Raw genomic sequence first — 139300 nt, forward strand, 5'->3', positions numbered from 1 at the left:
TTTACAGTTCAGATTTAGCAATCATATTGACAATTGCGTTCCCCTCACATTCATTCATCCCTTTATTAATCCGGGGTCGCCACAGCGGAATGAACCGCCAACTTATCCAGCAAGTTTTTACGCAGCGGATGCCCTTCCAGCCGCAACCCATCTCTGGGAAACATCCACACACACACATTCACACACACACTCATACACTACAGACAATTTAGCCGACCAAATTCACCTGTACCGCATGTCTTTGGACTGTGAGGGAAAACGGAGCACCCGGAGGAAACCCACGCGAAGGCAAGGAGAACATGCAAACTCCACACAGAAACGCCAACTGAGCCGAGGTTCGAACCAGCGACCTTCTTGCTGTGAAGCGACAGCACTACCTACTGCACCACTACCTCGCCGTTCCCTTCACAGTGCTCTTTAAAAACATTTTTGCCATTTTGAAGGCAGCCGTGGCTTATGACGAAAGCTATAGGTGACCTATTATTTAAAAGCCGAATTTACGTTACGTGTCCAAAGCTTTTGAAAACAAAAACATATATCATACATTAATGGTTTTCAATTTATAGTTGGGTTTTTTTTAAAGAAATGTATCTGTACTGTACATGGGCCTGTTGGTTAGAACATTTCTGCAGTGGTTTGAATGTCAAATTGTAAAAGTAGACTTTTCAAAAAATAAATAAATGAATAAATAAACAAAATCCTCCTTAAATAATAATAATAAAGATTTTAAGTAGATTTTTTTTCATTTCTTAATAAAAAAGCCTACACTGTAAATTCGGCCTACAACCATTAATGATTTATATGATTTATGAATGATAGCTGAGTGATTTTATATGTAGTATTCTCAATTATATTTGTAAAGCAAACATAAATCAGTCCTATATGCGTCGTTTACATATATTTCAATTAATATGGAAAACGAGTGCATGTTTTTACCAAAACTAATATTAGACTTTTTTAAAATGTGTGATCCTGTAAAACAATGTCATTTGGACAAAAATTATGGGGTTTTTTTTCCTAAAGGAGTTGTTACTTCACCCTGTTTAGAGCATAATTATGGGCGTTTAACGTTATAACTAATGTGGTTCAAACGATGGATCTGCGACAGAGAATCAACAAGTTTTGGCAAACACTCATCACTACATCGTTCTTTTCCCAAATGATGCATCGTACTATGATAGTTCAGCCGCGAATAATGTCATTGTTTGGGAAACGCGCCCCTGAGTAGATGCTTGCAACACACCTTTCAAAGCAACACTCCTCTTTTCTTGGAGAATAGGCTCATTTTACAACTCCACTAGAATTAAACAGTTGTGTTTTACCCTTTGTTAATCAATTCAGCTGATATCCAGGAGCACTTTTAGTTTAGCTTACCATAAATCATTGGATCACAGTGATAAATTAGCATCTCACTCAAAAAGAGTTTGAATACATTTAAGGTTGAACTGACAGAAAATTAAAGGTTGCTGTTTTTAGTTGAATGTAGCTTGGAAGTAAACACTTGAGTTTTTTGAGAGAGCTGCTAAAAACTGATTCAATGATCTATACCACAGGTGTCAAACTCAGTTCCTGGAGGGCCGCAATTCTGAACAGTTCAGTTACAACCCTAATTAAACCAACCTGATCAAACTAATTGAGATCTTCAGGCTTGTTTGAAACCTGCAGGTAATGCCGCAGTCACGCTAGAGTTGGTGTGTGTGAAATTCTGTCGTACAGTGCTGTTAAAAGGGATGGTAATAAACAAGATGATTAGACATTAAAAAAAGCGAGCGATTGGTCCATGTTTTAAATTCCTCATCAGATCATGTTTTGATCTTGGATTGGTCTCACGCAATCATGTGATGCGAATTCACAGGTCAGACTTCACCAAACTTCGAACACAGCGAACTACAAAACTTGTCGCATGAGCTTACGTTTCCAGTTGGACGCACTCGAGCGTGTATGAATGGAAGTCTACGGGAAATAAAGTGCAGTGTGACCGCAGCTTTAGTTTCAACCCTAATTAAACACACCTGATCAAACTAATTGAGTCCTTCAAGTTTGTTTGAATCCTTCAGGTAAGTGTGTTGGAGAAAGATGGAACTAAACTGTGCAGGGCTGCGGCCCTCCAGGATTTGTTTTTGATACCCCTGCTCTAAGCTAAGCTATGCTAAGCTAAGTGAAAAGTGCTCATACCAAACCTGGAGATCGACTAAATGGATTAAAAAATTGTAAAACTCAACTGTATAACTTTTCTATTTCCAAAAAAAGTGCTGTTCTTTTAAGACAGTGGTCACCAAACTTGTACCTGGAGGGCCGGTGTCCTGGAGCTCCAACCCTAATCAAACACACCCGAACAAGCTAATCAAGGTCTTACTAGGTATAGTTGAAACACCCAGGCAGGTGTGTTGAGGCAAGTTGGAGTTAAATCCTGCAGGGACACCGGCCCTCCAGGACCGAGATTGGTGAACCCTGCTTTAAGATAAAATTTTATGTATTTATTGTCCTTTACGTATTATTGTCAACATTGCTAAATAACATTTTTTGGAGTATGTTGTCTAAATGTTTGCACTGTCTGGAGCCAGCACCTAAGCTTTTCACTCATACATGTGCTGCTGATGACGTAACAATAAAAGTGATTTGATTTGATTTGATCTGATTTGAGGGCTATGGATTCTGAATAACAGCCAGTCAGAGCAGTGGATGTTTTTGTTGTTTCTGTAAAAGGTAATGACAATGTACAGATAGTGATATGCAAAACACTTAGAACGCAAACAATTATTTTTAGCAAAATGATACATTTTTTGTGACAAGAATCTATGCAAGCTTTAAAGCAACATTGAGGAACTTAATATAAAAGACTGAAACAGCATTTCATGACCCCCTTTAAAACTGAAATGATCTGCCAGTGATTTTTTCCATCAGTCTCCCCTTCACATATGGAATATCGATGTTATACACGTTTTCTGTCAGCACGTCTCTTCCTCTTTGGTTTCCACATGCACTTCTTTTTCCTCCTCATTTGTGACGCCGTCCTCCTCACTTCCTGTACTGTGAAAAAAAGATAGCAGTACAACTTGACCAGTAGATCATAATATTTGTCTGGTTACTTTACTATGCCAATGACAATAAAGCTTATTCACGGACGACATAAAATCATAAAAAAGAAGATCTATAATCTTTTTAACCGCATGCACTGTATTTCCAATCAGTAAGAGTTTATTTTGAATGGTACAGGCCACAAGAGAGGAAGCAATGGCAGTTTTTTTTATCAAAACTACGATAAATTCTTTACCACACTGTAAAACTTTTGATTTTAACATATTTGTTCTGCTCTTTGATAATCATAACACATATTCAGTGTAAAAAGTAAAAAGATGAACCAACCCTCCCCATCATTTATGAGTCTGCAAACCTCTTTTGAGTTTCGCTTTCAGTGCTGTGATGATCCTCATCCGCAGAGTCATTGTCCACATCACTGCCCTTTTTCCTTTCTCCTTTTGATCTCACAAAGTTTTCGTCCAAGCCTGCTTGTTCTAAAGTGTTCCTATACCTGCGTTCAGCATTATTTTTGGCATTTTTCTGAAAGCATAAGACATGAGTTGCATCCAAATTAATTTACAAAAATATTGTATATATTGTACTGTGTATACTGCATGAACATTTGAACATTTCCTCACCATTTCCTCACACACAAGTGGTTCAAAGGAAGATATTCTGAAGAATGTTAGGGGAAAAGCGACTATAATTGGGACAAAAATTACAATGGAAATCAATAAGTGATTTTTCAACATTCTTCAGTTTATCTTCCTTTGCGTACACCAAAAAGAAGAAACTCAAACAGGTTTGAAACAAGTGGAGGGTGAGTAAATCATGGCAGAAATTTCATTTTTGGGTGAACTGTGCCTTTAATGTTAGACAAAAGTGTTTACTTTAATGTTTTAGTAATTTCAAGTATATAAATACAAGTATAAATAACAAAATCAATAACAAACATGGGTCATTCAGCAAGACAAATGTAACTACATAAACTTAATCTCACCTGTAGTTATATACTGCACTTTATATGTTAAAATATTTATTCGTTCATTCCTTTTCTATTTGGCTTATCCCTTTATTAATCAGGGATCACCACAGCGGAATGTACTGCCAACTTGTTCAGCAGCGGATGCCCTTCCAGCTGCAACCCAATACTGGGCAAAAGTTAAAATAGATAAAAAAATATGTGATCATACTGAATTTGATCTAATATTGGATGATTCAAATCTTCTGGCTATGAAATGGTAAAATCTATTGGTTTTAAGAATAATGCCAAAGTATAAAGATTTAAAATAATAACTCAAAAGGTATTGAAAATAACATATAGTATTGGTATATAATCATGGCTGTACTGTGATACTTTTTCAAAAATGTCATCAATCCAATTCTCTAAAATTGACTGACAAGATTTTTGTGTGTGTCTGTGAGTTTTTAGTGCATGTTGCCTGTAAACATAGTAAAGTAGTCATTATATTTTCCTCAGAAATAACTAATAAAATAAACAGGACACATTTTAATGTATGAACAAGCTGTGATTTAAGCTGTGATATTTTTTTTTTTTTTGTACTGATGCTTAAAAACCCCTTTTTTAATGTTGACTCAGAAATGCACTACCTGACAAAAGTCTTGTCGCCTATTTAAGTTTTAGGAACAACAAAAAATAACTTGACTTCTAGTTGATCATTTGGTATCAGAAGTGGCTTATATGAAAGGCAAAGGCCTCTAGATTACGTTTATTTTACTGTAAGAATTGAAATATTGCAAATATTCTGATGTCTTTGACAATTCAAAACATGAGCTGAAAACAGAGACTGGTAACTTCACAACTAAGCAAGGGGAATGCGGGAAAAACCAGTTCCTGCTGCATTTGCATCTGAGTCTGCTTCATCCCCCCAACTCACACATATGGTCATTTGAATGTTTGAATGTTCTAGAATTAACCAAACTGACTTTAACTATCATGTTTGATATCATTTGAAATGTCTCAGTGTGATTGGTACAATGGTCTCATTCTCTCAGAAATAGACATAATCAGAACAATAAATATATAACTTCAGGCATCTTTTGAACCACTGAGAGGGGTGTGCCACTAAGTGTGAATGCCTTTTGTTCACACCCCCTTCCTTGAGGGAATTCTTGGATTACTTAAGGCAAGGTTTGAGAAAAACTCAGGGCGATTCTGCCTACCCAGATCAGCCCATAACATGGGGTCTGCCCCATGTTATGTATATTTCAAAGTCAGGAATGCATCTTTTTCATCTTGGATTTATCTTTGATAATTTGATGTTTTGTATTGATCATTTATGAATTGACTGATTGAATTGGCATAATACATTTACCTGACTAATAAATTGTTATGTTTTGAATGATTCAAACAGAGTTCGTGTTATTATCTTTAGTAGATTGTGGTAATTTCATAGCACCACAAGCCCCTGTTCAGGTTAGTAGCGGACTAGAACACGGTAGACGGAGCATTGCGGCACGTTACACGATGTCTCTAGAGCTCCGACTAACAAATTGGCATTTATTCATGTATACTTAGGCTGTAAAAGGATATCTAAGGGGATAGTCCTTCACCCGATAAACTTTTAATACTATTTAGATAGTATAGTGATTATTCAAAGTTACTACTAGTTTAAGTACGACTGGTCTGCTTAATTCTATAGTAATGATCGTTATATGACTAAATAGCTCTGTCTGATTTAGGAGGTAGCAGACCTATGGGGACCGCATAAAAAATATCCTAATCTGAGTAAGTAGGGTTCTGCCTTTTTAGGATAGCGGTCAATCGCCCCTGTTTAGTGACCAAGACTGACATGCTTGTGCTTAAGAAATTGTATACTCGGCCGGTACAAGATTCAGGATGTTATAGAGATCCCAATGAACGAGAATAACATAAAATGATGAACCGAAGAGAATATTCAATCATAATCTAAAATAATGTGAAAGGAAACAAAATAACCTTCTCAATGTTTTATAATTGGAGTCAGATAAAACGAGGATAAACATATTAATATTCTAAACCATCTCATACTAAAATTGGAGTCAGATATGAGTTAAGTTTAATATAAATCAACATTGTGCACTGGAAAGACCGAACATGCAGTGAACCTTCATCCACCATTGGATACCGTCATTGGACCAACTGGCTGGACCCTACAAAATGGTGACCCATCTCCGTGATCTCCCAACTCAGGCAAGTTACGTCTTTCCAGCACAAAATGGATTTATATCAACCAAGAGGTTTGGATCTTCTATTCTATCTTCAGCTGCTGTGGTAAGTCAATTCTTCTTTGCCTATTAGAAATGTTGAGGGAAAGCTGGACGCACCCTATATAAACACATTGATAGAATGAGTCGGAAATGCTCAAAAATGTTAGACCGGAATGCGTTATCCGGTGGGGTTGAGAATTAGACAAAACCACTTTGATTATCAGGGACATGATAGCAGCAGTATAGATAAATGCCATCCCTTGCTCTGAAATCTCTTTGTCTGCTAGGCAGCAAGAGTTGAAGCTTAAAATTGGAATAACATCATCCAAATTATATTCTGGGACTCAGTGGAGAGTCATAAATTAGATCCTAAAAGTTTAAATTAAAAACTATCCATTGTTTTAAATCTACTGTTTTATAAAAAAGAGAAAAATGGAAAAAAGGAAAACAGGAAAAAAATGGTTTAAGATTTAAAAACAATTGTAAACTTTTAAATTGGATTAATAACAACAGTCTGTTTAAGGCATTTGCATGTGAAAAATAAAGGTGAGCAGAACAGAATGATTTGATTGCAAAAAAGACAAATAAGCTCTAATGAAAACTCTGCCTTTACAAATCAGAAATTTGCCATTTAAATTTAATGGTGATAAATTCAAATATGGTGCTGATCAACTACACTGTAATCCCGAATAAGTTGACAAAACTTAAAAAAAATTTGAGGCAATCAGTTATGTCAAATTTTTTAAGTTATGAAATTATCTATTTTAAGTGAACAGAAACATTAAGTTTTGAGTTTGTTATACTCATGCAAGACACTTCAACTAACTTAAAATACCCAAGTTACTCAACTTATACATTTTAATTGCAATTAACTTAATTATTTTAATTTTTCCAAACTTTAAATACTTAGTCACCCAGCTCATACATTTTAATACCAATTAACTTAATTGCTTTAATTTCTTTCAACTTTAAATACTTAAATCACCCAGCTGATAGCATTTTTTAAAGATTACATTTTTTCAAACTCAAAAATAAGAAAAAGTTCTGAATACTCATTAAGGTTAATTAAGATAAACGAATTTTAAGGATTTAAGTTAATAGAGCTCAATTCAATTAATTAGTTACAGCATTAGGGTTTACAGTGTAAAATATCCACTATACTTTAATTTAATCTCAAAACAGACTAAATATAAAAGAAATTCTAAGATTTTAACTTTAAATCAGCCCTTAGACCTTCTGATGGCTCAAACCTTTTCATATTCAAATGTCCTGACAGAGAGCAGAGAAATCTCACCTCAGTGATAATAAGATGCTCAGAATGTGTTTGCTGTATTTGCATAAAACAATAACATTCTTCCATTTGGCTACAAGCCTTTGCTGACCCTTTTGTTCTCCATGCAACCTAAAAGCAAACACAGCCCTGATCACAAGATAAAAGCATTAAGCTAAAATGCACTGCCATTCTAAAAACACTCTCCAGAGACCAGATATAATTATATTTAATACATACTATTTTTAATATAATATAATTACATTAGGAATAAACAATAATGTACATTATATTATAATCGCCAATCATGGCACTAAAGACCAAGGGTGAAACATTCACCTTGAGGAGGTTTGCTTTCTTTATGCTTAATGAAAACACTGACAGAACTACTATAGCATAACTGATTGTAAACCAATATAATCCTCGCTGAAAAACACCACCTACAATTAAAATTTGATCAGAGAATTAAACTCACCAGAAAAATAATGAAAGGGGGATGGATATGATAACATTCAGAGTTAACAAAGTTTTTATGGGTCAAAAGATCTAACCTGTGAGTCACACCATAAAATGACAACCGTTAAGCAGAGAACACTGTAAGAATTGAAATATTGCAAATATTCTGATGTCTTTGACAATTCAAAACATGAGCTGAAAACAGAGACTGGTAACTTCACAACTCAGCAAGGGGAATGCGGGAAAAACCAGTTCCTGCTGCATTTGCATCTGAGTCTGCTTCATCCCCCTAACTCACACATATGGTCATTTCAATGTTTGAATGTTCTAGAATTAACCAAACTGACTTTAACTATCATGTTTGATATCATTTGAAATGTCTCAGTGCGATTGGTACAATGGTCTCATTCTCTCAGAAATAGACATAATCAGAACAATAAATATATAACTTCAGGCATCTTTTGATCCACTGTGAGGGGTGTGACACTAAGTGTGAATGCCTTTTGTTATACATTCACACCCCCTTCCTTGAGGGAATTCTTGGATTATTTAAGGTAAGGCCTAAGAAGGACTCAGGGCGATTCTGCCTACCCAGATCAGCCCATAACGTGGAGCTTAGGCTCCACGTTATGTAAAATTTACACGTTATGTAAAAAGTCAGGAATGCATCTTTTAATCTTGGATTTATCTTTGATAATTTGATGTTTTGTATTGATCGTTTATTAATTGACTGATTGAATTGGCATAATACATTTACCTGACTAATAAATTGTTATGTTTTGAACTATTCAAACCTCGTGTTATTATCACTGATAAATGTTGTTGTCCATAGCACTACAAGCCACTGTACAGGTTAGTAACGGACTAAAACATGTTAGACGGAGCAGCGTGGCACGCTAGACAATGTTGTTAGAGATCCGACTAGCAAATTGGCATTATTTCATGTATACTTGGACTGTAAAAGGCCAACTATTTAGAACAACAAAATATTGTTGAAACTACTTTAAATGTGGATATTTAGGTCTTCATCTACAATAGTATAATCCTGCGCGATTATTATTAAAATACTCTGTCTTGAATTAGTAGATAACAGATCCATGGGGACCACATAAAAATCTCCTAAATTGAGTAAGTAGTGTTCTGCCTTCTTAGGAGAGTGGTTAATCGCCTCTGTTTAATGACCAAGACTGACAAGCTTGTATTAAGAGATTGTATACCCGGCCGGTGCAAGACTCGAGATGCTATCGGAATCTGAGTAAATGAAAATAAGGTATAATAACAAATCAAAAGAATATTCAATCATAATCTAAAATAATGTGAAAGGAAACAAAATAATCTTATCAATGTTTTATAATTGGAGTCAGATAAAACGAGGATAAACATATTAATATTCTAAACCACCTCATACTAAAATTGGAGTCAGATATGAGTTAAGTTTAATATAGATCAACATTGTGCACTGGAAAGACCGAACATGCAGTGAACCTTCATCCACCATTGGATACCGTCATTGGACCAACTGGCTGCACCCTACAAAATGGTGACCCATCTCCGTGATCTCCCAACTCAGGCGAGTTACGTCTTTCCAGCACAAAATGGATTTATATCAAGCAAGAGGTTTGGATCTTCTATTCTATCTTCAGCTGCTGTGGTAAGTCAATTCTTCTTTGCCTATTAGAAATGTTGAGGGAAAGCTGGACGCACCCTATATAAACACATTGATAGAATGAGTCGGAAATGCTCAAAAATGTTAGACCGGAATGCGTTATCCGGTGGGGTTGAGAATTAGACAAAACCACTTTGATTATCAGGGACATGATAGCAGCATTATAGATAAATGCCATCCCTTGCTCTGAAATCTCTTTGTCTGCTAGGCAGCAAGAGTTGAAGCTTAAAATTGGAATAACATCATCCGAATTATATTCTGGGACTCAGTGGAGAGTTATAAATTAGATCCTAAAAGTTTAAATCAAAAACTATCATTGTTTTAAATCTACTGTTTTATAAAAAAGAGAAAAATGGAAAAAAGGAAAACAGGAAAAAATGGTTTAAGATTTAAAAACAATTGTAAACTTTTAAATTGGATTAATAACAACAGTCTGTTTAAAGGCATTTGCATGTGAAAAATAAAGGTGAGCAGAACAGAATGATTTGATTGCAAAAAAGACAAATAGGCTCTAATGAAAAATCTGCTTTTACAAATCAGAAATTTGTCATTTAAATATAATGGTGATAAATTCAAATATGATGCTGATCAACTACACTGTAATCCCGAATAAGTTGACAAAACAAAAAAAATTTGAGGCAATCAGTTATGTCAAATTTTTTAAGTTATGAAATTATCTATTTTAAGTGAACAGAAACATTAAGTTTTGAGTTTGTTATACTCATGCAAGACACTTCAACTAACTTAAAATACCCAAGTTACTCAACTTATACATTTTAATTGCAATTAACTTAATTATTTTAATTTTTCCAAACTTTAAATACTTAGTCACCCAGCTCATACATTTTGATAGCATTTTTTAAAGATTACATTTTTTCAAACTCAAAAATAAGAAAAAGTTCTGAATACTCATTAAGGTTAATTAAGATAAACGAATTTTAAGGATTTAAGTTAATAGAGCTCAATTCAATTATTTAGTTACAGCATTAGGGTTTACAGTGTAAAATATCCACTATACTTTAATTTAATCTCAAAACAGACTAAATATAAAAGAAATTCTAAGATTTTAACTTTAAATCAGCCCTTAGACCTCCTAATTGCTCAAACCTTTTCATATTCAAATGTCCTGACAGAGAGCAGAGAAATCTCACCTCAGTGATAATAAGATGCTCAGAATGTGTTTGCTGTATTTGCATAAAACAATTACATTCTTCCATTTGGCCATAAGCCTTTGCTGACCCTTTTGTTCTCCATGCAACTTACAAGCAAACACAGCCCTGATCACAAGATAAAAGCATTAAGCTAAAATGCACTGTTGTTCTAAAAACACTCTCCAGAGACCAGATATAATTAAATTTTAATATTTACTATTTTAATATAATATAATTACATTAGGAATAAACAATAATGAACATTATATTATGATCGCTAATCATGGCACTAAAGACTAAAGATGAAACATCTTTCATCTTGAGGAGGTTTGCTTTCTTTATGCTTAATGAAAACACTGACAGAACTACTATAGCATAACTGATTGTAAACCAATAAAATCCTCGCTGAAAAACACCACCTACAATTAAAATTTGATCAGAGAGTTAAACTCACCAGAAAAATAATGAAAGGGGGATGGATATGATAACATTCAGAGTTACCAAAGTTTTTATGGGTCAAAAGATCTAAGAATCTGTGAGTCACACCATAAAATGACAACCGTTAAGCAGAGAACACCAAAAGGGTGAAATGATTTCTGCCAACAAATCTGACTGTTAATGAGAGCAAAAAATGAACTATGGGTATCGGCCCATTAGATTGTGAACTGAAATTAATGAAAAATCATTGATTGATTCAGAAAAATGTCCCCAGCGGAACTGGGAGATAATGCTCAGAATACAGCAGACTGTATAAACAGATGTACACACTCACAATATGCTGAAATCAACAACAGCAATTCACATCTGACCAGCAACATCATGTGGCTTCCAGAATTAATATTGCAAGATGATGCATTAACATTAATTCCACATGATTGAATTTGAAACTGATGAAAATTCTAAAAATGGTTCTCTCTGCTTTTGTTCTCATCTTAGGCGGACCAATAACAAAGAACACTCCAGATCCGGTCCACATCAAACAAATACAAATGAGGGCAACAAAAGGTTAAGCCATAACCTGAGAGGCCAAAAGTCTTCCATCTTGCATCTCAAAGCAAGAACCCCTGTGGTGCTAACACCTCACCTGCAGTGAGTCCTCTGAAAAAAGTCTTTGATCAGTCATCAGAATAACAATTATCCACAGCTGATCTTATCAATGGATTCAGCATTGTAGGAGGCTTTGTGATTTCACAAAACAGAGACATGAAAGATCTCATAGTTAAAATCTTCCCAAATTGCTTAATAGCAATGGGACTAAAACCCTGGTTACCTAGAGGCGATAAAGAACTTTACTGCATTGTTCCTGCAAAGACCAATAGCAACAGACTCTATTGTCACGAATCCTGGTGGCATTTTTAAATTTGTTTTTATACTATACACATGTTAAACCACATGTCCTGTATGAAAATGGAATTAACTATGTTGAAATTCATGATATTTGTTTCTTTGATCTCCAAAAGTAGAAAACTCTGCTATCCCCTGTATAGCTGCAGTTTAAACTACAAACAGGAGTATAGAGTGTGATAATTAAATTAACCATGAAAATGCATTTTTTACAGGATCCAGCTTTGAACATTGCACCTTAACATGCTCCGTAAAAGATATTATATGGAATCAATTTGAGCCGGAACACACCTCATGTTCACATTCTTATGCTGGCTCCCTGCTAAGACAGGACTAAAATTTTGCAACACAATTATAAAAGTTGATTACCATTGTTCGGAGCATTACACTGACACATAGCCACAGGTAAACCCAGGCACATAGATAACACCTTAGTCTTCAAAGACCCAGGAGTCAAATCTCCTTAATTGAGATCGTTTGTCCATGTTTATACAAACAAAACACATTAGCCTCACACACATAGAACAGAATAATTAATCTGATGACAGACGAGACAACAAACACCCTCTGACACCCTCTGTCAGCTGAAAAGAAATTACACATTTGCATGGCTTTGACAACAAATTGATGGTATAAAACTTCAATAAAGGCGAATTTGCCGATAAATTTAAGGATAGATACACTGACTGTTATGAGGATGGTTGACAAACCAGAGGGCCCCTGGTTTTCCAATCTATCACCAATAACAGGTATAAGTGCTAAAGTGATTAAAATTAAACCGAAGTGAGGACACTTCTAATAATCACTAGGACATTTAAATTTGACAAATACCATCAATTGTGTTCAAGCCCCCCCACACGCACATAAACACACACACACACACACACACACACACACACACACACACACACACACACCACACAACATACACACACAAACACACACATTATTATAGATATACCTTCATAATTATGGTTAAATAATGTGATTACTATCATGTATGACAAATATCTTCACGTTTTTTTTTCATTTTGAAAATGAATGTCATTTATTTGAATGTATTGTCATGATGATATGTTTTATGATGCATACTGCCTGTTATACTGTTTTAATAAGTTGCACTGACCTTTTGATAGCTTTACCTTGAGTAATTCAAACCAAGAATATTTAATATTCTCCCTATCATTATACCCTATCTCAGTGGTGACAAAGACTTATCTGTTTTTGATTGGACCATTTAAACAGATTGAAAGAGACCTGAGACCAGTTGTACGACTCGCACTTGCTGACTTTTATGTTTTGATCATATATTTTATGCTTAACCTCATGACTTTCTCCAATGCAGAATGACACAAGTTCATAACTGTTCAATCGCTGAGCCATCAAGTTGCTGTTTAGGTGTCCGAGAGAAGGCAGTGTATACACACTGTAGACCCCCACATGCCGATGTCTGCATATCTGGAGATAACCAGATTCATCAGAAGAAGCAGACTATGAGAAGCCCACACGACGTGGACACTTTTGTCAGGGGAAGGACACAGTGGAAGCTATGAAGGCCTGTATGGACTGAATGAGCAGTGCATTCGGGTCAGGCTCATCAAAAGAGGTGAAAACGAGCCTGGACCTGTTTAGCTACCTGCTGAACACGACTTACAACTGATAATGCTGCAGAGACTGTCTTGAATTGCCCCTGAACGACCTCAACAAGGATACATAGTGACCCCATGGACACATTTATATCTGACCCACGGGATCAAATGGGGGTTATCTGTAAGAATTGAAATATTGCAAATATTCTGATGTCTTTGACAATTCAAAACATGAGCTGAAAACAGAGACTGGTAACTTCACAACTCAGCAAGGGGAATGCGGGAAAAACCAGTTCCTGCTGCATTTGCATCTGAGTCTGCTTCATCCCCCTAACTCACACATATGGTCATTTCAATGTTTGAATGTTCTAGAATTAACCAAACTGACTTTAACTATCATGTTTGATATCATTTGAAATGTCTCAGTGCGATTGGTACAATGGTCTCATTCTCTCAGAAATAGACATAATCAGAACAATAAATATATAACTTCAGGCATCTTTTGATCCACTGTGAGGGGTGTGACACTAAGTGTGAATGCCTTTTGTTATACATTCACACCCCCTTCCTTGAGGGAATTCTTGGATTATTTAAGGTAAGGCCTAAGAAGGACTCAGGGCGATTCTGCCTACCCAGATCAGCCCATAACGTGGAGCTTAGGCTCCACGTTATGTAAAATTTACACGTTATGTAAAAAGTCAGGAATGCATCTTTTAATCTTGGATTTATCTTTGATAATTTGATGTTTTGTATTGATCGTTTATTAATTGACTGATTGAATTGGCATAATACATTTACCTGACTAATAAATTGTTATGTTTTGAACTATTCAAACCTCGTGTTATTATCACTGATAAATGTTGTTGTCCATAGCACTACAAGCCACTGTACAGGTTAGTAACGGACTAAAACATGTTAGACGGAGCAGCGTGGCACGCTAGACAATGTTGTTAGAGATCCGACTAGCAAATTGGCATTATTTCATGTATACTTGGACTGTAAAAGGCCAACTATTTAGAACAACAAAATATTGTTGAAACTACTTTAAATGTGGATATTTAGGTCTTCATCTACAATAGTATAATCCTGCGCGATTATTATTAAAATACTCTGTCTTGAATTAGTAGATAACAGATCCATGGGGACCACATAAAAATCTCCTAAATTGAGTAAGTAGTGTTCTGCCTTCTTAGGAGAGTGGTTAATCGCCTCTGTTTAATGACCAAGACTGACAAGCTTGTATTAAGAGATTGTATACCCGGCCGGTGCAAGACTCGAGATGCTATCGGAATCTGAGTAAATGAAAATAAGGTATAATAACAAATCAAAAGAATATTCAATCATAATCTAAAATAATGTGAAAGGAAACAAAATAATCTTATCAATGTTTTATAATTGGAGTCAGATAAAACGAGGATAAACATATTAATATTCTAAACCACCTCATACTAAAATTGGAGTCAGATATGAGTTAAGTTTAATATAGATCAACATTGTGCACTGGAAAGACCGAACATGCAGTGAACCTTCATCCACCATTGGATACCGTCATTGGACCAACTGGCTGCACCCTACAACACCAAAAGGGTGAAATGATTTCTGCCAACAGATCTGACTGTTAATGAGAGCAAAAAAATGAACTATGGGTATCGGCCCATTAGATTGTGAACTGAAATTAATGAAAAATCATTGATTGATTCAGAAAAATGTCCTCAGCGGAACTGGGAGATAATGCTCAGAATACAGCAGACTGTGTAAACAGGTGTTACACACTCACAGATCTGACCAGCAACATCATGTGGCTTCCAGAATTAATATTGCAAAATGATGCATTAACATTAATTCCACATGATTGAATTTGAAACTGATGAAAATTCTAAAAATGGTTCTCTCTGCTTTTGTTCTCATCTTAGGCGGACCAATAACAAAGAACACTCCAGATCCGGTCCACATCAAACAAATACAAATGAGGGCAACAAAAGGTTAGGCCATAACCTGAGGCCAAAAGTCTTCCATCTTGCATCTCAAAGCAAGAACCCCTGTGGTGCTAACACCTCACCTGCAGTGAGTCCTCTGAAAAAAGTCTTTGATCAGTCATCAGAATAACAATTATCCACAGCTGATCTTATCAATGGATTCAGCACTGTAGGAGGCTTTGTGATTTCACAAAACATCTTACTTCAACTAAGATGTAAATTATTATATGTTAAATTAAACAGAGACATGAAAGATCTCATGGTTAAAATCTTCCCAAATTGCTTAATAGCAATGGGACTAAAACCCTGGTTACCTAGAGGCGATAAAGAACTTTACTGCATTGTTCCTGCAAAGACCAATAGCAACAGACTCTATTGTCACGAATCCTGGTGGCATTTTTAAATTTGTTTTTATACTATACACATGTTAAACCACATGTCCTGTATGAAAATGGAATTAACTATGTTGAAATTCATGATATTTGTTTCTTTGATCTCCAAAAGTAGAAAACTCTGCTATCCCCTGTATAGCTGCAGTTTGAACTACAAACAGGAGTATAGAGTGTGATAATTAAATTAACCATGAAAATGCATTTTTTACAGGATCCAGCTTTGAACATTGCACCTTAACATGCTCCGTAAAAGATATTATATGGAATCAATTTGAGCCGGAACACACCTCATGTTCACATTCTTATGCTGGCTCCCTGCTAAGACAGGACTAAAATTTTGCAACACAATTATAAAAGTTGATTACCATTGTTCGGAGCATTACACTGACACATAGCCACAGGTAAACCCAGGCACATAGATAACACCTTAGTCTTCAAAGACCCAGGAGTCAAATCTCTTTAGTTAAGATCTTTTGTCCATGTTTATACAAACAAAACACATTAGCCTCACACACATAGAACAGAATAATTAATCTGATGACAGACGAGACAACAAACACCCTCTGACACCCTCTGTCAGCTGAAAAGAAATTACACATTTGCATGGCTTTGACAACAAATTGATGGTATAAACTTCAATAGAGGCGAACTTGCCATAGATACACTGACTGTTGTGGGGATGGTTGACAAATCAGAGGGCCCCTGGTTTTCCAATCTATCACCAATAACAGGTATAAGTGCTAAAGTGATTAAAATTAAACCGAAGTGAGGACACTTCTAATAATCACTAGGACATTTAAATTTGACAAATACCATCAATTGTGTTCAAGCCCCCCCACACACACATAAACACACACACACACACACAAACACACACAAACACACACACACACACATAAACACACACACACACACACACACACACACACACACCACACAACATACACACACAAACACACACATTATTATAGATATACCTTCATAATTATGGTTAAATAATGTGATTACTATCATGTATGACAAATATCTTCACGTTTTTTCATTTTGAAAATGAATGTCATTTATTTGAATGTATTGTCATGATGATATGTTTTATGATGCATACTGCCTGTTATACTGTTTTAATAAGTTGCACTGACCTTTTGATAGCTTTACCTTGAGTAATTCAAACCAAGAATATTTAATATTCTCCCTATCATTATACCCTATCTCAGTGGTGACAAAGACTTATCTGTTTTTGATTGGACCATTTAAACAGATTGAAAGAGACCTGAGACCAGTTGTACGACTCGCACTTGCTGACTTTTATGTTTTGATCATATATTTTATGCTTAACCTCATGACTTTCTCCAATGCAGAATGACACAAGTTCATAACTGTTCAATCGCTGAGCCATCAAGTTGCTGTTTAGGTGTCCGAGAGAAGGCAGTGTATACACACTGTAGACCCCCACATGCCGATGTCTGCATATCTGGAGATGACCAGATTCATCAGAAGAAGCAGACTATGAGAAGCCCACACGACGTGGACACTTTTGTCAGGGGAAGGACACAGTGGAAGCTATGAAGGCCTGTATGGACTGAATGAGCAGTGCATTCGGGTCAGGCTCATCAAAAGAGGTGAAAACGAGCCTGGACCTGTTTAGCTACCTGCTGAACACGACTTACAACTGATAATGCTGCAGAGACTGTCTTGAATTGCCCCTGAACGACCTCAACAAGGATACATAGTGACCCCATGGACACATTTATATCTGACCCACGGGATCAAATGGGGGTTATCTGTAAGAATTGAAATATTGCAAATATTCTGATGTCTTTGACAATTCAAAACATGAGCTGAAAACAGAGACTGGTAACTTCACAACTAAGCAAGGGGAATGCGGGAAAAACCAGTTCCTGCTGCATTTGCATCTGAGTCTGCTTCATCCCCCCAACTCACACATATGGTCATTTGAATGTTTGAATGTTCTAGAATTAACCAAACTGACTTTAACTATCATGTTTGATATCATTTGAAATGTCTCAGTGTGATTGGTACAATGGTCTCATTCTCTCAGAAATAGACATAATCAGAACAATAAATATATAACTTCAGGCATCTTTTGAACCACTGAGAGGGGTGTGCCACTAAGTGTGAATGCCTTTTGTTCACACCCCCTTCCTTGAGGGAATTCTTGGATTACTTAAGGCAAGGTTTGAGAAAAACTCAGGGCGATTCTGCCTACCCAGATCAGCCCATAACATGGGGTCTGCCCCATGTTATGTATATTTCAAAGTCAGGAATGCATCTTTTTCATCTTGGATTTATCTTTGATAATTTGATGTTTTGTATTGATCATTTATGAATTGACTGATTGAATTGGCATAATACATTTACCTGACTAATAAATTGTTATGTTTTGAATGATTCAAACAGAGTTCGTGTTATTATCTTTAGTAGATTGTGGTAATTTCATAGCACCACAAGCCCCTGTTCAGGTTAGTAGCGGACTAGAACACGGTAGACGGAGCATTGCGGCACGTTACACGATGTCTCTAGAGCTCCGACTAACAAATTGGCATTTATTCATGTATACTTAGGCTGTAAAAGGATATCTAAGGGGATAGTCCTTCACCCGATAAACTTTTAATACTATTTAGATAGTATAGTGATTATTCAAAGTTACTACTAGTTTAAGTACGACTGGTCTGCTTAATTCTATAGTAATGATCGTTATATGACTAAATAGCTCTGTCTGATTTAGGAGGTAGCAGACCTATGGGGACCACATAAAAAATATCCTAATCTGAGTAAGTAGGGTTCTGCCTTTTTAGGATAGCGGTCAATCGCCCCTGTTTAGTGACCAAGACTGACATGCTTGTGCTTAAGAAATTGTATACTCGGCCGGTACAAGATTCAGGATGTTATAGAGATCCCAATGAACGAGAATAACATAAAATGATGAACCGAAGAGAATATTCAATCATAATCTAAAATAATGTGAAAGGAAACAAAATAACCTTCTCAATGTTTTATAATTGGAGTCAGATAAAACGAGGATAAACATATTAATATTCTAAACCATCTCATACTAAAATTGGAGTCAGATATGAGTTAAGTTTAATATAAATCAACATTGTGCACTGGAAAGACCGAACATGCAGTGAACCTTCATCCACCATTGGATACCGTCATTGGACCAACTGGCTGGACCCTACATTACCAAAATAAAATATGATCATGTCTTGATTTTTAATGATTTAATTAGGACAGTAAGGCCTGATTTTGCTTAGACAAAAGTCTTGTCACTAAACAGAAATAATTTACAGTATAGAATATAAAGTCATGCTGTAGTGGGAAAAGAGTTAATATTGTGTACGACTCCCATAAGCTTGGAGGACTGCAACCATTCATCTCTGCAATGACTCAAATCACTTATTAATAAAGTCATCTGGAATGGCAAAGAAAGCGTTCTCCCAGAGTTCATCAAGATTCTTTAGATTCATCTTCAATGCCTCCTTCTTCATCTTACCCCAGACATGCTCAATAAAGTTCATAACTGGTGACTGGGCTGGCCAATCTTAGGGCACCTTGACCTTCTTTGCTTTCAGCAACTTTGATGTAGAGGCTGAAGAGCCCTATCCTGCTAAAAAATTTGCTCTCTCCTGTGGTTTGTGATGTAATGGGCAGCATGATGTGTTGATACCTCAGGCTGTTGATGTTGCCATCCACTCTGCAGATCTCTCACACGCCCCCATACTGAATGAAACCCCAAACCATGGTTTTTCCTTCACCAAACTTGACTGATTTCTCGTTCCAATAGGTCTTCTGCAGTGTTTGTGATGATTGGGATGCAGTTCAACAGATGATTCATCAGAAACATCGACCTACCACTTTTGCAAATGATCAACTGGAAGTCAAGTCATTGTTTGTTGCTCTTACAACTGGGATCAACAACAAGACTTCTGTCAGGTAGTGTATATGGTAAAATAGGAAGTATTTGGAAAAGATTAAATTCTGAATTTTAAACAGTGTACCTGCGAAACCTGCTCAAAGAGATATGGACGCACTGTCACTCGTGTTTTCATTTCCTTCAGCTCTCTTTGATAATCTTTTATTCTCTCCAGATCAGCTAGCCTAGGTGAACAAGCATCCATAATCAGTAATTATATTCCAGATGGCTTATTCAATCAGATTTTTTTTTTTTACAAACTCCTCACCGATGCTGTTTGAGTTTCTCCTGGTAGACCTCTTTGAGACTCTTATGGGGGTCCATTGCTTTTGCTCTCATCGCCACTGCTTTGCTCATAGCCTGAGATCTGATTCTGTGCTGCTTCATCCAGTCTGCATTCTCCTGCTCCTTCAGGTCCTTTAGCTCCAGAGATCTCCTATATGACACAGTATAAATTACCCTTTTAAAATATGATTATTTTTATTAGGATATCAGTTTTATTTAATAAACCAACACTTAATTATACTGGAATAAATACTGCTGATTATGTTTGTCGCAAAAAAAAAATTCAAAGGATGATGGCTTTTTATTTGCATGTTGTTTTTTAATGTTTATTATTAAAAACAATGTTACTATTAACTACTATTTTGTTCTTCAGTAGGTTATGGATAAAATATGGTCATTCTAATAGCTTAATAAAATAAATTAGAGTTTTGGAGATTGCCAAGCGCCAGGCCAAGGCACAGTTTGATAGTACAAGGGCTAGTGCTTTAATTGATACAAAGGTCCCCAAGGTATGCCAAGATTATATTCCCACACTATTACACCACTTTTAATTTAATTTTGTTGTTTATTACAAATTTTGGCCATACTGTACTATCTGTAATAAATGCAGCATAAATCGAAACTCAGACCTTATTCCAATCTTCTATTGACCAATTTTGGTGTAAACTGTATTACACAAATTTAAAAATGAACAATTATAAACATGCTTTTTTTAACTTTCATTAAAATCTAGTGAAATCATAAGTTGTGCAAAAAAGACTATGACTGTATTATAAAAATAGGTAACACCTAATTGTTTCTCTTACGTTTATATTCTTTAGCTGTTAATATAATACTTCACGTCTATGGAAGAGAGAGTCAATAAAGATAGAGAATGTGTAACAGCATATTTATCAAAAGACGGTTTATGTGCAAGTACACCGGTCCGAGCAGGGAGCGAGCCGTGTAACACCGGCATGGGAGACAAGCTCTGAGGATGCTAAAGATTGCAGAACAACGTCTGTCACTGGATCCGAGGAGTGAGATTTACGTGATCACCAGCTGGCTTCCCTTACATAAGGGCAAATATAGATGACTAAAACCTCATTTACTCATTTTACTCATACTTTTTATTATTTATAATGTCCAAGGCATTGATATTAATATTAAATGCTTCCACTGAATTTATGGAAGCGAAAATTTGAACTGAAATAAAATCAACTGAAAATTGCCTTTTGAATATTAAACATCGTATTTTTAAAGGGTATTGAATATTTTGTAAGTGAAATCTGAAAATTTAATATGAATTATTGAATTTTTAAGTATGAAAACGTGTTTGAAATATTTTTTGTGAAATATTCACAGCTTAAATAAACAGATATGTTAAATTTCAGGACCTAAAAATACAAACCCTGGAATTCAAGTCATTAAAATGCAAGAACTTGTTAATATGGTGTATTATTTTTTTCAGTTTGTGCTGTTCAACAAGCTTTTTAATTCAAGACTTTTGGCATTGATTTTGTTCCATAATCCTTTATCATTTATTTTATAAAGGCAGATTTTATTTACTGCAAACAATACTTTCCTTACTCACAGTTTTTGTCTTTTTCTATTCCAAATATGTAAAAATTCTGTAATCAAGGAGCAATTTCTAGACAAGTAAAATTATCATCTTGTTTTCAGAAATAATATGTCAAAATTAAGTGAGGTTTTCTTTTTCAAAGCGAAAACAAGATTACCCCTTTGGCAGATTATTTCACTACTTTTAAGAAAAAACTCATTTCATTTTCAAGTGTTATTTCTAAAAACAAGGCAATATATTTTCTTGTCTAGAATACTCCTTGATTTAAGAATATTTTGATATTTGGCAAAGAAACCAGACAAAAACTCGAAGTAAGAAAAGCTTTTTTTTCGCAGTGTTGGTTTTTGGGTCATTGAAAAAATTCTGAAAAAATGTATTCTGTAAAACTACCAAGCTACTGGCTTAAATGCTTCAGTTAAAACTGTGAAAACATTATCAGTTTGACAACACAAATTCTCACAACACATGCAAATACAAAAACACACTGCAAATAGCACAAACCACAATAGACATGTGTCTGGGGTGATGAAAAATGTGATGAATCCGACTGCTTCCTGTTAAGAGGCATCGGTGTAGTCGGTATAACGTAACATTAAAATCACATTTCATTTACTGTTAATTGTGCAATTAGTCAGATTATTATGGCTAAAAAATCTGACTAAAACTCCTCTAGACCAAAAGCAGCCTGGTTCGTCATATTTTAGGGTCCCCGATAAATTTTCAATGTGGTCTATTTGCAGAACATTTCTGTTTTTGCATGTATTGTGAAAATGTGTGTGTGTATGTGTAACATCACTGGTCCTACACCACCCAACACACTCTGAGCTGGATCGAACTGGCGACTTTTTGCATGAGAGTCGGTTGCTCTACCAAAAAGGCTAAAGTCCATGGCCTCTAGTGTCCGTTGCTAGAGCACCTTTTAGAAGTCAGAGAAGTGAGGTTTACCTGCACAGCACTTCACTAGCTGGCCTCTGCTACATATACGTGGTCAAACTAATTAAGATGTTTTCCAAATTTACATGTTTTTTTTTAAGTTAATTTACCCACCCCCCAAAAATGTGTGTTATTATACTCATTCTCATGGTATTACAACCCTGTCCATCATCAGAGCACAAACATTTATATTAAGATATTTTAGGTGAAACCTGAGAGCGACAGTCCCAAGCTTGTTCAAAATCAGACAAATGCCAAAAATCATCTTCAAGTCAAGACACACCATGTGTCTTCAGTGGTTAAATTAAAATATTAGCCAGCTATGAGGATACTTTTGTTTGCACATAAAACAAAAATAGTTTCTTTTCCTCAGTGTCAGTATATTGTGCACATTGGATAAAGTTGTTATTTTTGTTTTATGTGCGCACAAACGTGCTCTCATAGCTTCTAAACATTCCAGTTGAGCAACTGAAGGTATATAAGGTCTATTTTTAGAATGTTTTTTTTTTTATATATATATTTTTCTGGATTTTAAATAAATCAGCACTGTTGCTCTCAGATTTCATTCATTCATTCATTTTCTTGTCAGCTTAGTCCCTTTATTAATACAGGGTCGCCACAGCGGAATGAAGCGTCAACTTATCCAGCAAGTTTTTACGCAGCGGATGCCCTTCCAGCTGCAACCCATCTCTGGGAAACATCCACACACATATTCACACACATACTCATCCACTACGGACAATTTAGCCTACCCAATTCACCTGTACCACATGTCTTTGGACTGTGGGGGAAACCGGAGCACCCGTAGGAAACCCACACGAAGGCAGGGAGAACATGCAAACTCCGCACAGAAACGCCAACTGAGTCGAGGTTCGAACCAGCGACCTTCTTGCTGTGAGGCGACAGCACTACCTACTCCGCCACTTGTTTATCAAGATGAACATAACTTCATGTTTGGATGGGTCCCACTTTATATTAAGTGGCCTTAACTAATATGTACTTACATAGGAACTAATAGTTTGTTAAATACATGTATTTACTGTGTACTTATGCTTGATTAAATACATGTACGTAATTACATCTGTAATTAACTTTTGTAATTACATTTGTAAATACACTGTTGACCATCCCTTACACCTTAACCCACCCTTAAACCTACCCATGCCACCAAACTTGTCCATAACCCAACTCCTATCCTAACTCAAAAGCACCACAAGTGTTCTCAAATACATTATAAACACAGTAAGTACATTGTATTTATTTTTGATGTAAGTACATAGTAGTTAAGGACACTTAATATAAAGTGGGACCTTTGGATGAACTAACACTTTAACTTGCACTCTCAGCCACCATATTGCACAGATTAAATGCTTAAATGATTTGATGTAAACATGAGTAAGTGTCCGGCTCACCTTACAGCCATAGATCTTTTCCTCGCAGCATCTGTTATGTACGTTGGAAGAGTATCCATAGATAGAGATGTCAGGCCACCAAACGAACTGCTTCTCTTTATAGTCACCTTGTCTGTAGAATTCTAGTCATGAACAAAATCGAAAGGAATTATGTCAATGGTCATTTTAAAAGTTCTTCAAACCTCTAAAGTCACGTGAAAATAGCAACCTTTGAGTTTTCTGGACTCCGGTGGCGAGGCTGTAGTGTGGATGTGCGCAGCTGGAAGGGTTTACACTGAGTAACGTCTCGCCTTTCTGTCGTCTCCATTGACTTCTGTTGAAAGGCCTGGTGGAGCTTGTCAAAGTCAGGTACAGTGGTGTTAATTTTAGGTCTGAAGGAGAGCTCTTGGTCCAAATAACCCAGCATCTTGCTTTTGCTCTTCTGAGTGCTGCGAGGCTGCTTATCAGCACTGGCTTCCTGCTCTTGAATAGGAGCTGAAGCGGCTTTCAGAGTCTGTTGAGCTCTCAGATGAATGCGCATCTGCCTTTGCTGATCCTGTTCTGAATAGGCGTCACATGAATACAGTTTTAGTGTACAGTTAGGGTCAGTATACTGAAAATTTGATTTAATTAAACCAATAAACCATCATTTTTATTTAATAATAAATCAAATATACTGCATACGGATTTTAGTTTATACATAGACTACGGGTCAAAAGTTTATAATTGAGAAATGATTTTGTTTATGTCTCTCTAGAAAGCTGACCAAGACTGCATTTACTTGATCAAAAATATAATAAAACAGTGACATGATAATTTATTATTTAAGATTTTTATTGATGTAATGCAAACTCAAAATGTTTAGCGTCATTATTCCAGTTTTCAGTGTCACATGATCCTTTAGATTTTTTGTGTTTTTTATGTTTGTTTAAAGTGAAGTATGCACTGTGCTCCTGCATTATTAGATTGTGCTGCGTTAATCTTATAAACAGGGCATGATCCGCACTCATTGAGTAACTGTGTTACCTTTCTTTATTTTACTTTGTTCAGGGATATAAACACAAATTTTGGCTCAAATAAACACATTTTGGCTCACTCTGTGAAACTATTTTCTCCCTCCCTTTTTCAATTGTCAATTACATTACGTTATTATTAAATACAGTAGGGGAAATAAGTATTCAACACACCATGTTTTTTTTTTGTTTTTTTTCTGGGGACCTGTGACATGGAATTGAACCACATTTTGGTAAGAAAAAAAGTTCTTGCTGAAATGTCTACTCTGGTTACATCTTAATCATCCTGGTAATGCAAATGTTGAACTGAAGCAGCTGATATTAAATTACAATAATGAAGGGCAGAGGGTTGCTGAACAACTACTGAGAGATTTCCGTCACTGTCTGGACTTTCGCTGCCTTTTTACACCTTCCTTTCTTCATGTGTTCAATGCTTGTGTCCTGTTTCATTTCATTTTATTACACAAAACTTAATTTGTAAACTATTTAATATTGTTTTGTAGCATTTATGTTTTTTTTTTTGTTGTTACCAAAATCCACTGAAAATTTCAAGTCAACAGCAGCTTTAAAAATATGTTTTCTGAGAAAAATGGTGACGTGTTCAATACTTATTTCACCGAATGTACTTAATACAATCCAATGACATTTAAGATATGACATAATGCAGATCACGACCTTTTGAGCTACTATGTTTATTGATAAGAAACAGTTCATTTATTATTTTAATGTAAATTGCCATTCAAGGATGCTGAGAAAATTTTAATAAAATATGTTAAATATAATCAATTATAAATGAATATATGTTCTTTTAAACTTTCATTTCATTAAAAAATTCTGGAAAAAAAATCTAATTTTTCAAACAACACTAAGCAGCACAACTGTTTTTAGAATTGATATTTATAAAACATAATTAATATTTTCCAAAATCTTAATGCTTCTTCAACATCACAGCAGCATATTAAAATGGTTTCTTTGAGACATTCAAATGAGCAACTTAAGCTGCTAATAAAATCTTAACAATACATTCAAGAAGAAGCTTCTTTATTCTCATAATAATATTGTATAGTATAATTACTTCGACTGTATTTTTAATCGTAAAAATGATGATGAGAATAAAAAAAAAACATAAAAACAAATCTCAATGATTCCAAACGTTTGACTAAAAGTGTGGTTATTTAAAATAACCATTATATTTTATCTTTGATTAAATATTTAAATAAATGGCACCTTTCAATCGTTCAGAGAACCTGGGGTCTGAGACTGATTTCGGTATTGGTTTCCTCACATGAACCGGTTGTGTTTTTACACTTTTATTGGCAGAGGCCTTCTCCTCCCTCAGCCTCTCTCGCTTTTTCTCCTCCCTCTTGAGGAACATGAAGGGCTTCTGCATGGTCAAGAGGAAATCTCTTCTCTGCTCACGACCTTCCTGCCTCAAGCGCTCCTGTTCATGCATGAGGCCATCGTAAAGAGCTTTAGAGATGTGCTCAGGGACAGGAGCCACACGAAACTGTTTCTGACACTCAGCCAAATCTGCCTCCTCTTTGGCTTTCCGTGAGTCTTGGGGAAGAGGCTTCCTGTATCTCTCTATCTCTGTTCCCAAATAACGGCTTCCAGTAGTTCTTGCTGCCTTAATTCTATTTGAGGTAGAATTTCGAACAACCATTTTTGAGCTGAAAAACAATAGTAGACACAGTTGAAATCAAAATTAGAGAGCAACTTAAAGTTTCCTACTCTAAATTCCAAAGTCACTGTTTTGAAGATATCCTAACAGCCATAAAACACCTGTTTTTACCCCTTAACCGCACGGATGTAAGCTTGGTCTAATTTTAAAGAAGACAGATGTCAGATTGTAGGAGAAGTGAAAAGTTAAATAAGGGAAAAGTGATGTGTCTTTTTTTTTTATTATGAAAATAATAAAACAATAAATGTGTATTTTATTATATTACTTAAAGTATGTATTTTACAAAACCTGCTTTAGGCTAAAAGTGACAGAAATACAAAGCTAAATATGTGAACAAATTATATTGCAAATCGATATCTTAAAATATGAACTTTCAGTAAAATTTAGTTTGGCTGCAGTACCAGACGTGACCCCTAGATGACCATACAGTTTCCATTGGTGACCATACAAGAGCGCCCCCCTATGTTTTGAAAAATATGAACAATAATTTTCATACTTTTGACAATATTTGTAAAGTAGACATACAATTTTAAAGTAGTAAGGGCAGTTTGGTGGTATTTGAATTGAATTTAAACTCAAAAAAGCATCTAAAAATGTTAATGTGGATTGCTGTAGCAAGGTAATGCTTTACAACTGTGATTGTTGCAATTTTAATAAATACCTGTTGCTCAGTAATAACTATCAACAACAGTTGACAGTAACATTTAAGGGGTTAAATCTATTTCATGATTTACTTTAGCCTGATCTCATGAGGAAACGTAAAATTTTTAAATATTGTTTGAAAAGTCGCTAATTTGTACAAATTTGTACGATTGCATTAGTTTGAAAACTTACCATTTTTTTTTTATCCCAGCCCTAAACCTAACCTTAAGGGATGAGCAAATCATACTAAACTGTACAAATTAGATCATCATATAATTTAATATGAGTTAACCTCTAAATCAAACGCTCCAGAATTGCTGTGAAACTTATTTACAGTGCATCCAAAAGTTTTCACTTCGCTTGACTTTTTCCATAATTTTTTATGCTACCAATAGGTTTATAAGAGTATAACATTTTCTTGTTGCAAACAACTGCTTATGTTTTTATCACAGTAAATATTATGATCACAATATTGTCATAAGCTGCAAAAAAGTTCATGTAATGATATTAGAACAAAAAAAGAATACTTATTCAGAGTAAACAAATGTTTTAACGAAATTAAACTGCAAAAGGATTATAGAAATATTATAAAGGTACCACTTTACAATAATGGTTCATCAGTAAATGTTATTTATTAGATTTAAATCAACAGTACGAAATAGCTATGTTTAATACAGTTACTATGTTATCATTGCTTTAAAAATATAACTGAATGTTATTAGTTATTAACTAATAAAACAATTATGACTTGAAATTAGATTACGACTACGATTTTACCATGCTATTGAGCATTAACTAAGAAATAAATATCACAGGTTTATTTAAATTAACTAATGATAACTACTGAAGCCTTATTGCACAGTATCAATAGCCATATTAACTGAATTTTCAATCATTATTTCAGCATGTAGGAGGCCAGATTAACATTTTTAGAAATTCACGTTTGAACTATTAAACTAAAAAAGTAATTATTTCTCCAAACATTTGTCACTGAATCAGTTCATAACCAGGATACATTGACTTATTGAATATTGAAAATCCGAAATGGAAGAAATTCATTATTTTACTCATAATTCGACGAACAAAATCCCATAATGACAATGTATGAGGAAAAAAAAAAGAATTACAGCCTCTAGTCTTTTTGAGTGTGAAGAGCAAATGTTTTTGAAAATCTGCTGTCACATTTACAATATGAGCTACCTGTGGTGTTTACGATCCGGCCCATCATGATCGCTGATGCTCTGCTGCACTATATTGGTTTTAAGCATCCACTCAGTGCTGGTGGTCAGCAGTGAGTTCTGCAGGACCCTCTTCTCCAGGCCAGTCTGGTGCTGAAGCTCTAAATTCTCCACCTGCTGCTTGCGTTTGACCTTCAGAGCCTCCAAATGCAACTCCATAGATTGTTCAGTCTTCTTCCTGTCCTCTATAAGCGACAGCAGGCTTTCTGAAACATGCGCATTGTCTCCCTCTTCAGATCTAGAGAAATCTAAAGTGGGAGAGATCTGGACAGAGAATATGTATTTAGTCACATAACAAAAGTACTATAGTAAATTATAGTAAATTCTATGCTACTGTAAGGTGTATTGTACTTTCTACAAAATTCTACAACATTCTTTATGAAGCAGTATAAGCTATCGTTAGGCCCACACAGAATCTGCAAACGCAGTAAGACACAGTCTATTTATTTCATTATGTAATTGCATGTAAATCTATATTTATTCAGATTTTATATTTGTTTCACTACTTTTATTAAATAATATTTACAATACAATTTGTAAAGTAATATTTTCTGTCTTTAAGTAGATCTATTCAACGAAAGACTTGCTTTGTTTACCAAATAAGTGGATATATTAGGATTTGCATTGTAAACCTTAAATAATATTTTTATTCATTCATTCATTTTCCTTCGGCTTAGTCTCTGGTTTCCTCCGGTTGCTCCGGTTTTGCCCACAGTTCAGTTGGGTTGCAGCTGGAAGGGCATCCGCTGCCTAAAACATATGCTGGATAAGTTCCCTGCTGAAAAATCCAGCTTAAACCAGCCTATGCTGATTGGCTGGTTTTAGCTGGTCGACCAGGTTGGTTTTAGAGGGGTTTTGGCCATTTCCAGGCTGGTTTCCAGCCATTTCCAGCTTGGTCTTAGCTGGTCTGGCTGGAAAATTACCAGCCAAACCAGCTTGACCAGCTTAGGCTGGTTTAAGCTGGATTTTTCAGCAGGGTTGGTGGTTCATTCCGCTGTGGTGACCCCAGATTAATAAAGGCAATAAGCAAAAAAGAAAATGAATGAATAAATGATAATTGATTTGATGGAAAAAAAAAAACTGCCCTCAATTAAATTCCATTGGCCCAATGACTTTTTTTTTATTGTGTGTGTGTGCATTGGCCCCTATATACTGTAAGTCAAGCTAACACCACATTACTGTAGCTACATATAATACGTACTATAGCTACAAATAACAAAACTTTAACCTCTGATATCTATTATACAAATAATAATAATAATAATAATAATAATAATAATAATAATAATAAACCTAAACTTTATTCAGAAACTCAAATAAGGGCTGTTTTTACAATAAAAATCTGTGAAATGTTGCACTTTCACCTTTATTATTTGATATCTTTTTTTTTTTTTGCTTATTATTCAGTATGACTAACGTTGGTGACGTGGTGGCGCAGTGGGTAGCACGTTTGCCTCACAGCAAGACGGTCACTGGTTCAAGCCTCAGCTAGGTCAGTTGGCATTTCTGTGTGGAGTTTGCATGTTCTCCTTGTGTTTGCGTGGGTTTCCTCTGGGTGCTCCAGTTTCATCCATGTCCAAAGACATGTGGTACAGGTGATTTGGGTATGCTAAAATTGACCATAGTGTTGAGTGCGTGTGTGTGATGTTTCCCAGTAATGGGTTGCAGCTGGAAGGGCATCCACTGCGTAAAACTGGATACGTTTCCAGCTCATTCCGCTGTGGCGACCCTAGATTAATAAAAGTACTAAGCTGAAAAGAAAATGAATGAATGCATGAATGACTAATGTTCATTACATAATTGAAGTTCAAATACAATCTTGTAAGCATTTGCAAAACAATTACTAAGTTGTTCAAATTAGTACTCATATTTTGAGGAAACACTTCTGAAAAAGCATAACATGCTATATGCCCAAACTCAGTCCTGGGGGCCGGTGTCCTGCAGATTTTAGCCCCAACTTGCCTCAACACAGCTGCACGAATGTTTCTAGAAAATGCAGTGAGAGCTTGATTAGCCAGCCCAGGTGTCTAATTAGGGTTAGAACTAAACTTTGCAGGACACCGGCCCTCCAGGACAGACACCCCTGCTATATACTGTGCTTAATACAATATGTGTCCTTATATTATTGTTATTTGGCAGAGAGCAAACACTGAACAAAATTTAGACAAAATTATTATCAAAATGTTATTTCTGTTTATAAACGCGTATAAGAAAACACCATTTTATGTAAAAAAAAAAAAAAAAAATCGTAGATTGTTTTTTCTTGGGGAGTCCTATTGTTGAATGTCAACAGCAAATGATGTTACTATGGCAACCCCAAACGCACATAGTTACGCTGTTATTGCTGTGTTTACCGCCGCCAAAAGCAATTTAATCAATTCTATGAACAATAAAACATGCATGTTAATCTTTGCGAATCAATAAATGCACCCAAAAAATGTCACATAACGTTAATGGTTTAACACAAACTCGGCTAATTCGTAATCTCCTCCGCCATCGTTGCTTTTATTTCTCTCACCATTGTCATCTGATCCATGGTGTGATCAGGCCCGTAAGGAGGACATCATCATTCAAATACTGATCCATCAACTGTGAAAGATCAAAGCACAGTCCATTTCATAGGAATCGCCAAATATCATGATCTCTGCTGCACCGGTGACCAGCCTTTTCTCCACCCACCAGCGCCTCAGCATAACACACACACATACTGCGCTGTGTGCTATAGAGTAACAGTATGTTCTACAGGAATATTAGACACAAACCATATCATTTTAGACGGTAAACAGTTTATTCAGCAACAAAACACAAGATACATGTTTGATTTCTGCATTTACATATAAACAAACCGAATGCACTAGTTTCCCGCCAAGACGACAGATGGCGCTAAAAAGAACACGCTTCCACAGTGCTTCCACCTCTGAAAAAGAACAGGGAAGTAAACGTTGTTTTAAAAGACAAGTTTGCATTATATAGCACTGTCTGGCGTCTGTTTTGCAGAATGAATGCATATTAAATTTTAATATTGATGCACATGAATCATTTGCTTGATTTAGGTAGCCTTTACAACCCGGAAGGATAGTGGCAAACTGTACTATTACGTACTGTATTCTCTGTCAACAACATGGCCGGATGATAAACAGAGTAGTATACCGTTATTGTCAATGACAGGGCAAATTTAACGGGTGCTCATATATATTTTCTATAAGACTTTTTTGTTTGTTATTTTTATTCGCAACACGCAAGAATGCTGTCTCTGGCTAAAGCTAAGCTAGCCGTGGTCGGGATAGGACGCCAGTGTGTTGCAGTGAGGACACTCAATGGAGCTCGAGCAGTGCACAGAAGCTTCTCGTCCTCTGAGCACGACCAGGATTCCAGCACTTCTGAAAACGAGCTCTTTGACATTATAATATCTGGCGGGGGAATGGTGGGCACAGCTATGGCATGCTCATTAGGTGAGTGAGCGTCCCTAGCCAGCACCCATAATAATAACCCAATAAGCGTTTGCCCCTTTAGTTTCAAACCCCATAAGTGCACCCTTTAAAGTCGTAATGAAGCCTTTCCGTCACTTTTCTTCACCCCCTGTTTTTTCACACAAACGAGAGGTTGTTATTTTGTTTGATGAAAGTGTTTTAGCTGGAGGTAAAGGGTGCAATTGCGGTTGTACAGCAATTCTCATGCCGTAGGATGATGCTAAAGTAAGCAGTGTACAATCAACGCACAGATTTTATGCAAACTTGAGCCCTCTTATTTCAATGTATGGGTAAACTAATGCAAACATGCTAAAAGAGCCGATGATATTTCAGTTAAGGCTGCACATATTGTAAAAACACTGACAATGTCATGTTTTTTTATGATTCGTAACTTTATTTGGAAAAAATATATATATATATATATATTTATTCATTCATTTTCTTGTCGGCTTAGTCCCTTTATTAATCCGGGGTTGCCACAGCGGAATGAACCGCCAACTTATCCAGCAAGTTTTTACGCAGCGAATGCCCTTCCAGCCGCAACCCATCTGTGGGAACATCCACACACACATTCACACGCACACTCATACACTACAGGGAGGGAGAACATGCAAACTCCACACAGAAACACCAACTGAGCCGAGGTTCGAACCAGTGACCTACCTACTGCGCCACTGCCTCGCCCCAAAATATATATATAAATATATATGTTTATGTATGTGTATATATATATATATATATATATATATATATATATATATATATATATATATATATATATATATATATATGTGTGTGTGTGTGTGTGAGTGTGTATATATATATATATATATATATATATATATATATATATATATATATATATATATATATATATTTATTTATTTATTTATTTATATATATATATATATATATATATATATATATATATATATATATATATATATATATATATATATATATATATATATATATAGTTTTAGATTAATTGAGATGCTTTTATTGGGGAGTATCTCCAAAAAAAAGATTTAAAAAATTACAAGCATAGATGCATACAATAGAACAAAAACATACAAATAAAACCATGTCTTTGTGTGTGAGAAATCAAACAGTATGTCAAATAACAATATAGTTTTCATTGTATAAATAGTTAAAATTAAAAGCTTCAAGCTTGATAACTTATTGGTTTAAATTTACAGCGACAGGTGAGCGAAAAAACACATCCAAATAAAAACCTTTCACTTTTAATTGGGTTAAACTTTGCATTATGGTATTACTTTTGCATAATGTCCAACTCGGACATTGCAGATCCTGTAATGTGAATATTGCAGATTTGCATATTGCTAAATTGATGCTGAAACGATATATTGTGGACTCCCAATTGCAGTACAACTGAAACATCTTGCATTTCATTTGTGTTCTTTATTCAGGTCTAGATCCCAATTTAACAGGTAAGAAGATTCTCCTCCTGGAAGCTGGTCATGAAAAAAAGATGGACAAAATCCCGGAGACTTACAGCACAAGGGTCAGCTCCATCAGCCCCGGCTCAGCAACTCTTCTGAGTGGTATGGATATGTATTAAAGATTTATATGATATTTATACAAGTGATTTCCATCCCAAAATCCAAATTGTATATTAATTAATCAATTACCATTAAATGCAGCAAGTAGTTCATATTAATGATGCAGTCTTATAAGTCACCTGGAACCTATGATGACGTTTTACAACTGTTAACTAAAAGATTTCTGTTCATTTGATTAAGTAAAATAAATAATGAACAATAAGTTCAAGTTTTAAAAGTTCTAAAACGGAAAGAAAATCCAACTAAAGTAAAAACCACAAAAAAGAATCTCAGAGTTGTTTAAAAAGTCTTTCTCAACATCACTTAATGATGGCATCGATTTGACATCAAAAATTCAGTTTGAGTCCAAAACTAGAAACATTGCTAGCACAATAGGATGCATTGCAAGTAACACATTTTTCATTGCACTTGTTTGGTCTGTTATTAGATGTTACAGTTTTGTAAATCTACTTCAGAACCACCAATCACAAGCATATCTGCTGAGCTTATGAACACAATGGCCAATCAGAGGAGTTTAGATTAATCAGGCTTAATGTTTAGATTAATCAATAAACCATGAAGACAAATCTTGTCTAAAAAATGTAAACATGAACTCACTTTAAAAGGTTTGATTAGAATTTAAAAAAACATATGTAGTAATGACTTATTGATGATATTATTTAGGCACAATCCCAATTCTACTTTTGGACTCCTTCCACTTGCGTTAGTTTTTGTTTTTTGTCTTAATAAAATCACAGAAGACATATATCATGTTATCGTAATGATATAATGTGGGAATAAAATTGTAACTGTACTGTGCATTTACACCGTGGCCATATTTGTCTATGTAAATACACGAAAACAACATTAACACTACTGTATATCAGACACTGTAAAAAGCACATTCCCAGCCACTAGACTTTTCTGACAGGGGATCTGAGTGTCATCGAGTGACAGAATGTTGTGGGAGTGCTATACAGGAGTTATTTTTAGGGATTATAGATGGCTAAATTTAGCGGTATATATTTGAGTGTTTTTTATTTTATTTATTTTTTTCTTGAAAGCATGACAGTAGAACACAGATGCTGTTATGAATGTATTTAAACATTTGCTTGTTTGTTGTAAAAATTCATAGAAAAACACTAATTTGTTCATCTCCTGACTTCCATGTGTAGCTATGCTGCCGCTGTAGATGGTGTATTCTGGGAAGTTTTCTTACCTCTTGGTTTCGAGTGTGGTGCTTAAAAATTTCCCTTTCGAGGGGTATCCAGCCCTTGCTCTCAGACCTACGCCTTTAAGCTAAAGAGAATTGGGACACCCCTACCCCTTCACGTGAACGCGCAAATAGAGGGGTAAGGGCTAAGGGGTAGAATTGGGATTGGGCCTCAGAGTATGAGTACAATTCTTTAACCATAAGCAAAGTGCAGTTATTATTTACTGTAATCAAGGAGAGTTTAACAAGGTTACGTATTGTGAGAGTCCATAAGAATGAATGTTTTATTCTCAATGATAAAGGCTTCTTAACCTAATGTTGACAACACAAAACAACTAAAGCTAAAGCGCTTGAGGCTGGTTCCCGGTAGACATTATTTACAAAGAGCATATACATATTTACAGATAAATTATAAAAGTGAATCAATAGCTTTTCAGAATAGTCTATTTCTTTTAGCAGGTAATAACTTTGTCTTCAACCTGATTTGAGCCTTAAAACTGTGGACCTTTAACATTCACAAACAGCTAAAATGCACCTTAAGCATGGCCGGTATAAGTTTCTGGTAGTATGGAAACCTTGGACAAAAATGTTGCAGTAATGTGAATAGACCTTTATCTATAAAGTATACTTACGGAAACTTTTAATCTAACTGACAGCTACCTTGTGTTTGAATTTAATCCTCAGTTGTAGTTTTAAGCTTTAACCTTGGATCGTGATGTTTGTTGGATACATTTGTCCTTTTGACGTCATTTATGGTAAATGCACGCTCGAGTAGTCCATTGCTTCTGACAGCGCTGACTAGTGGTTGAAGTAGTCAATCACTCGACTAGTCGACTAGTCTATGCAAGACCTAATATATATATATATATATATATATATATATATATATATATATATATATATATATATATATATATATATATATATATATATATATATATTTTTTTTTTTTTTTTTTACTTTTGTCTGAGTAAAAAACAACCAACAACTTGAACTTTAGGAAGGATTTAAAATACTTTGGAACAGTAAACATGTCAGGATAAATAATTTAAATAAATCATTGACTTCTACAGTTTTAAAATTACAGGTTTCTTTACAACACACACAAAAAACCGTTACATTTACCTTAGGAATGGTATAACAGATAATTTTAGCAATTTTAAAACCTTGACTTTTCCAGACAGCAGTAAACCTTGAAACTGGTTTTTGTCCCATGCCTAATGCAATCAAAATTAAAAAAGCTTCATAGCTATTTTTCCATGTACCTAAAACAAGAAGAACTCACCAAAAACAATGTATTTCATTACAAGGTACAGTTGTCGATGCAATGCAGAAGACACTAAATCGCCCTTTGCTGCTTGGCCCGAACAATGTGTTACACTGGATGAAATGTGCGCATTTTCTTTGTGTCCACAGAATGCATGTTTGCATTATGGGCAATGCTGGGCATCATTTAGAACCAGTACTTTGGGTAATGTGGGGGGACAATCCAATTAAAAGGCCTGTGGTGAGGATAAGTACATCTGTCCCATTCAAAGCTCTGAAACGGCACTCCTGTCATTAAACCTATTTATGGTATAATGTTTGTATATGAAAGATTCACCAGGAAGTAGGTCAGTAGGTAGCTTTGTGAGCGTTGTTTTTCCATCCACGACGTCATGTCCAACCTTCACGCAGAGCAAAGATAACTGCGGCATTGAAAGAGTAGGAACAAACGTGGTGCCTTTTAATTGTATCTTATTGTGTTACAGGTCTTGGTGCTTGGGACCATATTGTAAATATGAGATGCAAGCCCTATAATAAAATGCAGGTCAGTAAAACCAGTATGTTGTAATACAATAATACATGGGGTGGGAGCATTATGCAATGATGCTATCATATGCTACTAAATGATTATAACAAAAGTATTACCTGGTACTTCATAGGGTGTTCATCAAAAAACGGTGAAGTAATTACATATTGCACTAAATAAAACCCACAGCATTTTAAAGCAACTAAACACCAAAGCAAAACACATTATGAGCAACCAACACAGTCATTTACTATGACCTTACCTGCTTATTTTCCCTCTGAGGCCAGGAAGCTACTCCATCGAAAACAGCTGTAGCGTGTTTTCCTCATCGTTGTTTGCCTATCATCACACCGTAAGCAGCCACCCATAAATTAATGCTACAGAACCACAGCCTCAGAATACAAAACATACATTAAAGATGCAAACTCCACATCACAACCCGACAGTTAAGGTTGGTTTTGCTTGCGGCCTCAGTTTATCTATTAGAGTCTTATTTAGTGGGATGACATAAATCTAAGTGCGTCTACTAATTACGAAGATTCATGTGAGACGCGGGGAGAGGAGTTAAAAGCTGTGGAGATCACAAGTAAAAGGGCCTTTCGTTTTCAATGCTGTGGGGAGATTTCTCCCGTAAGATGTGGATTTTTCACTGCCAGAATGAAGTCCTGTGGTTTCTGGGGAAACTAAGGGATGTCATCAGAGTGCACTTTATAGTGATATACCTCACCCATTATACCTTTCCTGTACCTCTTACCATTTTTTGTTTGTTTGTGAGAGCCAAACAAGGATGAAATTGCAAAGGAACTGTGTTAGGTTCCCTCTCGCTCTCCTATTAAATTCAAGCGGTTAGAGGAAAGCAGCTAAAACGGGGCTGGGAAAAAAACTGTGTTTTTTTAAGTATGGAGGTTCCCTGAAGTGTTATCAGCTAGAGTTTTTTTTTCTCCAAAGTGGTTTGAACCTTTTCTGGTAACTTTGTTTCAGAAATGACTGTTAAATGGGTCGTTTTGAAAAAGGGACGGCTTAATTTGGCAGCAACTGCAAGTACATAGCAACTCCAAAACTTATCAACAGCTGTGTTTTTCCTATGTGTAAAGTCCTCATAATTGTGGGTTGGTCACGTTTTAAATCTTCCACGTAACCATGTATCAAAAATTGTAAAACCACTACTATTAGTGGTTTTAGTGTGGTGGTATAACAAGGAGGATAGAGCGACACTTCTGGATCCATGTTACTTATAGGTTTAATTGTTTGCCAGTCACTATAGTTACACTCAGTTTAGGCTTTAAAAATAGCCTTGTCAATCACCAAGAAGCTTTTTGTATTTAAAACCAGCCGCGTGTTTTATTAACTAAGCTTCAAGGCATCTTGGATTAAACAAACTTAGCTCGACAGTAATGTTCGCGTATTTGTTATTTATTATAGGCCTAACTATAAATACAAGCATAAATCGCCACAAAGAATGGCATTTCACATTTCTGCCTCAGCCCAGTGCGTTTACAAAGTCAACCGTGTAACCTCAAAGGCTGTTGGTGGCTTTTGTTGAATCTAGTTTGATGTTTGGTTAGAGTATCTGGCAAAACTCTTCGCTCATTTGAACGGCTTTGATGTGTTCAAGTTCACTGAAGCACGTGCTCTTTTGGAAATCCATAAATAGTGCCCGAGCGGTCACTTAAGGATAGAGTTGTAAGCCACAGCAATAATTTGGCCCTTCGCTTTAGGTTTGGGATGCTTGTTCGGATGCCCTGATTACATTTGATAAGGAGAATCTGCAGGACGAGATGGCATACATCGTTGAGAACGACGTCATTGTGGCCGCCCTCACCAAACAGCTGCAGACTCTCTCTGGTAATGGACCCATTTTGATCTTTGATATATGGGTAAATTTATGTGCTTGTTTTTGTAATCAGCCCTTAGCATGCTGAACTTTGATCAGTACATGATGCTATGTCCTTGATCCTTGCTTTTTTTGCAGTGCTCTTCCCATGTAGCTGAATGTTTTCCCCAGCAGGGGCTCGTGCGCTGAGTGGGCTCCCTGTTAATTAGTTTTAGGGATGGCTTGGCAAATGATGTCACCACAAGCCATTCCTTCCTGTCTTGGCAAAGTGTTTATTTGCAGTCGTACTCCTTTTGAACATCTTTCTTCTTAGGCTAAAGATTCCACTTCTTTGGACGCATCCATGTTTTTCCTGCTATTTCGATCATCCAGCACATTACTTTTGGTGGGAGACAGAAGCCCCATGAGTATTGCCACCCTGTCAGGACACGTGCAGTGGTCTTTTGACCCATTTAAAAAACCACATTCCTTTCCAGCCGTAGCATCTCACTCGCTTGGAGCGGCCCAGCATGGACAGAGTTTTACTGTAACATTTTGTTGTTGTAATTAACTAAACAGTTCCAGGGCTCTGAATTTGGCTTTTCCATGCCATGCTCTGTAAAACAGCATCTTTTTAAAAACAAGCCTTTTTTAAAACGCATCTTGCATTTAACAGATGTGTGGTAGCACGTGCTTGTTCACGTGTTTGTGTTTTTTAACAGTCTTCTATTTCTGCTGGAGTACTAGACGAGACATACGTGCATAGGCCAGCTGGGCTTTTTTCTGCTCCTCTGCTTTCAGATCTGCAAGAAGCCAATATTTCTTGCTCATGTTCAAGAACTAGTGTTCAATTTTGTGGACAGAACGATCTGTAAGTCCGAAACGTAGGCGTAATCCTGGAGCTTTTTATGTGCTAGACCGCCAGTGATTCTAAGAAAAGTGGATTTTCTGCTTCCTTTACTTTCGTTCTCTGTTGTGTGCAGGATATTGGCAGCTGGTCGCATGTATTGCATGCTCTGCTTGTAGATAAACACCATTAGTCAGCCGAGGGTGACTTGCCAAAGCCATCAAGAGAATTGTCAATGTTAGCAGGCTTCAACCAGAGAAAGGAAAACGACTTTGTGTTTTATGAGGTGGCTGATTATCCTTAATTTTTGTCACAGCCAAACCCTGTATGCTTGGATTATTTTCTCCTCGTTTCTCAAGTAGAACTGAACCATGATTGTTTTTTTTTTTCATCATTTATCACACAAACAGATCATGTTAAAGTGCAGTACCGAACAAAAGTGGTGAAATACACCTGGCCCCATCCCTACCATGTCTCCGAGTCCATTCCCTGGGTTCAGGTGGCTCTAGCTAATGGAAAGACTCTCCACACCAAGTTATTGGTATGCAACGTTTAACCAGTGTTAAACAGAATAGCGTACAGCTACACAAGCAGAATTGATGAAGATGTATACGATTTGCTCTTTCAGATTGGTGCTGATGGACCAAACTCTATGGTGCGGAGAGAGGCAGGCATCCCCACAGTCAAATGGAATTACGATCAGTCAGCAGTCGTAGCTGTTCTACATTTGTCTGAGGTATGATGGTCCACCAGTTTAAAGATGCTGTAAGTTTTTGACTCCTCTAAAGCATAAAAATACCATAATATATTTGCAGATAGATAAGAAACATACTAAGTAAACATGCTTGTTTATCCAAAAAACAATGCTGAAGTCAAATATTCTGCTTTGAAAATGTAAGTTTGGTGACCGAATGGCTGTCTTTGTTTTGGTTCCTTTAACCTGCCTAATACCAGTTTAGCCATTTATATTTAAGCACCCCGGGTTGCCTTTGTGGAAAACAGCGTATTTCTTTCATTCAGTCAGAAAGACTGTCAAATTACGCATCTGTGATCGAAATGTAGACAGTAACAGCCTCTGAAATGAGATGCAGTTTCAGAGTTCCACATGAGGTGCTTATTAATTAGAATAATATAAATATTATAAACGTAATCATTAGGTGACCAGGTTATATTGTAACAAGCAACACGCTATGTGACGAAATTTGCAGTGATAAGCAATTTGGCTGTTTACACCAGACGAAACATGACAGAAATTTAAATACAGCCATTCAGTAGCAAAGAATAGTACACTTACTGCACTCCAATAAAATGGTAAAGTTTATACATTTCAAACGGTTTATCTTATTTTCGAGATCAGCTGCTGCTTTCAGTAGATTGGCAATAAATGTCACGTAAAATGGCATTCAAACTTGCATTACTACTGGATGTCAAACTTACATACTGCACCTTTAAAGTTCACCTCATATTATGTGTTTAACCTTTCTGTCGAGTTTGGGTAAAATCTGACCAATTTAAAACTTAAAACACTCATAAATATTGTGTTTTACATTTGATTGCCTCAAGGCCTTATGATATCTTTCACACTGTGCACTTGAACCTATAAAAGTGATGATCACTTTCATTGAATTTTGAGTGTTTTTAATCAACCTTGTTACACCTGTGGTGTTCCCGGTCAAAAGAAAACATCCCCCATACACACCACCCCAACTCACTAACACATTTCAGACTTTTGCAGGGACACATCTGATCCTCCAGCCTGATCTCACAAGGAAACGGTTCAGTCATACGAAAATGTCCGATTTTTAAAAGGTGGCGTGGCACCCAACCCATCTCTAAACCCAACCGTCATTGGGGATAAGCAAATTGTATGAGTGAGATTGTATGAATTCATATGGATAAGCCACTAAATCAATAAGTTATGAATTGCCATGAGATCCTCTATCGTAAAATCAACCTGATATAACAATGTATCATATCTTCACACAGACTAGACAGGTGTTTTATTATTTATTTATTTATTTTGTGAACCCCTCTGTGTTTCTTTCTTTTTTCTTTCTTTCTTTCTTTCTTTCTTTCTTTCTTTCTTTCTTTCTTTCTTTCTTTCAGATTAATAAAAATTTTCATTTCTTTGGTCAGACCTTGTGATAATTATTCAACGAGCTGTTTATTTGTAACTAAACAAAGTATTTTGATTTCTGTCATCTATTGTTCATTTTTTAATACATTTTCAGTGCATTTGTATTTTCACTGCAGTTATTTTATGTCTTATTCTATGAATTCATGGTAAACACTACTTTCAGACATTGTTCACAGCTAAAAAATGTTGATAAAAAAAATTTGCTGGCGATTTTTTTTTTTTTTGTTTGTTTTTTTTCTAATTTAAGAGCAGTTAAAACAGAGCGGTCAATTATAACCGGAAACACTAAAGTAAGGGGCAGGATTTGAACACGACATGAGGGTTAATAAACTATTGTTTTGGCAATCAATTGATCAATAATGGATTATTTCACAGATCAGTCAGGCTTAGATCAATCATACAGCTAATATAAAAAAACAAGCAAGCTTAAGCTTTTTACAATGCATTTATATTGAACTTGAGGCTAAATGAATAGATCAGTCTGTTTTAGGTTTACCATCTCTTCTGAGTTCATCAATAAGTCAACTACTACAATGACATTGTGTTTTTAATACAACTTCAAAATTCCATTAATATTTATTTGTTTGCAGTTTTATATAGGTTCAATTAAATTAGATAGATTTCTAGTATGTAAATGTTCTCTCAGTTAACGCATTACCTGTTTTTCAGCCCACAGAAAATAACGTGGCTTGGCAGCGGTTCCTCCCAACTGGACCCATTGCGATGCTTCCCGTGAGCTGACCTTATGTGTTTATTTTGCCTTGTAAATGATGTAATTTGTACTCGATTTGTTTCATTGGACCATTGTGATATCACTTAGTGGTCAAATGGAAAATGCATGTGTTTGTAATGGTGTTCAAGTCCAGACGTGGTGTATGTGTCTGCTGTGCAGTTGTCAGACACGGAGAGCTCACTGGTCTGGTCCACCAGTCATCAACATGCGGAAGAACTTCTACAGATGGACGAGGAGAGCTTTGTGGATGCCATTAACTCTGCATTTGTGAGTAAACACTTACACTTTTGCCACACCTATAGCCCACACTTGTGTTTTTGCAATATTACAATACGTTTATTTTGTCGTGTAGACTGACAAAGCTGTCAAAAAAATTTTTTATTTATTTAAATGCCAAATCTTGGTTTTACATTTTATTTGTTTCAACTGAATGCCCTTTATCTGACCCTCACACCATTTTTTTTTCTTTTTGTTTGTGTTTCCGTTAAAGAAACTCCTCTTTTCCCAAGCTGGCTATTTTTACTGGCCTTACTGGTCACAGGCCTTTGCATCTGAGTCACGCTTGCCATCAAAACTGGTTTGCTAATTAAGCCCAAGGCCTGCCAGTGATGGTCATTACTCCACAGAATGTTTTTTTTTTCTGCAGACCGAACTCAATTTTGTGGCCTGGTCAGCATTTTACTTTAATTAGGCATGCTCCTCACATCTTTGCTGAAATACCTTGTCTTTTAAGACTGCACAAAAGGCAGAAGGTACAGTTTACTTCTAGTTGTCAAGATGATGATAGCATCAAATGAAAATTATGTCATAATTTACTCGCCTTCATGTTGTTCTAAACCAATATAACTCTCTTCAGAATTGCGGTGTTCCACTGAAGGATGTTTACGCAGCTTTTTCCCATACAATAAAAAGCAGCAGTGGCCAGGGATTGTCCTGATCCAAAAAGGACAAAAAGCACCATAAAAGTGTCACTTGAAGTAGACCATACAACTTGGGCTCTATTCTAAATCCTCAGGAATAGTAGTTGTCAACATTTTGACTCAAAGGCCCCTCAGTTTTTCAACACAAATGAAATTCAAAAGCCCCCAATATATTGAGTAAGATACTTCTTCCTGTATTTCTTCTTAAACTTAAGTGAGAAACAGATTATTCGTAATTTTGTTTTGTGTGTTATTTTATTAAAAATAACTATGAGTGTTTACATATCGATTAACTACAGTTCATTATGCGAGGCCAGACTCTTAAAATTATAAACAAAAAACAGGAGGAAAAAGTTCACATCTTTATATACAGTTGAAGTCAGAATTATTAACCTCCACAATTTCCCCAATTTCTGCTTAATGGAAAGGAGATAAATTTAACTCATTTCTAAACATAATACTTTTAATTTCTAAATTAACGGATTTATTTTATCTTTGCCATGATGACAGTAAGTAATATTTTACTAGATATTTTTCAATACGCTTCTATACAGCTTAAAGTGACATTTAAAGGCTTGACTTGGTTAATTAGGTTAACTAGGCAGGTTAGGGTAATTAGGCAAGTTATTGTATAACGATGGTTTGTTCTGTAGACTATCAAAAATATATCGCTTAAAGGGGATAATAATGTAATAGAAATAAATAGAAACTGCTTTTATTCTAGCTGGAAAAAAAACAAATAAGACTTTCTGCAAAATATTTTTTTTTTTATCAGACTTACTGTGAAAATGTCCTTGCTATGTTCAACATCATATATATGTATATATGTATATATATATATATATGTATATATATATATATATGTATATATATATATATATATATATATATATATATATATATATATATATATATATATATATATATATAAAACCTGCTCCAGAATTTTTTATTTTTAATTGTCAATAATATATAGATGTCTCACTTATTTTATTTTTTTTTTATTTTTCTTTTTTTTATTTGGTCCATCTTTTCATTTAGTTAAAGTTTAACATCTAAGTTGTGAATTCAAAAACTCATGTACACAACACTCCTTTGTTTACTTCTTTGTTTTACTTCAGTGGAGTAATGAGAACCATTCTGAGCTGGTGGAGACTGCAGGCTCTCTGTTTCGAATGGCTCTGTCTGTCCTGATGCCTGACAGTGGCTCGGCACGTCAGCTTCCACCAAGTGTTTCGGGTATTGGTCCAAAGAGCCGGGTGATGTTCCCATTAGGCATGGGTCATGCCACAGAATACATCAGGCACAGAGTCGCCCTTATAGGGTATGTTTGCCATGTTTCACACCAGTCTTTGGTCTTTGGAATTTTTAATTTTACCAATGTGTATTTTGACTATGCCACTTCTCTTCCACTGCTGATGTGAACAGTGCTATTTAAAATTATTTTATTATTTATTTATTTATTTTATTTATTTAAATGACCTTTGATACAAGAAAATGCATATGTGCATTTATATGACTTTGACTTCTTAAGTGTGCTCAATATGTTATGTTTAAAGTGCCTTTATAATGTTTATGTGGTTGTCTTAGACTTGAAACTTACAGTAATTAGCGACATATAAATTTTGTTTTCATGGAGATGTTATGTTGGATTTAAGCAATTGACCATATAGAGAAAACTCTTTTCTCTCTATTTTGACTAGTGGTTTCATCTGTGTTTTCTTATTTTCCTAATTTCAGAGATGCTGCACACAGAGTACATCCTTTAGCAGGCCAAGGTGCCAATCTAGGCTTTGGTGATGTGTCCTATCTAACACAAGTTCTTAGTCAAGCAGCATATAATGGAAAAGACATAGGTAAGGCTCCCAACATCTGGATCAATCAAGTCATATAAATGTTTCCATCGAAGTTGTATCTATGTGAAAGTTCTTCAAAACACATTGCAGCAACCCATTGTCAAGACAGTCTGCAAAGGTTTAAACCAAGCATGAGAATGGGAAAGAAAGAGGCTAATAGTCAGACTGGTTTTACATGATAAAAAGGCAACAGTAACTCAAAAAACACTCATCATATTCTTTTGTATCTGTTTTACTTATATCTGCGAGACTAGATTCAATTATTGGCTAACATTGTTCCTAATGTATGTAATCTGACCTTCCACCAAGTTACCTTTACATGGACACACACACACACACACACACACACCTAATAGTACCTGACTATATTGTTTTTTTTTTTTTTTTTTTTTATTGTTATTTTGTTATGCCAATTTATGTGCCTTTCTGCATATTCTAATAAAAAAATAAAAATAAAAAAAAACACTCATTACAAAGATTTTGCAGAATAGTGTCTCTGAACACGACAAACCTTGAAAATGTGAGCTAAGGCAGAGGCTATTTCTGTCAGATAAGAACAGGAAACTGAGGCTACAGTTGCTTACCAAAATTAGACATTAGAATATTGGAAAAAGTTTGGGTTGCCCTGTCTGATGAGTCTCGGTTTCTAGATACAGGTGGTAGGGTAAGAATATTGTATGAATCTATTCTGTCTTCACAGTTCAGGCTGGTGTTGTAATGGTGTTGGATGTTTTCTTGGCACACTTCAGGCCTTTAGTAACATTTAAGCAGGTCCGGCCCTAACCAATTTGGTGCCCTAGGCAAGATTTCAGGTGGCGCCCTGTCACATTGCAGTAAATTCCACTGCTAGTGTACATATAGTCATAAGAAACTAAATAGCTTTTTGATCGACTACTACAAGCTGGGAAAACGTCAGATAAACATGTCAATGCAATTAACATTATAGCTGAATAGATCTAATATTTACACATTTGCTTGAGGAAGGAATGATTGGGGTAGTTACATTACTATTACTATTTTCCATAACACCAATGCCCTTCCATAACATTAGCTGACGTTAAAACAGATAGCACTATAGATATTTATTGATTAGCAATGTTATGCCATATCTGTCAACGTTGGGATGTAAAAAATTTGGGATAACAAATAGCTTCAAATGATCAAATACATAGCAAACAATAGAAAATATTGACAATAAAATACAATTTTTTTAAAGCCAATGGCCTATGCAGAAATTAAATAAAGCTATAAAATTTATTTAACTTTTAATTGTATTTGCATATTGATTAAAGTTACTATAGTTATTTAGTGAAGAGCAGCAGATCAATCTCTCATTGTGTTTTGTTTGATAACAATGTAAGAATGCACAGATCTATGTGAATGAATGAAGCATTCGACTACTTTAGTAATTGTTTGTGCACATTTAAGAGAAAATTAGTTGTGTTTAAAATAAAACAAGCAGGACAGAGCAAAAAAAAAAACGAAAAAAAAGAAGCACTTTTCTGACGGTCCCTTACTAAGAGCGCCACTCCGCGCGAGCTTTCCTGGCTAAACGCATATCTTCGGCTAAACGGAGCAGTGGTGGTAATGTCGAGCGAAAAAAAGAAAAAGACAGCTGTGAAACATAACCAGCTTTGTCTTTTTGTAGGAAACACACTTAAGATCTTTTTAGGCCAAGAGGTTTTTGAGTTATTGCCATCTATTACTAAATGTGTCAGGAATATCAAAAACAAAACCAACTTATCCGCGCTCATTTTTGGCAGCGCCCTTAGCATTTGCCTATACTGCCTATGCCACGGGCCGGCCCTGCATTTAAGCATTGTTCAAATGCCACAGCCAACATAAATATAGTTGCTGACCGATCCCTCTATGACCACAGTGTACCCGTCTTGTGATGGCAGCTTCCAACAGGAAGTATAAAGTTCAGTCAAATGCCATCCACAGGCACCAGATTTCAATTTAACAGCACACCTTTGGGATGTGGTGCATTAAAAGGTTCACACCATGTAAGTGGATCAGACAAATCTGCAGCAACTTGGTTATCCTATCAGGACACAATAAGAAATGTTTACAGCAGCTAACAAGATACAAAAAATCAATGCCATTCTCAAGGCATAAGGGTCTAATACAGTACTAGAATGAGGTTGCTAATAAAGTGGTCGAAGAGTGTACTCTTATCCAATAACCATTAAACAAAATAACAAGCATATTTTTCTAGAAAGCATAATCTCATTCAAAAATAAATACATGAACTGTATTGTGAAGATACAGTTGGCTGGAAATGTGTCTAGAAAAACAGAGGCCTTCCTGGAATTCAGTTCAATTATTTGCTCAATGTAGAATCTTATTTCATTCATGGGTTATAATACTTTGGGTTCAGAAGATCTCAGTGGAGCTGTTTGTGGTTTTTTATAAGCTCTTTTCCATTCACCATTGATGGTGATCTTTAGTTGGGGAAAAGGAACTGGTTGTGCTGAAGCAGTATAGTATTTTTACTTGTCAATCTTTCCAAAAACTGCTCATAAATTTCTTTGCAGCCGCAAATGGAAACTTAAGAGAAAATGTTGACATCAGTTTCTTTGAAAATCAAAAATTAGTAACTGATGTGCTCATTATTTTATTTTTATTTAAATACATGGACTGTGGTGGTGTAAAAGTTGGCATCATTTCATATTTGAGTAAATTTGCAGAGATTAATGTATTTGCAGGTTATGTGCACGTGTGATAAGTACCAAATGAATTACAGTGAGAAGCAAAACTTTTGATAAGTTGGATAGTATTTAACCACTGGTCTTTTGAACTCTAGGAGCCATGCAGCACCTGTTGGAGTTTGAAACTGAACGTCAGCGACACAATCTTCCCATGATGACTGCCATTGACCTCATGAAGAGGCTGTACTCCTCTAACACAGCCCCAATGGTTTTACTGAGAACTTTTGGCCTCCAGGCTACCAATGCAGTGCCTCCACTTAAAGTATGATCACATCTATTACTCTTCCAACACTTTCATCACAGTTGCCAAGTCTCCATTCACATATTTTTATGCACATTTTGGAATATCGCAGAAATAAATGCTTAATGCAAACACCAAACGATGCGTAAATTTTGAAAATGCGAAGAAAAAACATCATCTCTTATTTCAGTTCCTTATCAAATCTTGACCCATCCAATGCTTGCTAATATCTGACATCTTCCGCTCCCCTAAAGATGCTTTTAATTTGTGCGCTTGAGCTCAACCACTCTTATGTCAAGTTCAGACTGCATGATTTTCAAAATAGTCGTGTCACAGAAGTTTTCACACTGCATGACTATCTGGGCTAGCGTTTTGCTGCTGCTTTGTTTACACTGCAAGATGGATCGGCGACTGGGGCTTTCACAATGCATGACTTTACATTAGGAAGAATCGCCGACAACTTCATCCAAACTACGTCTCACAGCCAAAAACACTTAGTATATCTTTTGTTATTAACTACATAACTAGAAAGAAATCTTTCATGGGGTAGAAAATGTATATATTTGCTCACCTGGGTTTGAAGGAAATTAGCAATTTCTCCTCAACTTCAACTTTCTGTATGACGCATCAAACAGACAAGGGTGCTCATGTCAAACCTCCACTAGTTTTTCCTCCATTTCTTGGGTCCAAATAAACCGAAAATGAGGGATTTTACCTTCTCCCCCAGCCTCCCACTGGCCTGCAGGTACACTCACACACGAACACGATGTTATTTTCAGTCAAAACTCATTTCACACGGCATGATTTGAATCGCAGACAGCTTAAGATATTTAGCATGCCAAATATCTTACAGGCATCGGCGACCCATTGGTGAATCTCTCAGATCGTCTCTTTGACAGTTCACACTGTGATTGTCACTTATGTGCACGAGCACCGATTTGCCTGTGATTTCAGGCTTTTGTCTGTTAGTGATGGGAAGTTCGGATCATTTTACTGACTCAGATCTTTGAGTCTCGTTCATCAAGATGAACAAATCTTTTTTCGAGTCATTTCGTTAATTTGGTTCAATTTGCCAAAATATTATTAAAATTCTACGAATTGCTTCCAAACACATCTACAACTAGCCCAAAAGGTTGATCACACGACAAATAAGTCATAAATAGAATATAAGAAGGAGAAAATAATAATACAATGTTTAACTGCTCTTTTGTCTATGATATGGTATTGTTCTCTCTTTGCTCAGCTCACCTCTTCATGTCTTCAAATGTCAGGGGTTCGTTCACGTTACACTGAAAGTCACATATAATCTTAATCAATGCACAGTCTAAGCTGATAGGAGCCATGATTGTTCGTTCATCACGTGACAGAATGACTCAAACCTGAGGACTCGAGAGATGAGCGGTTCAATTCTTTTTCTGGCTCTAAACGCGTTTGATTGGCCCGTGAGGAACAAGTGACTCAGACCCGATAGAGGACTCGAGAGATGAACGGATCAAAACTTTTTCCGGCTCTAAACGCATATGATTGGCTTGTGATGAACGAGTGACTCAGACCCGATAGAGGACTTGAGAGGGGAGCGGATCAATTCTTTTTCCGGCTCTAAACGCTCTTTTTCCGGCTCTAAACAATGTGATGAAGACTTGAAATTAACGATACTACCTGCACAAATGTGCGCACGCGCGGATGAACGAATCACTCCCTGAGAGGACTCGTAGTTCCCGAGTCATATTGAAGATTTGTTCAAAATGAACAAATCGGTTATGAACGACCCATCACTATTGTCTGTGATTTCTTAAAACCTGGCGGCGAGTCAAAATCGGGGCTAAAATCATGCAGTCTGAACTCGGCATCATATGATGAATTTGTTATTAACTATTTTTAAAAGGGGGAACTGCTTCTAATGCTGCACATTTTAGTTTTTTTTTCATATATTTAATTTGCATCTTTGGATGGAAACATGGCTAATGTCAGTTTCTTTTTTATTTCCTACTCTGAAATTGTACACTTTGTCCCTTTCCTCCAAATTCTTTCACTTTTCTTGAGCTCTGTGGCTCTCTTCTTCTGTTCTCCTTCCTTCCTATCCATGGCTCTTTCTTCGCTCTGTTCTTCTTCCAGCTACCGACTTTTTTTTTCACCTCTCCAACTTTTGCACCCTCTTTCACTCTTCCTCTGACTTTTTCCCTTCTCTAACCCCATCCCCCCATCTTGTCCTCTGATTACATGCCTTTCTACTCTTATCCGTGCCTGTAATTTACATGGTCAGGAGCTACTACTATGGCTATGTTTAGCCCTAAATTTACTGTTACCGAAAGTGTGGGTGGGGTTGCAGGGCTGTGCATGGTGGTGTTGGCTTGTGTTTTCACACTCCTTTTATTACAGGCCACTCTTATGAAATGGCTTCATTCCTTTACTAAGCGATTCCAACCAAAGGCCCGTAACTTTATCTTAGGTCTTCAGGGATATCTCTCTAATTCAGTGCTTCTATGATAGACGTTACAGACTAGGCTCACATGCCTGGAGGGTTTGTCACCCTTCGTGACCAAAATGTTTAGTTCTAAATAAAACTAAGCGGCACTTGTAGCTTATAAATATTGGTTACCTGTAAGTCACTTACCTGTAGTAATTATTTTTTTCTTGTACCCACAGGAGCAGATCATGGCCTTTGCCAGCAAGTAAAAACTGGGTAGTTGCTGGATCTCTAATGCTTTGTTCAAAGATTGTATAAGTGTAAATTAATAAATTATATTTTATTCCTTTGTCTACGAGTAAAGCATTTTTTTTATTTTGTTTACATTTACCCATATGAAATTTACCCATAAAATGTAACTCCTGCTCTTTCTTTGCTATTACGTGTTTTCCTATATTTCTATATTTGAATGTGTTGTGAGAAATGTAAATAAAGGCCTGTTGTAAAAACAATTATGCAAATGTAAAGAAACATGATTTTCTTATATGGGAAATTTGCATAATTCATAAGCCTGTTAAGCTGTTTTTTAAGGAATATAGGCAAGAAAGTGGAATTTCTTTTATGAAATCAAAACTGTTTTTGACTTTTAATATGAATATGTAAGGCTAAAGTTATCTATAAGTCAGTATGCTACAAAAAATGACGAAATTCCCATTAAGAAGTTACATGGTTTTAAAACTTTCTCAATTCTGCCAATATTCATCAAAAATATTGATGACATCACTCTGACCTTTAGCTTCTTGTCTGATATTGGTTCCAAGCAAATAATGACTAGACTATTAACCATATACTGCTCTATAGCCTACTTACTATAAACTGACACAACTGAAGCTGGTCACTTATTCAAACAAACTGCATTTTCTATATAGGTATCAGGATATTAAGGATTTGTTCATTAATTTTCCTTTGGCATAGTTTCTTTATTCATCAGGGGTTGCCACAGCGGAATGATCTGCCAACTTATCCTGCATATGTAAGCTGCAACCCAGTACTGGGAAAATAAGGATTTACAACTGGAGTAAGGATAGTTTTCATTGTGGTAAATGAATTTGGTTTTGTGTTAAATACGTAACCGGCATACCGCTCACATAGAGTGAAATACACAAACTGACATACAAAGGCCATCAATCACAACTAAATTAATAAAACAGAACTTTATGCATTAAACAATTTGGCACATTGGTGTTATGTATGATCTGCATTAATGTTTTTAAGTAAATGTCTAATGAAGTCTTTCACCATCAATTTATATGGAATCTAGAAAGTTTGTAACATGACGCAATTAGCCTATCTTTCATTTTAAATAAGTTACCTTTGGACCAGGATTTTAATGTCCAGCCATGATGTGCCACCATTGAGGATTAAAATCAAACAGTAGCCTAGTAGGCTAATTTGATTACTAAATAAGTGGGCTAACTTGTACATTTTCGTCGTTTTAGCTGTCATGAACTGAACTGACTATCGCGATAATTTTAAAGACTCGTGATTGTCAAGTGGTTGAGGCTATTTTCATAATTGGCGCGAATTTAAATCAGCTATGGTCGATACTGAGGGGATGGCAACAAATTCACAGTAAAATTCTCTATTACGTTCATTTTAATCAACAAGGACCTCGTTTGAAGTAAGTAAACAATAATATAGTTTATGCCATTAGTGGTTTTGTTTTCTGTTTGAACGTTTTGTTTTGACAAGCTTTGTTGCATATCTTAATTATGTGGGTTATGTAGTATATAGACTCAATTATTTTATAATCCTGTTTAGTCAACTGATTCACCAACAGATATTTCTTATGTTTTTTATTTATACATGTACAATAACATTTCATACACAACACTGAACTGGAAAGCATATTTATAGCATTTACTGTAGAAAATACCTCTTAAATGGTAATGCATTACATAAAACATCTCACGTCATGCGTTGAACTATGAAAAAAATATGTATATACAGTCTTTAAAAAATACATAGAAATGTACAATGAAGCTGCTTTAAAGAAGCTAATGGATTAAGAAATGCAACATGCCACACTGCGTTTTCAGCAAGTACCATGTAATAAATATTTGTACAATAATTCACAAAACACATTTGACACGATACTGCCATGTGAGCAAAGGCTCTTTCTTACACTGATCCTAAATATGTCCGCTCTATCCACTTGTCACATTTAGCACAAAGTCTGACTTTATTCTGCTCAATTACACCCAAACATCTGTAAAGAGATACAACAGCAACATTTTTAAGGCTTTGCCACATCACGAGCCCCCAAAACTATATGTCAAGCCATCCACAATAACCAACCCAACTTGACATAAAGGAGGTTGAAGGCACTCTTAGCAAGTTGACCTAAAAAAATCTACAGTAACATGGAATGCCTAATGTCTACGAATAATCTGACCAGTAGTTATATTTATCAAAGTATTTATAGGATATAACACGTAAGCATTTGCACCTATTTAATTTGATAATGGATGCTGTAAAAATTAATTCAACTGCATGCCATTCAGTGTTAAAAACCTGGTTATACCTCGGTTTAAAAAATAAGCACCTAGTTAATGAACTTCATCTAAAAGATGTTCCACCTTGAGTCTATGCAAACCTAGCATTTATTGCATAAATACATGCATTATTTAATAATACATAAATCCACAATCATGTGGCAATGTAAAGTAGCCATTTAGCCAAAGTAGCCAAGTAGCCAAGGTTGATTCTTAACCCAACCTGTCCAGTCACAAACAAATTAAGTTGCTTATCCCAAACAACTTTCCAAAGCACACATAGACAGTTGTAGATACGTTAAAGTGTTACGTGCTAGATATTTGGGCACTAAATTAATTTATCACAACCTAAAACAGCACTACACTATTGTGCAAGCACTACTACTATCCCATTACTGCAGAAAGGGTATGGAGGCTACACTACTTAACGCAATGTTTTTACACGTATCCCACTGCACAATATCCTGCACAACTGCATAAATTACTTCAAATTGATGAATTTTAGATTAGAACTTGCCAACTTGGACAGTGTCTCAGGTGAGGCGACAGACAAAAAATGTAAACATACAGTAGAAATAGCAGACTGGCTTTACAAAAATATAGTGATTTCTTCGCGAACAGTTCTTTGGGTGTTTAGTTGGTGAAAGAGGAGAGCGCTGTGATACAGGACTGCAGTGCAGAGCAGGTTTGTCAACTCACTATAGAGTTACGGGAAGGAGGAATAGGAAGGGTTGCTTGATAACTTGAGATTTTCCTCCTGCTCCCCTGTGTTCCACCTCATACTGGTTTCCATGAGACCGCAAGCTTTACTGAATGCTGAAATTGTGGAAATGATCAAATATGGCGCCGAGAGCCCAGCTTGTCTCCACATTATTCACCTTTTTAGCAAGCTGTGAAGAAAAAGAAGACTATTAGACCATTCTGCTGCTTTGACAGAGGTATTACATCTTTAGGCTATTTAATTAAGTACACACAAATTAGTGAACGGTTTAAGACCAATTTTAGATTCTCTCTCATGTTATATTTACTTAACGTACAAATTAAATTGCTTTAATCTCTCCCACTTACCTGCAAAACAGTGCTGTCCTTGAAGCCAAATCCGTCTTTCAGTAGGCATGTGATGTACGTCATGTCCATGCATAAGTAGGGGCTGATCGGGCGGTATTTAGTCATCTTATTGCACACTTGATTAAGAAAAAGAAAAGAACAATGAGGGAGGATGTTACAATTGCTCACACCTAGAGTTAAGTATTCGACCAAACCCATAAGCCTTTTCATTAAACCCTAATGCAGTTCTCTTCCTTTGTGTATTTGTGCTAGAGATGTGAGTTATACTTCAGATTGGGTGGCTTGTGGTGATAACAATCTAGCAACCACCCAGAATGATCTAACATTAGGAATTACTTCGAGAACCTTCACAACCACATTGTGTTTTGAGTAGGCAAAACAATTTGTACGTTCTTCAGAAATATATATATATATATATATATATATATATATATATATATATATATATATATATATATATATATATATATATATATTAGGGGTGTCACTGAAATCGATCGAAATTTATGCTCAATTTCGATTATCGAATCAAAAAATAGAATCATCGATGCTGCTACGCCCCCATGTCACGTCAGCTTGTCTTGCCAAGCGGGAAAAAACAGGCTTGTTAAAGTGCTTGTTGAACTGCAGAAGCAGGAGACCCGTCGACAGAGCTTAAACCCTCTCCTCTTTCAATGAAGTCGCCGGTGTGTAAGCATTTTGGATTTCCAGTGAGTTATGTTGACAACGTTCGTGTTGTCGACAAAAAAAAACACCGTTTTGCAAGCTCTGCTATGTACGTATTAGGGTTCGTCCGATAGACAACACCGATAGACAACACCGGCATCGCGATCCTCCACCCGCCCCCATTGCAAATCCGCTCGCGAAAAGTACACACTCAGGTCCTGTTTACACTGTCTTTGTTTTTAAATGGCATTTTAGAATGACAACGATTTGACATCCACAGTGGCGTGTAGCATTTCTGAGCAGCCCTCCTTCCTCTCTACCTCTGACACACACACACATAGACACAGATGCACACACACAGCCATGGGCTCGAGACAGCGGGTTCAGGCAGTCAGAGGATCAGTAGACTGCTTCAATCTTTCACTCACTTGTTCTTAGTCATTTTAGCGAACACCTCAGATACTGTTGGCTGGTTCCTGTTGGTTGTGCGTCTTTTTTACCGACGCCATTATAACGACACAGATCACTGCCTATTCACGAGTCCCGCAGAAAAAGTGATTGACAGGTGGTAATTATGTGTGTATCTTGCCTTTATTCATTTACTGTATGATTTGTTTAGGGGTAAAACAAAGACCACGCAGGTCAGGTAGTTTAAACGGTAGGCTACAAATAATTAATTGGTCATTAATTAATTAATTATTCATAATCGAAAATCGAATCGTGCCTTTAGAATCGAAAATGTAATCGAATCGAGGATTTGGAAGATCGTGACACCCTTAATATATATATATTTCAATCTGTAAGTATAGAATCGGGCACGAAGGTTAGATTAAAGGACTAAAAGCTTCCCAGTTACACTATAGGCATTAAGCATAGTGGGCGCACTATCCAGTGACAGCCAGACTGTTGGTTGTCAGGTTGCAGTATCTCAGAGTCTGGCACATTACGTAAGACACTGAGGCACCAGTGCTGTGTTTTTCAACAACCGTCTGGCACATCTTTGTGAAACAGGTCTTCCCAATGTTTTGTTTTTCCTCCAGCTGACATTGTGATTTATGAAAGTTTGTGAAGAGGGGACGGACAGGAGGAAAGTGCGAAAGAATCGTTTCACACCCTATGTCATGCACGTGCTGATTGTGCTCCAAATCACGAAGGGAGGGTCTGGGGGAAAGCAGTACCAAGTGTTCCCGCACAGGGTGTGACATTAAGTCCTGCCTGCCCCTCCAGTTAGATATTGGGCATTAGGTGTTGGCTCCTGTCATTGGGATAACCATCGTGCCAAATGTGGTTCTTCAAGACCATGCGACAGTGTCAGCGTACAAATAAAACCCTTACATAAGACGCCAGCTCATTCCCCCTAGTGATAAATCTTCTCTGTGGACATTTACTGTTTGACACAATCTACCATGCGAGTCTTCTTTGAATCAGTTTCAGGTCTCAAGCTTACGTATGTGTCAAATTCTGTGCAAAAACTCATAATATAGTCCTGCCCTCAAAGGGCATGGAAAAGCTGAGATAGCAGGTTAGACAGTTACAAAAGAAGGTGAACACACGCAAGCAGAAGTATTTGTGTGGGAGAGGTGCAGCCTATGTTTATGTGGTGGCAGAGCTATCATTTTGTGAAGCCAGTGTGATTGTCGAGAACCTCAAATGCAAATAAGCACCAAGGGTTTATGTTTGTGCAATGTGTGCGGCAGGACTTTGACCCGAGTGTTCTTTGGAGAATGGGAGAGTATCCCAAATCTTACCTTCTTTGGCTTTCTTTTTGAAGTCCCTGACTTCCACAGTACCGCCACGGGATCCATCTGAAACATCGAGACAATTGTCATAAATCATGAAGATGATTCATCACTAACTGTAGCATTGACCTAATGCAATTCCACTCACCGATGAGACCCGACTCCACAGCTCTGTCGTAGTAATAGGAGAAGGCGTAGAAGATGCTGCTTCCTTTGACCTCAAATGGCTGATGCACAATCCCTTTCACCACCTGCAGCACCTCTTGGTAGCACAGTTTATACCCTGCATAACCTAGAAATAAAATAAAATAAAAAATGTCTTTAGAAATTGTACCCCACTCTCCAATACTGTAAACTTTATCCTGTCCCATGTGGTAAACTCTTTGACTGAGAATAAAGTGTGGTTATTCTCCCTGGAGTTGTAGATTTAGACAGGAACTGCCAGCCAAAGCAATTTTCTATTATCCAGGGTCCTTCCCATATTTACAGTGCACAATACCTTGTAAACACCTGGAATCTGTGTAAAAACAGATTTTAAGCCTTCTGTAGCAAGTCCACAGTTGTGATGCTAAGACCCTCTGTTCTATTTATATGTATATTAAGGAAACTACTAGTCTCCTACAGGAAAGCAAAATATTTGAGGTATCTTGAATGAGGAGTGTGCATTTCAAGGAAAGTGCCTCCTTACAACATAATGAGGTCAGTTTGAGGGTTTGCCACAAACTCTTCAGGGAGAGGTTTCCTCACAGGAAGCTCCAAATAGGCAGTTTTCATATGACCTGAAGCTAACTGGCTGGTCAGGCCTACCAGTTGGAAACCATATGGACCGCTTAACAAGGCCCATCGTAGTTGGAAATTCTGCACCACAACATTGTTATAGGGGGAACGGGATAGGCCAAATGCCAAGCCTATGATTATTGTATTTATTTATTTATTTATTTTACATGTTTGTTGTTAAAACAAGTGTTAAATCATTTAAATTGACCATTTTGTTTCCGCAAAATCACTGAAGTGAAATTAAGTCATTTTAAAGTCAGACCTTTTCAGAATACAAGTTTAGAGTCAACCAGTGTGTTGACATTTTTGTGTTGGTGCCTATTAGTCTGAATTCAATATATTACATTTTTCACAGTAATATCAACAGTATGCAAAAAACTTTAACAACTTATATTAAATTTTAAGAACTTATAAAGTAATTCTAAGATCTCTCACCATCTGGGGTTCCGCTGACTTTATAGGTCAGTCCACCAAAGCTCCACTCTTCACTGAATTTTTTTGGTAAACAGGAACTTCTGAAAACTTTCCACTCGAGACCTATAGGTTGAATATTTAAAAATGAAATTAATAATCATTTATGACACAAAGTAAGCCTATATAAACAATTTTATTAGTCATTACCGTCAGCACCAAGAGCACCAAGTGTTGCCAGTCGAGAAGCAAATACGCCATTTCCAAGGTAACTGCAATTGAGGAAAAATGTAAAATCACAATTTATATGGGTGATTCTAGAATTGCCCATAATTTGTTTCTTTAAGATTAGCCTTCTTTTGTTTTGTTTTTTTAAAACCAATTTTAATGAAAGTTTTAAATAATAAAACAAATTATATCAAGTTCTCTCTAAAATAATGACTGTTTGTGTAGGGACATTTGGTCTTGCAAATGTTAACTTAAAGACTCACACTTTGATTATGTTAACTTCCTCTGCCCCCAAAATCATACATTCAGCTTCAGTTTTAATAACACTATTTTCTGCATTATTTGTCATTTCAATCTGTAAAGCACTGATAAGTGTAACTTTACTTACTTTAGAACGCAGAATATATGTACTGTATAATAAGGGACGGAATAACATTTTCATAAGTTCAACTTACCTGTGAGTATACAGCTCATAGGTGCTGTTGAACATGTTGATTTTGGCGATGTAGTCTGAAGGAGCTGACTGCACAGTTTTCTGTGAAGAGTACAGTGTCAATGTTACAAACTACTGAAACATTAACCAGTACTATATGTTTTGTTTTTGTCTGTTTTGTTTACTATTATTATTTTATGATACAATTGTTATTAAACTCTTTTTTTTTCTCAGCGTTATACCTTTAACCTGGGAAGGAAAGTAATCTGAGTTGAACCTCCACCCAAATCCAAGATCCCAACAGTTCTCTTTGTTTTGGAATATAAATGACCTGCAAAACAAAGATTTTTAAAAAGTTGTGAAAATGCAGTTTATTATCAGTCACTCAAATTCATGTATTTTAGAAATGCATTCAAAACAAGTTGCACTCTTGGAAATCAAGGAACAAAACTTGTCACTGGAGAAGTCAATTTTATAATATTTATTACGATTGTACCCAAATGTGTACCTCTTGAAATGGTACACTGTACAACCTCAGTGACTGTTTTTGTCACTTCATTTTTGAGAGTGTACAAAAGTACATGCCCTGCTGAAAAAAACTGCTTAAACCAGCCAAGGCTGGTTGGCTGGTTTTAGAGGGGTTTTGGCCATTTCCAGGCTGGTTTCTTGCCATTTCCAGGCTGGTCAGTCTGGCAGATGACCAGCTAAAACCAGCTTGACCAGCCAAAACCAGCTATGTACAGCTTAATCCAGGCTGGTCAAGCTGGATTTGCTGGTCATTTTTCAGGCTGACCAGCTAAGACCAGCCTGGAAATGGCAAGAAACCAGCCTGGAAATGGCCAAAACCCCTCTAAAACTAGGCTGGTCAACCAGCTAAAACCAGCCAATCAGACTAAGCTGGTTTAAGCTGGATTTTTTTAGCAGGGTGGCCTTCTCTTAAGTTAATATTTATTCAATATATTCAAATTAAGTTATGACCATTGTAGAAATGTTATAAAAAATAATCAGTACTTTACCTGTGAGGAAGTTTACTGTAACCCATGCCAAAACACCTGCAACAGAGGAAACACATTTTATTGAGATGCAGGATTTACATACAAATTTAGGCTAGACATTTCTGTTACCATTAAGCTAATATTTTTAATCTGACATCTGGAAGTACACTGCCCCATAGTATACTTAATAGTGTCCCCATAGAAAGCAATAAGAACATCTTATATTGGGGTCATCTAGGACCAGCCCAGGTAATTAAACATGTCTGAGATGTGAAATTAGTCACACCTCATAAAACCAAAGGACAAATATGTGAATGTCTGACTTTGCATGAAAGCGAATGTCAACTTGAATTAAAAATGTGGAGGATAAATTAATGTTGAGCGTGGGAGGCATCTAGACAAGATTAAACCCAGACGGTTATATTAAACACTTAGGTCACTATCTCAATAAAGTGTACAAAGCATAATCAACTATTTACTTTGAACTTGTGCTTCATTAATGCTATACTACCTTCATTGATGCCATTCATAATGGTGACACTGTTGTTTGGCACAAAGAAAGGAGAGTCGTCAAATACTTCTTTGACCTGTGGACACAAACCAGAAAAGACATGTATTAACCGTTGTGTTTAATTTTAGCTCAACAATGTAATGAAACCTAAGAGTTCATGACTCATGTGTTCCTCTGTAATGTACACTATAAAAAAAGAAGCCATTTAGTTGTTACAACATAAAAATTCAAGCCGGCTCTTTTTATCTGGAGTCAACGGGAAGTGCACTGAATCAATCTTGGGCGAATTTGTCTGAAACTGGGCAAGCTTGAAACCACAAGTGTGGCTGGTGCGGTGGCGTTGAATACGATAATTCAAAAGGCATTTGGGTCCCTTCAGCTCCAGACAGCCTCAAAACAGCTGCTTTTGCACAGTATTGGTTTTCGTCCGCTCCTACTTTTCTTGTCTTTCATTCTCTCTGTCTCACACACAACATGGTTTGTATCCCTTTGGGATGGTTGGTTTCTCTACCAAATTGTCTGAGAAAGAGAGGAAGCCTTACCTCATTCAGCAGGGCTTTGGCTTTCTCTTCAGGCAGCAGGCGCAAGCCGGCAGTGGCTTTCAGAACCACAGGTGTCTGTATCCATTGCTCTTTGGGGATTGTCTTTTTTGCTACCTTCAACAGCTGCACAATGGATTCTCCACCCTAACAGATGGAAAAAAAATATTGTAAATACATATTCATCAAAGTGAATAAAAGAACATTAGTGTGATCTATACAAACCTGGATTAGCATCTTTTCCTGTCTAGCAGGACTAAGGGGATAAATATTTACTTTTTCAATGTCCTTAGCTTCTTGGTTCAAAAAGGGAAACTAAACCACTGGTAGAATACTCTCTTGAACCAAATTGATTTATTCTAGAATATCTGCAAACTTTGAAGTGCATGTACATATATTTTATTTGCTGCGTGGCCACAAATTAAAGCAAAAAAATCTTTGAGCGGTCTTGAAATCAAATCTCATACTGGCGAAATGTTCAAACCTGGAGTTTTTTTGATAATCTTAATGGAAACCAAAAATATAAATAGTCGGTTTTCTGGCTGTACAAGTAAACTGGGAAAAGCAAAAGCTATTAGAATGTAGAAATCTCATTCCTTGATGTTCCTATAAAAAATTTAGTGGCTTACCTTTTCAGGCATATCTGCATATGCTGACAGTCCGGGCTTCACTGCATGGTACATCTCATTGTCAAGCACTGGAAGCTCAACTGTGGGACACAGACAGACAGAAATGTCAGAAGGAACCATAAACGATGTTATTAGAAGGTGCACTTTAGCAGTGGATTGCGGGCAACTCTATTCCAATCTCTTTAAAAGTTACTGTGCACGTGCAGAGACATTTGGTTATTGTATGTTTATCACAAATGGCGACCACCAGGATTTTTCCAGACAGGCAATTAAGAGTTTACCTCATCAAGAATGATGCCATGTCTCCATTTAATGGATATTTTGGCAAACCTATTACTGAGTTATCAGTTCCAACCCATAATTTTTAACATTGCTTGAGGATGAATTTTTTAAGAGCAACTAGAACTATTTCTCCATCTCTCTTTTTCCTTCCCACCCCTGTGTTTCCGTTTGTTTTCTCACTATTCAGCGAATAAACCAGGGCAAACACAAACACAGTGAGCAGACTTGCTATGAGCCACAGGCTCCTGAGAGGGATGCGGTAAGAAAGAAACTGAGCGAGAGAGAGAGAGAGAGAGAGAGAAAGAGAGAGACGACGAGGGCAGCCGTTCACAGAGTCTGCAAGGCGGGACTCTTCGAGATCATTCTGAGTTCATGCTGTAAGCTAAAGTGAGGCATGGATGTGAGTCAGGACCATCAGAACAAATCTAAAGAGATCTAGCTACAAAAGAAGCAAGTAAGTTTTCTAAGAAGATATCATGTCTTGTGCAAAATCTGGATGCAGAGAAAGGACATTAAAAGATTTACCTGGGTCTTTTTGGATGAACTTGTAAATGTGGATACGGGTGCCGCTGCTGCCAGCATCAAACATGATCCCATAAAAGACGCGACTGAAGTTGACCTGGCGGGGGGCCACTGGTTCCATCACCACAGGCTCCTCTGGAGGAAGCTGATTGTCCATGTTGGCATTGTGATTGATTGCACGGTAGCGGTTGTACATATGGTGGTTGTAATATGTTGCCTCTGCCAGAAAGTACCCGGCAAAAAGCCACATGGACACCAACGTCAAGTGCAACATCTGCTGAGACATGGTTTCTTTCTCCCACGCCGACACTGCAAACAGCTGAAGGCTTGACTGGTGGTTTCTCGAAAAAGTGACTCAAGAGTTTTTATGGAGGAGGATGTGTTTGCTGCTTTTGCCCGGTCTTGTTAAGAGAAAGTCTTGAGGCTGTGCAGATGAAGCAAAGGTCTACAGAAAAGATGAAGAAAGGTAAAAAAAGAAGATGGAGAGAGCCAGAAAGAGAGGGTGAACGTAGAGACACACTCGGGACTGGTTGGTCATCTGTTTACAGTATATAAAGACATAAGTGCTTGGCAGGGGGCCATGCCAAACAACAGCATCCACCAATCCTGAGCCTCCCCATCGCAAGCCCTCTGAAATCCATCCTCCATCATCCCCTCCCCTTACTTATAAAAAATGGACATGGGATACCTGCAAAAGAGTGCCATTTCTTCCTTTCTTGTCAATTATGTTCAAATTCGCAATAGCCTCTCACACCCACCCACATCATCTGAAGTGGCTTAGATGAAGCTAAAATGTCTTCAGAAGAACAAAAGAGAGCATATAATAAGACTTCAAAACCCGTTGGATTTCTAGGAGTGAATGCGTTGACTTAAAATACATTTTATGGGGGTACTTAATTAAAACTTGCAGCTTTACTTTCTACTTACAGCCAGTCTTGTTACTTCACCACTTTTTCTTTCTCCTAACAAGCATTTAAAGCTACTCATGCAAGCTTTCAATTGCTGCAAGCCAGCTTCCTTTCCAAGAATAGTAGTTACATCGTGAACTGGCTGCTAAAGAATCTTAAATGACCATTTAACGGGGATCTTGAAATTCCGTTACATGTAGTTAATTTGAGTTATTTGTACTATAATTTCTAAAACAGGACTTTGTTCATTTTAAAAGAGGTGTTAAGAGATGTAGACATTATCTAATTTATTGTAGCAGTTTTTGGCAAGGTTATAAAGTCACACCATTTTCATTAAACTTCAGAGCTCAAGGATAGCTAAGACAAACGCTTTTTTGTGTTGTTTTCACATCGGTTGCCAGGTATTTTGGCACAGCAGATGGTAAACTTCGCTCTCTGTGTACTTTCGGTGCCCGCAGAGTGGTGGAAGATCCTGTACCCAGGACACGTAGGGTCACTCTTCAGACTGAAAACACTTTACCATTTTTGAGGTAATTGAATAAACTGACCAATCTTTTCTTTTCCAACCAAGTTTTAGACTAATAAGTTCAGTTCCACTGAAATAAAGGGTTTGTATATGTTGGAATTGGAGGCATCTCCCTTTTAGCTAGACAAGAACATATTTTAAGATTGTACAAAGAGAAAGCATGCAAGTGAATACCTTTTCATTGGAAGTGTTGATAAGCATTAAACATCAACCAAATATTTGGCTTTCTTCTGCAATTTCTGTATTGCATTTCACAAAAAAACAACTGATTATTAGGCTCACAGAGGCGTTTTCTCAACATTCTGAACCTTATTCTTACATCAAGGGGGGTTTCTCAGATAAATCATTTTGTGCAATCCCTAATAATTCAGGCTTGATGGCAGGATTGCATTACGACAACATGTCTTTTTCTCTTTCACTTGCAACTAATGAAAGTGGTTCACCGCACATCAAGTTAAGAATGGCTCTTGATGCCACTGCTGGTGAGACCCAGCTGAGGAACAGGGAAAAGCAGAAATAAGGGGCGGTGGAACCCAGTCTGCAATTTTAGAGTCGTGAGGGGAGATGAGAAGCATACAGAGGGCAGAGTGAAGGAGGGAGGGGACCTGGGTGGAGTTTGGCAGTGCCTGCGCTCCCATCATGCCATTCCAGTCCCCGGACAGTCGGCTGAGCAAAGTAACAGTTCCAACGTTGTAATTTGGAACTAAAAATATTACACTTTCTTTCCTCTTTTTCTTTTTTTTCAATCTGCGGTACCCCATTATGGTCTTTTCTACCGTGCCAAGCATGCATGTGCAGGCCCTCATATTGACTTCTGACAAGTTAGGAGTTTTCAGCCGTGCCATAGCAAAAGTATAGTGCATCTATGAGCTAATTCAGTAGGTGACTGGATACTTGGATGCAACTATGAGGATTCCTATTTTGCTGTAAGACTTACAGCTGCATTTATATGTACCCTCAGTTTTGTTTCATTTTTTTTTTCTCCCTCCCTAAATGACTACTTATGTTCACACATAACTGAGACAATTACTGACAAGGCAGTCTGTACATTCATGGAATTATCACAGTACATCATAAACAGTATTTATGGCACAAAGCTGGGCAATTACAGTACATTGTTCGACTGATGCAATAAAAAATAAACCAGGATGAGCGCCTAAGCCTGACACTTTCACAACCATTTGTGCAATGCTGACTGCAACATGTTTTTGCCACAACGAAACAATAATAATTTGGAAGAATTTGCTGCCAGCCCAGTAAACTGTAAAGTGTATCCTTTAATCTACATTAAAATGAAAACGTACAGTTACAAAACAAAAGACTTGGTTTTGTGGTGCATAAAACAAAAAATATGACAACAAAATTGTGAGGTTTGACTGTGCAAATTAACTGAATGTGTTACTCACTGTGTAATATGGATTGCTTTCTTTAAAGGGATATTTTATTCGAGCAAGCAAATGTCATCATTTACTTACACTCACCCTTTATTTTTTTTTATACATAACAGAAGCTGAGGTCTTTTAATGAATGTTGGGCATTTCAATAAAATGGCAGTAAGTGTGACTCACTTTTATAACTATACAAATGTATACACATTAACACACAAGGCTGTCAAGGGTGCTGTCTGTCACTTTAATTTTATTCATTTATTTATTTTCTTTTTAGCTTAGTTCCTTAATTAATCTGGGGTCGCCACAGCGGAGTGAACCGCCAACTTATCCAGCATATGTTTTACGCAGCGGATGCCGTTCCAGCTGCAACCCATCACTAAGAAACATCCACACACACTCATTCACACACATAAACTATAACAATTAAGCCTACCCAATTCACTTATACCACATGTCTTTGGACTTGGGAGGGAAACCGGAGCACCCGGTAGGAAACCCAAACGAACTCGGGGAGAACATGCAAAGTCCACACAGAAATGCCAACTGACCCAACCGAGGCTCGAACGAGTGACTTTCCTGCTTTGAGGCAATCTAGCTAAGCTCTACACCACCATGGCGCCCACTTTATGTCAGAGTTCTGCCACTCTGGTCTTGTGAATTTTTTTTTTCGGTGGCAGAATCCGAACACTGGCCCTGTCTTGTCCTGTTTCTGTCATTGAGTGTGTCTCTGTGTGCGCACGTGCAGTTGTGGGTGTGCGCAGAGCGCGCGCGTTCCCGCTTGATGCGGCCGCCCGGGCTCTGTGTGCCTCGGACTTTTGTACTAGTGTTTGTTCTGTCAGCATCGCGCTGCTTCATTCTCGGCGCCTCCGTCTAGTTGGTTTCAGTTTTGGTTGGTGCTGAGATAAAGCATGCGCGTTGCATTTGTGGGAGTGCACGCTAAGGTGTTTATCTATTGTGTGCTCGTGTCTTGCGTCTCTTGTCAAAGCACGTGGCTCGGTGTTTACATTGTGGTCGCGTGCTTTTGTTGTGTGCTTCAGTGTTGTTTGTCTTGTCATAAGAACATGCGGTTAATGAGTTCTCTCACTGGCTGCGTGTTCAGTCTTGTTTTATGTGAGCGCATGACTTGTGTTGTCTCTCTGTGTCATGCGCTCTCTCATCTATTGTCTAGTCCCACCCTCCTTGTTAACCCATTATCAGTTTCTCATGTTCACCTGTTTGTTTCAATTTACTTCTGCTTTATAATCCCCTCATGTCTGCGGTCCTGTGCCAGTTTGTCATCATTATTTCCCTGTCCTGTGAGATCCAGTCCTGTTTGTCCTGCCAGCCCAAGCAAGTTTGTTTGTCTGTTTGTTTGTCTGGTTGTCACCCTCCGGGTGGTTTTTGTTGTCCCTTTTGTTTTATTTTTATTAATAAGTACCATCTTCTGTTGCATTTGAGTCCTCGCTCCTTCATCCTTCCTGAAACCTTGACACTTTAATTTCTTTTAGATTTTTAATTTCTTTAATGTAGCGGCACGGTGGCTTAGTGGTTAGCACTGTTGCCTCACAGCAAGAAGGTTGCTGGTTTTGGGCATCCACTGTGTAAACCATATGCTGGCGGCTCATTTCCATTGATGTTTTTTTGGCCAAAAATTGCAAGCAATTTCCTCATGTAAATCTTGTTTGAGCAAAATACCACTGATAAAATGTGAATCAGCACATAAAACCAACTGTGATGTCACACTTGGGATAATTAATATGTAGGCTATGCCAAAAATCCCCCAAAAAACAGTATTTGATTCTGAAGAAGTGAGCAATTCCTACTATTTTGACACATAACAACCCTCCACTATACGCAGTAAGTAGTCAGTTGATCCAATTCTTGACTGATGTAGCCATTTCTGTTTAAATCAGACCTTTTAAATTGAATGATGAGATTAAAAAACTGTCAAAATCGAACTTGTTTTAGATAAGAGAAGTTAAAACTGTGTGACATGATTTATTTGAAGAGACAACTCATTAGATTCTATGTTATCTGCAAATAGTGTCTGATTGTCATACAAGTCAGGTGGAAATTCAGACACATTCAGGCGGTTATGTGATTGGTTTGTTATGGGTCACATGAACTAAGATGGCATTACACTTTTTTTTCCAATGGTCTTTTCCCAATATCCCACTACCTTAATAAGACCTTAATAAGACATCTTAATAAAGAGATTAAATGGATGGAGGGCGGCACACAGCAAGAAGGTCTCTGGTTCGAGTCCCAGCAGGGTCAGTTGGCATTTCTGTGTGGAGTTTGCATGCTTTCCCTGTGAGTTTTTCCTGTGGGTGCTCCGGATTCCACAGTCTACATGAATGCGCTATAGATAGAATTGAATAAACGAAATTGTCCGTTGTGTATGTGTGTGCATGTGAGAGTGTGTATGTTTTCCAGTACTGGGTTGCAGCTGGAAGGGCATCCGCTGCGTAAAACATATGCTAGATAATTTGGAGGTTCTTTCCATTATTAATAAAAGGACAAAGCCGAAGGAAAATTAATGAATGAATAAATGGATTAAAAAAGTAGGTATAAATGTTCTTTGTCTTCACATTCTTACACATACATTAAATAATGCATCACAGGAATGCCATAGTTTTGGTTGCCCCGTGCAATACTCATATTCAAGAGACTGGGTCCTGTAATTAGAGATTTGATGGTAATGACAGTATGGAAATGTCCCGAGTTATGTGTACTCTATATGAGGGTGTCTTTCATCTCTGTCATAGCAATTAGCTTTAAACTTAGTTGCCAAAGGACTTGAAGGCAAGAGCCTTCATAAGGTTACAGTAGCTATAAATCCTGACATTTTGAATGTATTTTTTTTTTTTGCCTGCAGAATTTTTTATGGACATACTCCAGCTTCATCCAAAAAAACTGAACAAAAATGACCGCTGGGAAGCCGGCAACTAACTTGAGTACAAGGCATGCAATGCAAGGGTGGTGCTGCTGGATGGATTCGAAATTATTCTGAGCAGAAGCAAGGCCCCTGAGAATCTGCAAAGTCAACTGCAATTTTGTTTAAGTCTTGTGGCTACTCTGCATCTTATGTAATACTGGCTTATAGCTTTTGTCTAAAATCGCTCTCCTCCAGAAGAACTGGAAGTGAACCCCTTTTGCTTACATAACCTTCTGCAGCCTCGGTTAACACTCGCCCCACAATTCTTTGGTTTCTGAAGGCTACACCCTGGTGTTGCAAACAACAGAGACTACCGACCATTACGTGACCCCCTTTTTTATACATGAGTCCCCACAGAGTGAACAATTTTTCATAGGAAATCATAGGGTGACGGCTACCAATCTGGTTTAATCACAGCTGTGAATATCAAAATACGATTCTATTTAAAGACTAAGCATCACTGTCAGCAAAGAAATAAATCAGTAATCTACAACAATACAAAACAAGACGAAGTCGCTTATCAAGGTACAAAAGTCAACACAGTGCATGAGCTCAAATGACCTTCTTTCTACGTTTTACATAAAAACAGTTTAACAGCTTCTTTACTTTTACTTTTTTCCTTTTCTTTATCTTAGTTACCTTGTACTTGATTGGTTACTTGTAGTGGTTATCAATCAATGAGTCAGCTCGTTTGCTTTATAAAGCTTCATAAACTTCTCTTAATGTGAAAGACATACAAAATGTGCAGAGCAGTCTGTCCCGTAGACATTTTAAAACCACTGGGTTTGCTTAAATCTTTTTACAAACTTTGTGCTTTTACCCATCTTTTTAAGATTACTGTAAATCTCACTGTGCGATGTGGACCCTGAATATACATTGTCACTAGTAAAATAAACCAGTCTGTAGATTGCATGATGACACCTGTTGAATCATAGTTGATAACACAAGTAAACAAAAATAGATAAAACCTCATCCATGCTGTGCTTTAATAACAGCTAGAGGACATGTACAAGCAAGATTTTAGCTGGGATTCCCTTTTAGCCCCTAAAATTGGTATTTTAAAGACCTCACTGTCTATTGAGCACTGTGTTTCTGCTTGAAATACAACACAATACTGAAGTAAAGTCATTAGGCACTTGTTTTACACAGATTTTAAGTTTCAGAACATTGATCAATATATCGGTATGTGTTGCTAGCTAGTCAGTAGATATAAGTTGTATCAGCTAATACGCTGTGAGGCTGTTGAATCCTGGGCACAAAATGCATTTTTTTTCTGTTCAGATGGCTTTCTGGTTGTGAAAATGGCAGGTGTAAATGTCCTCCAAAACATTCGGGTCGGATTTAAATTTGATCATTTAAACCACTTCAAGTAGTCATCTGGGATGCATTTCAGAGGAAACTGGATGGTCTAAAAAAAGGGCTGCACAATAGATTGTTTCAGCATTGATATCGCAATGTGCGCATCCGCAATAGTCACATCGCAGGACGTGCAATGCTGAGTTGGAATTATAATTAGCTAAAAATCACATTTCAGTACACATGATTTTCAACCATAATCTATTCATGTCAATTTTTGTACTCCGATGTGTTTTTTAAGGCCCATGACTGCAAGATTTAAAGCAAATTAAACCATATGGGAACAAGAAATTATAAATTGACCCTTTACTAAAGATTAATTTAGCTTAATTATTTATCTAATGAAAACTAGTGTTATTTTAGATTTGATAATTTAATTTCTTTATCTCAATATTGTAATATTCCTCCAAAAACCATAAAGCACTGTTTTTTATTTTTGTTTTTTACTGTGCTTAAATTTTTTAAAAAAATATATATATATAGATATAGATATAGATATTTGGATATATATATATATATATATATATATATATATATATATATATATATATATATATATATATGAATATATTTTATGCAGATGTACTCCCCTACATAATATCCCAATCAATGTAAAATCGTTAAATTTTTACAAACAGTCACTTTAGTCATATTGAAATTATATTCATATCGCAATATATATTGCATAAATACAAAATATTGCAATGTCAGTTTTTTCCAGTATTATGCATCCCTAGTCTAAATGGTTGTTGAAACCACACAAAGAAAACTTGAGAGTGTTTACATAGCTAAACATAGTCAGATAGCAGAGGCAAAGGCCCTGGTATACTTAACGCAATTCAGCCAAAACAAAGTTCTTTTTGAATGTATTTCGGCAGTTTAAAACATTTCACCAAAGCAAAGTTTTGGGGGAGTACATTTTGCCTCCTAAGCACCTTTGCGCTACCATTGGTCAATGGCAATTACGCAATCAGTGAGTGAGTGAACTCCTCCTTCTTTGACTTGCTATGTTTTCCCCTGTCTTATCATTTATTCTACAGGGTCAGACAGGAGTATAACATCCAAAACAACATTACTAGCCACATGAATACACTGAAGAGTCAAGTAGCCGAGCTGGTACAGATGTTTCCGCACCTGTACGATTGCTCGCGGAGAGATTTTAAAGACTTCACACTAGACAAGAAGCCCATCTTCAAGCCATTTATTGGGGCCTTAATGCAACATGCAATGGCAAAAATTAATAATAATTAAATAAAAAATACTGTTTCTTGCACAATGTTTTGTTTATAGGAGATTAGGTTAATGTCAACCCTTTACAGTTTTGAATGATGTCTTGCAGGTATCTGAATGAGAAAAGTAGATGTTTAATTTAGCATATAACATCAGTAATTTAGGAACTTGCCTTTTGCACTTGTGATCATGTTTTATTGAAACGTACACAGCGTCATGTACCCTCCATATGAAGTAATTTTTTAGCTGATATGTAGCTTCTGTTTTTGTAAATAAATATAATATTGGTCAATGTTACCTAGCTAAACTTGTATAGTATGTGGCTCGGGATTTAGAGATCACATTTATGTCAAACACATTTATGTGGCCAAACTATCCAAATCAGCGGATATTAGCTATTTAATCAGAGAAAACACAAGAAATTACCATGTGTAAACAACCCCTATGGGATAGTCATCCAAAACCTCTGATACTGTCAGGAAATATTTGTACATTGTCTTTTGTTTGCAAAACAGTGACAACTGTTACTGAATGACTTAGCACCACTTGTGAGAAGCCAAGATTAAAGTGATTTCAAAGATATTTTCACATTGGTTAATTCAGTCTGCATTAGACAGCCCAAAATTGTACAATGTATTTTTAGCAGCTTCCCTACAACTGTGTGTCTGAATATTTTATGATACACCGTGTTTTTCCTCTAAAGTTTGTAATTTCTCTGTTTAAATCTCACAGTCCTCACTTATGGATATTATTCGTCCAGGTTACATTCATTCGTGTTAGAAACAAAAAAAAAAACTCAAAACGTCTGAGAAATAATGAGACCAAAGAATCTCGTAGACCCACATGTCCATAATTACAAAACTGCTGTAGCCTTCACATTACATGCATGAAACGGCTATATGGAGTTTTTACAGGGTTGTGCGTACACGTGACATCCTGTCTCAAAGCAACATTCCCAGCAAAAATGCTAAACTGATGTTGCCACTAAACAGATTGTTTCACTAAAACATCATTTGGTTTCTTTGATTTAAATAAATCGCAATGTCTGAATTATTCAGGGAGGGAGGTGTAAGCTATTAATCAGCTATTAATCTAATCAGCCAATGGAATGAAGACATGGTCAATACGATCTGCTGCAGTGCAAGTCCAAGCATCAGAATGGGGAAGAAAGGTGAATTAAGTGACTTTGAACATGGCATGGTTGTTAGTGCCAGGCAGGCTGGTTTGAGTATTTCAGAAACTGCTGATTAACTGGGATTTTCATGCACAACCATCTTTAGGGTTTACAGAGAATCGTCTGAAAAAGAGAAAATATCTAGTGAACAGCAGTTCTGTGGGTAAAAATGCCTTGTTGATGCCAGAGGTCAGAAGAGAATGGCCAGACTGGTTTGAGCTGATAGAAAGGCAACGGTAAATCAAATAACCACTCATTACAACTGAGGTATGCAGAAGAGAATCTTTGAACGCACAACACGTCCAACCTTGAGGCAGATGGGCTACAGCAGCAGAACACCAGGTGCCACTCCTGTCAGCTAAGTACTGAGGCTACACAGACTCACCAAAACTGGACAATAGAAATCTGTTCAGGCTGCTGCTGGTGGTGTAATGATGTGGGGGATATTTTCTTGGCACACATTGGGCCCAATAGTACCAACTGAGCATTGTGTCAACACTACAGCCTACCTGAGTATTGTTGCTGACCATGTCCATCCCTTTATGACCACAGTGTAGCCATCTTTTGATGGCTACTTCCAGCAGGATAACACGCCATGTCATAAAGCGTGAATCATCTCAGACTGGTTTCTTGAACATGAAAATGAGTTCACTGTACTCAAATGGCCTCCACAGTCACCAGAGCTCAATCCAATAGAGCACTTCTGGGATGTGGTGGAACGGCAGATTCGCATCATAGATGTGCAACCAACAAATCAGCAGCAACTGCGCAATGCTATCATGTCAATATGGACCAAAATCTGTGAGGATTATTTCCAGTACCTTGTTAAATGTATGCCATGAAAGATTAAGGCAGTTCTAAAGACAAAAGTCGCCCAACCTGGTACTAGTAAGGTATACCTATCAAAGTGGGGCGGGGAGTGTAAATAATGAACAAAAATATATATAAATTGTTTTAATATCTTAGACAAACACAATGAAACAATCAAACAAGCACAACTACAAGGTATAACGTTGCACTGCAGGTCAAAACAGTTGTTTGTCATGTCATTTTCCCATATTAAATGAACTAGTTATATTAAATGAGTCAAAATATTGTGCACTTACTCCATGTTCCATTTAGGTGGACTATATTTATCTTAGATTGTATTTTTAATGCCGAGTTTACAGTAAATATGCAGTGAGTTTTCCTTGACAAAAAAGAATGATTAAATAGTTGCCTAAAAGCACAAAATAATCCACTTGAATTTCAAAATATCACTTCATGTGGAATGTCCAATTTCTAAAGTGTTAGCCTTTATGTCTCTCACGTGTCCAATAAGCTGGTGGTTGCAGCTGGCAAATTATGAAGGAAAACGTACAAAGAAACTTGAACCTTATTATTATGTTGATGCAAGCCCTTTTATAAACCCAGTATTTCAATCATCAAATGCATTGCAAATGATTTTCACCGGATCCTAAATAGAAGTGTAACATTTCAGCACTTGCCTTGTTGTTTTAAAGTTCGAAAATCTGCTTTTATTCAGTCGACAGCTGTTTCTAATTCAACATCCCTTACTTCATACTGGTAAAAATGGGCCCCAATAAGTGTTTAGTAAGAAAACAAGAAGCTTGGTCTGGACAACCTTGAAACATCCCTTTTTTTAGACACTCATGGAAAATTCACATTTGTCAGTGTAGCAGAATCCTGGAAAATGTATTGTTGTGGTGGACTCATGTCATTTCCAGGCCCACCCCCCCTTGGCTTTCATGATATGTGATAAAACACTTAAGAGAGCGCTTAGCTAATGGAAACAAAATAAGACAATGTGAGTGTCTGGTTATATATATATATATATATATATATATATATATATATATATATATATATATATATATATATATATATATATATATATATATATATATATATATATATATATATATACATATATATATATATACTTTTACTAGTGAAGTGGTTAGACATGTGACTAAAAACAGGGTGAAGTTCAGTCAGCCAAACTGTTATTTCATCAAGGCTTTCCAGCTGTGTCCCTTGTGACCCAGCCATTTCTGACAGTAATTAAGAAAAGGCAAAGGAAGAGAGAAAAGGCACGAAAATGCACCACAGGATAATTGACCTTTGAAGTAGAGATTCATCTCCTAATTCGCTTTGACAGTATGGTTAAAACCTTTAGACATTGGCAGCCATGATTACATTTCGTGTCACTTTGTTTTCATAGGAACATCCAGCTATAGTTTATAGCCCATTGACTGTTCTTTATTAATGGGTATGCAGCTTAGCTTTATTTATGTACATAGTTTACTTGTATTTATATGGTAACCATATTTTACACTGTACTGTTGCAGTCAATTTCCATTTCTGTGTTGAGTTTGCATGTTCCCATGTTTGCATGGGTTTCCACCGGTTGCTCTTGTTTCCCCAGCAGTCCAAAGACATGCACCATAGGTGAATTGAATAAGCTAAATTGGCCATAGGGCATAAGTGTGTATGTGAATGTGAGAATGTATGGGTGTTTCCCTGGTTGGTTTTAATCATGTGCAGAATTTTTTAAAGTTTATATTTATTGAAATATCATATACTGAACCACACTGAAGCTGACCCTAAAACCAGATACCGAACCAAATAATAAGCAATCTGTATTGTTGCACCCCTAATAAGTGCTGACACTGAAGGTTCATGAAGAAGTTCCACCATTGTTAGTATTATTGGGCATTTGGAAAAACAATGGGTTGTCCAGATTAACTTGGGAAAATGGTTATCAGCTTCTTGTCCTTCAAAGTAAGTGGCCAGCTCAAGACATTCCTGAGAATATTCCACTAAGATCCAGCCATCTTGAGAGAAGAAGTATAACATCTGATAGACAGAGGAAAAGTTTATACTGATTGTCTGATCTGGTTTTCTGTTAAGGAATTACTGCTGGGGAACAGAGGTCAGAATTAGATTTTAGTTTATTGACAGAAACTCTTAGCAATAACGCATGATGTCCACCTTTAAGATAAGTCCTTAGCTAAGTGGCACACTTGCAGTTCATCCTTTATCTTTGCCAGTCTAAAGACAGGAGAATCCAGACTAGATGAATGGACAAGAAGAAAATTATTTTTGGGTAAGTAATCCACAATATGTGTCATTTGTGTAACTACAATGAGACCATACAAAGGGGATGCTCATCATTCACAAGCCCACTAATGTGGGCCCAGTAAAGCCCACAAGACTTCTGGCCAGCTGAGAAATCAAAATAGTCGTGCCGAAATGAGTCTGGTTCTCTCAAGGATTTTTTCTTCACTCTCTTATTGGTGAAGTTTTTTTTCCCTCTCTGCTGTGGCCACTGGCTTGCACGGTTCAGGATCTGAAAAGCTACACATCGATGAATTTGCTCTTCAGTGTTTGGACTCTCAGTAATGATTTCAAACCACACTGAACTGAGCTAAACTGAACTGAACTTAAACACTAAAGACTGAACTACTTTGTTCCAGTTACTATGACCATTTATGTGAAGCTGCTTTGACACAATCTACATTGTAAAAGCGCTATACAAATAAAGCTGAATTGAATTGAATGTCTTTTCAGACTGCAGCTCCACCCTTTTCTGTGTGGCCAGAGGAGGACTGCACATCCAACTAAGCCTGGCCTGAGCCTGGCTTGTTCTCCACTTCTGTCCAGTGGGGTGAGTCGAGCTGCTTTTTAGATCATTAACCTTCACAATATGTTCTACAATCTGAAACATTGTAATGACTTTTAATTTCCAATTATGTTTTATTTTATTTATTTATTTTATTTGTTTATTTGTTAGGGACAGTGTACATTAATTAGCATTTCTGCATATGTACCAGAATTAGCCAGAGGGCTATTTTTCATCTATTTTCCCTGAATGAATGTAGAGCTGTGGTTTGCTTCAACACAGACTAGTTTTTGATCTGTTTAATAATGTCAGACATACAAGGACCTACTCTTCTGCTGGCAGTTGGGGATTCAGGTTGGTCGAGTAAAGAGCGAGCTCATGAAAGCACTGAGCATCACTTTTCTCTTCTGAGCTGGACTCTACTGAGCAACTGAAGTCAGTATTAGCCTGTCCTAACAATTATAAGTATTAAAGAGTGGTCCCACTGAGGCTCATGGGACATTTAGTATCTGTGGTCAGGAATGTCTTAAACTGAGTGTCCATCACTCCTTTGTGTCATTGTACCTTCAGCCCCCTGCTCTTGTTTTTTTTCTGGGCTGGTGTATCCTTGAAACAGGTGTCCATTCATTTTTGTTGTAACAGCAAATGCTTCGAGTGTTATGTTTGTAAAGAGCATGCAGCTTTGGTTAATAAATCAAGCCTAGGTTGCATTGGCATATCTACTGCCTGAGGCTTTTGACAGTGTTTCTTCACTGGATGTGGTTCCCACCATCTCTGCTGAGAAACATGATGGTCAGGACAGTTATGTTTATGTTACCATGCATCAACCATGGGGTGTATGCTCACATTGTATGACTCACCATCTTCTCCTTTGGAGTCACACACAGCTCATCCAATGCATGCCATTCACATTCTAGGCGAGCTCAGTCATGATAGCATTTACAGCAGCTACGTGCCCGTGATAATGGAGACTCCACCTCCAAGTGGTCCTGCTGAGTTCACACAGGATTAATCCAAGCCCAGGTTGTCCTATTTGTTTCCCACAAGTCATTTCATTGCCATTTGTCTTTCTCCCTGACCAAGGCCTTCTTGTAATGAATGCAGCTGGCCCGGGGCCTATGCAACAATGTGATTTTACCAGTAAGCCTACTTGCACAGATCCTGTGCGAGGTCAAGGAACTTTAGGTATGGATATTGCTTGCAGGCCCACATGGATCTGGTTTTGAAAACATGTACTCATTATGATGGTCTCTACCAATAAAAGCATCATTCATGAGATGGATGGGTCACCATCTTGCATTTATGTTCAGACCTCTAGAACCTTCGCATCTGTTTTTTTCCCATGTGGAGATGTGAAAGACTCCACCAGTAGTGTACCACCTCCAGTAGTAGTTGATTCGGGTCATTCGGGTTATTCATTGAGTGAGTTTTTCTTAAATAGGTTTGTTGTTACTGTCACATCTGCTCTACATGGGCATTAGATGATGAGACATTCAGGAGTCTTGACCTGATCATCAGTTTCTAGGGAAAGTAGGAGATTGAAACCCTTAGACTATCCCTGCAGGCCCTCTTGAACCTCTCTGAGGTCTTGTCAGGAGGAAGCTGACCCATTGGACCCTATGGGACCCCACACAGAGCTTAGGGTGCTTTCACACCTGTAAATTGATTCAGTTGTTCCGAAACAGACATTACAATTGTTACATTGTTGCTCTTTGCTCTTGGAGCGGTTCGCTTTCACACTGCAAAGTTTCTAATCGGACCAAAAGAGATAAAAAAGTTACGTGCGAGTAAACTCTCCTCACATTGGTCAGAGTGTCAGGGTTTATTTTGCAGCGTCCCGCTCAGCTGTGGTGGTGGTGGTTTTGTGGTGATAGACAAGGTGCTCACGCGACATGTCTGAGGAGAGATGCGGTGGGGAGGGGTGAGAAGGGTGCGCAACAATGCCTATTTGAGGACCGGGAGGGAGACGCAAGATTACCGGGAGATCATCACTCATTTGACAAGCAAATCTTCCCGCCCTACTCATAATTCTCTCTTCATATAGCCGTAAGCCTATTACATATCCATAAAACACTGTGATATAACCGTGCTCGGATCGGATCGCTTTCTCACTGCAATCGATCCGCTCCAAGGTTCGTTTTAATCGAGCCGAGACCACCTCACTCAGGCGGTCTCAGAGCGATTACTTTGGCGCGGAACAGAGCGCGATTGCCCTGTTCACAAATGCCAAACGAACCGCGCTAACTGGCCAAACGAGATACGTTCCGAAACAAAAGTGTAGGTGTGAAAGCACCCTTAGAGTTCATATTAAGCCATTAACCAAACATTGATTAATAAAACATTTGAATCGTTATAATGAACCTTTAACTGTCTGCATAAATAGTGGCACTAATATAATTGATTGGCCAAGCCTCTAGCCCCGTTGTCTCACAGCAAGAATATGTCCAGTTTAAACCCAGGCAGGGAGAGGAAGCTTTTTTGTGCGGAGTTTTCTTGTTCTCCCTGTGAAAATGTGGGTTTATTCCTTGTAATCCAATCTATATATCTATATCTAGATTTTTTTTAAGTATAAAATGCTGTCAAAAATGGTACAACACAGAAATGAAGGTCTATAATCATATAACCAATAGCTGGCCATTCGTTACTGAAGGTATTTTTTTGCCCAGAATCACAAGAAAAGGTCATAGGTCTGACTTTGTACTTATCCTACTAACTATTTAGGTCGGGGTGCTGGTTTTGTAGAATTACTGTATGTTCCCAAACATTTTCTTTTTAAAAGCTCTGTTTCTGGAATGGAAAAGGAACACTTTAATATACATTAATCACACTGTCATTGAGGTTGAAGTTAAAGTAATAATAGGAAAACTTTCAAAATTCTGCATTAGCTGAAAACTTCTTTGTATATGCAGTAAAAAAATAACAAAAAACATTGAAAAATCCACTATTTGACCAATGGAAATGTTTTATATTAACAGAATTATTTTGTTCCTTTCTACTCAGCCTTCATATAATATGAAGTAGAACATCTAATTGACAAATGTTTATTGAAAATGCTTTTAGAAAAATCAAATGATGTCTTTGTGCATACAGAAGGAAGCAGCTGAGATCGCCCAGCTAGCATTTTAAAGTCCATCCCACTATTCTACCTCTTTACAATTATAGGCTAATTTTACACTTCAAACTGCAGTATCATACAGTGAATGAAAATAAATAACCTCTGTTTAAAAAAAAAAAAAGGTTATACCATTCAAAATGTTCCCTTTTGGCGACAGTATATATCACCTAAACCAGTGATTACCTTCACCGGATGGGGCTCTTCTCCAAACACAGTGTGGGAAGCGTTGGCATGCTCTTGATTATGATAGTAAATGTCTTTCTGTTTATCTTTTCGTAGCCACTAAGAACCATGTTAGTTCAGCTTGATTAGTGCACCCTTAGCAATGTCAGCAAAACACCTAGCATCCAGTTCCTTTATGTGGAAATGTGGAAGCCTCTGCAGGGAGATTGAGAATATTTCCACAGGGCAATCCTTCACCTGCTTCCCTAAACCTAGCACTTGAGGTTAGCCTAATTTAATTAGATGAGTCAGAGCTAACCAGAGCCAAGACCAGCCCAACTCCCTAGAATTGTAACATAAAGTGGGATGTAAAAGCAATTTGTGGGAGTTCCATGCCAATTTTGCATCATCTGGTCTCGCCTTTGACACTTTTCTCAGTGCCCAAGGTAATTAAGATGGATGATATGTATACAACATTGTCTTTCCTTGCTATGTGGCCTGGCTTTAGTCAACATAATTCAAAACTGACCCAGTTTCTTTTTTTAACATATGTTTAACTTTTTTTTTTTTTTGCATGATTCACTGATGTCTTTATACAGTCTTTATACTGTGGTTTGCATATTTTGAATAAAATTATCAAATATATTCAGGAATGTACAAAACTGCCTTTTGAAACAATCTAGTGTCATTTAGCAACTGGCTAAGTATGTTAAAGCACATTATTACAGTGTGGGTCTTTATGTACGCAATGATTCATATGCACGGCTGACCTAAAGGTAGGTAGGATTACAAAAATTATATTAAACAAAAATTATTATATATTCCATATGTCACTGACTAGTTGTAAGTTATCATAACTAGGATTAAAAGACCAGTTTTAAAGTATATTTTATGAGTAACAAATATTTTGAAGCAAAGCATAAACTTAAATGAGATATTTAAAAAACATTGATCAAAACTAGAGGACACTTTCAGAAACCGTTGAGTTAGTGTTGTCAAATCCACACGTTTTCAAATATTTTTTCGGAATATTTAAAAAAAAATACTTAATGGAAAGCCAAGATAAACATCTTATGCGCACAGCTAAGTAGCATAATCTTATCCGATAAGAAAACATCCACATAAATTACGATTGAAACAAATTCGACCGAATAAAGTCCAGCATGGGCATCATAAAGTCATGTGATTTTGTTTTAAAAAACCGTGATCAAATAAATGAGTGCAATTGGATGGGAATTAATTGACAAACCAGTGGACCGACCACATTGTAAAACACCTGAAAGGATGTTTTGATCATTTTAAAGTCCGTCATCAAAGTAGTATAGTATTATTACCTTCCAAAACTGTCTTGAGAGGCTCCGCTGCCAAAGAATGCTCTCACTCCTCCAAAAGCCACCACGCGTTCATTGCATTTCGTCTTCATCGATTGCAGAATGAACCGCCAACTTATCCAGCATACGTGTTACGCAGTGGATGCCCTTCCAACTGCAACCCATCACTGGGAAACACTCATACACTACAGACAATTTAGCCTACCCAGTTCATCTATGCCACATGTTTCTGGACTTGTGGGGGAAATCGGAGCACCCGGAGGAAACCCATGCGAACACGGGAGAACATACAAACTCCACACAGAGATGGGCTCGAACCAGCGACCTTCTTGCTGTCAGGTGATTGTGCTACCCACTGCGCCACCATGCTGCCACAAGTCATTTATTATATTTAAAAATATTTATATTTATATTTAAAAGTCCCAGAGTGGCTTCTCCTACCATAGCAAATTCTTATTTTGTTTTTGATATCTGGCACCAGTTCGTCAGCAAGTGATTATTTTGTTCTCTTTGATTTCATTCATTTTCTTGTCGGCTTAGTCCCTTTATTAATCCGGGGTCGCCACAGCGGAATGAACTGCCAACTAATCCAGCAAGTTTTTACGCAATGGGTGCCCTTCCAGCTGCAAGCCATCTCTGGGAAACATCAACATACACATTACGGACAATTTAGCCTATCCAATTTACCTGTACCGCATTTCTTTGGACTGTGAGGGAAACCGGAGCACCCGGAGGAAACCCACGCGAAGGCAGGGAGAACATGCAAACTCCACACAGAAACACCAACTGAGCCGAGGTTCGAACCAGCGACCCAGCAACCTTCTTGCTGTGAGGCGACAGCACTACCTACTGCGCCACTGCCTCGCCCTCGCTTTGATTTGTTGAATGAAAACAAAAGTTTTATGTAATATTGCAGTTTTGCACATCAGTGTAATTTGCCACCCTTGAATGGAAACATAGCTAATCTGGAATCTTGCTGCAATTTTTTAATTATCGTAGTTAACTGGCAGTCATCTACTTATTCAAGTCTCACAGAAAGACAACTTTTGAGAGGACAGGATCATTTTTAAAATCTCAGTAGTCAGTTGGTTGAACACCTCAAATAGAATTGTTCACTAGTTCATCTCTGAACACCCTGTTCAGCTTCGTTGTCTTAACATACTCCCTCAATATTTTAGAGAATTTTGATTAAAAGCCTTTATTAGAAGAACTGTGAACTGGTGTGAAATTTGCATTAGCGATGATTTATTTTGCTCTGATGGGAAATACTGTTTGTCATCAACTATGGAAAGACTGAACCCAAAGTGTGTACCAAAGAAGTCAGTGACAGGTTTAGGAAAATGTGTGATGGTTTGGTGGTGTTTGCTCCAGCAGAATTTGAGCCTCTCATACAGTGTCATCATGGCAGAGTGAAGGCAAATGTTTATCAGAAGCTCCTTCATCAACATGTGGTTCTTTCCCCACATTCATCACTCAGTCTGCCAGCCAGCAATTTTCGTGCAGGACAATAAGCCCCTTCAATCAGCAACATGGGTAAAGCAGTTATGGCTAAGAATCACACTTCAGTCACAGGAATGTGGAAGTAATTGGTGTGATCTTGATCAGCTATTCTTTTAAAAGGTATGCTCACCACCTGTTCCCCAACAATAATAAAGTATTAACAAGGAGGGATGGAGAGCAGAAACACTCGATTCATGTTAGAAATGTCTGATTAGCCCCAAAACTTTTTTGTCATTTAAAAAAAAGCCTTTTTGAAAGTAGTTCACTTGGAAATTGTTTTACTTCTACCTGGTTACTCTTCCATGGCCCAGTACTGGGTTGTGTTCTGGTGTTTGGCGACCTTTGCCCTATGAGTGATGTTTATTTCTGTGTACAGGAGATTGAATGAAATCCTGTAAATATTAAATCTTCCATTAATCAGCAAAAGAACAGACACTGCCTGAAAGCACAAGCTGTGCCCTATAACAGATATTCTTTCCATGAGCTTGGTTTGCAAGCTCTAATTCCAAACCACATTCCTCTCATTTTCTAATATGTGGTTTGTTTGACCGAACGCCTTCCTGATGTCCCCAGAAAGTAAATGAAATGGAATGAAAGGTGGCCCTTTTAAACAGCTCTACCACACAATGGGTAGTCCTCTTGGAACCAAAGCTCAAGCCTACTTTTAGATAGTGAAAATGTACTAAATTGTTCTATTCAGGAAGTTCCTGATGACTGCTGGGCACAGCAGGTAAGGTATTCCCTTCCAAGGTATTTATTTGCAGTCATCATGTGTATTTATTTTGGTTGTGGTAGCTTTTTCCTTTCACCTCCGCAGTAGGAGGCAGTCTCCTGTCTCTGTGGCCTGTCGTTTGGCACTCTTTCTGAAGCCTTGCTTTCCAAGCCAGCAGTTTTCGAAGTCCTTTGTTGCCCTTTGACCATTGCTGGGAAATGCAAACATGGGAGACCATAATTGTGGACACACTGGTACTGAACACACTCCTTGATCAAAGATATTAATACCCTTACAAACAAACCAAAGTTATTATAATCTTGTTCCCAGAACTTGCAAGAGCCTAGACATCCAGTTTATGTCCTGCATATATCCAAGCAGTGTCCTGTCTTACGTAATATTGTTCACTCGCTAAGGTATCACTATTGCAAATGTTTCTAAGGGTGCTTTCACACCTGTGAATCGATTCAGTTGTTCCGAAACAGAGATTACAATTGTTACATTGTTGCTCTTTGCTCTTGGAGCGGTTCGCTTTCACACTGCAAAGTTTGTAATCGGACCAAAAGAGCTAAAACAAGTCACGTGCGAGTAAACTCTCCTCACATTGGTCAGAGTGTCAGGGTTTACTTTGCAGCGTCCCGCTAAGCTGTCAGGAGAGGTGGTGGTTTGGTGGTGATTGACAGGGTGCGCGCACGCGACGTGTCTGAGGAGAGACGCGGTGGGGAGGGGTGAGAAGGGTGCGCGACGATGCCTTTTTGAGGACCGGGAGGGAAACGCAAGATTACCGGGAGATCATCACTCGTTTGCGGGCATCCGGAGACTCGCGAAACTTCTCGCCCTACTCACAATTCTCTCTTCATATTGCCGTATGCCTATTACATATCCATAAAACACTGTGATATAACCGCGCTCGGATCGGATCGCTTTCTCACTGCAATCAAACCGCTCCAGGGTTCGTTTCAAGCCGAGACCACCTCATTCAAGCGATCTCGGAGCGATTACTTTGGCGCGGAACAGAGCGCGATTGCCCTTTTCACATATGCCAAACGAACCGCGCTAAATGGGCAAACGAGATACGTTCCGAAACAAAAGTGTAGGTGTGAAAGCACCCTAAATGATACACACTAGGTTGTTAGGAGTATAAATGTTACATGTAGCTATACCAATGCAACAAAGGCCAGCTAGCAAAGAACTGTGCAGGTAAACCTCACTCCCCTGAGCTCTAGAGGTACTCTAGCGACAGACGCTAGGAGCCATGGACTTTAGTCTCCTTGTTAGACCAACCGATGCCCATACAAAGAATTGCCAGTTTGATCCCAGCTCAGACCAGGTTGGGTGCAGTAGGACTGATTGGTTACATGTCGGGGCTTGTCCGGGATGGCAGTGAGGTTTAGGAAGATGAGTGTAATGGAGGCCAGCTAGCGAAGTGCTATGCAGGTAAACCTCACTCCTCTGATCTCTAAAGGTGCTCTAGCAACAGACACTAAAGGCAATGGTCTTTAGCCTTCTTGTTAGAGCAACCGACTCCCATACAAAGAATCGCCGGTTTGATCCCAGCTCAGAGAGCTTGGGTGCAGTAGGACTGGTGGGTTAAACAAAGAAACCAGAGCATATAACATTGCCATGGGTAATGGGCCAGGCTTAAAGGGCCATGACACCCCCCTCTTTCGGTTAAAGTCTACTTCAGAATTTTTTCAAAAGATGCATGATTAATGGGCGTGGAGCTCCGCGAGCATCGGGCTGGAGTGGGCGTGGCCAGCAGGGAAGAAAGGGGAGCGAATAACTGCTGTTGTCATTTAGCTCACAAAATGAGACACAAAGAGGAGACGCATGAGTTTATAGTTTACAAAGTTAAAATGCAAAGAAATGAACAGTGATTTAATACCCTGCTACATTTGTTATTCGTAATTTCATATACACATAACCACAATTTATATCATTGTAAAGATGTGTGTTCATGTAAACACTATAAATGAAGACTTCTCCCTCAATCCCCGTATCCAGCAGACTCAGTGCAGCAGGTCTCCTGACCCGTCTATTTTTACCATTAACCCTGCTGGTAATCTGGAGGATTTAGGCAAACACAGCAGCACGGCGATGTGTCTGAATGTGAACGAACTCCTGATAAAACACAGCGTCCGCCATTCTCTAATTCTCGTGCTGCTCTCCCGACAAAAATGCTAGCAGCACGCACAAAGCTTTGCTGTATGATCGGCCCTGACAAGATCGCGGGGGAAAACATGCAACAAACCCCGTGGATGATGGAAACAAACGCATATGAGCCTTCATGAACGGCTAAATACTGTGCCGTGGTTTCCGTGTCTCTCAGCTCGGGCTTGACACTGGCAGGTCTGGCAGGTCTCATGAATAATTAAGCAGCCGGCTCTTCTCATAGGATAAGAAAACTCCGCTATGAATAATAATGAGAAACCGACGCGTCATCATTGCACTTGCAGTTCTGCGCTACATCGCCGATTTTGATCCCGCCCCAAAAATCATTTTATAACCGGAAGCTGAAATTAGCTGACAAAAGCTCAAAATTATGCAGATTTCCCCACAATTAAAGCTGACAGGTGCTAACATTGTCTTAACTGATGCTCAACACACACATCTGTTAATATAAAAAAAAAAGTTCTCCGGGGTGTCCTGAACCTTTAAGGGCCAGGACACAGAAGTGTGTTCTACACATAGCCTCTCGCCAGGCTAACGTCTAATTCAGCATTTGGAAACAACATCAGGCCATAGGCTGAAGAGAGCACTCTGCAATGAATCATGGCGCTCACTTTAGCCGACGCCAATTCGAAATGGTGAAGTGGGCCAAGGTGGTCTAATGTTACTGGTTATTCAGCAATGAATCAGAGCATGAGTGTGACATAATGAAGTGACGTCGCAAGTAAACCAATCAACTAAAGAAGGAATGTGAAGATGTCGGCAGTAATTTCACAACATTTCCTAAATATTAAAGAAGTTCCCATTTCCCTTGTGAACGAGAAAACAGATACTGCCCCAAGTGGTACAGAAAGACATGTCCTCCCACACAGGGACTGAATGAATACTGTCATTTCATTTACTGCCATCTGTTTGGTGTGTGCACGACCAGTTTTTGGTTCAGACGTGAGCCAACGCAAGGTGACAACACAATTGGATTTCATTGGTGTTAGTTGTTTGGCATCTGCTTGGTGTGTACCGGTTCTTAAAACAAAGGTGCACAATCCCCAAGGCTCCAGTTTTTGCTGATTCTAAAGCTTCTCATAACATAAAGCACTGTATTTTCAGAGATTACTGGTCATACATGTAGTCAACTGGTGACTATATTATGAGGATAAACTTGCAGCAGTCCTCTGAAAATATTCTGGCAGTCATTACACCTCATCTCAAATGTCCAAGCGTTCTGCAGCCTGGTGGAAAATCTTTTTTACAGGGTGAAATTGTATTCACAAACAGCTTGCTTAAGATTAGCTTTAAATATAGTCATGCGTGTCCAAGTCCATCATTTCTGTTCTTAGATTTCAATTTGTTCCCCGTCACCATTTTTTCAGAACCACTGACAGCATTCTTAGACCAAATCATTTGCCAGCTGTCAGTATTTTGCAACTGTGTAAGAAGAGGAAACTACATTCACACAGAGTTTGAATCCATCTGAATAAGCTGGAATGCCGGAACACTAAAAAATTCAAAGCCAGCCTCAGACCCTGGTAGTATTACATTGTTGGAATGTATGTGTGAGCAAAGGATGTGTGTAGGTTATTGGGGACCATAGCATTCTTTCAGAGTAGGTACTCCTTTTCAAAAAGTAATGATTTTTCATAAAATTTTTCCTTATAGCCAATTGGGCAGCATACCAACATGCACTGCAACTATACCTTTTTTGGCCAGAGTTTACAGTAATTGGCTAGTTGATGTCCTTTGCCAATTCCCTTACCCTAACTACACTTTTCAAAGTGAGTGAGTGTTTAAGAATACTGTAAATTCTATTAAACTACACAAAGGGCTCTATCATACACCCGGCACATTGCTATATAATCGACCATGCCATCTAAATGCAGTGGTCTCAAACTCAATTCCTGGAGGGCTGCAGCCCTGCATAGTATAGCTCCAGCCACCTTTAACTCACACCTGCTTAATAGTCTCTAGTAGTCTCGAACACCTTGATTAGTTGGACCAGCTGTGTTTGATCAGGGTTGGAGCAAAACTGCAGAGCTGCGGCCCTCCAGGAATTCAGTTTGAGATGATCTAAAAGCTGGTCTAAAGTCAATGTTGCCAATTTTCTTCCTTTTTTAAGGACTCATTGCTTATTACACACAGGGCACAGCAGCACAGAAAATGAAAATATAATAGATTATTATTGTCTATATAAATATACATATATTTCAGCCTCCCCAGGTAAAAAAAAGTGCACTAAAATACACTTTAAGTATACTTAGTACGCTTTTCAGTAATGTACTAAAAGTGCTCTATTTTCGCACACTAATTTTGTACTTAATGTACTAAAAGATAGTATTAAGTATATGTTAAGATAAACTTAATACCATCTAAAGCAGGTCGCACACCAGAATTTTTAGAATTCTAAACATAGGTTTCTATCAGGATACACACAACAGCTCAGGACGCAGTTCATTTTTCAGCCGCGCCACAGAGCGCCATCTGATTAGTTTCATGTTAAATACAGCCTGATCTCAAGAAAAAACGTAAGTATTTTACGTTTTGCCAGTTTAGTGGCTAATTCGTACGAATTCGTACGAGTTCAGTTGTACGAAATGGTACGATTTTAAAAAGGAGGCGTGGCACCTAACCCCACCCCTAACCCCAACCGTCATTGGGTGATGAGCAAATCGTACTAAATTGTACGAATTAGATCGTACGAATTCATACGAATTAGCCACTAAATCAAAAAGTTACGAATTGCCGTGAGATTGTGTTGGTTAAATATCATTCGAATGTGCGCGTCTGGTGTGTGATACTTTAAACTGTCATGTACGCGCAGTGTCGCGTCGCTTCTGGTGTGCGACCTGCTTAAGTGTACTCAACCGTGCTATTGAGACACCCTGAAATTGAACTAAAATGTGCTTTTAACATACTATATCTGTATTTAAAAAAAAAAAAAATATATATATATATATATATATATATATATATATATATATACATATATATATATATATATATATATATATATATATATATATATATATATATATATATATATTTAGTTACAACTAGAAATATGCTTGAACCCTAATTTTAAACATTCATAAATATATTTAAGAATAGCTTAAAGTATAATAGTAATATATTAAAAGAATATACAAAATGTGAAAAAGTGTGCTAAAATACAATTTAAGTACACTAAGCATATTTTTTAAATAAATGTACTAAAAGTGTTCTATTTTCACAAACTAATTTTGTACTTAATGTACTAAAAGATAGTATTAAGTATATGTTAAGATAAACTTAATACCATCTAAGTGTACTCAACTGTGCTATGTTGAGACACCGTGAAATTGAACTAAAATGTGCTTTTAACATACTATATCCGTATTTTAAAAAAATATATATTTAGTTACAACTAGAAATACACTTGAGCCATACTTTTAAACATTTAAATATATTTATGACTAATTTAAAGTATAATATCAATATATTAAAAGAATATACAAAATATACATAATATAATATAATATAATATACAAAAAGTGTGCTAAATACTGTATTAAAAGTATTTTGGGAAAATGTACTTCTACTACAATACATTACTGTTAGATTTTTAATAAAGTCAATTTAATATAAACTTAAAATGACCACACTCAAAATCAATTTAAGTGTTAGTGATAATATTGCATTCATATTAAGTGTACTCAAGTACAACTTTTGGGAAAATGTACTTCTACCACAATACATTACTAATAGATTTTTTATATATTAACTTATTTTACATTTAGGATTAGTATGTAAACAGTGTACTAAAAATCAACTAAAGTTTAAAGCATTTAAAGCACACTTTTGAAAAACACACTAATAAAACTCTTTTAAATGTTTTTTTTCTGTAGTGTACTTCATTGTAGTAAACTGAACATTTGTTTAAGTATTACTGGTATTTAGTATACTTTTGTCAAGTGTACTAAAGTCCTACTGAAGAATTAACCTACTTTTAATTAGTATATTTATAGTGTAAAACCATCAAACTTTTATTTAACACAAAAAATAACAATGTACTAAAAATGTATTTTCGGGTATTTAAGTGTATTTTAATTGCATTTAATTATATTTTTTTCACCTGGGATCCCATGCCTTCTTCCCCTCAGGGGAATTTCGGCTTGTTCCGAAGACAGTCTTCTCGTGCATGAGGTTATCTGTTTTCTTGTCAGTGAATCGTTCTGTTTACCGCTTATAAAATCCACCATGTAGCGAAAAAAAACATGGCTTACATGCCATGTTTAATTTCCTGCCTTGCCATAGAGTGCTATCTGCGTGGCTTTCAAGCTACGCCATCTGCATAGCTTGAAAAACATTATAATATATGCGAAAAGATGCTTGTCTGGTGTGCCTCAAGTTGTCAAACATGCTTTTTATCCAGTGTGTGATCCATTTTGTGCAATGTTATCGCAACGTGCAAGCCTATTTTAAGCCACACAAGTTGTAACGCTTGCTAAACTTCTAAATATTGTAGTTTTACCGGTCATCATATGCTTTCTTTCTAACACACATTCACCCAGATACACACAAACACAGAAAGTATACACATACAAATAGCTGTCTAACAAATCAAATAGCGCTCAAATCCAAAAAATGAAGTCTATACAAACAATTTAGCAAAACAGTAAATGTAAATGAAATTTGTAGCAAATTTACCTCAAACTGTGTCACTTTAATCCCCCAAAATCAGAGATTTTTTCCTAATCCTGAAGGAACTGGTTAATAAATAAAGTTAAATAATTTCAGCACAGTGTTCCAAAGGCAGGGGAAGAACTACTGTAACCTGAAAAGACCATTCTGTGAAACATGTTTTACCCCCGCAACTGTTCCTACCGAGCTCTGAAGGTTGACATGAAGTTAAAGAATAGAGTTAGAGTAGTTAGTCAAAGCCACAAGTCGCTGGTAAAAATAATTCTGGCCTCTATACTGCATGCAGAGTTTGAACATGCCACTTATCTTCACATGCAGGTTTCGTACTTTCAAATTATTGTTGGATGTCTAGAAAAAAAAATAGGACAGCTTAACTAGACCATGCTGGACTTTGTGCTGACATACTCAAAGATTATTCTGGTTTACTCAACAGCCAAAATTCAAAGCGTGTGGTTGATTACCAAAGAAAGAATTTTGACTCATCCCTCGGCTTGCAAAAGAGAATGGAAAATGCATTTACTGTCATATTACATACTGTAGCAGTGGAAGATGAGCAGGTCAGTGGGCCAATGTTTAGAAGAATAAATCTGAAGCTTGCTGTCTTTCTAGAGCACTACTATGAATTATTTCGTAAATACAAAAATGTGTATGTGCTTTTAAAATGGAACTTTTTAGAAGGAAAAATTACTGTATGTGTGCTATATTTACTATGTTTACATGGTCATCAGTAATTTAATTATTTGCCTTAATTTAATTAAGACAATAATATAATTAAGGTGTTAACATGAGTTGCTTTTTGGAATGTTCCATTCATGATCCCCTTTTACACGTTATAGTGCATAATTCGATTAACGTCATTGCTTCACCACGTTATCCATGTTTCCTCCGGAGTTTCATGTAGTTTCGGGTGTTTTATTTTCAATTTGTCGACTTTAACTGCAGTTTGGCACTTTCAGTTTCCTTCAGGAATATTTCATTCATTCACACCCCCCGCCTCAAAAATGTCTGTTTACATGGTAGACTCTTAATCAGAGTATTGTCTTAATCAAATTAAAATCGGATTATTGCTTGAAACTTGGTTTTTAATTATAGTTTGATTCTGTTGGTCCAGACCAAAAAAGAAAATGGATACATTAAGCTCAGACTCACAAATTTTATCAAAGTCATTTTGAGCACAGCATTTAAGACTTACTTTATTAAGAGCTAAATAAAGCCAAACATAGCTGTAATTTGAGTAGTGTTGGGTACCGAAACCCGGTGCCATTATAGCATTAGCATATGCAATCCGGTGCCTCTGGTGCTGTGACAAGGACGTGAAAAGCATCAAGGGGTGCATCAAAGGCACACATAGGTAAGCGTTGTCACACCATCTCTAAACATTTAATTCTAAACAGCTTTGAGGAATAGACAGGCGATGTCAGGCTTTTGTTCTTGTTGCTTAGGCAACGGACGCACGCAGTACATCGCATTCGGTAAGCGAGAGCGACTCTCTCTGAAGATCAACACGCATGATTGCGTTCATTAAATTTGCTTAAACTAAGCGTTCTAAAGTGTATTTTACAAGCAAGGATTCTGACACAGCAACATGAAGCAGATGCTTTACAAAAGTTGCATGTAGGGGGGAAACACGTCAAACTTAATGACATTTGAGGGCTCATAGATTCAACTTAAGGCAGAGGAATGCACTCATGTCTCTGAAAGCTTGCGACATCATCTGGCACTTTCAATGAGTTCGTACATGGACACCAATGCTCTGATTTTAATATGATTAAGACAATACTCTGATTAAGAGTCGAGACTATCATGTGAACAGTGATTTTTGATTACCCTAAAGGACCACAGACATATGCGTCACGAAAGGTTTCCATTCAACGTGCGGTATCAAATTCCTTTAAAAGAGCACTCTTTCACCAGTCCTCCTTTTTAAAATCGTACATTTTTGTACGAATTCGTACATATTAGCCACTAAATTGACAAAACGTAAAATACTTGCGTTTCCTTGTGAGATCAGGCTGGTAAAATCAGATGCCAGATCAGACTTTTAAGTTGCTTTAATTACCAATGACTTTTTACAGTGTAACACAAAGTTATTTGGAAGTATTGTTCAACAGATTTTGTCCATTAAAATATCATGTGTGGAGGCTAAAATGACACTGGACCCTACCAATTTGTTTATCTTTACCTCTTTAAGTTCCATATAACAGCCATCTTCGTTTTGAAGAATCCCCCCTTCCACCCCTATTCCTGTTCCTTTCCTAGATGGGTGTCAAAGTGGTTAGCACTGTTGCCTCAAAGCAAAAACGTCACTGGTTCTGGTCCTTTCCAAGCCAGCCAACGTTTCTGTGCAGAGTTTAAACGTTCTCCCCGTGCTCACGTGGGTTTCCCCTGGGTTCACTGATCTCCTCTCACCGTCCAAAATTGAATAATGCGGGACCGGCCGCAACCAATCATAAGCACGTACTCCTCTCGAAATTAGTTTATAAATAGACATCACTAATAATCAATTATCAACTAAGTGTGAACTCTTGAATTATGCCATGGACATTTGTTAGTTTTAATCAGTAAATTAAGTAGCACTTTGGGTTTAGCCACTTAAATGTACACACTGAGAATCCAGCGGACTAAGTTGAAGAAATGCGCAAAGTAACAGGTAGTCTATATCCTCCTAACGGTTAAAAATGTTTTATGTCGTCTCTGCATTTTTTCTTCGCCCACATAAGAAACCAGCCCGTCTCTTGGCTTTGTCAGCTTTTTCCAAGGGTGCCAGCTGTCCAGAGTTAGACACTAGCATGCCAGAGGACGCCATGTAAATTACAAAGCATCTCCGAGATTTACTCCATTTGAGGTTGGTTGTTTAGCAGACAGAGCAGACGAGCTGTAAGATGAAGATCCAGAGTAATTTATCTCAGCTTTGCATCTTCTCTGCGCTGGTTCACCATAATTAATGGCGTACTTACAGAGTGCTGTCTCCCAAACAAGATTGTTAAGGAATCACATCATAGAAACTTTATGACCTAAGAATCATACCCGTCACCTCGAAATGGCCGCTAGATCTGCAGATTACATTTGGGCCAATTCTTACTTCAAACACTTAAAGTACAAATGAAATCAAAACTAACCAGGATTTTGTTAGCTCACATTGCTAGTTTTGTGGTGAACAACTCATCTGTGCATGTCAAGAAGAAAAAAAATCGTTTTTCCTTGTCATTTAAAATTGAAATCTGAAAATGCACTTCCTGTTTGTTTTCAGTTCAATTCTCAGATTACATGATTTGGAGGTATTAGGCGTGGCTAACATACTGAACCACCCCCCTCCAACTGTTAGTTTTGACAGCGCTATGACAACAAACAAAATTGGCGACGGAGGTGTCTGTTAGGAGGTAACAACTCTCCCGAAAGCCTTTTCTGGATCTTTCCAAATGAAATGCCTACTTTACTACATCCAACCAGCTCGCAGTAGAAAATAAACAGGCCACACCCACTGTTTTCTCAATATTGTGTGTCACAATACAAAAAAATAAATGGTCGCAGCTTCCGGTTCATTTAGACTTTAATTTTAAAAAAATATATTAGCCCAAGCATATATTTATCTTTAGTGAGAGGAAACAAAATTTGGAGGGGGTTTTGAACTCAGGATAGGTAAGCAAGCCAGGACTCGAACTCGAAATCCGTTCATAATAGGGACATAACGATTCACCTGACTCTAGATTCACGATACTAATCCCACGATTTAGTCACTATTTTTTAACAAAATTATTCATTTATTCATTCTCTTTTCGGCTTCATACTTTTATTAATCTGGCAATGAACCACCAACATATCCAGTACATGTTTTATGCAGCGGATGCCCTTCCAGCTGCAACCCATCACTGGGAAACAACCATACACACTCATTCACACACATAAAATACAGACAATTTAGCTTACCTAATTCACCTGTACCGCATGTCTTTGGACTTGTGGGGCACCCAGAGGAAACCCACGCGAACACCGGGAGAACCCCACACAGAAATGCCAACTGACCCAGCCAAGGCTTGAACCAGCGACCTTCTTGCTGTGAGGTGACAACACTACCTACTGCGCCACCACGATGCTTTAACAAAATTATTAGAAACAAATTGAAGATGAATTTTTGCAAAATACTATATTTTTCTGCAAAAAATTAATTTTTAAAACAAATAAAACAATAAAATAAAGAATAATACAAATTAAGGACTCATCAGTATAAACAAACTAAAACCATGACAGTGCTGGGATTTTCCATTTTAATAAAGAAATATCAGAATATCTCTGTTTTCCGGCATAAGCTGAGATCCTTAAACATTTTCAATGTCCCCTGCTGATGAAAAAACTTTTCATCAGGACTGATGGCTGGTGTGGAGAGGTAAGCCTTTCCTAAACCAGAGAGCAGTTGTGTAGAGAGGTGGTAAATAGGCCCTCTGATCCAGGCGACTGGCATAAAAAACCAATTATAAAAGGAAAAATTATATAGTAGACTACAGACAAGAGTTGAACATGATTATGAAGGTGAAAAATTAATATTACTGTATTATTACTCTATTATACAATTATATTGTATCATTAATTAGTATAAGTATCAGTGTGTGACACTTAAGAAGACATAATCTTAAAAATGTTTAAATATTCAGTAATAAGCAAATTATTAAAATATGCATAAACTAATTTGAAAAGGACACGGTACAATAATCTAATACCTGCTTCTGTAACAGAACAACTTTCAGTCTGAAAAACATCTTCACACTTTCGCTATGAGAACACTGATGCAGTGTGATCTCCGTAGCTGTTGTCAGAGTAAGGCGAGCTGTAAATCATTCGCTAGGTGTGGTTTGGCTTATTAACAGTTTTTTTGCGTATAGACATCTGTGACAGTAGTCTTTGACTGTGCTGACGGTTTATATGCATCATATAAGTTCTTCTGTTCGTGTATGTAAAAGTCTAAAATGTCCATAAATGACCAAACTATCAATGATGTACTGCCATGAGTACAAAAATACAAAATAATACCATACAAAATAAATAAAGTTATCCAACATGTGCGCCCTTCCGCTACGTGAGCAAACGTGCAGTCGTTGAGTGCGTGAAGTGTCCATCATGACACACTTAATTTTACAGGTTGAATGAGTGCATCGTCCGTGTAATTAAAGTCCACTTATTAATTTTATTTCATTTTCAGCGTAAACGCACTACTTACACTATTTATTCTACAAAATGACGTAGAATAGTGCATAAGTATGCATTTTGGGAAGCACCTACAGTTTTTTTGGCGCACCATTTTACTCTGCCACCCCACCTCTTGTTTACCGTTTACGTTCAGGTAAAGCGAGTTTGCAACTGTAAACACAGCGCCCCCTCTGTTTAAAACATGCATCGCGATTCATTCAACATTTCAAGCAGTTTGAATGGTCACATATCTGAATAAATTTTCAACCAGCTCACTGTGAAACCTTAAATCCCTAGTTCATAAGCGTTCAACTGCTACATTTACCATTTTGACACATCCCATCTGACCACTGGTGTTCAGATTTTGTTAAGACCATTCCCACTCTTTTAAATAGTCAAACTCCTGTTGTACAGCTTACAATATAGAGAGAGAAAGCAATGGAATGAAAAGGATTTGCATAGTGTGAAAACTTGCAGTTTCTCAGAACACATCCGATAATGATCATGTGTTTGTTTAGCTGGCAAGTAAGCAAAGTAAAAAAGTCTTTTTTGGCTGGTTGAATGTGTGGCAGTGGTGAAATGGGGTAATTTCACCACTGCCATCATTTCATATGCAGTTTACCACTGGATTTTGGTTTCATCCTATTGAGATCAAACTGAATAAAACATTTTATTATCAGGTTCAAACAGGTCTAAGTCAATACTTAAATGTTTACTTCACCAAAGAAATACTCAACCAAATTGTTCCAAACCCTTTAGATCTTCGTTTATCTTCTAAACAAAAATATAGATATTGTTCACATAACAAATTATAGATATAACATAGATATAAATGTACACATTCTCATGATACATGCATTTCACACACTGTAAAAACCAACAACTTTATCAAATGAAATGAGTGGTTAACTCAAAATTGACTGAAAGTTAATTCTACTCATATGAAAAGAGTTTTAACCTCAGTGTTGAAGGTAATGGGTTAATTTATGCTTCATTACTTCAACTAAAATGTAATAAGTACTCGTTTGGATTCGTTTAACTCAAATGGTTTGTTGCAATCAGTTTTCTCAAATGGTTTGAGTTGCTTTAACTTACTGAGTTTTACAGTACTCAGTTGGTTTGAGTTCTCCATTTATTGAGTTTTACTGTGCTCAAAATCCTTGGCTTACTCAAATGGATTAAGGTCAAAGTACTCATAAGGATTAGTTTTTGAACTTAAATGTTTTGATGCAATTGGTTTCCTCAAATGGTTTGAATTAGATTAACTTATCGGGTTTTACAGTGCATAAAATATCTAAATTTGTGTTCTGAAGATGCATGAAGGTCCTAGGGGTTTAAAAATGACATGAGGGTGAGTAATTAACAAAATTTAAATATGTAGGTGAACTATCTTTAAGGGTGTGTAGGACAAACAGTAATACTGACTCTAGTGCTATAAAAATAAATTGGAAGAAAAAAATTCATTGTCATATTTATTGAGGCAAACAGTCCAGAACTTTTCAACAACCGTTCACAAATGTTGCATATTTATACACACATTCAAATTGAATAGAGATACTCCTAGTTGAACAACTCAGAAGAGACCACAAGTTGTAGATACTCTAGCTCATCAAAACACACAGTAAACCTAGTGGTGAAGATGGAGTCATTATATTATGAAACTGAAACTTCCTGGTCTGAATCAATTAATGCTACATTTGTTTGATTTAAATGTTTTTTTTTTTCTTAAAGAAGATAAATCACATTATTTAGCTACAAATAAGAATGTTGCGTTGGAAAATCAGATTGCTGTGAAAACAACTGTACAGTAGTTAAAACCTGTAGATGGATGGTGGAATTTATACATGTGATTAAAAGCTAACGCCCCATTGTTGGCATGGTAACAGCAGGGGACTTGAGCGTAGCATCTTCAGCCTTCCACTGTGAGGTAATAGTTTTGATCTGTGTGTAGAACTGAATGCCCTGCGATGGGAAGAATAGAAAAACACTTAAGACTAAACAATGACTCAAGATTAGTCATCCCTTGTTAATACCCTCCCAAAACGACAATGACATCACATGAGAAATGGCAGGTGGCTGGCAAAATTGCTGGCGAGACCAATAAACCACTTGCTTAAAAAACATGTCAGTCATTGTTTTCTGACAAACTACAGCTGACAATTTCATACCAAAACAAATCTTTTTACAGTTAAACACTGGAGCAAAACATTCAAATGGTAAACCAAATGGACCATGGTAAAATGTGACCAGATTTCAAACTCTGGTTCGTTTGTCATCTGGGGAAAATGCAATGTGGCCAATCAGTTTTTCCCCGGAGAGAAATCCCGTTTTTATCCTCATTTAACTGTACAGTAGTATCATAGTATGCTTTCTGTCTTTTACACAAGTGTTTTCTTGCCAAGTGCTCTACTTTTATAATAATTTAGACCTCTGGTTATCTAAAAAAGGCTAGTGTATTGTATTTGATAAGCAGGTTTCTAATTATTTGATCTCAATCTTCTATTTTGTATATTAGCTAATATACTTTACAAATATATTAAAAAAAGCTTTAATTTACAGTGGGGGCAAAGAAGTATTGAACACATCACCATTTTTCTAAGAAACGATCAGCGAAATCTATATACAGTTGAAGTCAGAATTATTAGCCCCCTTTTGATTTTTATTTTCTTTTTTAAATATTTCCCAAATGATGTTTAACAGAGCAAGGACATTTTTACAGTATGTCTGATAATTAAGCTAATTTTTTTTCCCGATAGTCTACAGAACAAACCATCATCATACAATAACTATTAAATTACCCTAACCTGCCTAGTTCACCTTATTAACCTAGTTAAACCTTTAAATGTCACTTTAAGCTGTATAGAAGTGTCTTGAAAAATATCTAGTCAAATATTGTTTACTGTCATCATGACAAAGAGAAAATAAATCTGTTATTAGAACTAAGTTTTTAAAACTATTATGATTAGAAATGTGCTGAAACAATCTTCCCTCCATTAAACAGAAATTGGGAAAAAAATAAACAGGGGCGCTAATAATACAGGGGGGCTAATAATTCTGACTTCAACTGTATGTAAAGAAAACGATATTAATTGGTTTGTGTAATAAAATGAAATGACACGGGGGGAAAGTATTGAACACATGAAGAAAGGGAGCTGTAGAAAGGAATGGAAAGCACAGACAGCAGCTGAAATCTCTCAGAAGTCATTCAGCAACCCTGTGCCCTTCCTCGGTGTAAATGAATAACAGCTGCTTCAGTCCAACATTTACATTAGCAGGGTGATGAAGATGAAACTAGACTGAACATTGTAGAAAAGACGATGATCCAAAACACAGCCGAGGAAACTCTCAAATGCTTTCAGAGAAAGAATATCAAGTTGGAGAATGGCTCAGCCAGTGACCTGACTTGAATTCAATAGAAAATACAAAATAAAGATCAGATTTGATAGACGAGACACACGGAACCATCAAGATTTGTACACTCTGTTGAAGTCTGAGAAACTCCCACCTTTATTTACCATATGAGAGACGTCTTTAAGCTTCCGTCACAAAAAAAAAGCCTTTTAAATAAAGCGATTAACACGTTTCAGTAGTCCAGTGTTTTCTCCTTCTGTCATTCCACTGTTATTACACACAACTACATTTTTCTGATTTTTGGTTTTGTTTTATTTCTATGTTTGTTTTGTTTGGGTTTTTACCTAAATGTGGTTTATTTCCTTAGCAACATCTCTTTTAGAAATATTATACCCAGGAAAAAACATGACATGTTCAATACTTATTTTCCCCGCTGTATGCAGATGTTTAAGTGGAGTCTTGTAAATGTGCATGTACTGTATAAATTTTTACGGAGGTGTTCAATACTTTCCCCAATAAATATATATATATATATATATATATATATATATATATATATATATATATATATATATATATATATATATATATATATTTATTATAGACTTTTACATTGTTAGTATTATTTAAAGACTAAACAACGTCACTTTTAAGTCCCTTAAAATGTAAATGTCAGTCATTTTTAGGAACATTCCTCAACATTTACACCATCATATTTGTTTGATCCTAGAAATATCAGCAACTGCACCAAAGTGAATATGGTTTCATGTTTTCATTGTTGGCTCAAATATTACTTTAATATTTTGTCAAACAATTACATTTGACACATTTCACATGAGAGATGCAGATTAGAAATTAATAAACCAGTGCACTTATTGCAATAATGTGCACTTATTCTTCTAATTTAGAACATCCATATCTTTCTTAAATGACACTTGTGTTTGGGCGTCTAAAAAAAAAAACTGCTCCACACAACAAAATATCCCGATGTACACTATGGTAACCAATACTTACTTGCTTTCCATAGAAGTTGGTGTCACCCCTGAAGGAGCCTCTGGAACCGGTGAATGAGAACATGGGCAGCGGGACGGGGATCGGTACATTAACTCCGATCTGTAAAAGGAGCAACAGGGCATTAGCAGACGTTTCAGAGGTCAGTGGCGTTTGCCCTCGGGTTCACTGCATCTCACGTATTTGACACACTCGCACCCTGATGACAGTGAAGACAACAGCATAACCCGTCAAACGCAAACGCATTTCTGTCTGCCGCAAAAAAAAAAAAAAAAAAAAAAAACTGTGTGCTTTCCTCACATGGCTAGACACCATGTGGGAGAGACGGTTAGTAAATTCTACAGATGCCTGCTTCATGCTCGTCTCCCTGCTCTCAATGTAAACTCAGAAATCTCACCATACAAGAGCAGCTTCAACCTTTCCAGTGTGTAATGAAGAGTGTGCCCATTGCGCTTCCATGTCAATCTAGCAATTAACCTCCAGAAATAGGACAGTTTAACAAAGCTATTGTTTAAAATTAGGGTTAACCTTTACTAGATAGTGAGCAAATACAGGGGAATAATCTCAGTGGATTTAGTTTCTTTCTTTAGACATGGCTTTCGTCTACTTTGCGGCCTTTCAAACTCTCAATTACTCATCTTTTCAAATGTCTAACATGCATGCTTCACTGAATCTGTTTTTTTTTTTACATTCTACATTTATGCATCATGTTTTATCATAGTATATTTAAGATGAAAAATGATATTTCTTGGACAAAATGACCAACTTCATTTCATTCTAAACACACACAGTCATGCTAGTATTTTTGAAAATAGTTTGATATCACCAGTAGGAATTATGCACAAACATAAGTTCTGATATTCAAAGCTCAGCATGTGTTTACTGTTGTCTCCATCATACACATCTACAACATTTTTGTCGTAGAAGTGCAGCAAATTGTAGATTATTGCACTTTGGATTTATTACACATTGAATTTTTACCACTTTTTTTAATATAGTTTAAATAGTTTATTGGCTATTGATTGAATGTAGGCAGAAGAATGCAAGCTTGGAGCTGATTTTTTATTATTTCTTTCTCAAATGGCTAAGGTTTAGGCAGATCTTTTATGTATGTTGGCGATTCATTTACATGCAAGCAGCATTTAGGGGGCCTGAAAGTTTTAAGATAAAGACGATACCATTCAATTGTGTAAACTACAAAAATGTGATTTCGTGAAAATGTTTGTCATATGTATACAATACTTGACTACAGGACTGTCTGCTTGTTAAGTGTGACATCCTGCAAAGCGGCTTCCGGGTCCTAGCGCTATATCAAACTATATAGGGAGACCCAACAAACGGTATTATTAAAGTTGACAAACCGAAGTAATGCTTTAGAAAATCACGATTGCATTTTATATATCCGTGCCTCATATCTGAGGGCCAGAAAGTGATTAATTTTTTATAATTTTTTTCAGATATTGATGTCTGTGTTCAGAGACTGCTTTGTACACCATGATTTTATATAAAATTCACTTTAATGTGTGACATGACTGAAGTGGTCATAAACAAATATTATCTCAGTTTAAATGAGCAGCGGCTAGGACTCAGAAACATTGTTTCATACGTCAACTTAATCAAGCGGCAACGTTCCGCTCTCTCTCAGGAAGCAAATACAGAAGTAACTAAAACTGCAATTCATCGAATCTCTTTTGGGGACTAGCTCCAGGAAATCCAAATGATTTCTGAATGCATGATAAATTGGCAAATTTTACAGCTGATATACTTATGGTTACAGCCTGGTACAAAAGATGGTTTTGGTGCATATACAATAGTTAATATTACCCTTCACGACAACTGTGAGGGTGGTGAATTTTTTCTTAACTCATCCTTTCAGTTTTTTTATTAAGTTATATTAAGTTTGCATAATTAAGGGCGTGGCCATTTGAGTGACAGCTAGGACTTGCTGGTTGCTGTATCGACACCTCAGCTGATTCTGGCTAATTAGCCGCTGAACTCGGCATATACATTATATTTTTGTTTTGTTTAATGTTTCTTTACACAGTCAGTTGCCTTTTGGAATTATATTAGATGTTTTTTTGGGTCTGTGTGAAAGGGAATTGGTTTTTCAGTAAACATTTTAAAATGCCCAAAGGAAATACTTTATAATCACCTAAATATTGTAAATGACTGGAAATGTTTTGCACACCAGGAAAAATTGGTTTCACTGGAAGATCCAATTATATCATTCTGATTATAAAGAATAACAATAAAACACCCAATATCCTATAAAACATTATAATTAATATACACATAAATAATAATAATCTTCTAATGAGATCATTTCTCATTTTAAAGGTCAAAAGTTTGGGTTTTTAACAATATAAAATAAATGCAAGGTGTAAATGCAGCTAATCTAAATGAAAGCAATGGTGCCATTGTAAAAGCACCATATGTCTACACACGGGTTCATTTGATGTGAGCACGGTACGTTTAGCTAGTGTGAACGTTGTCTTCTGAGCTCTGGTGTGCACCCATGAACCATAACCGAGTCTGCCTGAAAGAGGTGGTCTGGGGTACGGTTAGTGCGAACTCTGCTCTGGTTCACTTCTGATATGAATGTAATTGTACCAAATAATGGAAGTGAACCACCAACAATGTTTCGTTTTCATAACGTTCATTTATGTGTGTGTATATGTCTGTGTATCATCTACCTTGGTGACAAGCGGGATTGACTTGATAATGTCTGCTTGTCTCCACCAAAAACGACCTCTGCAGACATCGCGTGATGTTCTGAATGTTTTTAATATATTTTTTTGTGGCGGACAGACGGAAGTGGCTCTTTGTATTTTGGTTTATGATAACAAAACCAAAAGTTTTAATAAAAACAGAACGGCCGTGATATGCGTACATCTTCATTTTGGCGATTTGCTTTTGTGGTCTTCCATCACCTAGCAACAGCTGTCCAGAAAACAGCAGTTTGATGATGCAAGTGTACCAGGGTTCAGAAGGAAAAAAGACAATGTGAACACAAACAAGCCGAGGGGAGACTATTGAATTGGGTTTGGACCAGGCATTCGAACAAAGTGTAAAAGCACACTAAAAATTTTCTAGTAGTTTCCATCTTCATTCATCAATATTATCTTAATACAACCAAATAGTCGAAATGTTCAAATCCTTACAGATGCTATCTGTAGTTATGTTTATTTCAGCTTGTATGTAGGGACCCCCTTGAAAATGAGATGACACATCTCGAGGGGTGCATCCTTGAGAATAATTTGTTGCGAATAAAACTAAAAGACAGAAAACTGCCTGGAATAAAAATAAGAATGAATATCATGCACATCAGTGCTTTAAAAACTGCTGAACTTTAACAAGTGCATACAGAGAGTGTGGAACAATCAGCTCATTCTACTGGATATGTGTGGACAGGCAGTCGACACACAACTGAAAGCCACAATCATTTGTTTGTGTACCAGCCGAGAAAAGTAATGCATGTAGAGAATAACTAAACAAAACATTTTGTTTTTGGGGCGGGTGAGGCTGGAAACGGGCAGCGCTTCTTGAAATGTATAAAAAAAATGTGGTTAAACAATTTGAGCCTTCTGGCTGAAGGTGACTGGTGAAGGAGTGGATGGAGGAAAAAAAAGCAAAAGGAGGTTGTTGTGCACAGGGTTTCAGAGGCCAGCTCAGCACATGGCCTGTGCCGTGCTCTCCAGCATGTGAATCGCAAACACACGGCATAACTTCTCGCCACTGGCAAACAAACGGGGTAAATAAGGGGAGGTTTTTGCACAGCCACCAAGATCAACAGGTTGCAAGGGATCCCTTTTGACTTTAATTTCAGACTCCGGGCTTTGCCGGCAAAACATTCTGGCATAGTTTTGATCAAAAAGCACATATTTGCTGTGAACTATTTGTAGTGTGCATGTTTTGTGGTGGCAGCTGTATTTTGAATGGTTTTCAAAGCTGTGGCAAACAAGGTACATCCAAATGGAAAGAAATGACTGTTTTAACATACATTTAAATGGGAGCTTGTGTTACTCTAAGAGCTATATATGGCAGCTAAAGAGGCAACACTTCCATCTGAACCGGCTTTCGGTCAGGGAGTGGCGCCAAGGGGATTTTACACATTTCATTTACATCACGTTCTAATATTTACTCTAGAGGTGTGCCTGCAACTCTTGTCAAGAGCCTACATGACATATAGAGGAGCCTAATATGACACAAGTGAACATCAGCATGTCTACACCGTCTATAAGGAGGGAGTTTTCCAGTCGCAGACTGACCAAGGTCTCTGAAAGGTCTGACACTTGTATGCACCCGTCTCACATCATATAGAGCATGTTTTAGCACTTTCACAGAGGAATTACCAGTATACACTCTATGGACACTTCATAAAGTTCTCCTAGTGCAAGGTTTTAGCCTAATTTGCCTTTAATTAATATCTTTTTTTTGGTCATAGATTAAGCAAGGTATTGAAAACATTTCTCAAAGATTTTGGTCCAAACTGACTTGACAGCATAAAGTTTGTGCAGATTTGTTAGCGACACATGGGCTTCATGAAAGCTCTTGCTTCCTTTCGATCTGTTTGAAACAGCCTGACTCCGCTGTTCTTTGACATCAACAAGCCATTTTTGTGCATGGGACTGACTACTGATTTCTGCATATTTTCTTTTTTTTTAAGACACTCTGTAAACCCTGGAGAAAGTTCATTTCACAAGATATCACATTCTGCGATACTTGGAGCCGCCTTCTGGCATCAACAACCATGGCACATTCGTTTAAATCATCTTTCTGATGCTTGGCTTGTACTTTAACATAGTCTTAACCTTAATGCATACATTTCATGCCATGTGCTTTGCTGATTCACTTTTATTAACAAACAGTTGAACATACTTTCTTAATAAAGCGTGTGTTTAGTGTATTTTCAGATAGTGATAGTGTACAATTCTTTTTCTTATAATATTTCTTAATTTTACTTTTACTGATACAAAAATTCCCATTTCCTGAATGCCAATAAAGCACCAAATCAACCAAACAAACTGTAAACTCTAAGGGCCCTATCATACACCCGGCGCAATGTGGCGCAAGACGCAATGCAATTGCTATTTGCTACTTTCACCTTGGTGCAAGGGTTATTTTGAGGTGTTGCGCCACACTGTTTAAATAGCAAATGCATTTGCGCTCATATATGCGCCTATAGGCGTTCTGGTCTAAAAAAGCAGGCGTGTTTTGGCGCGTTGCTATTTTGAGAAACTGTAAATAGTCTTCTTTAGACCAGAACAAAGTCGGTCTATTGTTTGGCGCAAAGTGTGCCTGGCTTACACACTACAAACAAGATGCAGAGCAATACGCAAATATCTTTACATATGAAAAAGATATCATATATTAAGGATATATATAATAAGGATATATATGGGATATAAATATAAATGATTAAAGTGTTAAAAAACATATTAATTTCTAGCCTACATGAATTTAAAAACCACTGCCTTCATACTTTCTTCATCTCGGGAGGTGTTTTTAGTTCATTCATAAAAATTTGCTTTTGTATAATGTTATTATTATTAGCGGTATTATTTATTATATCTATGTTTATATTTGTTTTATTAAAAACAAGCTTAGATTTGTCCACCTGTCAGGTTTTAGACCATATGGGGCATAGCAGTTGTATTTGGAAATAACTCAGTTTTTTTGAACACACTTCGTTATCAATGTTAATTTATTCGTTTGCTGAAAATTAGAACTGAATTTAGAAATAGTTTTGAAACAAATATTTGCGCTTAACGAACAAAATTAATTATTTATAGGCTAATTGATGTTTGTGCTTAAAGGCTTCCCTATCTACGAGAGCAAAAGCGAAAGTGAACTTACTTTACGTCATGTAAATAGCGAATGCGCTCATGACGCGACGCAGCTGGCTCTTAAAGGGAATGGGAGATGAGACTCTGATTGGTTTATTCTCAAAACACACCTATAACTCATTAGGAAAATAAACTCAACCCTTTTAGACCATGCGCCATGGCGCAAAACGGATTTTCCCGTTCTTAAATAGCAAGTATGAATTCTGACATGCCCTGAAAGCGTTTGCGCCCTGCACTTTGCGCATGGACCGTCAAAATAGAGCCCTAAATGTTTCTCAATAAGCTCTCATATCAATTAAGAATGGGATTCATAAACCCAGAACAAATTAAAACACTTTAAAAACACAGACACCAAAGGGAAATCTCACCTGTCCAACATCCACTTCGTGGGAGTATTTACGTGCTGCGGCACCATTGGTGGTGAAGATGGCAGTTCCATTGCCGTATGGGTTCTTGTTGACTATTTTGATGGCCTCATCCAGGCTGTCAGCCTCCAGAACCACCAACACCGGTCCAAAAATCTCCTCCTTATAGCACGTCATCTCCGGCTAAAATTTAAGTTAGACAAACAACAGGTATAAACCATTACATGACCATTGAGTTACACTGACATGGTGCCATTTACATGGGAACGTTTTCAGCCAAAACAAACTTTTTGTTTACTTTTTTTTTGTTTACATAACAACAACAGTGTTTTGAAGACTGAAAATTCATAAATTTATAGTTTTGAAGAGGGTTTTCAAAGTGCAGGTTTGTCACTACTATCATTTCTGTGTGAACACCCAATATAAAATGCGTGTGTGTACTACAGTACATGTTAGGGATGCAGAAATGCACAATAGCTAGGGCTGCTTGATTTTTGGGAAAAATCATAATCATGATCATTTTGATCATAATTGTAATCACGATTATTCAAAACGATTATTAGTTCAAGTCGAAATGATTAGCGCTCCTGAGGATTTTATTTGAATAAATATTTTCCAAAGGATGTTTAACAGAGCAATGAATTTTAACAGTATTTCCTATAATATTTTTCCGGCTAGAATAAAAGCAGTTTTTAGTTTTTTTTTAAAGCCATTTTAAGGTCAATATTATTAGCCCCCTTAAGTAATATATTTTTTGACTGTATGCAGAAGAAACTATTGTTATACAATGAACTGCCTAATTACCTCAATTAAGCCTTTGAATCGCACTTTGAATCTGAATGCTTGTATATTGAAAAATGGCTAGTAACATATTATGTACTGTCATCTTAGCAAAGATAAAAGAAATAAGTTATTACAAATGAGTGATTAAAACTATTTTGTTTAGAAATAAATTGAAAAAAAACTCTTCTTTCCATTAAACCGAAATTGGTGAGGAAATGGGTCGCTAATATTCAGGAGAGCACATATGCCTTTACACATATTTGACCATTAAAGCGATTACGTTAATGACTTTAGATGTGTGCGCTCTCCTCGTCTCAGAGTGCGAATGAGACCGAATGCTGACCACATACGTCTGACTGTGTGCGTGCCGCACACACACACACAAAAACACACACACACACGCACACACACGCGCACACACACACAAACACACACACACACACACACACAGAAGCATTCAGTCTTTCGTGCTTTTAAGAGCAACAAATGTGTGCAACTGGAAAGGGGGTTGTATATGATGCAATAATCGTTTATCTCGATTAATGGCTTTTCATAATCGTTAGAAGCCAAAATCGAAATCGGATTTTCGATTAACAGCCCAGCCCCAATAATAGCCTACACATTTTTAATTATAAAGCCAAGGACAAACAAACATAATGGTAGAGCACATCAATTCAGTGTTGCTGCGGCTCAAGAGGTTTGCTAACGCTCTTTCTTCAGTGTAGATTTGCTTCACCAATATTACAACCAACAGCAAAGACACATTGTTTACATTCCCACAAAAAAGCTAATCTGCACTTCCCTACGAACAAGGTTTCAACTATTAATGATGTAAATCAAAGTGACAGTTTTCGTGTAGATGTGTAAACAAAATTGTTTTGAAAATATTTTTGTGTAGACGTGAAACTTTTTAAAAACTTTTCCAATTTTGACTACATTTCTACAATGTGTCAATCTAGCCTCATGTACTTTAACTTTTTTGCTGTTTGTGTCAATCCTAATCTTCAGTGTGGAGGTGCCCTGGTTTTTGTGATTGCTTTAGAACTTCTGATTCAGTTTCTGATGAGAAATAACTAGGAATAACAAACGACAGGAAACAAGAGTGTTTATGACTATACAGGAAAAAGTAGAGTAATATAGTAAGAAAATCTCAGTTTGCAACATCAAGCAGCAAAATGAGTTGTTTTTAACATCTAAAAATTAATGGAAGTGAAAGAGACCGGACGTCTCAAGCCAAAAAGATTCCAATGGCTGCGCCCACTTGTAAGTCAAGAAGAAAGCTAATGGCACTCTTTAAAAAAACGTTAATAATATTCAACAATATATAATACAAAGATACACAACACTAAAACCTTTATGTACACAGGTGGCATACTGTATTCACCCAATCAATGACACAGACTCCAAAAATCTGTAAATCCTGACATTAAACCAGGGTTTAGGAGTATACAGTTTGACTCATCAGCATTTAAATATACAAGATTAATTATAAACCCTGCTTAAATTATGAGCAATAAGAAATGTGAAACAAGATAAACCAGGATTTTACCTGTTGTTGACAATAACTCCGGGTCAGTCGTTTCATGTGTGACCGTATGACCGTATGACCATAATATGTCTAAAATATTGGTCACCCATAATTACCCAATTCTTTGCACTCAAAAAAACATTATTATAAAGGAAGCCAATGAGGCAAAAACAGCCACCAACATAACAAAAGTGTAGTCAATTTGCCCAGAGTGTTGAATTTTTTAAAAATTTCAAAGCATTTTTCCAGAATAAGCGTCAGAATAATTTGTCGCCAAAACCATTCCCTTTGCTATAACACAGAGAAAGTTGAGGCCAAATTAAGACTCAAACTCACCCAGGGTGAATGAAAACATCCCCACACAAGGTGAAACAGGCTTGAAATGACATGAGGGTGAGGATGTGGTAGACACACTGCTGTAGTATCTTTATTACCGTAACGTTACTGATGATGGTTGGTCCAACAAAGTTTCCGTTTTCGTAACCCTTGACCTTCACATTCCTGCCATCAAGCAGCACCTTGGCTCCTTCATCCACTCCGCTCTGAATGAGGCTGTTCACGCGTTCTTTGGCCTGAGGTGAGATGAGGGGTCCCACATCGGCTCCAGGCTGGTCACCTTACAAATCAAACAACAACAGAAACGCATGATTTAGAATACAAGAAGTGCGTTACTAAATGACAACAACATTTTCTGATCTCCTTTATTGCATGAAACATGAACCCCCGCTCACCCTGGAAAGACCTTTTTACACAACATGGTCCTCACTTTCCTTTTCATGTGCTACGCACACATCAGCAATTGTCATAAGCAAAATTGAACTGAACAGCTTGCGTTACAAAACATGTTCAAACCTTTTATAGTATTATAACAACAACATTTATTACCCTCAAACATCAAAATCGAAGTTCACTAATTGTCATCAAACTATGCATGTATGTTTAATCTTTATATGCTATTGACACTCTCTGCCAGTGCATTGATAAAATTAACAGTTGGATGTGCCAAAACTTTCTTCAGTTAAACAAAGAGAAAACTGAAGTCATTGTGATTGGAACAGCCTCTAAGGATCAAACAACAAAAAATAAGGTCAAGAAGCTTGGTGTGACTTTGATTCAGATCTGAGTTTCAACAGTCATGTCAAAGCAGTTAGTAAATCAGCATACTATCATCTGAAAAACACTGCAAGAATTAGATGCTTTGTTTCCAGTGAAGACAGAGAGAAAATTGTTTATGATTTCATCAGCAGTAGAGTGGATTACTGTAACAGGCTCCTCACTGGCCTTTCCAAAGACAGTCAGACAGTTGCAGCTCATCCAGAACACTGCAGTAAAGCACTTTAAATTCCCACTGTGTATGAAATGTAAATGAACTTGCCTTGCCTATGTAACTTTACACTATAGTTCATTACAATAATGACTGATATTATAGGAGCACCACATACATGTGTTAGTTCCTCAGAGCGCCATCAAGATACAGCAGTAATTTGCTGAAATGTCAGTTGGATAGTTGGCAGAAAAAGCTGTGGATTCTCTTCCGAAAGACAGTTCAGTTGGTTAACCAAAAGTTCAGACATCATAACTTCTAGAGAAAGTCTGTGTATTGTTTTGTTGAATCCTGATGGCTGTTCTTTAATCTACCCTTTTTTAAAGGGTTATGACCAAAGGGATTGGCAAACGTTGACATCCAAATGCATATGCACACACATACATGAAAAAAACACAGCCACACACACATTTTTAGATACCCTAAGGCAATTTGTCTTCGAGGGCCGTTATAAGGTTTCAGAATAGCTGCCGTGGTTTAGTTTCTCTGATTACAATTTTCATCGGCAGACTTTTTTTTTTGTTTGATCGGCCCATACTTTATAATTTCTGGTCCCCTTCTTACCACAAAATGTGCTTCTGCTTTGCGGCAAGACCAAGACAAATAATGCGTCTCTCCTCTGGGTGAGCTGAACATGCTTTAAGTTGCTCAGGGAGAGGTGTGGTCATGAACGCATGGGTGGCCCACGAACACGCCAAAAAAAGAAGAATAAAGCAATATGCATGGATTTAGAGAAATGCCACATAGAAAGAAACGGCAGGAAGGAGACTTTATTCAATCAATAACATGAAAATAAATAGTTAAGTGACGAATGCGTTTTAGGTCTTCCTGGTATACCACTGTTACCCAGATTCCAAATTTAACTGGGGGCTGTTACAAAAATGCAAAAGTGTATAATCACAATTAAACAAACCATTCTGGCTGCTGTGAACACAGTGCAATGTAAAAATGAATGATTTGTCAATTCCCAGCTTTACATGCTGCATTAAATTTATATTTTTGACACACTGAGCATTTAAATATTTCTGTTGAGCTTCCGAACGCAGTAGCTGATCAGATGCATGTAGATTAGTCAGTTGAGTGCATAATCTCAATAGCTGTGTTTCTATCTACCTGGTTTTATGCACATTTTGGATATGGAGAAAAAATGGCTGATGGAATGGTGCACATAAATGCTAAAAGTGCATATAAAAAACATTTCCGCTTATCTGAGTAGGATAAACTTTTTAGAAGTTAGAAACGATGTGCATAAACTACGAGGGAAACACATTTACCGAACATTCCAGTATACGCATTAAAAACGGTCATGTGATTTTAAGATCACAAGAGATTATAAGAGATCATGTGATGATAAAAATGTGTGTGAATGGACAAACCAGCCGCTGAGCACACTGTAAAACATCTGAAATGTTGTTTTGGTCATACCAAAATGCCTTAACCCTTTCAGTATTAGTGTTATTATATTATTAATCACATTCAGAATTAAGATTGTCTGCGCTCCGCGTCTCACACCGTCAGACGCCACCGTGCTTTCATTACGTGTCAGCATTGTCTTCTGAGGTCATTTACACTTAAATAAAGAAAAGATTCACGCCGCTTTTTCCTACCTCAGTAAATTCCATTTTTACTGTTGATATTTGGCGCCAGTTAATCAGAAAGTGACAATTTTGTTCTCTTTTACTCGCTGGATGGAAATGTTGCTGTATTCGCACTTCTTTTATGTGATTATTCCAGTTTTGGCCATAAATTTAATTAGCATCTTTAGTATACATAGACATCAGTAATATAATTATTTCCCTTATTCTAAATGAGACAATAATATGATTAAGGGCTTTATAGGGCTAGGCAAGTTGGCCTAAAATCAAAATTAAACATTTTAAGGTGACACGGTGGCGCAGTGGGTAGCACTGTCGCCTCACAGCAGAGAGGTCACTAGTTCGAGCTTATATTAGCTTAATTTAGCTGGATAGGCTAAATTGTCCGTAGTGTATGTGTGTGAATGGGAGTGTGTGGGTTTTTGCTAGTGATGGGTTGCGGCTGGAAGGGCATCCGCTGCATAAAACATATACTGGATAAGTTGGCGGTTCATTCCACTGTGGCGACTGGTGAACCCAGATTAATAAAGGGACTAAGCTAAAAAAAAATATATGAATGTTTTAACTCGATTGCGATTAATGAACGATTATTTTATGTATTTTTTTATTCAATGTTTTTGTCCTCATAGTTCACTGGTTAGTTTTTTACAGTAAATAAGCTCACATATTACAAGTAATGCTATTTGAATGAAAAGTGCATTACTTAAAATAATTGAAGGAAACACGTTTTCTGCTGTCTATGATTATTTATTGTACATTAACGTTAAAACCAAAACACACCTTGCTTAAAACGAACAGCCACTTTTTCTCATAAAAAGTAAAAACAAATAACTTGCGCTTTTAGAAAATTTATTATATTAAATTTTTTTCAAAAGTAAAAAATAAGCAGTATTTTTTCTAAATAATATCCCGTCTATAAATCGGCATTAACAGAGCGGGGGCATGTGACTGCACATGCGGAAGGGAATAATTGAAAAAATTGACCTGGAAAAATTTGATCAATTGTAGGTTATGAACTGCCCAAGGGGTTGCTTTTTTGAATATTCCTTTCGTGTTCCTGTTTTACATGTTGTAGTACATAATTCAATAAACATCATTACGTCAGCAGTCAATACTAGTTTCTTCCAGCATTTCACACAACAACAGTTTGTGTTCATCATGGCACCATATGTGATTTTGGGTGTTTAATTTTTAATTCATTCATTCATTTTCTTTTCAGCTTAGTCCCTTTATTAGTCCAGGGTTGCCACAGCGGAATGAACCGCCTGGGAAACATTCACACTCCTTCGCCACAGACAATTTAGCCTACCCAATTCACCTGTACCGCAAGTCTTTGGGGGAAACCGGAGCACCCGGAGGAAACTCATGCGAACGCAGGAAGAACATGCAAACTCCACACAGAAACGCCAACTGACCCAGCCGAGGCTCAAACCAGCGACCTTCTTGCTGGGAGGCGACAGCACTACCTACTGCGCCACTGCATTGCTCATTTTTAATTGTGAATTTAATTAAATCTTAATTTAATTGTCTTAATTGTATTAAAATCAGAATATTGGTGTCAATGTAAAATTATTCACTGACCAAAAAAAGTGAAGATATGCAAATAGGAGAATAGGGGACTAATTTCCTTTGAGTACCTGCATTGACACGTAGACTCTTTGCGCGTTCAACCAGTTCAGGCAACCAGTCACGGGCTTCTCCAACGAGGATAGCAGTGGAAAGTGCCATACACCTCTGACCTGCGGCTCCAAACGCAGCACCTACCAGCTGGTTCAGCGTGTTCTCCTTGTTGGCATCAGGCATAATTACGCCATGATTCTTCGCCCCCTGGTGGACAGAAGACAAAACTCTAATGAAGCAGTTTCATTAGAATCAATGGAATGATAGACATCAATGGAAATGGGCAAGCGAGGATATAAAAATACGATGTGAAACCTCAGTTTACCACTTTTAAAATCATTAGACTGACATAAGATTTGCATCCTAAATTGAAGTTCATAAGCACCACACCTAAGATGTTAACTATGGTAGAAGAGCAAAAAAGGGAGCTTAACTGTAGTAAGAGCAGAGCTTGGGATATGCTGGATTGAGTCTTAATTACATGACATGTAAACACTGCAAGCTGATATACTACAGTTTATCCCAATTCACGGCTGAATAACACATTTTTACAAAAGTCCTTTAGCATTAGCATTGACAAAGCAACGTAAATGTCATTCTACTAACAGTCCAGTAACAGTTACTTAGCATATCACTACAGAGATACTAATTTAATCTACACAATGTCGAAAATTGCCGTCCATCCCCTTTCATTGTGTAATTTTTAATTGTCAAAGCAACACAGATTAAAGGAGATAAGCTCTAATTTCCTTCCCAAATCCTAAAATCAGTCTGATATGCAGCTTCTGTGTGGAGGGAAAGATGGTGCATATTTATTTCTAACCAAATGACGCCACCATCTGGTCATCATTTGTGCTGAAAAATGGACACTTGTGAGCGGTGCTAGAGATGGTAAAAGTAGCTTGTTAATGCCAGTGAAAAAAAAAATGTTTAGAAGTGTAGTTTAGTAGCATTGCAGTTTACGGTTCCATTCAGTGAAATTAAAGAAAATCCTGTATATAATGAAAAGTGTGTGAGCAATCAAAATCCCAAATTTAGATCTGCATTAAAATGCTTTATGTGGCTATTAAACTACATTATATTCCATGTTGTTGTTGTTGACTGCTAAGTTCCAATGTAACATAAGCAACATCTTTGTTAAAACTCCTTATTCAAGTCATTATCATTTTTTCATTAATAATCTTTTTTTTTTTTTTTTTTTACATTAAACAGTTGAAAGGATTTTCTTCATGAATTCACCTTTCATGGAATAAAATAAATACATAGGGTTTGTTACTTAATTTCAGACATGAATTTGTTTCAGACTGTTCAAGTTTAGAGATAATGAAAAATAATTTCCTCCAAAAAAGACATTTCTGTCTTTAATCGCTCATTGTCAATGTCATTGCAGACTGTTGTTAATTGAACACAAAGTACATACAAAGCTATGTTTATGCTGATTTATTCATGCTTTTATTTTCAACCTTATGTGTAACTAAAAACCTCATTTAAATGTGTTGATTATAACACAAAACTTTGACTAAACGGATTCAAATAAACTCAAAAATTCCTTTATTTTTGGATATATATATATATTTTTTTTTGGGGGGGGGGGGGGGGATTTCTCTAAATGAATTTGGATGAAATTTAGATATTTTTGAAGATTAAAAGTTTAAGATTAATATCATCTCTCATGCCAGAAAAAAAAATTCTGATAAACCGGATCAGTGACAAACCCCTATCCTTAAACATGCAGTAGGTGATTGTCTTCAGAAACATTTGTTGTTGTGCTGATTAAAAGTCTCTTTACAGTCCAATAGTAATGATTACAGTAAATGATCTAAATGTGTTTATATGTATTTTTATATTCTGGGTAAGGCATAAAACTAAAAAATGTTCAAGCAATTAAAATAGTGTCGGGCTGACACCTCCCATAATTCCGATAAGTAGCTCAAACTGTCTGTCAGCAAATGCAGATTTGAACTAATGCGCAGCCGTTTACACGCAGATCCGCCGTTTGTGCGTATACGTGCTGCAGGATCAAGAGAGAGTGAGAGAGAGAACGTAAGTGGCAAAAACATGCTGAATCAAAACTTTTTAAGACCCTAAATCAATATTGGAGTGACTTTTGCACGCTGGAGGAAGGATGACATCATGGCTGATGTATATCTGTTAGACATGTAATGTTCTGTTTTAAAACTATTATAGTCAGGCAGAGCTGATGTAGAGTGTGTTGTGTTATGAATGGGTAATATGCACAGAAGTGTTGTTCAGTCAATGAAATCTCATGATAGATTAATGCGATTATATTTATAAGGGCCTTTTACAGCATCGGTAATGTAGATTTTTATTCAGTTTAACAACAAAACATCAGTAAATAGCGCTATTCCCCTAGCCTGCTTTACTGAGCTGAAGTTGCTTTTATATTCACATTGGTTCCTTTTTAAACATTGACGACCTGTGAAGCACTCACCATGCGCTTGTTTACCATGCTACTCTGAATATTCGCTCTGAAATAGGATGTAAGTAAGTATGGCTTAGTAATGAGTGTAATTCTTGCACACCACCAGCTTAGCACTAGTCCTGAGTGAAGCCTGGTTTATACTTCTGCGTCAAGTGACCGGTGTAACCCACGGCGCATGTAACGCGCGTAGCTGTGCATTTATACTTCTGCGTGCTGTCTCTGTTGGTCTGCACTAACACTTCCAAAACGCTAGTTGGCAGTGAGATGTTAATGTGTCTCTGTGTCGAGTTTCTTCGCCTGTGTTTTGTTCTTTCTGAACGCTTCCGGGATGTACAAGTGGCTCAAACTCGCTCATTTTGAGGCAGGAACCGGCGGACGTGCAACAACTTTAACTATGAGGTAAACACAAAACAAAACTTTCCATCAGGAGCTCCTTCGCGGGACTCCACACTTGTAAACAATCGCTCCATTGGGCTCGCGGGGCTCTCAGTCCCGCCCAGACTCGTCAGCGCTACCAAGCCGACCAATCACGGAGCTTGCGCTACGCGTCATTGCGACGTGTAGTTACATTTTTTGAGAGGTGCACGTCAGCGACGCCGACGGCCACGTCGTAGGGCTATGCTTCAGTGCCGTAGCATACGCGTGCGCTTGACGCAGACGTATAAATCAGCCTTAAGGGTTCTGCCGTCATCTTTAGTGCATGGTACATGGTTTGTATTTCAGGAGGCGTGGCTTTGAACGGCAGAGGTGGGACTGAGTTTCAGAGATTTATACAAGCCAGTTTGCATTGTCGCAGATCACCTACTGCACTTTTAAAAGGATGGCACAATATTATTAGGGAAATGGTTCCCTTAGAATTCAGAATTATTAGCCCCCCTAAATTATTAGATCCCCTTGTTTATTTTTTTCCCCAATTTCTGTTTCACGGAGAGAAGATTTCTTCCAACACATTTCTAAACATAATAGTTAAAATAACTCATTTCTAATAACTGATTTATCTTACCTTTACCATGAAGACAGTAAATAATATTTGACTAGATATTTTTCAAGACACTTGTATACAGCCTAAAGTGACATTTAAAGGTTTAACTAGGTTAATTAGGTTAACTAGGCAGGTCAGAGTAATTAGGCAAGACATTGTGTAATGTTGGTTTGTTCTGTAGATAGTTGTAACAAAATAGATTAAAAGTGATAATAATATTAATCCTAAAATGGTGTTTAAAAAAATTTAAAACTGCTTTTATTCTAGCTGGGGGGGGGGGGGGGTAATAGTTAAAATGTGGATAAAAAGAGATCATGTTTCATAGGTTTGGGGGAATAAGAATGTTTGAGTAGACTATACCTTTAAATTTAGAGAACTTAAATTGAATCAGGAGGATCATAACTGAACAGGCGTTTTTGTTTTTTTAACTCTCTCTTCAATGTTTTCTGTAAAAGGCAATTATCTTGATTTTCTAAACCAACCATGTTGCTCTGGACTCTCTTGCCATTTTTGGAACCCCTTTCATAGATGTACTCGCCAGCCTGGTTGGAGCCTACGAAACTGATGGCTCTGATGGCAGGATGGTCGCAGATGAAGTTTACAGCTGTAATAACACACACACACAGAGATACACAAATCAACTGACATATCTGTAATCTGGATTGTAAAGCATCCAAAAACATTTACAGCCCTTTTGATTGTGTAATTTTCCATACCGTCATGCTGTCCGTGAATTATGTTTAATGTTCCGTCTGGAGCGCCGGCGTCCTGCAGCAGTTTGGCCAGCATCATGGTGCAGCCGGGCACCCGCTCTGAAGGCTTCAATAAATAGGTGTTTCCGCACACCATGCCCATTGGGAACATCCACAGAGGAATCATGGCAGGGAAGTTGAAGGGAGCGATGCCCGCGCACACGCCAATGGGCAGCCGGTATGTGTATGTGTCCATGTCTTTGGTGAGTGAGGGAAGGGTCTCGCCCAGCATCAGGGATGTGATGCTGCAGGTGTGCTCGACCACCTCTACAAGATCAACAAACAAGCAGAGTCAATACAGACTGTTACGGGGCAGACTTTATAGGCCCTAACGTCAAACACAGCAAAATCCAACCTGTAGCACTAAAACTAATTCCTGGGTTCGTTTCAACCTAATGTTTAACGTCTCAATCAAACAGGAAATGCCACTGTAGTACACATGTAGTGGTTTAAAGAGTACTAAAAAAAATCATACGCAAGTAAATGTACCAAAAAATAAAAGTATATGTTGTAAATACCAAAAGTATAAGAAAATAGTAGACCTTCAAAGAGTAGCGAGTAGTAAATAGAGAAAGGTTGATGCTTTAAAGTATGAACCAGAAACTGAGACTTTTTTCCATATTGTGACAGTTCTTAGAGAAAACTGAATATTAAATGAGAAAACAGTGGGCGTGGCCCGTTTATTTATTTATTTATCTTTTTTTACTACGAGCTGATTGAATGTATTAAAGTAGGCATTTCATTCAGAAAGATCGGGAATATGGTTTTGGGAGAGTTTTTACACCCTAACACACAATTCCTGCTCGCCATTTTTGTTTGTTGTCTAATATGGAGGTAATGACAACTACAAAAGCATTAATTATTCTAAGGTGATGCTATTTTCTTAATGTGTAATACAAGTAAAAATTGTGTAATTAAATGGAGTTTATAACATATTACAATAAAAATATGGCTACTTCTCACTTTTGATTTTAAATGCATTAACAATTACTAATTAGATTTCATTTTAAAGTGTCATCTACTGCATTTTTGAATCCTTTAGTAATGTAATGCATTTAAAACATTTGTTTATTACTCTGAATATACAATAGAGCAGTGGTTCCCAAGCTTTTTGCTGTGTGCACCCCTTTCTAATATTTGACACCCATCAAGCACCCCTTTCTCTGATTAAACCCCACATTTTTAAGTACATTAACTAAATACACATATTTTTTTGTAAACGTGATTAAAACTAAAATAATAAAATGCATGAATTAAATGGACGAGCTTTTATGAAGTCAACAATTTTCACAGCATCATTAAGTACAGACAAAAAGTTCATCTGGCATGTTTTTCCATCGCTAGAGTTTCTCGATGGATGCTGCAGTGTACCCAGGAAACCGATGGTGCAAATTTTCAGATGAAAACTACTGCTTTTTTTTTTCTTCTAGTGCAGTTTCTACAATTTCCCTTGGAGAAAAAAAAACTTAAAGTCTTGTAAGTGGCTGTGTATTGTTTGTAAGTGCCGGACCATATATGAGGCTGTTAACTAAAACCTCACCACAGACTACGCATTGCAGATTTGGATTTTCTGCATCTCCAATCCATGTAAACCTGAAACCAATGTAACTGACATTGACATTTTCTCACTCTCTACACTCTCAGAAATAAAGGTACGCAAGCTGTCACTGGGGTAGTACCTTTTCAAAAGGTACACATTTGTACCTAAAAGGTCCATATTAATACCTCAAGGGTACATATTAGTACCTTAAAAGTACAAAAGTGTTCCTCTTAAAATTTTTAAGTACTAATATATGAAGCGTTCAGATGCAAAAACTCTAAATGCCGTCTGAAATTTTCCTCTAAAATGAGCATTTTTATCAGGCTCCTGTGTGTAGGTTCAGTAATTTCACTTTTATAGCAAAGAATAAGTCCTTTTCCTGGTCTTTAAAGTTAAATATCTTGACATAAACAAAGCAGGTTGAGGAAAATCTTCATTTTTTAATGGAAATTTGAGATGGCACTTACAGGTTTTTTGCATCTGAACCCTTCATATACTTTTGTGGTACCAATATGGACCCTTTAACTACAAATGTGTACCTTTTGAAAAGGTATTACCCCAGTGACGGCTTGTGTACCTTCATTTCTGAGAGTGTAGGTTAGGCCTAATTCTCTTCATCAGTACATCTCCGCTGGATTTCCCTGTTCCCGCCTGCGCCTCTTCACCTCATTCGTTATCCTCGTTATTGTTAGAGCCTACAGTGAAAGGATTGGGCTTTTGTGATGCAAATGAGAAATTGCGAGGTAAATGAGTAAGCAAAAATATGACGTGAAGTTTACCTAAGATAAATGCATAAGAATAATAAAAGATACATTTTCTGCCATAACAAACATTCTCTCACGCACCCCTAGTGGTCAGACTGCGCACTTTAGGGGTGCATGCACCCCAGTTTGGGAACTGCTGCAATAGAACAATACACTAAGTATTATATTTTTGTTTATATTATTTGTTAAAATAGCATATTAGTAGATTAGGTCAATATTGTGATAATACCATATACAGTGATAACAGCATCAGCAATTAATCATAACAGGAAAATCTGAGATCACAGTCTCATTTGTTAAAACATTTCTTATAATTATTACTAGTGCAGATGAGTCAGGTGGATAACCAAAAGTTCTAAGACGTCCTAACTTCTGGAGAAAGGGTTTTTGTATTGGTTTGTTGAATTCTGCTGGATAAAATAAAAGGAATGACTGAACTTTAATTCAGCCTTTTTTCATGGGTTGTGACCAAAGGAACATCTAAATGCATATGCTCAAAAATAAACAAACACAATTTTAGATACCCTGAGGAAATATGCATTAAAGGGTTACAAAAATGCTGCTATGGTTTAGTTTCTTGGGTTTCAATTAAAAGAGTAAAATATAACATCCATCTTCATAATCCAGCATCACTTCCAGGTCAAGATGTATTAACTAATTAAGATTTATTTATTTTCTAAGCCAGTCATAAGTAGGTAGAAATACACAAATAGTTTAGATTTCCACAGAATTGAGCAGATGATTCAATCTACAATATTTATTTATTTAAATGTGTGTTGTTCAGTTTTTATAGTAATTTCAGTATGATTGGATAATATGCAAATATCTGAATAAATATTTTTTAGTTATCTTAATTATCTTTATTTTATTATCTTTTAGAGGATGCATTAAATGAGAGAACTACTGTAGCTTTGTTTAATAAAAAGGTCAGTAACAAACAAGTGATAAAACATAAATCCTTAGACTTTTTAATCAAATTCTTTGCCAAAATAGCAAAACAATCTGCAGCTTCGGTCTGGCCCTGGTCAGAAGTTAAAAACCTAATTCAACTGAATACCATTACTTTAAGCTAGTTCACTGTAAACATTTTGAAGGAACAGTCAAAATAATTATCTGTAGTAGTGGTTAGAACATATTGTAGTCATTAGGTTGAAACAGCACAGGATATTATATACATTATATTAATACATATTAAGTAAATTATCCTTAAATAATATTCAAGTCAGTTACTGCAGACTTACGCAGTCCTCTGAACACATCCCCCTCAGCATCGGCCAGTGTTTTACCCTGCTCCAGGGTTATCAGCTTGGCCAGCTCTTTCTGAAACACAAAGTCAACAGATTTGAGGAGTCAAGCAAAAGACACGACTCAAAATGTGCGATGTTCAAATCATAAAGGTTGCAATATAATGAAATGTATGCTGAATATGTATCATGGTCCAATGTGACAGTCTGCAGTAAATTCTGATTCACAGCACTTTGAACTTATTCACAGCTGATTCAGCTAATAATGCATGCCACCGTTCTTCTTGGGGTTCTGGACATTGTTTTAATATACAAGGGTGTCCAAACTTTGTTCTTGAGGGCCCCTATCCTGCAGATTTAGCTCCAACTTGCCTAAACACACCTACAGTACCTGGAAGCTTCTAGTAAAACTAGTTAGACTTTACCTAACTGTAATTCAGCCACGATTTGGTCATTGTTACATATTGAGTAACATTATTTTTGACAATGCTAGTGTGTATTGTTCCTGTGTGCGTTTCCTCCATCATCTATCTCTTTCTCTCTCTTCACATGAGCGGAGATCAGGTGCAGCTGTGAGAGGGGCGGCGCCAGCTATAAAGGCACGCCATTGACTCTCCTCATCGAGTTCTCTTCCTGTTTCCCCTCGCCATTGTGTGTGTGTGTGTCTGAGCAGTTCGCTGTGAGTTCTCTGTGTGGCAGTGATCTGTCTGAAACCTTTTTTTCAAAGTAATCTGGTGAGATACTCATTTAAATACGGTAATAGGACGGTAACTTGCATTGGCGGTGGCTGATTGTTTAATGCCTTTCTACAACCCTGTTTCAAAGTCATCTGGTGAGATACTCTGTTAAATACGGTACTAGGACGGTATCATGTGTTAGCTGTGGCTAATATTGACCTTAATGCTGAATGATCAAAGGGAAGGCCCTTTTTCTTTTGTCCAGTTTTCTCCTGTTTTGTGGTTAGTTATGGAGGTTAGAATTGTATGCTTTATTTATGGAACTTTATTTTTGGTATAGGTAAGAGGTTTAATATTAGGTAGCGTACCTTGTTTTGTTTGTTGTTTTGGCCTTTTTGTTCCCTGATTCTGATTTTGATCCTTTTGTTTAATAAATCTGATACCTCTTTTGACAACTTGGCCTGTTTGTGTGTGCTTGGGGAACAGGAATGGGGACTCTAGGTGACCTCATTTAATAGTGGTCATCCTTAATCTTATGTGCGTAGCGGGGTGCATCCGCTACGTAACAGTCATCTGAGATCAATTTTGGACATCATTACAGACTTGTGAAATCCTAGGTTAATATCCGGAGTTATTAATCGTTAGCTTGACATCTTAAGAACTGCCGAATAATGGCAGAAGATTTTAGGAACTGTCCTGCAGTGTAATTTCAGCTACAAGATCGATCAAACTAAGAACCAATAAGAGGTCTGAATGTGATGACGCAATCAGCACAACAACTTCAAAACACTGAGGGAAGGCATTGTCAAAACTTTTTATTTTTGGGTTTTATTATCAGGCCATGTTTGGAGTAAAATGAACACTACAGATTGTTTATGTTTGCTGTGAGGAATCATTTAGGATCATGGGTTACTGACCGTGTCATAGCTTCATGATGTCAAACTCCAGATGAGTTTTGCGTATGTTTGTGTTTGACGCGTCTTGATTGTCGGGTATTAAAAAGAGCTCAGTGTGACATGGGGATCATGTTCATACAGTTTGACAAGCTTCAATCATAAACAATTCTTTAAAATATTTTTAAAAATTAAATAAAACCACAATGTCAGCCAAGCATTAGGTACACTCGTCAGGGCCACCCCTGGGGCCTGTACCATGAAACTAGATTAGCTGGTTAGCCCATTGAATTTCAGTTTAGTTTGCACCAATCTTGGGTTTCAGGTAACATGACGCTTTGTTGCCATGGTGTTATGAGGAAGCTGCCTAAAAGCCAGAATCGAGCATCGCTCCCAGCTCAACACTGCAAATCCTATGATGTAAATATAGCAGGTTTACACATTGTGATGTCGATGTTGTAACTATATAATGCGCAGCTAAAGTTTTGGAAAGGTAGGTTCTGGAGAAGTTTGGAAAAGTAGTGATGTTCAAAAGCAAAAACGAGCGAGTTGAGAAAGAACAGCAGAAACTTACAATATTGTCTTTAATGAGCTGCTGATAGCGAAAGAAGATCTGCTGACGGGCCAAGATGGATGTTTCGGACCAGGTTTGGAATGCCCGCGAGCACGAGTCCACAGCTGCCAACATCTCTTCCTGTGTGGCCTTCGGCACTCGACCAATGACCTCGCTGGTGGCCTGAGGAGAGCACATACATATATAACACAACCCCAAAGACACTTCATCTGTTAATATTGATTGGTGTCCTCTGCAAAGAGCTGCTTATAACAGTAGCAGAATAAAATAAAACAAACAACAGTGCCAAAAAATTTATGTTGCTATCATTGCTGTAGTAGTATCAGAAGTAGATGTAGTAGTCGTTATAATGGTATCAGTAGTAGTAGTAGATATTGTAGTAGTAGTAGTAGTAGTAGTAGTAGAAGTAGTAGTGGTTGTGGCTGTAGTAGCAGTAGTAATAATTGTAACATTAGAAACTCTTTGTAGTAGTAGTAGTTGGTGTAGTACTTGTGATTTATTCTTATTATTATTATCATTGTAGTGGTTGTTGTTGATTATCATTGCTGTTGTCCTCTCTTGCTTGTTTATTGGCATTATTACTATCATTATATCACTAGCATTGTTGTCACTCATCACAGACTGGTTTCATTCTATCTGTTTTTCCTATTTATATGTATGTATTTATATGTATGTGTATTTATGTATATATATATATATATATATATATATATATATATATATATATATATATATATATATATATATATATACATATATATATATATATATATATATATATATATATTTATTTATTATTTAGTGACTGTTACTGTTCCTTTTGTATGTACTCTGAACTGTTTACCAAGTTACCTTTACATGCACACACATGTACATGCACACATACACAAACACACGTACCTGCCAGTATTTGACTGTATTGTTGTTGTTTTTGGTATTTTTGTTATTGTTTGATAGTTTCTGTATTTGTATTATTTCAAATTGTATACCTTTTTGTGTATTCTAATTAAAAAATAAATAAATAAATGTTGCCAAAGCAAAGTCTGAAATTAAGTTAATATTTAGTAGACGCGTTTGTCTAAAGCGGCTTGCAATTGAAGAGGCATTCAGTGATTCAACAAGAAAAAGCAATACATACAAGAAGTGCTAATTATACAAAGAAACTGTTAGTGCTCAAAATTATGTGCTAGATTTAGGAGTGGGAACTGTTTTATTATAGAAATAGGGATGATTTTTTTTCCACAGGTGGTTTGTCAAGCCCACTGCAAGGCACACTTCATAAAGTTAAACCAATCCAATGTGAACTCCCACAATATAAAAAAAGCAAATGCAGTGTAGAAACAAAAATGCAATCATTATAGAATCTATTTTCTACAGAGCAGACTAGCAGAATCTGGTTTCATTTAATATTTTTTGTCATTGGTAATGTTTTTAAATAATCATAAAATAATCTTTTGTGCAAAGAATTACCAATATGACATATAAAGCTGTAGTATAAACTGACTGCTTTTGTAACTAAGAATAACCAAGTAAAGCTGGCACTGTGTGTCGTCTGGTCAAGTTGACCAGTACAAATCACACAAGCTTAAGCCACATTAACCTAATGGGTTTTAACTAGCCCATGTGCGGTCAATGAATGAAATCTGTTAAACGACTGTAGTAGTACATTAACTCTTTCTCGTGTAAACCCAACAGTGTCTGTTAGCACAGCAGGAACTTACAGGATTGTGAATGTCCAACCATTGTGAACTCTTGGATTCCACAAACTTTCCATCAATGAACAACTTGGTGGTGGGCTGAGGAAGGACACAGAGAGGGACATGATAGAAAATACAAGGAAACGGCAAACACAAAACACAACTCAAAAACAGAGACATAATAATAATAATCTGATAAAGCGATGCTAAATGTTTTGCTCGTGTTTCATGAGGAAAAATCCTGCATCAAGAATAAAATAAATGCAACAGATGGGTTATCCACCAATTAGAATCAAAGCAAATACATCTGATTATGGTTTTTTTACTTGGTCGATGGAGATCAAAAGTCAAGATTTTTGGTTTTACAGAAAATTACTCAGAATCTGATTTTACTGCTTGAAACTATGATTCCATCAAGTCAGGGTATCAATTATCTTAAATGTTATCTTAAATGAGACAATTTCAGAACAAATATTACTTTCATGTGACACATTAAAGCATTTAAAGACATTCATTTGTTTTAGACTTAAAGGGGACCTATTATGCCCCTTTTTGCTACATGTAAAATAAGTATCTGATGTCTCTAGAGTGTGTATTTGAAGTTTCAGCTTAAAATATTGCACAAATTTTTATAACTCTCCCCTTTAGACTGTGCCATTTTGATAACTGTCACTTTAAATTCAAATGAGATTGTGCTCTTTTTCAAAACAGGGCGGAGCTACAAATGCCCATGCCTTAGCATAGCAGCAGATTTAAAACTAATGGTAGATGGCTATTTCTTATTGTACATTCACACCAAAGGCGACGAGAGCATCAAAGTAGCCGGAAGTCATTCATTTTCAGTGGAAGCCGGTAGCAATAAGCAGCAAGGAGCGGCGCGGTTTCGCCGGTGTGGGCGTTGAGGAGAGTTGAAACGAAGTCAACTTTATGGTAATGAGCCATGGTGCGGTTCGGCAGCAACTAATCTCAATGTAGAAGCCCTCTGCGTGAGAGGAGTCGAGAGAGCACAGTGCTGTGAACTTTGGTTCTGACCACAGTTGTTCCCAAGGGTTTGATTATTGCGGTTGCCGAGTTTCCTATTATTGACGATGTTTTCTTACAGGGACTTAAATTAAAAAAAAATTACTGGTGAGTTACTGATGTGCATAATTGTTATATGTTTTTTTTTTTTATGGGAATCTTAAGCTAATGATAGTACAAAACAGTATTGCCGCTTCAGAATATTTGAGACATATGGACACATATTGGATAAGTGGAGCAAAGCCACACCACACGCAACAACTTGATCTTCTGTAGTTAAATGTATTTGATTAACGGCATGTAATGTTTTCCCACTAGAAAGGACATTTTTATGCGGGAATATAAGCGATTTGCTAATATGCTGCAACAGCTACTTTAAATAAGAGATCAATGAAGCGAATTTTGAATCTCTCGCTGCCAGAGTTGTGAAGGCAGACAGCGTTGTCACCAGGGTGGCCAGAGCGAACTTGGACTCTCTCGCCACCTTCAATAGCCGTGTTTCCACTATCGCGCCTAAAGCAAGCGAGCCAGGGCGAGCCAAGGCCAGTGGCATTTCCACTGTCACTTCCGGGGCCTAATCGGGCCAAAGCGGCGCTTTCTTGGGGCCAGCGGTTTTCTAAAACAATAAATAAATAAATAAATAAATAAATAAACACCGGAGAATGTTTTAAATATTATTTATAAAGTATTTGGATACGATTATATTAATCAAATCATGCAAACAGAGCAGTTTCGGGGTGAGTGAACGCAGAAACTAGGCAAACTTTTTTTCTGTCTGCAGCTGCGCAGCACTTTTTTGACGGGGAAAACTGCAAGTTTAAAATGTGTTCTGTAAAATAAAAAAGGAAATTTTAAATACATAAAGAGCTTTATTAGTGCATAGCTGCTGAGCGCAACGCAATATAGGCTATATTTTATTACGTGCTTCTCTTATGTGCTGAAACACTGAACACTTTCCTTTACTTAAGATTTAATAAGCAACATCTTTAAATAAAGGGAATCACCTATTAAGTGTCATAAAGCCTAAAGGGAAAAAAATCATGTTTCAGTTCTCTCCGAGCATTTGGGATGCATGTTGGACAGCGTCTGTCTAGAGGATGTTATAAAATACATTTTATATCGAGTTATTAACGGAGAATTTTATATATGTGGTGTTATATTATGGATGTGTGCGCTCCCTGCGCTGGGTCCCTCCGTTGGTGGCAAGACCACTGGATTTCGATGCCAATAGTCGGTCGGCGAGTAAATTAATATGATGAATGAAAACACACAGGCATGTGCGTATAGACATGCGTTGTACTGCTGTACAGTAACGTGTCATTTGATTGTTTTGGTTGTCCTAATTTTAATAGTTTCGTGATGATGTGGTGTGCTTTATCTGCATGATTCTCGCTGAAGTGGGCGGTTTGAGTGACGTTCGATTCGGGGGATGGTCAGGGGGCGGGGTTTGTGTGACGCGCTGCGAGCTACTAGCCCGACAGTGGAAACGTGACATGATTTCAGCCTCACTGCTCAACCTCCCGGGCGATTGGCCCGGCCTGGCCCGATTTAAGCCCTGGCTCGCACTGGCATGATAGTGGAAATGCGGCTAATGTGAACACACAGTCACTCATGGCTGTTTAGGCCAATAAAAGAGAGATAAGTATATAAAGTCAGAATGTCAATCAAAGTGTTTCTACAGACTGTTTTTATCAAGTGTGATTATAAAAATTAAAACCATTAGAGCAGGGGTCTCAAACAGCTGGCCTGCAGGCCATTTGCGCCATTTGTCCCCTTTAAACTAGTGGTGTCTAAAACTGGTAGTGCATGTGATGGGCAATTGTTTCGTTTTGAGCATTTCTTTTTGTAATCATTTACAAAATCAAGATTTAAACATGTGTCAAGTGTTGTATTCCAGTACACAATTTAAGGCTGATTTAGTGTGCTGGCCCTCTCAAAATAATGGTATGGTAAAATAATTCTCTGGCCGTTGCAGTCTGTTAGTACAAGGTTCAGCACTACTAGTGATGTGTGGTGGTCTTCTGACATGAGGAGGCAAAGTTTCATTCGACGTTTACATTGTTGACAGGTTAAAAGCTTATGGAGCTGTATTATAAACTGAAGACTTGAAATAATAACAGTAACGTTACTTGTGACCCTGAAAACACCTTGAGCAAGTTACAAATGAAAATGAATAAAGTGCAAGTATCTGGTGAACTTACCACAGAGGAGGAGTAGCACATACGTCCCACCTGAAGAGGAACCTGCAGAGAAGATCAAATGTGTATATATTTAATGTCAGTTCATTAAACCTCATATATAAGTGCTGTTCAGGTCTCTCAAACATAGCTTCTTTTATAAATAGCACAGAAAGGAAGCTGATGCATTGAGTAGATTTCAACCCAGGTGTATATGAAAAGACGTATATTAAAATACAAAGAAGCTGTTTATCTTATTGCAAACAACACTCACTGTTGCTCAGACTTAAACAGGTTAAAGTATGATGGCACAATCTGCACATAGCGCCTGTGAACTTAAACAAGTTGTTGTGTTACGATACATAAATGTGAAACAAATAAAGATCAAAGGTTTGTGGTTATTATGCTACAAACTCTGCAATTCCTGCAACAGTTTATACAAAAGAGCATTTGCATAGTGTATTACAATGTATCGTGTTGTTTAGATAGTGGCTAACGAGCAACAAAGTATCTGCTCGTGCTGTGTGACCGTGAAGTTGATACTTTTGACAACGTGCCGTAACGTCAAGCTCATTACACGTTTATGGCTGTAAAAATGCAGTGCCTTGTGTGTTTCTTACCCTCCTCTTTACAATGGAACGCACTAATATCGCTGCCATGATGGAATTTGTAGATTAAAGTTGTATTCACCCCCTAATGTGCGTCCAACCCCCGCCAAAGGACGTGCGCCGAGACCAGCACCGTGCAGGAGGGTTGCTTATCCTACTGTGACTTTAAGAATGGGTGGGACATCGTGTTCAAACAGCCAATCGAAGGCAACATCCAAATACTCCCCCGCATTTAGGATGTCTATTGGTTACGCGTATCAGATGACACACCAATAGCGGGGCGCGTTTATAATGAGGCGTTCCTTTCTCTGACGACGCAGCCGCGAACGCTCTGTTTACTAGGCCGTGATAGGACAGTACTACTGTCATTCACAAATTACGTATGCGGAAGACACGTGAGATTGATGTCAAACGATACAAAAACGCTTTTGTAGGTTATTGTTAGTCTCAGTTTTGGTGCATTTGCTTTCCTCCTAGCCTTTTGCACGGTTAAGTATTTTCAGTTTTCAGTGGAAAATTAGGCAAATGTCTTGTTTTTGACTTCAGTATACGAAGTACGAATCATGGTAGGGAATCGGTTCTTTTGAACAGTTCAAAAAAGCTTCACTTGACTCGTGCAATGAAAAATCTTTCTTTAACTTTTGTTATTGTTAAATTGTTGTTCACTTCAGGGTATTTGATATTGTTAAATCGTGTCACGGTTCTTGTTTTATTTATTCATTCATTTTCTTTTAGGCTTAGTCCCTTATTAAATCTGGGGTCACCACAGTGGAATGAACCGCCAACTTATCCACCATATGTTTTACGCAGCGAATGCCCTTCCAGCCGCAACCCATCACTGGGAAACATCCATACACATTTATTCAAAAACATAACCCAATTTACTTATTTATGTCTTTGGCCTTGTGGGGGAAGGCGAAGCACCAGGAGGTAACCCACGCCAACACAGGAAGAACACGCAAACTCCACACAGAAAAGCCAACTGTCCTAGCTGAGGCTTGAACCAGCAACCTTGTTGCTGTGAGGCGATCAAGCTACCCACTGTGCCACCCCTTATTTTATTTATTCATTCAGTCATTTGTTAGGTTATATTCTAATAAAACAAATAAGAATATAAATATTACACATTAATATATTCACATACTTTATACACACACATTGTTCCTGCATTCTTTTATTCACAAACAAGTATTTATTATTTGTTAGACATTAACAAAATTATGAATGATAACCAAAACAAATAGTGTATATTTTTATAATATATTCTATAACTAAAATCACTTTTATTATTTATATATCATTTAATTTCCTTCGGCTTAGTTCCTTTATTCATCAGGGGTCACAACAGCAGAATGAACTGCCAACTTAATCCAGCATATGCTTTACACAGCGGATACCCTTCCAACTGCAACCCAGTGCTGGAAAACATCCATACACACTCATACACTATGACATACACTACTCTTTTTTTCTTTGTTTTTTTTTTTTTTTTCAATTCACCTATAGCGCACATTTTTTGACTGTGGGAGAAACCAGAGTACCCGGAGGAACCCACGCAAACATGGGTAGAACATGCAAACTACACAGAAATAGCAGGACTCGAACCAGCAACCTTCTTGCTGTGAGGCGACAGTGCTAACCATTGAGCCACCGTGTCACCCTCTTATTAATACATCAACTATAAGTCACAGCACTGTTAACTCTATTTTACTTTTGATTTTCTTTAGATGAGCAAAGCAAATCTAGATTTCTAGATATTATTTTCTAGATCATATTTTGTTTAGTTTGGATCGCCTGTAGTTTACTGTTAAAACATTCACATTAATACAATTGAGGCTAATAACAAAAAAGAATATCATATCCAGTATGAAAAACTTTTTTATTCATATTCTGAATTGTACTAAATAACAGGTTACTTGTTTAAATGCCTTGAATCAGTTCGCGAATCGGTTCAACTGAACCGTCAACAAGAATCAGTTCAAAAGGAGGATCCACAATGCGCGGAGCATCGCTACAATACATGTAAGTCAATAAAATATTCTCAAACAAAGTCGACACTTCTCGGGGATCAGCAGTCTTAATATGAGTGCAACAGTTGCACGTTTAATCAAGGTAAACATGTAAATCCTGAATGCATTTCAATCATTCAAATATTACAAACGAGAGATTTTGTAGGCGGCATAAAACAGACTAAATCATTTCCTGATGTCCTGAAGTCCACTAAAGTTGCGTAGTCACGAGAAATGCAGCCAGGAGGAGGATTTTTGGTGTTCCATCTCATTGGTTGAACAACTTGAACTGTTATTTTCCGTGTGTACGTTCAGTACATACAGAACTGATATTTGAATAGCATGGCGGCACAAACTAAGGTTTAACTATGTTGTTGTTATTGTCTTAAATCAAGTTATTATTTGTAAAGCATTATTTTAATGTTGTGTATTGTTATATGCACGTTTCAGCCTGTACTTTATGGATATTACAGAAGTTCTTGCTCCTGGAGAGTCCGGATAGGTGAGATTTTCAATGAAATATTGTTTCTCAGCATGTATGAAATGTAATTTTTCTTATGTAACTTTAAAATGTTTTAATACTTCTATAGCATTTGCATTGAAAGGCATTGAATATGAGCAAAAGCCGATAAATCTCATCAAGGATGGAGGGCAGCAGGTATTGCAAAAACAGAAATCATAATACAGAACACAGTTAGTAATAATGTTTTGTAATTAATTACAACTTAATACTATACCTTTTCCTCAAGCTCACGGATCAGTTTAAGGCAATAAACCCAATGCAGCAAGTGCCAGCAGTGTCCATTGACGGCATCACCTTGTCTCAGTCTGTAAGTTGACGGATTCTCCTGCTTTGTGGCTGTCAGAAATTGTTTTAGGTTTACTTTTAGTTTTGCTATTGAACACAGTTGGCCATCATCCAGTACATTGAGGAAACCCGTCCAGAGCCCCGCCTCCTGCCTGCAGACCCCATGCAGAGAGCTCATGTCCGCATCATCTGCGACATCATCGCCTCTGGGATCCAGCCTCTTCAAGTGAGTGAGACCAGACGGAATCTGAAATCACATACTTTTGCACTGTAGAGTAGACAAATCAGACCAAACCAAATGACTGACAAGAAATTTGCAGTACTCAAATTTCTAAGGAAAAATGTACATGGAAAGTACTTACTAGTGTTTCCCCTTAAATTCTGAAATGTGGAAACGATGGACAGTTTTCTGTCCTATGAGGCCATGGGACACGATTTGTGAAGCAACTAAACAAAAGCTGCTAACATTATAACAACAATCAGCATGAATGCAGAAATATCCAGCATAGTTAAGAAAAAAAAAAAACACCCTACACTCTCAAAAATAAAGGTATATTAGCTGTCACTGGGGTGGCACCTTTTCAAAAGGTCTAAATTTGTACCTAAAAAGGCCCGTATTAATGCCTCAAGCATACATATTAGTATCTAAAAAGTACAATAGTGTTCCTCTTAAATTTGTAGGTTCTAATATATACTTTTGAGGTACCAATATGGACCCTTCAAGTACAAATGTGTCCCTGACAGCATGTGTACCTTTATTTCTGAGAGTGTACTTAAAGAGTGTTTTATTATTGGTTTTCATGAGTATATGTCAAACCCCTGTAACCAAGGGGGATGACACACACTACTGGGGTTGGATCCAATATGCAGGTTTAATCTAGGGATGGCTGACGTGAAACTGATGTTTCGACACAGTGTCGAGATCCCGAAGCGCAAGTGTTTCGAAACACTGCACCGAAACATGATCCAAAGCACCCTAGTCACTTGACTAAAGTGTTTCGAAACACCTAGTCACGTGACTAAAGCGATTCAAAGCATCGATCAGCTTAGAAGCGTTTCGAGACCTGGCGAATCCTCATTTCGCTGCCAAGGTCGAGAGGTAACCTCTGTCTCATATGGCTTAGAGGACTGTGTGTATGCAGGTTGATCTTATGCTTTTAATGATGTTTTGGGTTCGAATCCCGACTTGTACAAATACTCTGAAATCGTGGTTTTATGTATTTTAATCATGTTTCTGTTTTGTGTAGCCTGAATAGGATACAGCTGCAGTTATGCCATCAATTTAGCATAATTTTTGTAACACTGTAAAACAATAATAAATATTTTTACAGTATGGTTGGGTTTAGTGTATGGGTAGACATTAATAAAATACAATAAATAGGAAATTTAATGAATAATATAAATAATTCTTGATAACTTCAGGCCACCGTTTTTGATCTAGCAACAACCCTGTTTTAAGACAAAAACAAGACATATTTATTCACAAATTGTTTATTCAGATATCAGACCAATGTTGAAACAAAACGATACAAGAGCAAAGCAGTACCAACTGATATTAAAGCATTTCAAAACAATTGTGCCAGCCTAGCATCGAAACCTACTATCCCCGCATGGAAGTCTGACACCTTAGTCACTGTACTATGTTACTCAAAGGGTCAAGCATACAAAGTGGAGTTTAATCCCTCAATTTGTTCAACTGTTCTGTGCTGAAGCTGTTTCAGTGCAATACATAAAAAATGACCACTAGATGTCACTGTAGAGTGGGGTTTTGAAACGTTTCGAAGCTTCGACACATTTGCTTCGACTTTTTCAGTGTTTCACGAAGCCTCGCTTTGCCCACCACTAGTTTAATCGTGGTCAGACAAGCAATCGTCAATACAGGTGCAAACGGGTATGTACAGGCAATCCAGAATCGTAGTCAGTCGGCGGCAGATAAGGAAGCTAACTAGGCTAAGGTCGGTACACGGAGAAACAAGACAGTGAAACCGCGTTGTAGTGATATCAACAAGACTCGACAAACTGAAAGGGTGAATGTGTGGCTTATGTAGAGAATGCAATCAGTCTCTGATAGTCCTCAGGTGTTGCGAGTGTAATCAGTCTAGATGAGTGAGCATGTGTGTCCGGGCGAAGTGCATGTCTGAATATGTAGTCCAGAAAAAGGCAGAAGTGTAGTCCATGGTTTGTTGTGAGTGAGAACCATCTAACTGAATACGATTGCTGGTGATCGTGACAACCCCCAAGTTCTTAAATATTTTCATTACCATCTTAACAAAACATATTCTCTCATTTTACCATCTGTGGCATAAGAATCATGTCCAAATCAAAGATGCCAACGAATGAAAATCTGGATATGCCTAGACATAGCTGAATAATTAGAGTTCAGTACGTGTTAATGAAGCAATGGTGTTTGAAGCATTTCCATGTAAATCTCATGAGTGTAAAACCCCAGCGAAAACCAGATCAATCAGAAGTAAAAACACAGGCCGTGACTAAATATATGGGGTCATTAATATAATAATATGCACACCCGTGGCGCATGCAGCCGAATGGGTGTACGCACTGTGTGTACCTACCATGAAAGGGTGGGAATTAATGGTGCTTTTTTATTTATTTATGACATCATTTAAATTGATTATTAAACAGTATACAGCTGCTTTTCACTGGCCCACCACATTCTAATGAACATTTTATTTATTAAAGTTATTATTTCTTTGACTTGAAAATAATAACACATTTATAATATAATTACTAACCTGTTGACTAAAATATTAAAATAGCCTATTATTTTATTTGTGGCTGGAGTTTGATTAATTTGATTGACGTCCTAGGTAATGATACCTTTACTTCGACTGACTGAATGTGAGTTTATTGTATGCAATGCTGTATTTTGGTGCCAACCTTTACCAACAGCTACATGCACTGCTGAAAGACTTTTTCATCTGCGCATCGAATAATGACACACTTAATATCATCGATGTCCACAATCCATAACATCTTATATCGATGAAACTTGCAGACTCATTGAACAATGATCAATAAATAATATTAAATGAATAATGATAAATAAACAATAATTGCATTTTTTAATTCAAAGCCCAAATTGCTTGTTTTGTAATTTAATGCCGGCTATACCACCTGAAGGGCGGTTAAGGCGTGTTGTCGGTCTCACTGTAGAAAGGCAAATTTCTTAAATTTTTTTGGACTTTTGTTTGAAAGCTTTAGTTGCACTGTAGCAGTCCAAGTTACTGTTGTTTGATTTTAATTATAGCCTATATATTCACCAATAAACAAGTCAAGAGAATGAATGAACAAAGAAAATAAATATGGCTTCTTAAATGAATTTTTAAAAAAATTTTTATTATATTTAAAAAATGGTCATAAAAATAAAGTGAGCAGGTTTCAGCATTTTTACGATTCAGTTAAATATAAGTTGGAGATTTAAAATATATTTATTTCCCCTCCAGTCATTTTTTATCATCACGTCACATTTTGGTCATTCATTCATTCATTTTCTTGTCGGCTTAGTCCCTTTATTAATCCGGGGTCGCCACCGTGGAATGAACCGCCAACTTATCCAGCAAGTTTTTACGCAGCGGATGCCCTTCCAGCCGCAACCCATCTCTGGGAAACATCCATACACACAACGCACAGTTTAGCCATCCCAATTTACCTGTACTGCATGTCTTTGGACTGTGGGGGAAACCGGAGCACCCGGAGGACACCCACGCGAAGGCAGGGAGAACATGCAAACTCCACACAGAAACGCCAACTGAGCCGAGGTTCGAACCAGCGACCTTCTTGCTGTGAGGCGACAGCACTACCTACTGCGCCACTGCCTCACACTAGCATGATAAACATGTAGTGAGAATACTGTATCCTTAAGAAAGAAAAGCATAGTATGTTTTCATCTACAGGTAGAAGCTTAAACTAAGCTAAATTTGCAGTTTGGTACATTTGATGATTTATTTTTTGAACAAACAGTAAGATAAAAAAAAAATTAAGGTTCTGATAATTTTGAGAAACATTAAGATCTTTATAATTGAATGTTAGACTGCATGCATAAATATCAGAGCTGTCATTCTAATAACACACCTTGGTAAGATTAGATTGTATTGCTTGTGTTTTTAATCAAAGTTGTAAATTTTGAATTTTGTAAGGTAAAACATGTAATGCAGTTCATGCGATGTTATGATTGAGAGATGCACAAATGAACATTCTCCCAAAAAAGGCTAACAATTTATACCTTTCACATGATTTGTATAAAAAATATTATTGAAGTTCTATTAAGTGTTCGACTTGAAACATTACTAGCATTATAAGAATTACTCTTATGTTTACATTTTAAAGTTAATATTTTCACTGATGCATTTCAGAATCTGTATGTGCTTCAGAAAATCGGAGAAGATAAGGTTCAGTGGGCTCAACATTTCATCAACCGAGGATTCCAGGGTAAGTTTCTTTACAAAGCTCAACAACGCAATTATGAAGCCATATGTTTATTTTTGCTGTACAGATATTTCAACTGTGTTATTGCATTTTGTTGTGCGTTTTTGAAGCCCTGGAGCCTGTCCTGAAGGAGACAGCAGGAAAATACTGCGTGGGTGATGAGGTAACGATTGTGGTATACTTAAGCAAAAATAAGAAGCTAATGCAGTATTTGATATGCGCTACTGTACAAACATTTGGGGTTAGTAAGACTTTAACCAGTTAAACTCTGCTGTTATTTTGGGATTTCCGCCTGGATTTTGCCTACCCAAATTTAAAAGCTTCCCAAATCCACATGCAGAGCTGTAAATGCAACAATTTGGTATAATTTTAAAGAAAACCCTTTGAATTTTCATAAAACACTATTGAAAGTGTTTAAAATAACCGTATAAGTTGTCTGAGTTATAATAAACACCTAAAAAAGAGGTGCTTTTTGTATTTTTTTTATAAACTCAATTTAAAAGTTTACCTTTTAGGTTCTGTGTGGTCTAGCATGCTGTAATTAATTTTGGTGGTTCCTGCACATGTGTGTAATCATAGGCAAAAAGAAAAATGTCTCTACCATAATCAATGCACAAGTATTTGTATCCCAACTGATGAGAGGTGCAATACAAGCCACAGGGACCGATTATTGTTTTCATATTTCACTATTCTTTAGTTTGATCAAACATAATTCACTGTGTTTGGACCACGTCAGACATATAAAAGGATAACTTATGCACATCACCTCAAAAACATACGCGAAATGGCCCTGAAGTGCTCAGCATAAGGTAAGAGATGACAGCTGTCTGTGCTATCTGGGGCTGCTTATTGATCTTAAATGTATTGTTTTCACTTCTGCGCCATGGAAACACCGCGATTCATTCAACAACTGTTTCATATGTGAATATAATTCAGTAAAAAGAATGCTAGAACCGTATGAGCACTGGCAAGAGCTTTTATTTGAGCTATAACTTGTACATGTGTCATATGAAAAATTTAAAAATGAACCAATGAAAATCAGGTATTCAAAATAGTGTATTTATGTGTAAATAACTTTTGTACAGTATAATAAAAACCAAAGTGATGCATATGTGCATAAAATATCGATTCTACACTTTCAAATGAAACCACTTAAGGGGTTCTGGTGCAATGCTAGCCCTTTAAATCGTGAAGCAAAAGTCGATGACGTCAGGGACCCGGTACCGGGTCCGCGAACTGGTTAAAAATGATTTATTGCTTAAAGTCGGCATGAAATCAAAGTTTACTCTTCTTGGTTTTATATGTATGTAGTAGTGTTTGTCATAAGCAATGCATCTGTGCACTCCATTATTTTGTATTAATTATTTTGCCCTCATAATCTTTAATGAAATACCATAACCTGCCCCCTGCTTTCCTTTCGTCCAATTGTCAATCTTCCTCTTTTTTTTTTGTTAGATCTTTCAATGATCCAGATGTTGTTTCCAAAAGACAAAAAAAATCATGCACCGCCCTACATTTTTCTCATTTCAGGGCTGTTTCAATTGGATGTACATCACAATAAGGGAAAAAAAGAACAAACTTAACTTGCGTTTCATGCTTTTACATGTTAAATTGTCCATTAGTGGTCTATTCACTAGTAGGTGGCGCCATGCTGACAAAACTGCTCATGCTTGCAATATAATGTCTTACAAAAGAGTCTCACTGAACCCAAACATTTGAACAGCAGCGTATGAGGAAGTAAATGTATTTTCAATGAGCTTTAAAATGATACCGTTCACTCTCCAGATCTCTATGGCAGATATTTGCCTCGTGCCTCAAGTCTACAATGCTGACAGGTATGTTGTTAAAGCCAACATTGTATTTTATAACGTTATTCATTTGTTTTTACGCTATAAAATGTCAATTCTGCTGTTGTTTACCTAAGGTTCAAGGTGGATATGACCCAGTATCCCACGATCAGAAGGTTAAATCAGACCTTGGTTGAGATCGAAGCCTTCAAGGCCAGTCACCCTTCACGTCAGCCTGATACTCCAGATGATCTGCGGCTGTAATTCTCTAGTGATCTGTAATTAAATCAGTAATAAAGCACTTTGAGAAGCATTTGTTCCAGACTGTTCATTGAAAAGGTAAGACAAATCAGTTTCTTTTCGCAAAGTGCTGCATTTATTGCTTCGGTGAAAAGACTTGAGTTGCTTTTTTTGCAACTTTCAGACATCTAAGAACATGAGGTGAGCTGTACATGTCAGTGAGAAGAAAGTGGAAGTGCAACAGAAGTCAAACATACAAAGCAAAACGTGAACAAACGTGTAAAATACGTGCTAAAGCAGAGAAAAGATTTATTGCACAAAAATACATCAAGGCTCTAAACGTGCTAAATACAAATCTACATGTGTATCTGCAAGAGCGAGTGAAGGCTTTGCTTGCGTTAAAAGAAATTCATATAAAATAAGTAGCTGTAAATCAGCTGTTCGTGCTAAAACTGCAATAATGCAACATTTAAAAATACTTAGTCTAAAAGTGCTTTACAATGTTTTTGTAACCTATATTCATTTTGAAAAATAAAAAAAAAAAAGTCTCTGATCCTAAACAGGAAGCTGAACTGTACATTTAACGGTGTCGTTATAAAATGTTCCTGAACAGTCTGACCCTCCAAACATCAGGATGGCACACTGGAGAGAGGGGCTGTTGGCATGACGCCGATCTCTGGCATCCCTCAGCTCTGAAGGCTTTGTAAAGCCCAGGCTGATCAGACTGTGCCCCGCGCGGGGCTTACAACAAAGAGATGGAGACACCAGTGATGTCCAGGAGCTGCTGTCTGAAAACAAGAATTTTAGAGTAATAACTGATCAAATCTTTTCCATTGCATGAATAATTTGCAAAATTATGTCCATGAAACCATTTACATTCTAATAGAGAAGTTAAACAAACAACTTAGTAAAAAGGTTTCCTCAAAATAGTAATTCTGACCTGTGCTACTGAATTTCTTGTTTAAATGTGTTTTTAACGATAAAATCAGTGCATGGGGATTAAAACTACATTTAGAACACACTAACTGTTTAACAAATGGACATCTCACTCGATTTTAAATTTGGGATACTGTGACATGCTTATTCCCGGAAGACAAGAACAACAAGATTGTTTTAGTTAGGAATGTTCCAATTCCGATACTTTCAGCACAAAGTACTGAACCGATACCTGAGTGAGTATCTGAACAAGCAGTTTGTAGTGTGTACTACAACCCCTGTATAAATTGACCAAATAAGGGTGCATTCACACTATCCTATCCAAACTGTGCCCAGGCGCATTTCCTGCTTCGTTTGAGAAGTGCAAGTGCTCTGAATCAGGCTCAGGTTCAGTTCAGTTGGCCAGCCCTGACCCAGTTGGAAGAGTTCAGGTGGGCTTTGGCATGGTACGCATGCAGTGTGAGTGCAAACCACACCTGAGCCCAAAACTGAAGACACAACGTGACTTTTAAGAGGCTGTATCATATGGATTTATTAATCATTCCTACTGTTCAATGAACGCAAACAGTCATAGTTTAATAAAGTTGCAAACCCCTGACTGCATGACAGCTGCACCTTCAACAAACCTCCTAATACGTGCAGCACAAGGACTAATAATTTATGAGCTTCAAAGGTTAAGCATGTGTTCGGCAAAGTATTTAACTGCGTCACTGCATCCCAAATGACTAAAAATAATACAAAACAATATAACTAAAGCAATGTCCACTGTGTTGAGCGAAAGCGCTTCTCTTCCTGTTAAACTGAACAGTCAAATCATCGATGATGTAAGCGTGCTCAGGTCCGGTTGGTAAAAAATGCAACGTGAGAGCAGGCCGAGGGGGAAAGGGGATGGGGGACAATCGCACTTTGGCATGGATTAAGGCAGAGCTATTCAATTGGCCTGGCCCCCGAGGCAATTTGTTCCGGCCCTCTAAACAGTGTGACCAAGACATCAGAAATAAACTTAGTTCAGACAGAAAATGGCCGCTATAGTTATTAAGTGATGTGCGTCTGTTCAATACAGCACGAGCTGCAGTTGCAGGCTGCACAGAGCGCAAGTCACCATAAGCGAGTGGCGCAGGCAGCTGAAAACATATGGATGTATTTGTAGAAAATGTATTTTTGCACTGATATAGTTTTTAGGGATGCAATGATTTCACTATCAACTGCGCTTTAATTCGTCACAGTTAATCAATTGTAAAGGCTTCTCTAAGAATTTTGTTGCACGAAACGAAACTGCTGCAATTAAAGTTAAATTTAAGTTATGCCAAGTTGCCAACTGTGCGCTAGTTTAAAGTTCCAAGCTTGTACACCGAGGCTAATCCACAAGCACACCGAATTAACTACAGCATCGGCCGTTCCCATATCACGTCTTCTCTGCTTGCAAATTTGTTATTTATAATGTAAGAATATTTGACAATATGCGCGGACAACCGTGTGGCTTTCCGGGTGCACACAGTAGAAAACATCTCACGGTGAGAGTTGTGCGTGCCTTTCAGTGCAATGTAAACAAAAGATATGTTAGACGAGTAATTATTAAAATGATTATGTATGTATGAACGCAGATGGCAACAAAAGTTACTTTAAATAGTTACTTACCTAATATAAAGCTTGAATTTACATCAGAAGTGATAACCGTGAACCCATGATTATTCTTCAGACTATATAACCGTACAACCAAGAATTTATTGTTGCATCAATAATTGTTATCCACTTCTAAACACAACATATGAATGTGTCTGAATGTAGAAGCCTACTTCAGCAATGCACTGCTATTGTTGTGCTCTTAGAATTATAAGGTTACCTTAGAATTATAAGGTTCTGTCTGACATTTTTGTCAAAATTGAGTTACTGACATATTCTTATTAAATGACAACTTATTGACGTAATGGGATTATTTTTATAAGTTGTTTACATTAATACTTTTTATTCAAAAAGCAAATGTTACACACATACTGTTTGCTATGGAATGCAAAAACCTTGTAGCTCCAGTGGCGTAGCGGACGGGCCCACAGGGCACGCAACGCGGGGGGCCCCGCATGATTAGGGGGCCCCACGTAGTCGCGATTTTCAATAATTGAAAATCCAGGAACCGCAATAATCAAACTCTTGGGAACAACTGTGGTCGGAACCAAAGTTCACAGGTCAGTGTTCTCTGAATTGCTTGCCGCCGAACCACATCATAGCCAATGAAGACGCGCCACTGTTTCTCGCCGCCGTTTCTCGTTAAAAAATGAATAGCTGCGTCCCAAATCGCATACTTATGCACTATTTTACGCCATTTTGTAGTATAAATAGTGTAAGTAGTGTGTTCACATTGAAAACTATCAAAATAATGAGTGCACTTTAATTACCCGGATGATGCACTCATTCAGCCGCTAAAATGAAGTATGTAATGATGGACACTTCACGCACTCAACGACCGCAGGTTTGCTTACGTAGCGGAAGGGGCGGAGCGAT

General features: G+C 37.1%; 6 protein-coding genes across 24 annotated transcripts in view; 2 read left to right on the forward strand and 4 right to left on the reverse strand.

The window, feature by feature from the left end:
• Positions 1 to 1149: 1149 nt before the first annotated feature.
• On the reverse strand, positions 1150 to 31453 carry fam161b (FAM161 centrosomal protein B). Of its 3 annotated transcripts, XM_692802.9 has the most exons (9): positions 31272 to 31453; positions 28716 to 29017; positions 26420 to 26862; positions 24409 to 24740; positions 24201 to 24322; positions 20278 to 20445; positions 20095 to 20194; positions 3395 to 3561; positions 1150 to 3030 (listed from the first exon to the last, which is right to left on the reverse strand). In XM_692802.9, exons 1-9 carry the CDS (start codon positions 31287 to 31289, stop codon positions 2949 to 2951), a joined length of 1734 nt encoding a protein of 577 aa, XP_697894.3. In that variant the 5' UTR covers positions 31290 to 31453; the 3' UTR covers positions 1150 to 2948. The 3 variants fall into 3 exon arrangements, with proteins under 3 accessions (XP_697894.3, XP_021323147.1, XP_073783849.1); XM_021467472.3 differs by lacking the exons at positions 1150 to 3030; positions 3395 to 3561 and adding an exon at positions 16511 to 20001; XM_073927748.1 differs by lacking the exons at positions 1150 to 3030; positions 3395 to 3561; positions 20095 to 20194; positions 20278 to 20445 and adding an exon at positions 23373 to 23711 and having other exon boundaries at positions 24180 to 24322.
• A 182-nt stretch (positions 31454 to 31635) lies between these two features.
• Positions 31636 to 78160, forward strand: coq6 (coenzyme Q6 monooxygenase). 6 transcript variants are annotated; one of them, XR_012392835.1, is made up of 15 exons: positions 31636 to 32205; positions 33654 to 33788; positions 36750 to 36808; positions 38509 to 38635; positions 39861 to 39991; positions 40079 to 40186; positions 42257 to 42319; positions 42480 to 42587; positions 44362 to 44564; positions 44981 to 45096; positions 47903 to 48069; positions 50695 to 50720; positions 51447 to 51533; positions 74886 to 76580; positions 77237 to 78160. XR_012392835.1 is itself a non-coding variant. In XM_073927508.1 (14 exons), exons 6-13 carry the CDS (start codon positions 40189 to 40191, stop codon positions 51490 to 51492), a joined length of 756 nt encoding a protein of 251 aa, XP_073783609.1. In that variant the 5' UTR covers positions 31636 to 32205; positions 33654 to 33788; positions 36750 to 36808; positions 38509 to 38635; positions 39861 to 39991; positions 40079 to 40188; the 3' UTR covers positions 51493 to 51533; positions 74886 to 74982.
• Positions 52297 to 62339, reverse strand: entpd5a (ectonucleoside triphosphate diphosphohydrolase 5a). The gene is made up of 13 exons (XM_679770.9): positions 61814 to 62339; positions 61007 to 61086; positions 60381 to 60524; positions 59839 to 59914; positions 59349 to 59384; positions 58575 to 58663; positions 58355 to 58434; positions 57882 to 57943; positions 57696 to 57797; positions 56632 to 56775; positions 56493 to 56549; positions 54079 to 54194; positions 52297 to 53900 (listed from the first exon to the last, which is right to left on the reverse strand). Exons 1-13 carry the CDS (start codon positions 62094 to 62096, stop codon positions 53817 to 53819), a joined length of 1353 nt encoding a protein of 450 aa, XP_684862.2. The 5' UTR covers positions 62097 to 62339; the 3' UTR covers positions 52297 to 53816.
• Positions 78161 to 95240: 17080 nt separating the features above from the next.
• Positions 95241 to 126759, reverse strand: aldh6a1 (aldehyde dehydrogenase 6 family, member A1). The gene is made up of 12 exons (NM_001002374.2): positions 126588 to 126759; positions 125992 to 126033; positions 122795 to 122869; positions 121074 to 121235; positions 118927 to 119005; positions 115346 to 115648; positions 115112 to 115233; positions 111222 to 111411; positions 107100 to 107281; positions 104358 to 104537; positions 98147 to 98245; positions 95241 to 95743 (listed from the first exon to the last, which is right to left on the reverse strand). Exons 1-12 carry the CDS (start codon positions 126624 to 126626, stop codon positions 95639 to 95641), a joined length of 1578 nt encoding a protein of 525 aa, NP_001002374.1. The 5' UTR covers positions 126627 to 126759; the 3' UTR covers positions 95241 to 95638.
• A 1796-nt stretch (positions 126760 to 128555) lies between these two features.
• Positions 128556 to 135938, forward strand: gstz1 (glutathione S-transferase zeta 1). 3 transcript variants are annotated; one of them, NM_001319834.1, is made up of 9 exons: positions 128556 to 128597; positions 129035 to 129086; positions 129175 to 129242; positions 129334 to 129414; positions 129493 to 129618; positions 133766 to 133841; positions 133949 to 134001; positions 135624 to 135673; positions 135763 to 135938. In NM_001319834.1, exons 4-9 carry the CDS (start codon positions 129364 to 129366, stop codon positions 135887 to 135889), a joined length of 483 nt encoding a protein of 160 aa, NP_001306763.1. In that variant the 5' UTR covers positions 128556 to 128597; positions 129035 to 129086; positions 129175 to 129242; positions 129334 to 129363; the 3' UTR covers positions 135890 to 135938. The 3 variants fall into 3 exon arrangements, with proteins under 3 accessions (NP_001306763.1, NP_001025442.2, NP_001002481.1); NM_001030271.2 differs by having other exon boundaries at positions 128569 to 128944; NM_001002481.2 differs by having other exon boundaries at positions 128569 to 128687.
• A 40-nt stretch (positions 135939 to 135978) lies between these two features.
• The window catches only part of zgc:163014, a 23665-nt gene continuing 20343 nt past the window's right edge, over positions 135979 to 139300 (reverse strand). For 9 of the 10 annotated variants that reach the window (XM_073926836.1, XM_073926833.1, XM_073926829.1 and 6 more), the window contains one exon: positions 135979 to 136653. In XM_073926836.1, the coding sequence (XP_073782937.1) occupies positions 136421 to 136653 (233 nt within the window). In that variant the 3' untranslated portion in view covers positions 135979 to 136420. The remainder of the gene's footprint in view (positions 136654 to 139300) is intronic. The other variant, NM_001089546.2, reaches the window with a different exon arrangement.

Source organism: Danio rerio, chromosome 17 (assembly GCF_049306965.1).
Source record: "Danio rerio strain Tuebingen ecotype United States chromosome 17, GRCz12tu, whole genome shotgun sequence".
Lineage (NCBI taxonomy): Eukaryota > Metazoa > Chordata > Actinopteri > Cypriniformes > Danionidae > Danio > Danio rerio.

Bases quoted from the DNA above. Each gene is read 5' to 3' on its own strand.
- coq6 (XM_073927507.1), top strand. From the start codon at position 31,998: ATGCTGTCTCTGGCTAAAGCTAAGCTAGCCGTGGTCGGGATAGGACGC. The intron at 36,809-38,508 runs GTCAGTAAAACC...CCTTCGCTTTAG, and splicing joins AGCCCTATAATAAAATGCAG to GTTTGGGATGCTTGTTCGGA. The intron at 42,588-44,361 runs GTGAGTAAACAC...GTTTTACTTCAG, and splicing joins ATGCCATTAACTCTGCATTT to TGGAGTAATGAGAACCATTC.
- aldh6a1 (NM_001002374.2), bottom strand. From the start codon at position 126,626: ATGGCAGCGATATTAGTGCGTTCCATTGTAAAGAGGAGG. The intron at 119,006-121,073 runs GTAAGTTTCTGC...TTTGTGTTTCAG, and splicing joins AGCTCATTAAAGACAATATT to AAAGAGCTGGCCAAGCTGAT. The intron at 115,234-115,345 runs GTATGGAAAATT...GTGTTATTACAG, and splicing joins AATTCACGGACAGCATGACG to CTGTAAACTTCATCTGCGAC.
- entpd5a (XM_679770.9), bottom strand. From the start codon at position 62,096: ATGTCTCAGCAGATGTTGCACTTGACGTTGGTGTCCATGTGGCTTTTT. The intron at 57,944-58,354 runs GTAAGTTGAACT...CCTCAATTGCAG, and splicing joins TATGAGCTGTATACTCACAG to TTACCTTGGAAATGGCGTAT. The intron at 53,901-54,078 runs GTAAGTGGGAGA...TTTTCTTCACAG, and splicing joins AGGACAGCACTGTTTTGCAG to CTTGCTAAAAAGGTGAATAA.
- fam161b (XM_692802.9), bottom strand. The intron at 20,195-20,277 runs GTGAGGAGTTTG...TTGTTCACCTAG, and splicing joins GAGAAACTCAAACAGCATCG to GCTAGCTGATCTGGAGAGAA. The intron at 3,562-20,094 runs GTACACTGTTTA...TTATGCTTTCAG, and splicing joins TCTTTGAGCAGGTTTCGCAG to AAAAATGCCAAAAATAATGC.
- gstz1 (NM_001002481.2), top strand. From the start codon at position 128,658: ATGAGTGCAACAGTTGCACGTTTAATCAAG. The intron at 128,688-129,034 runs GTAAACATGTAA...TGCACGTTTCAG, and splicing joins CAGTTGCACGTTTAATCAAG to CCTGTACTTTATGGATATTA. The intron at 129,619-133,765 runs GTGAGTGAGACC...GATGCATTTCAG, and splicing joins CTGGGATCCAGCCTCTTCAA to AATCTGTATGTGCTTCAGAA.